General features: G+C 39.4%; 1 protein-coding gene across 4 annotated transcripts; it reads right to left on the bottom strand.

Moving 5' to 3' along the window:
- Positions 1 to 23,365: 23,365 nt before the first annotated feature.
- Positions 23,366 to 142,424, bottom strand: LOC126181765 (poly(U)-binding-splicing factor half pint). 4 transcript variants are annotated; one of them, XM_049924799.1, is made up of 17 exons: positions 142,182 to 142,236; positions 141,123 to 141,207; positions 112,212 to 112,300; positions 110,591 to 110,659; positions 80,317 to 80,477; positions 77,398 to 77,444; positions 72,524 to 72,737; positions 56,120 to 56,247; positions 55,755 to 55,953; positions 54,402 to 54,446; positions 49,166 to 49,277; positions 48,748 to 48,999; positions 42,038 to 42,159; positions 41,242 to 41,379; positions 39,941 to 40,026; positions 23,956 to 24,065; positions 23,366 to 23,846 (listed from the first exon to the last, which is right to left on the bottom strand). In XM_049924799.1, exons 4-17 carry the CDS (start codon positions 110,637 to 110,639, stop codon positions 23,737 to 23,739), a joined length of 1,773 nt encoding a protein of 590 aa, XP_049780756.1. In that variant the 5' UTR covers positions 110,640 to 110,659; positions 112,212 to 112,300; positions 141,123 to 141,207; positions 142,182 to 142,236; the 3' UTR covers positions 23,366 to 23,736. The 4 variants fall into 4 exon arrangements, with proteins under 4 accessions (XP_049780756.1, XP_049780757.1, XP_049780754.1 ...); XM_049924800.1 differs by lacking the exon at positions 142,182 to 142,236 and adding an exon at positions 141,683 to 141,701; XM_049924797.1 differs by lacking the exon at positions 112,212 to 112,300 and having other exon boundaries at positions 142,182 to 142,424.
- Between the last annotated feature and the right edge of the window lie 1,755 nt (positions 142,425 to 144,179).

Below are 144,179 nucleotides of genomic sequence, written 5' to 3'. Positions count from 1 at the left end.
CCTTGTTGCTTCATAACCTGGGTTGTGAGTAACTGAATCTACTTTCCCTTTCTTTCCCCTCTCTCCTCCCTGATGAAGGAACATTTGTTCCGAAAGCTAGGAACGTAAATTTTCGGTTCTGTTTTTTGTGTATCTATCGGCTGTATTGAGCTGAGGTAAGTACTGGCCAGCCCCTCTATCTCTTTGTTAGTATTTGTTTCACATCTTTATATGAGATTTTCCATTAATCATTAAGCATAACTTTTTTCATGGTCAAAGAGTCCCCCTTTATTTGGTATCTTGACAAATCTTAATATTTTATCTTGAATTAAAATTCATAAAAAATAAATTAATCATACGAATCATTAGTTGAGTGACAAGCCTGCAAAATGATATGTCCATTTAGATGAAAAACTTTATGTTATGGAATTATGGATTTAATGAAAAACAACTATGGAAGTGTCCTCATTTGAGGGTAGGCAACTTAAAATATTTAAAAATGAAACATTGTGTCAAATAAAAATTTAAGCTGTCGTCCATTTTAGACTTACAACTATTTAAATACTTACAGCATTCTTTCTTTTCCTTTTGACGTTATCATGAATCTGGGAACTTAAAAAAGAAAGGTAAGCTGGTACTAAGAGAACTTGACATTGGCAATGTTCAAAGCAGTCTTCACAAGCAATGGATCTCATAACACTAGGTATAGAAAGCTAGTCAAAATCCAAAATTGACAACAGTGACTCTTTTTGGTTAAATATGGGTGTTGTTGTGTTAACACCTCTCCATGTACACTTCACAATCCATGTCAAGATGGGCAGGACTGGAAATTTGTGAAAGCAGCATGGTGCAATAGTCCGGTTCACCGCAGTGGTGAGGTGCATTTCCTCATATTGCACTACTGTGGTCCCCTTCGTGACTGAAAGTGAGGCCCTATCACAATAAAGTTGGGCAGAGCTGCTATAGATACTCTCCACTCAGTCCCTTGTCTTTAACTGCTGCCAATGACAAGACACTTACTACACCACTCTTTGGTCCCAAGTGGGTTAATCATTTTCCATCTACGTCGAGCCGCATATCCACTAGCTGCTGGTCTGTGAGCCACTGCTAGACCTGATGATACTGGCGCTTGAGCCAGTGCCACAAAGAGGGGACAATCTCCAGGGTGACTGACTGGCCTCTGGGCATCACCAAGGGATCTCGAGTTTCACACCTGCGAGTCAGATGCGTGACCGCCAAATGCCTAGCCAGCTGCTGCTACTTTGGTGAGGCAGCTGTCCTGCCCAGCACCACCATGCTGCTACAGCAAAGCATGTCACTGTATTTTATGCTGAGGTAGCAGCTGCTGCCTTGTGGTCTGTGCACGCCCCCAAGTCACCACCAACAACCTCTTTACAAGCATCTTACTGAATGAAGAATGTTCTAGCTGACTGAGATCTTGATTCCACAACCACTGGAAAGGAATGTGGCAAGACCACAGTTATACTTGCAAACTCTTGTACTCTTTCTCCTTTCTGAGCAGGTTGAGTCGACTTGTAACCGACAATAGACTCAGGTGATAAGTGGGCTGTGATGGATAATCACAAGTGGAGTCTACTGACACATGGAGACATGAAATCACTGAACTTGCTGGTGATTTTAAAGCAAGTATACAAAGCTCATTTATGATCTCTAGCATAGAATGAAACGTGATGGGACATTGTTTCATCTGGGAGAAAATTATCAGTGCCACATTACCACAAGGTTCGGCTCTTGTGAAGGGGAATCAATTACAGTGTGTATGAAGCCACTAAGGATTAATTTGCGAGATAAAATACTGCAAGGTGTGGAAAAACTACTACGGGTGAGTGTAGGAATTGAAGTATCAGTAATCTTATTAGGTCTGGTTGAACCACTAAAAGAGAATGACAAACTAAATAACACAGGGTGTTGTATGTACACAGGAGATAGACGGTGAGCAGGTAGTACCCACTGGAACAGACAACTTTGGGATTGAAGATGTGGACTTGTCCAAAGAGTAGCTGGTCACCAATTTTGGAGATTTTGAAGGAAGACCATCTGAACAACATAAATTTGGAATCTATACTCTGTATGGGGAGAGAAGAGTTCTGACAGCTGGCAGCACTGGAAGTGGGATGACAGACCTTCCCCTCCTACCTTTCGTCCCCGCAACAACCAGGGCTACAGAGGATGATTCACTGCAGGGTTCTTGTCGCGCCCCCCCCCCCCCCCCCCCCCACACACACACAGAGAGAGAGAAAAAGAGAGAGAGAGAGAGAGAGAGAGAGAGAGAGAGAGAGAGAGAGAGACCCTAAGATCATTTGATGAATCATCTCCCATCATGCCCACATAGGCTTCAGCATCTTTGTTGCTGCTGTCATCATCTCATAAATTACAATATTTTGCATGGTTTCTTCTTTTACACCTTCTACGTTCAACTTCGTATTCTCTTTGCATACATGGTTCACAATGTTCTTCCAATTTTCGAGCGTTACTTTGGCGACAGCCTCATATAACAGCCTCTCTCTGTCTCACAACATAAAGTTGTTTTTTTTCCACACTCTATATCATCTGTTTTTATCTGAGCCCAGACAAGTTTGACGACATTGTAATGGCAGTGATACAGTGGAAGATGTGTAACTTTGTGGGCACGGTTCTCTGCTGACGTATCAATTGTGTACTTTGTCTTCTATGGCTTGTGTTGCTTCACTAATTCTAGAAGTTCCACTTTTCGCATATTCTGTTTAAAATCTAAAAATCTTTCCACCAGCTGACTATTTCATCTCTCCTTGCAATAGCCGTTTGTGCCTTATTTAACTGTACAGAATGGTATGGTGTGATATCCATTACAAAGACACCAACGGTACTCACACTTGGTAGCAAATGATTAATAAATCAATCTTTAAATGTATCTCATGATAATAGACAAGTTATTTTGATTGAATCATCATCATAGCACTGGGTACAAAATCGTTCATAGGGTCAACATGAACAATAATTTAGTTGCCCTCCCTTACCAGTTGGCAAACTCACAGTGCAGTGGCGCATGTGGCCTGTTCATGCAACGTATCATGCATGAAGCATGTTGACCCATGCTTTGTTAATGCATATTATATTCTCCAGATTCGCTGCTAGCAACTCTCACAGGAAATGGGACCTCCATGCCACAATGTCTCCATGTTCCATAGTGACGCTCTTCTCGAGAACTTTTTCCACCAGAAGCCAATTTCTTTTTTTAACAATGGAGAGACTTGTCATTCTGCCTGTGAATAAACCACTAGCCAACAACACTTTTAAGTGTTAGGTATTCCTTCCTGCTGTAGTATGTCTATATATGTTGCCCCGATAGCACTTTCATCAGTGGTCTGTTTCAGTGACACGATACGATCTCTTCCGTGACTTTCCAGGTATCACAATAACAGGGCTCCCAGCTGAAATTGAGTCTATCATTTGTGACGCTCCTCACTTTCACTGTAGAGCTGTTCAATGGTACTGCTACTATGTCAATCACTTTATCAAAGATCACCAACTGTCCCTCTACCTTTCAAAGTAAAAACACAATCTGTGTGTAAATTTGTATATTTGAGATTTCACCGTAGCTCCTTTCCCAAAAGTTCTCATCTCTGCAGTACAGGAAGCCATCTCTCTCTCTCTCTCTCTCTCTCTCTCTCTCTCTCTCTCTCACACACACACACACACACACACACGGCACTACGGCAACACTGGAGTATTGCCATGGGGTAATGTAAACAAAAAGTTGGAAGCATTAATATCAAGGACGTGGAGAACAGAAATAATGCAGAAACAGTTCAAATGAAACACTTTTAACGTGCTGCTATGGTACATCATACCATTACACACCGGTACCATTACTGCTACAAAAAGGGTCTCAATACGGTGCCCATCAGTGTCCAGAAGAGTCTGAAAGCACAGGATTGCATAGCAGAATGAAGCTTGTCCGTAGGTATTGTAACAGCACCACAGTTTAAGATAGGAAAGTTAGTTCTGTGCAATATTCTGAGCGCACAAGTTACAGCCAGGTGTGAGCCGGATTGCAGTAAGTTATGCTGACCAGCAGTTGCGAAGTGGAATGGAGGCCACAGGGCTTTTGAACCGCTGAAAAGGGTAAATGCAGCAGTTCGCATGGCGCAAGCTACAGGCAGAAGGAGCCCACTGGTGCAACTAGGGTGTGGTGCATACATGACACGAAGTGGTGCGTTAGCGAAACAGAGGCACACAACCGAGTATAAATAGGTGCCGTTTTCTAAAAAGATTCCTTCAAGTGTGGCAGCTCTCCTGGACGGTGAGGCATGTCATGCTGCCAGCTACAGGCAGCAACAGATGGGGCGCCAGTGTCCCAGTCCATAGCGAGTCATTGGTTCGACCCTCTGAGGCTGACACGGGGTCCGCAGCCAGCCAGCACTGGGCCAGTCCACGGTTCGCTACTGTGGGCAGTCGTCTCAGCTCCCCGACACACGCCGAAGACTTCCCGAGGCGAGGGCCGTTGATTCGGATGCCGGATCGCGGGCGGTCATTGCCGCCGCGACCTCAACTACGCCAGCGAGAGAGAAGCAGTAGCAGGGCTGGCCTAAGGGTCCCAGTGGAACAGAGCGGAGTCAATGAGGACGGTGGCCACTGAGTCAATTGCTGGCGTAACCATCCTTATGTAATTGGAACTCTGCAGCTAGCGTACGAGGCCGGCTCGACACAGCAGCGCATTGCACTGGGTGGCTGGGGCGGTGGCCTCAGCATTGTGGGACCCTGTGACGTGGACTGAGATGAACAGGGCGCTGTAGTAAAAAACAATAAATCACTTGGAAAGTTCTCACTGAGTTTTAATATGGCATCTTCCTGGCATCATCCACTACATTTGGTGTCTTCCCGCTACATTTGGTCATCCTGATACATTCGGTGGCAGGAGCCGCCACAACAGTATTTTGGCTACCTCTCTTGATATTCTGCACTTCAGATCAGCACGTGTACATTCCCCTGGTAAGCTCTGTCCTTCAGGTAGTCCCATAGCCAGAAATCAAAGGGAGTCGGATCGAGTGATTGTGCCAGCCAAGCGATTGGAAATGATCGGCTGATAATTTGATTGTTTCTAATTGTGTTTCAGAGAAGCTCTTCACGAGCAATGTGTGGTGGGGCCCCATCTTGCATGACAACCTTTGAGTTCAACACGTCTCTCTCCCGTAGGGCAGGTATAAATGCTGGCGAAGCATATGGCATTAACGCTAGCCAGTCACACTGCACGTCTTTGGCCCTTGAGAGCCAACCTGTTAAAAAAAGAATGGACCAATATTGAAAGTGGCTGTGAGGCCACACCATATGGTGACTTGTTCACCATACAGACGAACTTCATGCACACTGACTGGAGGTGAAGATCCCCACACTGGGCAATTCTGTGTGTTCACCTCATCCATCACAGAAAAATGAGCTGCGTCTGTCCATAGGATGGTCCAGGGCCAGACCTCATCAACCTCTATCCTTGCGAGGAAGTGGAGAGCGTATTCAACAAGTCGTCGTGCATCCTGTGGAGCAAGCTCCTGTATGATATGGATCTTGTACACATGTCATTCAAGAATGGTTCGATGTACCTTCTGTTCAGTGAACAATGGGATGTTCAACTGTCACGACACAGCGCACGCACTGTCTGATGATTGGGAATTGCGTGCAGCATTCTCTGCCAGCTATAGCAACAGCGACTTCATCAACCACTTGTGGTGCAACCAGTTGTCGGCCCATTCCTGGAGTGACACCCAGTTCTCCAGTTGATTTGAACTTCATCATGCTCCACACTGCAAGTGAAGAAAGAGGACCCTTCCGTAATCCTTTCAGCTGGCGATATTCTCGAAGTGCAGCTGCAGCTTTACTACTATTTTGATAATACAGCTTCACCAATAATGTCCTGCTCCTGTTGTCCAAGCCCATATTGAAACATCAACAAGTTAACTACGACTGGTCAGGTGTGTAAGACTATGAATCACGATGACTGATCACAGTACCTGGTAGCCATAGTTGGAACTGGACCATGGTGCTGTGGCACATGGAAATCATGCAGCCCATACTCTGGACATTAATGCTAACAAGTTTGGTACTCTTCCCATTTTATAACACATTAAACAGGGAAAGTTTAATTATAGCCACCCGGTAGGTAACTGAATCATCTGCAGAAAGTGTAAGTTTGCTATTAATATTGTCTGCAAGGTCATTAATATACAATATGAACAGCAAGGGTCACAACAAGCTTCCCTGGGGCACACCCGAAGTTACTTCTACATCTGTCAATGACACTATCCAAGATAGACATGTGTCCTCCCTATCAAAAAGCCCCCAATCCAATTACAAATTTCACTTGATATGCCATACGATCGTACTTTTGACAAAAAGCGTAGATGTGGTACTGAGTCAAATGCACACTGAATCTAACTGGCTACCTTGATCCAAAGCTTTCAGTACGACATGCAAGAAAATTGCGAGTTGGGTTTCACATGATCGATGTTTTTGAAAACCATGCTGGTTGGCTGTGAGGAGATCATTCTGTTAAAGACACATTGAGCTCAGAATATTTTGTAAGATTCTACAACAAACCGATGTCAAGGATACTGGACGGTTGTTTTGTGGATCAGTAGATGCCCTTCTTGTAGATAGGTGCGACCTGTGCCTTTCTCCAAGAACTTGGCATAGCTTTTTGTTTGAGGGATCTACGATAGAATATAGGGAGAAGAGGGGCCAACTCAGCTGCAAGTTCAGTACAGAATCTGACAGGGATTCCTTCAGTCCCCGGAGCTTTCAGTTTTAACTATTTAGCCTTTCTCAACACCACTGACACTAATACTTATTGTACTCATCTTTTCAGTGGTACAAGGATTAAACTGGGGCAATTGTCCTAGGTTTTCCTTTGTAAAGGAACATTTGAAAATGCAGTTAAGTATTTCAGATTTTGCTTTGCTACCCTCAATTTCAGTTCCATTCTCATTCGCTAAGGACTGGACACTAATTTTGGCGCCTCTAACACCCTTTACATATGACCAGAATTTCTTTGGATTTTGTGAAAGATCATTTGACAATATTTTGCAACGGTAGGCATTGGAGGCATCATGCACTGCTCTCTTGACAGCCAAAAACATTTCATTCAGCATCTCTCTATCTATAGCCCTACACTTCGTTTTACACCTATTTTGCTGTTTCTTTATAGGTTATTTTCCAGTGACTGTATACCATGCAGGTTTCCTCCCACTATGAACTGTTCTACTTGGTACATATGATAACATACATGGGTACATGTGATTAATCTTAATAGAGACCAGATAGATCTCAGATTTGTGAATCCCTCCCATTACAGGATTTTCCAGTGCCTCGTATAGAGGAGTAGTTAAGAGTCTTTCTTTGGTTTAGCAGATTTATAGAAAGTCCATCCCAAAATTTGTGAAAATAACATGACCTCTAGATTCCTCATTGAAAAACAGGAGTGAAGTTCCATTGTACATTAGAGTGTGGAGATAGTGCAGTAAATTACTGTACTTACCAGCGTATAAGACAACCCTGCATATAAGACAACCGCCTCCAAAGAGAGCAATACACAATAATTAAACAGTGTAAAGAACACAACAGAAGATGAATGGTTTGCATTTAGATATGAAATTGTGAAGGCAGGAGAGGATCATATAGGCAAAAAGACTAGGCCTAGCAGAAATCCTTAGATAACAGGAGATGTTGAATTTAATTGGCAAAAGGAAAAAGTATAAGAAAGCAGCAAATGAAGCAGGCTAAGGGAGTATGGACATCTAAAAATGAGATTGACAGTTAGCACAAAATCAAAAAACTTGAATGGTTGGACAGGAAATGCAAGGATAGAAGTATGTACAAGGGGAGAGGGGGACACTGCTATCAATAGGAATACTGAAGAGACATTTGGAGAAATAAGAAGCAGCTGTATGACTATCAAGACTTCAGATGGCTACACAGTACTAAGTATAGAAGGAAATGCTGAAAGGTGGAAGAAGTGCTATACAAGGATAATGGATAATTCACTTAAAGGCAATATTACAGAAAAGAAAGTAGATGAGAGAAGTTCAGAGATGTGATACTGAGACATGAATTTGTCGTAACACTGAAAGACTAAGTCAAAACAAGACAGCTGGAGTGGATGGCTTCCTCTCAGAATTATTGAGGTCCTTGGGAGAGGCAGCCAACAAAAGTATTTCACCTTGTGTGCAATATACATGAAGATAGCTGAAATACCTTCAGATTTCAAGAAGAATGTAATAATTCAAATTCCAAAAAATGCAGGCACTGAAAGGAGTGAATATTAGCATACTATCAGTTTTATTAGTCATGATTGCAAACCATTGAATAATTATTCACAGAAGATAGAAAACCTTGCAGAAGCAAATCTCAGGAAAGATAACTTTGGGTGCTGGCAAAATGAAGGAACACATAAGGCAGCACTGACCCTATGATCTTTGTCAGCAATGACTGGAGTATACATTTCTAAATTTTGAAGATAGCAGGGATAAAATATACAGGGAGCAAAGCTTTATTACAACTCTTACAGAAACCATACTGCAGTTATGAGAGTCGAATGACATGAAAAGAAAGCTGTAATTGAGAAGGGAGTGAGGCAGGATTGATGCCTATCCCCAATGTTATTCAATTTGTACACTGGCCAAGTCATAAAAGAAACCACAGAGAAATTTGGAAAGAGAAGTAAAGTTCATCAAGATGAAACAAAAACTTTATGTAAATAAAAACATACTTTCACTTGATACAGAAACGCTTCCATCTATGAGGAAGACAACCATTCAGAATTGGAACACAATTAATTGTAAAAGGTCTTGGTTGAAAATTAATATACTGATGCATTTAAAGGTACTGTGTAGAAATGCGTCAACGAATTAAATTGCGACCGAGACCTTTCACCATTCACTGTGTGCCAAAACCATTAAGGTTTGCCAATTGACATCACTCTTTCTGATTTGATGAAGGATTTGAACCAATAGTTGAACAGAGTGGTCAGTTATGAACCTCCAGTATGATGCAGGACAAATGGGTTAACAACTTACTTTTGCAAGAGGCATTCAAATGAAACCTGGTCACAAGTGCAAAGCAATGGTAACACTTTTATTAACTCAAAAATGTAGTTATACGCAGTAAACATACTCAAACATAGTCGTCAAAACTGTTGGCACATTTATCCCACTGCCACACTAGCCGATTGATTCCATCCTTGAAGAAGCTAGTGGCTGCTGTCGCATCCAGGCCTGGACCCAGTCACACACTTTGTCATCTGTTGTGAATCAATGTCCGCCAATAGCTTGTTTTAGAGGTCCAAACACATGAAGGTCACATGGTTAAAGGTCGGCACTGTACGGTGGATGTTCCAGCATCTCCCACCAAACTGCTGCAATGTCATCTTCACCGCATTGGCCGTGTGTGGGTGGGCATTATCATGCAGGAGGATAATGCCATTGGACAACACGCCTCGGCGTTTCGACTTGATAGCTCATCTAATGTTCTGTAAAGTGGCTCGATAACGCTGGGTATTGACGGTGGTTCTCCATTCCAGAAACTCAACAAGCAGTGGGGCCTTGTGGTGAAAAAAGGACATTAGGACCTTACCAGAACTGGTACGCATGGCCTTTGATTTCTTTGGAGATGCTGAAGTCGCATTTTTCCACTGCTTGCGTTCTGGTTCAAAAGGGTGACACCATGTTTCTTCACCTGTGGCAATACACGACAGAAAGCCATATTCCTCCTCATGATAATGTTGCAGATGACTCAAAGACAATGCCATTCGAGTATTGTGCTGTTCGGTGGGCAATTGGTGGGGAACCCACTGCACACAGATTTTTCAAAAGTTCCAAGTGTTGATGCATTATGGTGTAGACAGTGCCCATGCTAATACCCAGTAACTGATGGACCTTGTCCACGGTGATTCTGCGGTTGTATAAGACTGACGCATTCACTTCTACAACCATTCCTGGTGTGATGGCACGATGAGCCTGTCCAGGATGAGAATTGCTTCCAGTGACTCTTGCCCCTGAGCAATTGTTTGTGCCATTCCACAACACTTTAAACGACTCAGACTGTTCTCACCGTACACAGCCTTCATCCATTGATACATTTCACGGCCTCCAACTCCCTCCGCCGCCAAAAATCGAAACACTCCTTGTTGTTCCTGCTTACTCGCATGCATGTTCGGTAGTGGACGATAACTTGTGTGACCACCTTCTCTTCGGCATGAAAGCACTTCTGGTGCTCTGCAACATCAAATGATGCACACGTGTCAGTCTCTCTACCAATAGATGGCACCACCATTCTCTCAGTTACGTGGTGCCACCTTACGTTTAAGGCAAAGGTAGACACACTGACAAGGTTTCGTTTGAATGGACCCCATATTTAAACTATTATTTCTAATTCTGTCGAAATTGTGGTGAGAAAGAAGTCCTTTATTCGTGGTAAAGGGGATTGTTTGATAATGGATGGCATGTCCCAAACTAGTCACCGCAAATAAAGGATTTTTCCTCATTGCACAATACAGTTTTCACAGAACACATAGTGTCTTGAAAAAAAAAAAAATTATGCTTACGATACCAAGGAATGAATACAGTAAGCAAGTTCATATTATTGTAAGTAGAAGTAGTTATTTGGAGATGAAAAGGCCAGCACAGGATAGCAGTGTGGAAAGATTTATCAAAGTAGTGTTTAGAATCAAGACCACATTGCTAACTTCAATGCAAGTACGGTATGTACTAGCATTGTCTTAAAAAAAAAAAAAAAAAACATCGGGTGGTAACATCATACATAATAAACTGGCAATTTTACAAACCTAAACTACGCTACCGTACAATTTAACAGTGTTATGGTATGTTTAAAGCTTTTTATCATGTTATTCAAGTTTGAACAGCAAAACCAGTTGGATGAGTGATTTGATTCATTAATACACAATAGCTCACCGAGATCTTCAATTTAAGATACTGCATGTGTTTGTAGCTTCATGCATTTAGCAGGTGTTGCTGTTAATAATCTATTGGCTATTTGTAACTTTTATAGGTTTTATCGTACAGTTAATTGCTGTCGTACCACCTCTCAAAGCTATCAGACTGAATATAGTGTAAATGGTTGCTCAGATCATGTTTTTAGCAATGACTATTGAATGCAGGCTTTGTGCGACCAAGAGGCAGCTTGTGCTAACTGTTTGTCTACCTGTCACTATGACAGAAACCCACCACTAACTGTTATTTGCCACCTCCCAACATTTCACAGATGCCTGGATCATCAATGAGTCCCTGGCATCACTTGCCTGCTTGGGTAAGCATGACCTTTTAAATGCAGCCCTACCAGCATCATATTGTGTGTCAACATTTCTGCGCACAACACTCGTGCCCACTTCTGTAAAGTCACAGCCTCAAAACTGTTATCTTGCTCCCCTATTCATCTTCAATGCTATCCCAACACCATTATCACAACTACTATGCAGTACAAAGTTTAAAAATCCTGAATTATTCGCTGGTCAAACAGCTGTAATAAGTGGTGTACACAGTGGAAAAATGAAGTTTCGCATTAAATAGTGGTAGTGGGTCATCCTAAACTGCATAGTTGTCCAGGTTCAACACAAACTTATTTGGATATCAAAAGGGGTTTTAGTTCCAGAAACTTGTTCATGTCTACTGCAAACAACTCTTACTTCTCCATTAGTAAGCTTTCTCCCATGATATTCATCATCTTTCAAAGGCAGTGTTTGGACAGGAAAACACTTTAAAAATGTTCCTGTTAAGTTAGTATCACCCTGCACTAGTGTGAACTCTTCAACACCGACTGACAAAGTTTTTAAGCATATAGCTTCCGAGATGTACACTTAATCATTCAGATTAACTAAGCCATTTCAATAGGCACTAATCGTGAATTGGAAAGTTATCTTTCTGGGTTCATTTCCTTCTTCAATAAAATACGTTTTCAGCAATCTGATCATCATGTTTCAGGAGTGTCTACAGTGTGGATACTGGAATCCAGGAAGTTTTCGCTACATCCCATTTTTTCACTCCATTTATCATGCCCTCAAACCCTTTACTTTTTTAAATTATTTTGTACGAGCCAAATACTTGTGCTTGACTGAAGTTTCTTACATGTGATTAACATTCTGTAGTATGTTTTGCTTTATTCAAAAGACAAATGGGTATTGCAAAGAGTTGTATGACAAAACAAATTGTGTGTACCAAGTTTGAAGGTAACTATTTACTCAATTATGGAGTTGTTATGGGTGGACTGTCATGACAATCCTTGTGTTTTATTCAGTGTATCAAGGGCATACAGGATTTCTTCAATACATCAAGGTTTACCCAATGGACTGGACAACTTATTCATTTTATCAATGTTCAAATTAGCGAAAGTCAACTGTATATCACAGTTATTACAAATCAGTAATATGGTACAAAATCATATTTTGGGGCAGCTCTAACAATATATCTCTAATATCAACTATTCAAAATCCACCATTAGGAATATGCATGATGGAAAACAAACAAAATCATGTCAACCACTTCCAAATCTACAAACTGATTATCTTTGCTCACAGTAACAACGAGTTATTTGTACCAAATCAATCAATTGCAACATTAGAAATAAAAATAATTTTATAAGCCCACCCACTGTTTGGTCCTCTTTTAATAAATTTCATACCCATATACCCAGAATTTTACTATAAAACTTCATTGTCGTGACATTCTGCAAAGGTATTATGTAATTGCTGAAAAAAGATCCGGTTTGCTTGGTCTTTACTTTCACTTGTTTTCCAAAAACATCTGGCCAGACTTAGTTGATTTGGCGCTATTTCCAGCTGCTTCATTGACTTTATATATGAAGCTTTTAGTGTGATGCCCCCTCCCCCCCTTTTATTATTTTCAAATCGAACCCCTGCTGTTGTAAACTGAAACCTTAACAGATCGAGGATGGAAGGGCTACCCTGTAATACAACTGCCAGGGAGCTGCGAGAGTGGGCTGCAGAGTTAAGAGTGCTAGGCACAAACAAACCATGCTTACATTTATTATATGCATTGATTTGGTCACAAACTGGGTTAAGATGACAGTTTAATATGCAAACGCAAATAAAATTATGTGCAACTTACATAGATATTACTCATAGATTTGGAAGATACTAATCATATGATGATATACAGCATATACAAGTAGTAAAATTTACAGAAAATGAAAAATGATGCTGAATTTACAATTTTAATCTACTATTTGTAAAACAAATTCAATTTAACACAGGGAGAAAATAAAATTGTGCTGGGTCATGCTAGCATGTTTACTGGTATGTACCTAAAATGCGATCATATCTCTTGCCATGCTCCCAGTGATTGTAGATAATGAGACTGCTAGCAAGCTATAATTACCTAAATTAGTTCTCTCACTCTGTTATTTCATTACAATTGCCAATTTTGAAGGATTAGAGTTAGTTTCTGAATTCTTTAGCAGTCTCTCATCATAAGGAGTGCAGCAAAATATTCAATTCTGAAGAGAAATACAATGTGATAACAGAATGAATATACATTTGACACATTGTGATGTTACTCTCTTCTTTGATGACATCACCTGTATTGTCACAGTATTGCCTTTTCCATGGTGTGTTCCACACCTCCAAGAAAGGACACCATAGCAAAAAATAACTGAGTTCGCAGATGGTACTGCAAGTTGTCAGAAAGCTGCAAGTGATTTTATAAGGGTCAGTCGAATGAAATCTAGACATATGGGACAAAAGTAAGGCAATTGTTCATTACTTCAAAATTAATAGCATAACTGTTAATCCATTCATCCCACTGAGAGACAAGATTGTCAATAGCTTTACAGAAAAAAAGGTGGTTGTTGCCTACACAGCAACAATTATACCCTATGCGTGCTCCTCTACATCTGAAGAAAATCGATGGCCGCAAATATCTTTGTTCAAGGCTTCAAAACTATGGAAATTGCATTGGAAGGAATCAGAACTGTATGAAGGACGTGTAAGGGCTTCCCAGTGGAGTGAATACACGTTTGACACATTATAATGTTACTCTCTTTTTTGATGACATCACCTGTATTGTCATGGTATTGTAACTACTCTATAAACAACCTTGGAAACATGTGAGCGGGCACACATGTTGCCCAGGTTGTTTAGAATATGCTGCAGAAATTCCGCTGGAAAGCCCTTACACTTCTTCTATACAGTTCTTACATCTCCTCAAGCAATTTCCATATTTTTGGAATCCTGAAGAAAGACATTTGTGGCCATCACTTTGCTTCAGATGAAGAGATGTCTGCCCGGGTAAAATCGATGCTTCGTACGTAACCGTAAGTATTTTTCCATGAAGGCAGTGACCATCTTGTCTCTCAGTACGATTAATGTATTAACAATTACGGTGATTAATTTTGAAATTGGGGTGGGGTAACTGAAACAGAGGGAGGGACCGAGGGGAGGGGGATCATCTTTTACTTCTTTCCATCAATCTCATTTTGACTTGACTGGCCCTTGTATATACATCACTTTGTGTAAATCTCATGTAATTTTGTCTGTTTTTGCAGAATTCAGTTGTCACCTGACACCGGCCTAAGAGCCTGCAAGCTAGATCGTAACCAAAAACTGGAGGCGATATGTTAGTATAAAGTTGAATAGTTCATGGTTCTGGTTCTCTAATTCTTGGGGAGGGGTAACAAACAGAGGAAGGGACAGAGGGGAGGGGGATCATCTTTTTGAAACCATCTATATGGCAATGTAGTTTAATGTTCCAGGCATGATACACTGCAACCATTCACCAAGGTGGACCCTCATTTGCAAGAAATCAATGAAAAAAAAAATTCTGAATTTTGCATGAGGCTGCTGCTGTTGTGGTCTTCGGCCCCAAGACTCGCTAGATGCAGCTGTCCACGCTAGTATACCTGGAGCAAGCCTCTTCATCACTGAATAACTGCTGCAGCCTACATCCTTCTGAAACGAAACTGCTTCCTGTATTTATCTCTTGGTCTCCCTCTACGATTTTAACCCCCCACACTTCCCTCCAGTACCAAACTGATGATCTCTTGAAGTCATAGGATGTGTCCTGTCAACTGATCCTTTCTCCCAGTCAGGTAGTGCCACAACTTTCTTTTCTCCCCATTTCTATTCAGTATCTCCACATAAGTTAGGTATCTCCACATAAGTTAGGTATCTCCACATAAGTTAGGTATCTCCACATAAGTTAGGTATCTCCACATACGTTAGGTATCTCCACATACGTTAGGTATCTCCACATACGTTAGGTATCTCCACATACGTTAGGTATCTCCACATACGTTAGGTATCTCCACATACGTTAGGTATCTCCACATACGTTAGGTATCTCCACATACGTTAGGTATCTCCACATACGTTAGGTATCTCCAAAACTAATCTTCAACATTCTGCTGTAGCACCATATTTAGGAAGCTTCTATTTTCTTCTTGTCTGAACAGTTTATTGTCCGTGTTTCACTTCCATGTATGACTACACTCTAGACAAAACTTTCAGAAAAAGACTTCCTAAAATTTAAATCTGTCTTCTTCAGAAATGGTTTTCTTGCCATTGTCAGTATACATTTTACTTCTTATCTACTTCAGCCATCATCAGATATTTTGCGACCCAAATAGCAAACTCATCTACCAGTTAAAGTGTCTTGTTTCCCAATCTAATTCCCTTAGCAACACCCGATTTAATTTGACTACATTTCATTACTCTTGTTTTGCTTTTGTTGCTAATCATCTTACATCCTCCTTCCAAGATACTGCCCACTGCGTTCAACTGCTCTCCCAAGTCCTTTGCTGTCTCTGACAGAATTATAATATTGTCTGTGTACCTCGAAATTTTTATTTCCTCTCCTTGAACTTTAATTCCTACTCCAAATTTTTCTTTGGTTTCCTTTACCACTTGTTCAAGGTACAACTGAATAGCACTGGGGATACACAACAACCCTGTCTCATTCCCTTCTCAACCACTGCCTCCCTTTCATGCTCCTAGACTCTTTAACTGCCATCTGGTTTCTGTAAATGGACTTTCACTCCCTGTATTTTACCGCTGCTAACTTCAGAATTTCAAGGAGAGTATTCCAGTCAACATTGTCAAAACTTTCTCTAAGTCCACAAATACTATAAACATAGGTTTGCTTTTCCTTAACCTGTCTTCCAAGATAAGTCATAAAGTCAGTATTGCCTCGTGTATTCCTAAATTTCTCCAGAATCCACACTGATCTTCCCCAAGGTCTGCTTCTATCAGTTTTTCGATTCTTCTGTAAAGAATTCATGATAGCGTTTTACATCTGCGACTTATTAAATTGAAAGTTCGGTGATTTTCACACCTATCAGCAACTACTTTCTTTGAAATTGGAATTATTACATTCTTCTTAAGGTCTGAGGGAATTTCGTCTGTCTCAAACATCTTACACACCAGATGGTAGAGTTCTGTCATGGCTCATTCTCCCAAAGCTATCAGTAGTTCTGATGGAATATCGTCTACTCCTGGAGCCTTGTTTCAACTCTGTTCTTCCAGAGAGTGACGAAGCAAGCTGGGATACTTTTACTTCCCCTCTTGTTTTGCAATCTGCCTCCTTAAAATACATTTTTTCACTTTTAACTATTTACCACTAACATGTGAGTGTTATCTGTATTTTCATAAAAGAGAAAGGCTGGCCCTCAGGTTTAAAGAATATAACACCAGATCTAATTTTGTGCTTCATTTTATGGATGTAATTGATTTTCTAATTTATTTTGACTATTCCTAGTTAGTATATTTTTTATAGGGTGAAATCAGTAATCGTTTCTTAACTTAAATTCTATTGTTGATGTATAAACAAATGTAAATTCTATACTAATCATAAACATTTGGAGGAACAACTAATTCTAAAGGCTCTATTTGAAAACATGTTAGCAAAGCTCTTAATTCCAAAGTAATTAACAGTTTGTCCAAAGTATTGTTTAGGTATTTATATATGTTAATTCCATGATTTAAGCAAATAATTCGGCTTAACCCCTGCACTAGAAGAAACTGTTAAAAGGAACAAATTCTTCAATGTATTCAGTTAAATTAAATTTTAATTGTAATTTCTGTAAATTAAAACTTTAAACAATGTGTAGTTTCTGCACCTATTATAGTGAGGATATATAAGGGCCCAATTTTTGGTCAAGACACAGTCCACGGACAAGTTTCAGACAAGAAACCTGTGTTGGTTAGACAACAACAATGCTTCAACTGAACTGTGAAGTGTTACACAATTAAGCCGTGTGTTAAAACAATGACAGTGTCTGCTCCATATGTACCTTTTTATTCTTCAAGAACTATGAACTTCGTGGCAGAGTTTTTACTGCTTGTACATATTCAATAGTGAACTACTGGAGCAGTATGTGGATGTTTGCCTGAAAACTATTGATGTGGCTTATGGATAGTTAAACAATAGTGCACTGGCTATATTAAACATACATATGGGGGAGGGGGTTGTGCAAAGTGAAAGTAAACAACTGTGAAATGCAAATGTGCAAATGTCAGCTACATCGTTTATAGTTGACAGTACTGCACTTCCACTCCCTATTTTTTCATCCAGTACATCAATACCAAGGACAATCAATGAAGAAATAAAGCAAGCAAACGTAGTCACAAGAGCTCTGTCAGATTTTTCTTTTAGTATCTTATCTCCCATCACATCTTCATCTAAATCCACTTCCCTTTCTATAATACTGCCTTCAAGTTCATCTCCCTTACAGGCCCTCCATATACTCCTTCCATCTTTCAGTTTCCCCTGCTTCATTAGGGCTGGTTTTCCATCTGAGTTCTTGATATTCATACAGCTGCTTCTCTTTTACCCAAAGGCCTCTAATTTTCCTTTAGGCATGATCAATCTTTTCCTAGGGAAACGTGCTTCTAAATCCTCATCGTTCCTGCTTAACCATTTTGCACTTCCTGGTAACCTCATTTTTTAAACATTTATATTTCCTTTTGCCTGCTTCATTTGCTGAAGTTTTATATTTTCTCTTTTCATCAGCTAAATTCAAAATCTCATGTGTTATCCAAGGATTTCTACTAGGCCTTTCTTTTTACCTATTTCATCCTCTGCTGCCTTCACAATTTCATCTCTTGTAGTTACCCATTCGTCTACTGCTGTATTCCCTTCCCAAGCTGTCATTGAACTGCCTAATGCTCCCTCTCAACAACCTCTGGTTCTTTCAACTTATACAGCTCTCCACTCCTTAATTTCCTACCCTTCTGCAGATTCTTCAGTTTTAATTTACAGTTCATAACCAATAAATTATGGTCAGAGGCCACATCTTCCATAAGAAATGAATCTGAAACCTTCCAGTGTCTCCAGGTCTCATCCACATAACGCAACATTCTTTCGCGATTCTCACACCAAGTGTTAATGATGATTAGATTATGCCCTGTGCGAAATCCTGCTAGCAGCTTCCTCTTTCATTCCTTTCCCCGAATCCATGTTCACCTGGTATTTTTCCTTCTCTTTCCTTTTCCTACTACTGAATTCCAGTCCCCCATCAAAATTAAATTTTCGACTCCTTTAAATGTCTGAATAATTTCTTTTATCTCATCATAAATTTCTTCAATCTCTTCATCATCCATGGAGCTTGTTAGCATATAAACTTTTACTACTGTGGTAGGTGTGGACTTTGTGTCATCTTTGTTATGATAAAGCGTTCACTACACAGTTCATATTAGCTTACACACATTTGTATTTTCTTATTCAATATTAAACTCATTCCTGCATCATCCCTACACCTGACCAGAAGCCCTGTTCCTCTTGCCACCATCGACCTTCACCAATTCCCACTATATCTCACATCAACCTATCCAGTTCCCTTTTTAAAATTTCTAACCCACCTGTCCAGTTACGGTACTTTACATTCCATGCTCTGATCTGATCCATAGAACACATTTTGCTTCTCCTGGTAATGACATACTCCTGACAGTTCCCAGACACAGACCCGAAAGGGGGCTATTTTACTTCCAGAATATTTTACCCACACGGATATCATCATCATTTAACAAGACAATAGAGCTGCATGTGCCCTCATGAAAAATTATGGCTGTAGTTTGACCTTGCATTCAGTCATTTGCAGTACCAGCACAGCAAGGCCATTTTAGTTGATGTTACAAGGCCAGATCAGTCAATCATCCAGACTTTTGCACTTGCAACTACTGAAAAGGCTGCTGTGCCTCTTCAGGAACCACAAGTCTGTCTAGCCTCCCAACAGATATCCTTCTGTTTTGGTTGCACCTGCAGTATGGCTATCTGCATCACTGAGGCACGCAAGCCACCGGGCCGACAGCAAGGTCCTTTTGGTTCATGGGGCTCATGATGCTATAAAGCTTTAAAAAAGAAATATCACACAGACAGGTTGTGTAACATAATGAGTAAGGTGTAGTACTCACATGCAAATACGTTGTGGGTTCGAATCTATCAGGTGCTTCGAAATCTTGACTGAAGTGACTTTGATCATTATTTTTATTCATTTAATTGGTTTGAAAGTATTTATTTTTTTCTATTGTTTCATCAATCATTTTACTAACCGCATTAACTTTTTCAATTGTTCTCATTTATTCTTCCTATAATTCTACTTCCACTTGGAATCTTTATGCATTTGAATCGGCTATCATAATATTTAAACACTTAAAAATGCCAATCCATCAGTTAAAAAATGAAAGATGAGGTAACATATTTTGACTGGGTAATGTTGTCAAAAATATATTTTCATTACAAAACAATTTTTTTTTGACAGTAATCATCATATAAACCTTTAAAGCATAAATTCATATTGCACCACAGACGATATAACACAGATGAAAATGTAAGTGAAAGAAGGGGTTAGACATGATTATTAAAATGACTGAAGTGATTTCACAAATTCACTGTAGCTACATTAATTGAAATGTTGTCACAGAACTCAACATTCAAAGAAAAACTTATGAAGTTTGGTATTGTTGCTGCAGCACTTAGGATTTCTCCCACAAGAGTGCAGCAGTGAGCAGTTGGACAAGAGGGTGCGACAGGTGCTGAAAAAGCATATGTTTTACTTTAAATGCATTCACATCAGTGGCGACAAGGGAGGCAACTACAGAGAATTCCTGCTCTGTTACGTAGCACATTCGAAACTCACAAAAACATTGTGGTGTGTGCAGTTTCATAGTTTAAAGCATTCCAGCCCCTTTTTCTTCTGCAGTTCAGGGCTCATGTATCTGGACATTTTGAAGAATTGGCTCATACCACAATTACAGACCAGCTGTGTGGACTTCATATACCGACAGGATGGTGCTTCCCTCCACCTCACTTACATCATGATGTTCATGAATTCTTAAACGGGAATTGAGAAACCAGTGGATCAGTCATGCATGATGATGATCAGCAATTCATGTCACGACCTCCACATTCTCTCTACCTAACGCCATGTGATTTTTTTTTTTTTTTTTTTTTTTCCTCCCGTGTGGGGTTATGTGATAGATTCAGTGTTTATGTCTCCTCTACCAAAGAACCTATCAGAACTGCAAGGCAGAATCATCAGTGTTTTTGAACAGACTGATAGGGACATGTTGGGCTGAATGTGGGAACAACTTGATTATCGATTTGATCCCTGGAGAAACAGTACGGGCATACAATGGAGCACTTATAATAATAATAATAATAATAATAATAATAATAATAATAAAGAAAAAGAGATTTTTGAGTTTTTCTCTGTGTGTGCGCAAAGCTCTCTGACAACACGTCAAATAATACAGCTACAACAAATCTGTGAAATTAATTCGGTCATTTACAATAAGCTTCGAAGTAAAATGAAATTAAAGCAAAATTAAGAATGAAAGTAACAAACGCAATAACATGCGACAAAAATAAGGAAACTGAGTCCCATTCTCCTTGACAAAGCATAGGGGAACAATGCGGGAGAAGCGCACCGCCGCCCTAGACAGGGTCCTAATGGAGGGGGTTTGCCATTGCCTTCCTCTGATCATAATGGTCTCAGAGCAGGTGAAAATCCCTGACCTCGCTGGGAATCGAACCCGGGACCCCAATGCTCGGGAAGCAAGAATGCTACCGCGAGGCCATGTGCGGCGGATGACAAAAATATAGGAAGATAAAACAGAAGGAATTAAAGTTAATTAAAATCACTTTAACAAGATTCGAAGCAGAAAAATAATGATAGGAAGAAAAAAAGAGCAAATTAATGAGCTAACAATGATTAAAATGACATGCAAACAGAACAAATTTAATTTAAAAAAATTCAAACCCATTAACTGGATAAAAATAGTAATCAAAGTAATTTCGATGAAGATTTAAAACTGAAAAATTTTAAAGCATATGATGAGATACAAACCTATAACCTTTTGCAAGTGAGCTGTACCTTAACCATTACACTACACAGCCAATCAGTATAACGTATTTTAAAGCTACAGAGCACTATGCAAAATTCCAATTTTTTTCCTTTTATTACTAGCAAATGAGGACCAACCAGGAGGAATGGGTGTAGGGTGTGATACCTGGGCCCTCAACCTACATCACAGATAAATGGTTTCAAAAAGTCAACTCGCCCACTTAGGACATCTCCTTATACACCCAGAAATTTTTCAGTGCGCCAGAATGAGGAATAAAAAATACTTGCTGTGTTGTTATCCTCCTCAGAAGTTTCAGACGCTGATGAGATAATAGGAATTAAAGGAAGGGTCAACTAATGTTGGTCAGCTCCTTGCAGTTCCTCTGCAAAATATGAAATTCTTACCATGGGAAACAAATGCAAACGTTGTGTGTGAAAATAAAACATTTTGTGTGTGTGTGTGTGTGTGTGTGTGTGTGTGTGTGAGTGAGAGAGAGAGAGAGAGAGAGAGAGAGAGAGAGAGAGAGAGAGAGAGAAATGCGCGTAAATACTACAAGACAACCAACGGTTGCTTCGTCAGGAAAGAGGGAAGGAGAGGGAAAGACGAAAGGATTTGGGTTTTAAGGGAGAGGGTAAGGAGTCATTCCAATCCCGGGAGCGGAAAGACTTACCTTAGGGGGAAAAAAGGATGGGTACACACACACACACACACACACACACATCTCCATCCACACATATACAGACACAAGCAGACATATACAGAGGAATATGTTTGCTTGTGTCTGTATATGTGTGTGTGTGCGCGCGCGAGTGTATACCCGTTCTCCCCTCCCCCCCCCTCCCGCCAAGGTAAGTCTTTCTCCGCTCCCGGGATTGGAATCACTCCTTACCCTCTCCCTTAAAACCCAAATCCTTCGTCTTTCCCTCTCCTTCCCTCTTTCCTGACAAAGCACCCGTTGGTTGCGAAAGCTAGAATTTTGTGTGTATGTTTGTGTGTCTATCGACGTGCCAGCACTTTCGTTTGGTAAGTCACATCATCTTTGTTTTTAGACATATTTTTCCCACGTGGAATGTTTCCATCTATTATATAAATACTACAAGAATTATAAATGTATTTTGTTTTTGTATATACAATGCTCTGGTTGAATGTTTGACAATGTTTCTTTTTTTAAAAATATTTTTTAAAATCTTACCTTCAGTCTCCAAAACAAAAACTCTTTCCCAGAGAAATTTTTTGTTGTTACTTGAAACAAAAGCTAAGAAAACTAGAGCTAATAATTATTAGCAATACAGTATCAATATATGCACAAGTTTGTTATGAACAATTTTGACAGCTTGTTTACATATTACTATCTTTTAGAAGACTCTTATATCACTGCTGCAGCTTGGTAAAACTGAACACACGTAAATTTGCTGCAGGTCAAACATCCAATATTACAAAATGTTATTAAACAGTGTTTAATGCCAAAATTGCGAACATAACCCAACAATCCTTAGACATCATTAATAGTTATAGTTTTAAGCTGTCTTAAATTTGGCCTGAGCTCTGCAGCTCCCCACTGGATCCCTCCTAAAAGCTTGAATTTTTGGTATATTAAGTTCAGATTTTCCAAAGCTTAGTTTTATTCAACAGGGAACATCAGTGCAGAACTTAATTCAAATTGGAGACGCTCAGTTCGTCACATTATGAATATACAATACAATGAATATTCCAGTCTACTAGAGAATCTTCACTTATGCCATTAGCATCTTCAAAGATTGAAATCACTAAGCAGTGAAACAAAAACCAGTGAGTAATTAAACCTGTGTCGTGACAGAAATTCATTATCAGTGGTTCTACTTTGGCCACTATAAACTATTTTCTTTGTCAGCTCACAAAGTCTCTGTTATCTTCTACGGAGCAACACACTTCAAGTCTGTGATGAACTATATTTTGTATGATAGATTTCAAGTGAGTGCATTCATTAACAAATTGTATTTTTGGGATGGAAGGATAAAATATTTAAGCTTCTTTGAACAAAGGAGATAAATATAAAGTTTTACTATATACATATATTTTTTAAAAGTCTCCATGTACAGCTACAGAACTTGCTTGTAGCCGAATGGTAAATTTTACATTTACCTTCCAACTGTGTGTCAAATGCAGAAAAATATTCTGCCTAAAATATGTTTAATTATATTATTTACATGAATTTGTAATACAATATTTACTCCATGCTTAACAAATATACTCTGCACTGAAATGCAATTTTTGACAAAACCTGTTAAAACACGACACGTATTTCATCAGTTCTTTTGACACAACACACATGCAATGTACCGCTCACTTCTCTGATGTTGAGAGAAAGTCCTCATAAAGTTTCTTCCATAGGAGAAACTATGACACTAGACACTAGCACCTAATTAACCCGAGAAATCATTGTGGTCAAACAATGTCTGGTCATATAACTCACTTTTCACTAATCTTCCACCAAAATACCTTCCATTCAAAGCGTCTCTCGCACTCTCAGCCTCTGTAAAAAAGCAAGGGGAAAATAAACACATAGTACAAAAGTAAAGTGCTAATATTAAATTCAGCACACTAGACAGAACTCTCGAGGTCATAAGCTATTCACAACTTACCACTCATTTGAGAAAATTCTACAAATATCTTGACAATAACTTCCGCATCATCATCTTCTTCTTCAGACTGTTTCTCATTATAAATTATTACTCTTTCAACAGTTCCGTACCTAAAAAAAAGAAGAAGTCTTCTGTAAACAAAACTCCACTTCCTGCCAAATGCTACACATCACTCTACATACAAAAGTAGTTAGGTACACAAAATGATAAATGTAGACTATTATCTGCCATTGTGTGTAACAATCCTTTGTTTGCCTGACTACATGTAACAACAACATCCATTTCATCTGTATTAATAATCATAGTTAAATCTTCCCTCCAGTACATTCTCTGGTCCTTTTGTTTGCTTTCCTGTCGCTTCTGATAATTCTGAACATTACTTGCTGAGCAGCAATGTTTTTGAAAGCTTTTCATATTGAATCTTCATGTGTCTCAGCCACGAATAAACACTGATAAAGTTTTGCAGTATCACACTACAAACTACAATAAATAGCATCAAATTAGTTTTTCTTACAATTATGACCAGATGAACTCTTGCATTCAACAGCTCATCTTACACCATTGTTGCAAAATGTACTACTTTACATTTATCTACATTTACGAGCCAGCAGTGGGTAAAAATGATACGATTGAAAGACCTAGCAAATATTAACACAATTTTTACACACACTCATACATAATCACATCCTTGCTACCAATGCTACCTGTTCAGTTGTGTGTTAATAACTTCTAACTGAAGTGATCCTACTGTATTTCCTTTCTACTCACCAAAGGATATACTACTTCAGGAATACTTTCTTGAGATGACAATATAGTACTAAAGTCAAAGGTGTAAAAACAATACATCCATGTACAGTTTGCTTAAAATCACTTGTTGGTTGATGCTGGAGCTAGTTTCCACTGATCAGAGTGCTCAATGTCATGTCCGAATTATTCGCCATTGCCAAAGTGCCACAACAATTGGTGAAGTCACTTCCAATTCCTGATCCACCACCCTTTCTTGATGTATTTGGATCTTGACTCATGGATCTGGCACGTTTATTTTGAATTTCATTATAACCGCAGCACATCGCAAACAAAATACACTTAATGATGCTAAAGAAACACACGTTTCATTCAAGGCACTAACTAAACACCACTGAGTACTTCCACATAAGATACAATTCAGCATCAAACAATGGAAAATCCAGGATGGAATGTAACAATACCAGAGAAGGAAAGTTGCCACTCACCATATAGTGGAGATGCTGAGTCGCGATAGGCACAACAAAAAGATTCACACAATTCTAGCTTTCGGCCATTAAGGCCTTTGTCAGCAGTACACACACACACACACACACACACACACACACACACACACACACACACACAAAACCCCAACTAGCACACACATCTGCAGTCTCAGAGAGCTGAAACCACAGTGCAAGCAGCAGCATCAGTGCATGATGGGAGTGGTGGCTGGGTGGGGGTAAGGAGGAGGCTGGGGTGGGGAGGGATAGTATGGTGGGGGTGGCGGAAAGTGAAGTGTTGCAGTTTAGACAGAGAGGAGAGAAGGTGAGGAGGGGGGAGGGGGTAAGTAGCGGAAAGGGGAGAAATAAAAAGAATAAGGCCGTGCCTTATCTTTTCAGTCTCCCACCACCTCCCCAAGTCCCACAGTCTGGCCAAGAGGAGCAGTCACCTCGCAACTCAGTACCATCCGGGACTGGAGCAACTGAATTACATTCTCCGCCAGGGTTTCGATTACCTCTCATCGTGCCCCGAAATGAGAAAGGTCTTGCCCACTATCCTTCCCACCCCTCCTACCATGGTATTCCGCTTTCCACCGAACCTACACAATATACTCATCCATCCTTACACAACCCCTGCTCCCAATTTCTTATCTCATTGCTCATACCCCGTAAAATGACCTACATGCAAGACCTGTCCCATACATCCTCCTACCACCACCTACTCCAGTCCGGTCACTAACATCACCTATCCCACCTGTGAAACCAGTCATGTGATTGACAAGCTAAGCTGCAGCCACTGTGCTGCATTCTATGTAGGCATGACAACCAACAAGCTGTCTGTCTGCATGAATGGTCACCGACAAACTGTGGCCAAAAAACAAGTGGACCACCCTGTTGCTGAACACACTGCCAAATATGATATCCCTCATCTCAATGACTGCTTCACAACCTGTGCCATATGGATCCTTCCCACCAACACCAGCTTTTCTGAACTGCACAGGTGGGAACTTTCCCTGCAATACATCCTACGTTCCCGTAACCCTCCTGGCCTCAACCTTCGTTAGTCACTGTCCTCACTCATCCAGCCCCCTCCCTGTTCCCATTCCAGCACTACACAGCCGCCATTTCACTGCCACACCCTGTCTTTTAATTTCTCTCCTTTTCGCTACTTACCCACTGCCCCTCTGCATCTTCTCTCCTGCCCTCCGTCTAAACTGCAACACTTTGCCGTCCGTCACTCCCACCATACTATCCTTCCCCCTCCCCCGCCCAACCTCCTCATTACCACCACCCAGCCGCCACTCCCATCATGCACTAGTGCTGCTGCTCGCAGTGTTGTTTCAGCTCTCTGAGACTGCAGACGTGTGTGTGTGTGTGTGTGTTGGGGGGGGGGGGCTGTGCATGTGTGTATGTATGTATGTATGTATGTGTGTGTGTCTACTGCTGACAAAGGCCTTAATGGCCAAAAGCTATAATTGTGTGAACCTTTTTGTTGTGCCTATTGTGACTCAGTATCTCTGCTATATTGTGAGTGGCAACTTTCCTTCTATGGTATTGTTACAATTCAGCATCACATATGCAACCATCATGATCAGAGAGATCGGCTTACATTAAATAAGCTTCGCATGACATGGCGTGAAACCAAGTTTTTGAAGGCTACAATTCATCAGTGGGATTGGGTCAGAGTGTCGAACGTATAACCAAATCAGTCAGTGCCATACTTTGATGCAATGGTTACCGTAATAGCCTGCCATTCTGAAGGTCGTATATTTAAGTCTTGACAACTGTCCCGAAATTTTTTTTATATTTCTAAATCTAATCATAAGAGTTTGATTATCATTTTTGTTGAAGTAATTGGTTTAAATGTAATATATTTATTCCCGATTTTTTTTGCCATGTCACTTTCATCATTGTATTGACTTTTTTATTTGCTCTTATTTTCCTATCTATCATGCTGTTTTTGCCTGGAATCTGCCTCGGTTGTCTATAATCTGGAACCAAGTGCCAATGAGGACTGATAATCATTTGGTAACGTGGCAGCTGATGTAGCCAGTGAGATGACAGTTTCAGGTACCCAATGACAGCAAGAAATTAGTTCAATTTTAGCTCTGAAACTGACATTTTTCTGTCTTGAGTTTGCTCGTAGGGGTTAAGATTTAATAGCTGTGAACAAAGCAATTGTGATTTTAGTTCTGCTGCGGATTGTTGATAACCCTTTTCTTGGACACATTACGCGTCACCTCTGTGTTACACCTTAGTACACCACATGTAAAGAGATAAAGATTTCAATGATCGGTGTTACCAGAATTTATTTTCACTGCCACTGGCATGGGGCCTGTTTCTGAAAAAGGTAAGGTTCAGCTTGGAATACATTCTAAAACTCTGCTACGGCGTTAATGTGGGCAAGCAGTTCTGTCACCTTTTTAACAAGGGGGTGTGACTTGATTCTTCTTGCTGGAGACAGTTTTCTGCACAAACAAGCATGCACTAAATAATGGTTTCCAACAGCAGCAATCTCCAGTACGTTTACCGTAAAACTTTGCAGATATTCTGTCAAGTCCTAGAGTCCTATTAAGTTTTATTGGCTTCAGGGGCAACACCTACCCTTCCTTCCAACACTAGTACCTGTAATGATATTATTTATCTCTGCACTGACACAGAAATTAAATGGTGGCATTATTTCTAAATTATGTTATGTTAAACAAAATGAGGAATTTTGACAACATACATACCCAAAGTAATTTTGACAACCTTAATACACGCCCCAAAATTCTGATAACTTCTGTAGAGATCAAAGAATAAATTTTGATTTAATAGCAGTTGAGAGCTCTTTCAGTCACCATTTCAGTAGCCATTATTTTTCACACTTTTGTCTGCCACAATGAATGACAGAGATGGTATACAACAGGACACCTGTTACAGCAACCACAGTTAAAGATAATAGATGCTTTAAAAAATGTGAATTTTAGCTTTTTATATATCTGACAATAACTGTGGGATAAACATGGAACTTCGCATGTAATAACTTACCAATACATCATCTTCCCCCCCTGAACCATGGACCTTGCCGTTGGTGGGGAGGCTTGCATGCCTCAGCGAAACAGATAGCCGTACCGTAGGTGCAACCACAACGGAGGGGTATCTGTTGAGAGGCCAGACAAACGCGTGGTTCCTGAAGAGGGGCAGCAGCCTTTTCAGTAGTTGCAGGGGCAACAGTCTGGATGATTGACTGATCTGGCCTTGTAACACTAACCAAAATGGCCTTGCTGTGCTGGTACTGCGAACGGTTGAAAGCAAGGGGGAAACTACAGCCGTTATTTTTCCCAAGGGCATGCAGATTTACTGCATGGTTAATGATGATGGCATCCTCTTGGGAAAAATATTCTGGAGGTAAAATAGTCCCCCATTCGGATCTCAGGGGGGGGACTACTCAAGAGGACGTCGTCATCAGGAGAAAGAAAACTGGCGTTCTACGGATCGGAGCGTGGAATCTTAGATCCCTTAATCGGGCAGGTACGTTAGAAAATTTAAAAAGGGAAATGGATAGGCTGAAGTTACATATAGTGGGAATTAGTGAAGTTTGGTGGCAGGAGGAACAAGACTTTTGGTCAAGCGAATACAGGGTTATAAATACAAAGTCACATAGGGGTAATGCAGGAGTAGGTTAAAGAATGAATAAAAAAAAATAGGAATGCGGGTAAGCTACTACAAACAGCATAGTGAACGCATTATTGTGGACAAGATAGACACAAAGCCCATGCCTACTACAGTAGTACAAGTTCATATGCCAACTAGCTCTGCAGATGACGAAGAAATTGAAGAAATGTATGATGAAATAAAAGAAATTATTCAGATAGTGAAGGGAGACGAAAATTTAATAGTCATGGGTGACTGGAATTCGAGAGTAGGAAAAGGGAGAGAAGGAAACGTAGTAGGTGAATATGGATTGGGGCTAAGAAATGAAAGAGGAAGCCGCCTGGTAGAATTTTGCACAGAGCACAACCTAATCATAGCTAACACTTGGTTCAAGAATCATAAAAGAAGATTGTATACATGGAAGAAGCCTGGAGATACTGGCAGATTTCAGATAGATTATATAATGGAAAGACAGAGATTTAGGAACCAGGTTTTAAATTGTAAGACATTTCCAGGGGCAGATGTGGACTCTTGACCACAATCTATTGGTTATGGACTGTAGATTAAAACTGAAGAAACTGCAAAAACGTGGGAATTTAAGGAGATGGGACCTGGATAAACTGACTAAACCAGAGGTCGTACAGAGTTTCAGGGAGAGAGTAAGGGAACAAATGGCAGGAATGGGGGAAAGAAATACAGTAGAAGAAGAATGGGTAGCTTTGAGGGATGAAGTAGTGAAGGCAGCAGAGGATCAAGTAGGTAAAAAGACGAGGGCTAGTAGAAATCCTTGAGTACAGAAGAAATATTGAATTTAATTGATGAAAGGAGAAAATATAAAAATGCAGTAAATGAAGCAGGCAAAAAAGGAATACAAACGTCTCAAAAATGAGATCGACAGGAAGTGCAAAATGGCTAAGCAGGGATGGCTAGAGGATAAATGTAAGGATGCAGAGGCTTATCGCTTGAGGGGTAAGATAGATACTGCTTACAGGAAAATTAAAAGAGACCTTTGGAGAAAAGAGAACCACTTATATGAATATCAAGAGCTCAGATGGAAACCCAGTTCTAAGCAAAGAAGGGAAAGCAGAAAGGTGGAAGGAGTATACAGAGGGTCTATACAAGGGCAGTGTACTTGAGGACAATATTATGGAAATGGAAGAGGATGTAGATGAAGATGAAATGGGAGATATGATACTGCGTGAAGAGTTTGACAGAGCACTGAAAGACCTGAGTCGAAAGAAGGCCCTGGGAGTAGACAACATTCCATTAGAACTACTGACGGCCTTGGGAGAGCCAGTCCTGACAGAACTCTACCATCTGGTGAGCACGATGTATGAGACAGGCGAAATACCCTCAGACTTCAAGAAGAATATAATAATTCCAATCCCAAAGAAAGCAGGTGTTGACAGATGTGAAAATTACCGAACTATCAGTTTAATAAGTCGCGGCTGCAAAATACTAATGCGAATTCTTTACAGACGAATGGAAAAACTAGTAGAAGCCGACCTTGGGGAAGATCAGTTTGGATTCCATAGAAATATCGGAACATGTGAGACAATACTGACCCTACGGCTTATCTTAGAAGCTAGATTAAGGAAAGGCAAACCAACGTTCCTAGCATTTGTAGACTTGGAGAAACCTTTTGACAATGTTGATTGGAATACTCTCTTTCAAATTCTGAAGGTGGCAGGGGTAAAATACAGGGAGCGAAAGGCTATTTACAATTTGTACAGAAAGCAGATGGCAGTTATAAGAATCGAGGGGCATGAAAGGGAAGCAGTGGTTGGGAAGGGAGTGAGACATGGTTGTAGCCTGTCCCCGATGTTATTCAATCTTTATATTGAGCGAGCAGTGAAGGAAACAAAAGAAAAATTCAAAATAGGTATTAAAATCCACGGAGAAGAAATAAAAACTTTGAGGTTCGTCGATGACATTGTAATTCTGTCAGAAGCAGCAAAGGACTTGGAAGAGCAGCTGAACGGAATGGACAGTGTCTTGAAAGGAGGATATAAGATGAACATCAACAAAAGCAAAACGAGCATAATGGAGTGTAGTCAAATTAAATTGGGTGATGCTGAGGGTATTACATTAGGAAATGAGACGCTTAAAGTAGTAAATGAGTTTTGCTATCTGGGGAGCAAAATAACTGAAGATGGTCGAAGTAGAGAGAATATCAAATGTAGACTGGCAATGGGAAGGAAAGCGTTTCTGAAGAAGAGAAATTTGTTAGCACTGAGTATAGATTTAAGTGTCAGGAAGTCGTTTCTGAAAGTATTTGAATGGAGTGTAGCCATGTATGGAAGTGAAACATGGACGATAAATAGTTTGGACAAGAAGAGAATAGAAGCTTTCGAAATGTGGTGCTACAGAAGAATGTTGAAGATTAGGTGGATAAATCACGTAACTAATGAGGAGGTATTGAATAGGATTGGGTAGAAGAGAAGTTTGTGGCACAACTTGACTAGAAGAAGGGATCGGTTGGTAGGACATGTTCTGAGGCATCAAGGGATCACCAATTTAGTATTGGAGGGCAGCGTGGAGGGTAAAAATCATAGAGGGAGACCAAGAGATGAATACACTAAGCAAATTCAGAAGGATGTAGGTTGCAGTAGGTACTGGGAGATGAAGAAGCTTGCGCAGGATAGAGTAGCATGGAGAGCTGCATCAAACCAGTCTCATGACTGAAGACCACAACAACAACAACATCTTAGAATACAAAATTTTATTCTCTTATTGCTTCTCTACAGTTTACAAACTGAAGGCAAAAATGACAATTTTTCTAAAAATAACACAAAAAAATTATTTTTGACCCATTTTTACAAAAAAAGTCTTCTGAAAACACTTTTAAATTGTTTTCATTAATAAGATTGTGTTCTAAACTACCTAAAAAGCTATATTTGGTTTCTCCAATCCCAGAATATAAGGCACTAAAAACTATGACAATCTGTCATCTTTTATTACTTTCTACAATTGTTTAGTATTCTTTATTGAGAACAATATCTGAGATCCCGATGATTTGGAAATGACCTTGAGTCAGAAAAACTGCACTTAAGTAGCCTTTTCCCCCTTACATTTATTTTTCTTTTAAAAGACGTCTCTACAGCATTCAGCTACATAAATTACCTTTTATAAAAAATGAAATGGAACAAGGGATCCAATACAAAGAATAATTTTCTCTCTCTTGTGGTTCTAATAATTTCAGGTAATCACATTTGAAAAGCGTAATTTTTTGGGTTCTGTCTATCAAAATTTCTTCCCAAGCAATCCCGTGACTGACATCATCTGGCCCGCAGTATGTTTTCCTCATGGCTTTCTACTGCAAATTAATGAATCCTGCAAGAACTTCAAATAGCTTGAAGGCAACGTAAGCTTAGGATCCTAAAACTGACCACTAAGTCTTTGGCCTCTGACACTTACAGAAATGTATCATCAGCTTGGGATCCTGCATAAAGAAACCTGTATCAGGTTTGTGAAACTGTGGTAAAGAATCTCACTCATGGCTGCTGTTCACAGCTAGGAATGCTGGTTTTCTCACTAAAACAAACCAGCAGTGGTAAGCCACCATGGACCACACCAACACATTAACACATTTTTTCACGAGTACACTACTGTTCCACATTAACAGCAAACTATGATAACACACAGGACACTACACGTTATACCAGAATTACACAAACATATCAATAGCATTATATAATAAAAGACATACTAACCATTCCCCCACATGAATACATTCCAAAAATTGTCACAAACACTGCCATTAACATCAAAATTTACACAGCGTGACAACACTGGTGTAAAACATGCAACCTGTTTATATGATGTGTGCTGCAGGTATTTTACAAAATTTCGCAACCATTATCTCCACTGCCTTGGTAATGCACAGTTAAGACCGATGTTTACAACCAGTTCCATCCTGTAGTCGCAACATGAGTTGCGACCAAAGGCACCACTTTTCTGAAGTTTTTAATATTATTCACACTTTATCTCACTTCCTAGTCATCAAGACTTTTGATACTGCCTACCTCAGAGAGTATTAAATAACTGAACATAAAAGATGTCAGATTGGGTGCCATCAGAAAACAGGCAAATTTTCCAAGTGCCTCCATCTTGAAGTCATTCTTTAGGACCTTATATGCTTGCATTTCAAAACCAAATACAGTTTTTAGGTAACATGGTCTTTCTAATGAAAAGGGGTTAAAAGAGTTTGCATAAGACACTTTCTTTGTTAAAGTATTTTTATAAAAACCGTCAACTTTGGCCTCAATTTGTAAACTACTGTACAATATTCTGAAAATAAAATTTTATATTCAAAGGCTTTGTACTGGTAAGTTATTCTGTGCAAAGTTTAAGATTTAGCCTGCAGTTACATCTGGAGATATAAAAAGCTAAGTATCACATTTTTCGAAACGTCAATTTTTTCGGCCATCTTTTCTTCACCTTCTTGTCATTTTTTAGCACCTTATACGCTCATAGTTGAATTTTTATTTTTTTTGAAAAATTGGCAAATTTGCTCTCAATTTGTAAACTCTTGGAAAGTAGCAGGAGAATTAAATTTTATATTCTTAGACATTGCATTGGTAAGTTAAAATTGCAAAGTATCATGTTTTTGAATTAATGATTGTGAAACTTTATAAACGTTCACTGGGAATATGTGCAATTGCTCATACAAAATCTCATTAAAATCCGTGATGGTCATGCAAGAACCTCTAGACCACTTGGCATGGAATGACCCAAATAATTCTAAGAAATAAAAGAATTTTCAGCACAACAGCAACAAATACTTAGCCGAAGAAGTGTATTATGGCTTGCATTGATTTTGGGTAAGTATGAACTTCTACACAAATTCATGCTGCAATCCCTTTGGTCTAGATATAGAATTGTTCTGTGAAACATGGGTTGTTACTTTGGAGACAGCTGATTAGTTGAAAGTAATGACAAAGAGTAATCATAGGCCTGATCAGAAAATGTAAAAAAAAAAATTTGCAGGAGGAAAAATAAATAAATAAATAAAATTACAACAGGAGTCAGCTGCATCACAGACAGAAGACGAAGCAGAAGTACATCCATCAAAATTACTAAACACAAGCCCAAATGCTATTGAGAAATCTCCTCTGGAGTCTCAATGGGTGCAAATGAGCAATGCCAGAGTTTATGCGAAAAGAAAAATTAATGAAACTCATGAAACAACCACGCATAACATTGCTGCTGCTGCTGCTGTTGGATTTTATCCGAAAGATTTTCAAACACCTAGTAAAAGCAAGGCATGTCCTGAATGCTCAGATAACTTGACTGCTGTTTACTGAACTGAAAGAAAAGTGGCAATTGCCAAAGCAGTCAGAAAAATTGCTCATTTTTGATGTAATCTCAAGAGTTGGACTAGAAAAGAAGTGCTGCTACAAGTGTAGAATCCAAAAGAATGAAATCTTAGTAGTTAACTGGAAAAGTATTCGCAACAAAGTGCCAGAGTTTGAAGTGCACCTGAAAACAGTGTAGCTCACATAATATTAGGCAAAGAAATCTGTCTGAAATCCAAAATTCACAGCAGTGATATTTTTGGGGAAGTTGTAAGTGTATATCAAAAGAATAGGCTAGGCTAATGGAAAATGGAGTGGTGTTGCAATAGACAAAAAACTCACGTTCACTGAGATAGAAATTGAAGAAGCATGCGAGATTATCTGGGGAAGATTCAATATCAGGGGTGAGCATAAAATGGTAGCTGGTTCTTCTATTATCCACCAGACTTATCTCCAGATGCAACTGAAAACTTGAGAAAACCTCAGTTCACTTGTACATAAATTCCTCAGTTATACTGTAATCATTTGGGGAGAATTTAATTATCCAATAATCATTTGGGAAAATTAGAGTTTCCCTTTCTTACAAGGGAAACTCACCAATCACATCCCCCTCAGAGTTAGTGCTCAGCTGCCCCAGTGGATAGCCCATCAAAAACTGAACACAGATCATGCATGAAACAGGAAGGAGGTGTACAGAACTTTAAAAAATGGGGTTGGACTGCGAAGGGGTGCATCCGTATCCAAATCTCCCTCGTGCCCCATATTTTCTTCTTGTTTTTTTTTTTCCCTTCAAGAACATTATGAACTGTCCTCCTGAGTCGTATCTCAGTGAGGAACTTTAAACTCTCAACATTAAAGACAGGAGCATGTAGAGGAACTATCTGTCAAGTTTGAAAGAGTAGCTGACCATGCATTCGATAGATATGTATGCAATAGACCAGTTCATAATGGGAGGGGCCTCTGTGGCATACGGTCACTGTAAGGAAACTTCTACATAAAAAAGAGACTACAGCAAAAGCATAGTGGTATGGACAGAGAGATGCTTAATAAAACAAGGTTAGCCATCATGAGAGCAATGCATGAAGCCTTCAATGACTACCATAGCTGAATACTGTCAAACGATCTTCCACAAAACCCAGAGAAATTCTGGTCGTATGTAAAGGCTGTTAATGTCACCAAAGTTAGAAGTAACTGCAAGTGTCCCCACTAGGGAAGCGTGTTGGAACTATCGCTGTTCATGTTGTAGATAAATGACCTGGTGGACAATATTAATAGTAACCTAGAATTTTTGCTGATGATTGAGCTATCTATAGTGAAGTACTGTCTGAAAGAAGCTGCATAAATACCCCGTCAGTTTTTCATAAGATTTCAGCGGTACAAAGATTGGCAACTTGCTTTAAAGATTCAGAGAAGAAAAACTTTGCACTTCAGAAAATTAAGATGATGTAGTATCCTATAGCTATAATATCAATGAGTAAAATTTGATATTGGCGAATTCATACAAGCACTCTGTAAAGATATGAAATGGGATGATCATTCTATCATTCATAGGTAAAGCAGGTGTCAAGACTTCAGTTTACTGGTAGAATCTCATTTGTACATCCATCATTACCACGTTTTCCTGCAAAGTATGTCCAGTTTTGGAAGTCCCAGTCCCAACTGAATTGAACGCATATTAAATAGACTTGTTTGTGCATTCTCCCATCCTGCTTAGTGCATTCAAATTTGGCGCTATCAGTACTGTTTGACCCCGGCAACTTTTGCCGCCTACAATTGTGAGAGCGGAGGGAATAGGATATTCATTGTGGCATGATGCAGAAATATGCAGGGAGACAGCGTTCTTCAGTGCCAGCAACTTTTTAAGTAACACAGATCATTTTCTATGGTAGAAATGATGCACGAAAGTTGTTTGTATAGGTTGGTAGTAGCTCTGATGACTTCCGGCTTCGCCAGCAGCCAACTGGATAGTGTGGATTTTCAGCCTCTGGTCTTGTTTGTTCACGTTTAGTGATTGGCTAACTCTCCGACTGTTGTATACAGAGAAGGGCAGCACAAATGGTCACTGGTTTGTCTGACCCAAAGGAGAGTGCCACAGACATGGTGAAGAAACTGAACTAGCAGCCTCTAAGATTTACATAAACTACATAGAAAACTTAAAAAGTTTCAAGAACCAATGTAAATGATGACTAACTACAGCAAGCACAGAGTAATTTAAATAATCATTCTTTTCACAGTAAATAGGTGAACGAAATGGGAAGAAACTAATAACTGGTACAATGGGATGTACCCTCTGTCAAGCAATTCACAGTAGTTTGTGGAATATACTAGTATATGTAGGAGTCCGATGTATCAGAAATAAGGGTAAAATGTTGTAAGGTGACATGCAGAATCATCTGCAAAACCAACTCACTGCATTAAAGTACTGTCTGTAACATTCATCAACCTGGAGTCCGATTCTAACTTCCATTTGACTGAAACTTCCTGGCAGATTAAAACTGTGTGCCCGACCGAGACTCGAACTCGGGACCTTTGCCTTTCGCGGGCAAGTCCTCTACCATCTGAGCTACCGAAGCACGACTCACGCCCGGTCCCACAGCTTCACTTCTGCCAGCTGTGGGACCGGGCGTGAGTCGTGCTTCGGTAGCTCAGATGGTAGAGCACTTGCCCGCGAAAGGCAAAGGTCCCGAGCTGCAAGTCTCGGTCGGGCACACAGTTTTAATCAGCCAGGAAGTTTCATATCAGCGCACACTCCGCTGCAGAGTCAGGGTGTCTACGTGGACAAGAAAAAAAAATTCCCGGATTTTTCCCGGATTTCCCGGTTAAAAACACAATTTCTCCCGGATGAAATTGCGTATAAAGCGGGTGAAAATACATCCGGGTTAAGTAACAGTATACTTTCCCTCGGAGCTGTAAAACGTATCAGTCCTTTGAATCGTAAAGGTCTTATACCGGCGGAGGACGTCCCACCACTTTAGGAAACGAAATCCTGGAAAAACAATGCGTTTGGAAAGTTGTTTGATGCGAGACAATTATTTTCGTATTGCGAAAGTATTTACACAAATTCCACAAATTACAGCACGGTAGCTTCCGAAACTCTAAAATAGAGATTGCGTTGAGCGATGCACTTTTGTTAGCCAGTCATAGCTCATGTCACGTGACCTCGCTAGCGAATGACGGCAGTTATTCAGAGCACGAGGCCTACGAGAAAGACAGGCCGCGGCGCGTACGTTACGAAGTTACGCCGAGCTCGCTCAACTCAGCTAAGTGCGTTTCTACACTGGTTAACTCGTAAGCAGATGTGTATGTACGAACGAGAATTGCATCGTCTATTGGCATCCACTGTTATTAGTCCTACAATGATAGGAAGTCCGTAGGCCTACTAACAGGCTCTAATTTGGCAATTAAAATCGTGCCAAACTGATTATCAGTTGCGTAGAAAAGTCGAAGTGTTCTGGCATGAAGAGACTTGTGACATTGCTCAGTAACACATTATGCACATTTTTTTGAAGGTCAATTACACTTTTTGGCATCGATTGCATAATTTTTTATGCTATGAAAGAACAACATTAAATATGAAAACTAACCTGAAGCTCGGTCTTTTTTTAGCGTGTGTTACATGTTAAGTCATATCAAATACAAATGTGCCGGTAAAATTTTAAATAGTGGCATAAATGACTTATCTTCTGGGCCCGACATTTTTCAAATAGCTGATCCTCAAAGTGTTACGTTTTGAATGAGAGTTATAAAGCCCTGTGATTTAAGAAATTCACTGCATATTCTCACACGTATCATAAATCATCTTGCATGGAAATTTACTTTGAAAGTAACGCATCTCAAGCCACTATTCGTAATATTTTCTGGTGATCTGTTAGAAATTTAAACAGTTGTGACGTCACGCACATCGAATGCACGTTAGTTGTTACGGACGTACTGCATAATCTTCGACCTAAAGCCTTTGACACTTTTCGGTGTCGGCAAACTGGTCTGTGCATTGTGTAAATTACCCATTTTCTATCCAACTAAACTTTTATTTTGGTGTTATTCTCTGATTTATGTTTCATTGCTGCAGTATTATTCAGCAGTAGTGGACTAAAGTTCTTTGTCAGCGTATCTGATCTTACACGTCAAACCTACAAAACGAACTGAAATCTAAAACAATGAAAAATCCCGGAATTCCAAAAAAATTCCCGGGTTTTTCCCGGATGAAAAAATTCCCGGGTTTTTCCCGGATCTCCCGGATGTCCCGGGCCGTATACACCCTGAGAGTGAAAATCTCATTCTAGTTCCATTTGACTGTTTTCAATTCTTAAGTGCAAAAATTCTACATGTTCAACAACTACACTGTTGTACCTAAAAAGTTGAGCAAAACCACATACCCGCATGCCAGCCCCTTAGATCATGAGCAACAGTAAAGCAAACTTGGTAATTTATTCATACCTGTCACAATAAGGAAAATCTGCACTTTACGTAAGGATGGCTAGTGGCCATAATTTGCAATTTATCAAACAGTAATTTGGTATGATAAAAAAATGGAAAAATTCAGGTACGTAAGACCTATATGTACATCCCACAAAAATTTCATAAAAATTAAAAAGGGTTGAGTGTTGACTTTGTTTAAATTTAGGCCACTTGGCACGGAATGACACAGGAGTGTTTCTTCATCGAGAAATTAAATATATTTCACTCTGTAGTAGATATCTGAACTACCTGCTGCATGAACTTTTCTGATAATCAAGAACAATTTAACAGGAAGTTTTGTTCTGGATAACAAGTTAACATACGATGGTGTGCTGAAACACAATGTCTCCAAATTTTATGTGAAGACTCTCTTAAAGCTTTTTAAACAAAACTAATGTTATGACAACTGTGCACCTTTAATCTTTCGTGTCTACATATTTGCAACCCTCTGCCACTAGATGGCTCTGAATTTCAGCATGCAACGTAACTATGTCAGTGTATAAGACACTGCATGCCGTTAATCCGAGTTCAAATTCGAAGAGTTCATCCACACATGGAGCACCCTCTGTTTCATCATGGCAATACCACACCATACATGAGCACAGTTACATCTTCAACAATTCGACACCTTGGGTTCACTGTCAATGACAATCCTACCTACAGTCCCGACTTGGCCCCGTCTGATTTTCATCATATTTTCAAAATTAAAGAACACCTTAGACGACTTCACATTGATAGTGGTGAAATGGTGCAAGCAGACCTGAGGTTGTGGCTCCGTCAACAAAGTCAAACATTCAACAGTGATTGTATCAACAAACTGGTCTCTCAGTGGGAGAAGTGCGTTTGTCACCAGGGTAACTTGTGTTAAGAATAAATATATAGACACGAAGAATAAAGGTGTAGAATGTTAGGAAAGTGTATTATTTACAAGGCTTTGAGAGTTTACACATAAGAAATTTGGAGGAATTACTTTCCAGTATGCCTTCGTACGTATCAGTTACTTGAACAGATGAGTCTGTCAGTTAGTGCAAGAAGCTAATTTCAACTTTACAACTCTTAACTTACTGTAAATATTATCATAATTATTTCAGAAGCAGGTTTAATTAATTACTTCAGCGTACTGCAATTTTTTTCCGACTTATTATTACAAAAAAAAGGAGTGAGAACAGTTTGAACTCACATGGAAGATAATCTCTAAAAATAGAGCCATGAAAAAAGGCTTAGGAAGGCAGGTGAAGGCTAGCTCATAAATAATGTGGGGTTCCATGGTAGGCAGGTCACAATTTCATAACCCCAGTAGGAACCCTTTGAGTCCCAAGAAATAACAGTTTTTGGCAGATACTAAGAAAAGAGTATATTACTCACTTGCTGCATTCATCCTGTATCTCCTCTTGCAATGTTTCATCTACATCCTCAGGTTCCACCATGTTACGGAGGATTATAACACGACTCTGAAATAAAACGTCAAAATTACAATAAGTGCGTGCGTGGGACGGAGGTCAAGGGCATTCACTGTTATGAGGATGATTTTTATGCTGTGAGAGAAAAAGGTGTAATGATTTGAGAATTTCTGTATAAATTCTAGAACCACTCAGCCTTCTACCGTCTCGAACACACAATATTCTAGATACGAGTGTGGGGTGGTAAAATCCTACCTACTGCATGTCACATGTTTGTGTGTGCAGGTTTAAAATCAGTCACGGGAAGCAAGTAAACGCGGGGGACAAACGGCACCGACAAGTACCTTTTGCGCAATACACAGATCTGTTAGTGAGTTTGTATGGAAGAACCACGGAATCTGTATGCAGCTATGTGCTTATTGTGTCACTGACTATAGTTATGTGAAACAAGAACAGTTGAAAAAGTACTCATATAGACTCTTGACTCAGCCTTGTAAGAGGCAAGACATTTTTTCAATCTCTTTTTCTTAAAGTCATGGTGTATAAGCAGACTTTCTTTCAAATGTAAATCCATTTGTTTCTAACGTAGGACTATACGAGAGACTTACTGAAATTACATATTACGTTGAAAGTGAGAATTTTTATTGTGCTTTAAAGTCAAACATATCATTGATTGACGAAACGTAAAGTTTGTATGGCTACTTATTTCACTAGTAGAAAGAGGCTCTAAAGTTCTTGTCCTAGCATTATTCGACGGAGAAGAAATGAAGAGTGTTTCCAGCAGCCAGCTATCCAGTAAAGAAGAGTGGCTGCAAACCTCAAGTTATCTCGTAAAGAAGTGGAATGTGGTTTGGGGAAATAAATCAGTATAGCCCAGACCCACACCCACAGTTTAAGTCGAAAAAAGTTAGAAAGGTTTCCCCATTCTTTAACACAGTTACCTTTAAAAATTATTTAGTTAAAGTGCCACCTTGCATTATACAAAACAGCAAAAAATGAAAAGAAGTTTGTTAGTTTAGCATATTTTCAGTGCAAATACAACACTGATTGATATGAAATCCGTTTTCTGTGCAATAACTTCCAACTTTCTCTGTTAGCATAGTAATAACAATGAATATTAACAAAATAATTCACACAATGGTTGAGAAAACATCCTTCAATATTTTAAAAAAAAAAAAAAAAAAAAAAAAAAAAAAAAAAAAAAAAAAAAAAAAAAAAAAAAAAAAAACTCATATGCAATATGTTTCTCTAGTCATAAAAACTTACCTCAACCTTACGCATAAGTTTCTGCATAACAAGATGTCTTGCACTCTGGCCTTTGATGGACATATTTTCTTGCTGTTGCAGGGTCTGTGGTTCAGCTTCTTCTAACAACTTTTTCTGTAGTTCCTCCTGTTGTTTTTGCTGGATGAATTTAAAAAAGAGAACAACAAAATATTAAGGTTCAATAAAATAATGACAGTAATACGACAATGAACACTAATATTGTGCTTATGTACGATATACTAGTCAACAGATTAACATAAAAAAAAGCAACACAAATAATTAATATCTTTTACGAAGGATCATACCATGATACGCATTCACTTCTATGCCAGACTGTTCCAGCTAGTGCCCACATGTGGGCAGAAAAGCACCCACAGTCACAGAGGTGGTCACAGAACTGAGCCAACTGTGTCTTGTCCGTGTTTCTGCATGCAACCGAGCAAGGTGTGAATGTACCCCAACTGTAGCTGCCGGTGGTAGTGGTTGTGGTTGTGTGTGCAAAGTGTGAATGTATGTGTGTGTTTTCTTTGCTGAAGAAGGTTTTGCCTGAAAGCTATAACGTGAAACAGTCTTTTTGTTGAGCATGTCTGCAACACAACATATCACCTTTATGGTGAATAGCAGTCTATTCTTTTCCTAATATTGTTGATATTCCACAACCTGGTGTTTCCAATGTTTAAATATGTTACTCTTCATACTACAGATTCAAGGCTTTAAAATGTAAAATTCAAACCATACAAATACACAGGGGCGAAACAGTATGAAACAGTATTATCTTTTGAGAGAAGACAGTAACCTGTGCTTGTTCCTGTGCTCTCCTGAGTGCATCTTGTGGATTAACTCCTTGAGCTGACAGTGGTTGTCCAATCACTGCTGGTGTTATTACACCTGGTGGTGGTATCACTGCAACTGGCTGTCCTGAAAACACAATTATATATGTACATAAATAAACAACAAAATATATAAATAATTAAGTAACACAATATCTGATGGGTATGATATTCTTTACTATCAATTAATTATGGTAGTATACAACGTATCAATGCTCATTAAAATACCACGGAAAACTATAAAAAAAGGTATCTGAAATTGAAGGAAACGTGAAAAGGCAATTAACACAAAAGGCAGAAAGAATAAGCAGGAAGTGGCGTAAACATAAATAAATATACATTCAGTAAATATTAATATTTTGCCAAAAAGTATATGAAACCAATGACACACAAAACTAGCAATTATTATTCTGTAAAGCCACTGGCAATTAATTGGCATGTTCTCCACCCTTTCGCTTATGAAAGGAAGACTGAAATTCAAAGTTCTGCAACCTAATTTACAACAAAGTACAGTACTTACATTAGTATAAGACCTCCCCCTTATTAAAGAGGACAAAATTTTATTTTTAACCTCAAAATTAGACTGCTTCACTGCTATAAAGCATCTGCCAAAAAAATTAATGTTATATCTATACTAAACTTATGTCTTTTTATCTACATTATGACAATTCAAGAAGAAATAAAGACCACCACCACCACCACCACCACCACCACCAGTATCATAACCTGGTATGAGTTTCACCTGACCAATTTGGGGAGAGAAAAGAGGCAGTGTATTCCTACATATGAGCAAGCTGTCACAAATATTTGGCTGTTGAGGTGGTGATTGTAGTGGGACCTCATGGCACATCTGAAATTGCTACAAATGAAACGAGCAGCAACGAAATTTATAATTGCAGGTGTCATGAATATTTTACTGTTTCTTCTGAGTATTTTGTGATGTCTGAGGTGATTGTTACAGTAGCACCTGTGAACATGCCCCCCCCCCCCCCCCCAAATATGGAGCAGATTTCTTTCACACCTATACTGATATGTGAATATGACAATGCTTCCTTTCATTTCTCGTATCCCAACACATGAACTGTCCTCTGCTCTCTTATTTGATATCTAGACCCAATGGCTAACACACCCCCTTTTTGTTCCAGTCATACCTCACAGCTAGCATTAACACCATTGCTGCACGAAACATGTTAGTATACCACTGACCCCATCTAGACTTTTACAGTCTTCTGCAGAAATGTGTATTATTGTTGAGTATTTGTTCAATTTTAAATTCAAGTCTATTGAATTCTGACTATAAATAAAAAGGTAGCTAATTGAGAAGGCGATTTAGTTGCAATCAATCTCTTTTCATCACTACCAAAAAAATGGCCAGGTCTTTTCTTTTGCTAGAGTATAATATATTTGGTGAAATTGATGTTACACACTGCTCAATGGAGCTAATTAAAAAGTATTCACTGTTAAAAACGGAACAGTGTCTATGCACTACAAGGAGTTTAGGATAGATTCTAACTTCCTCAATGAAGTGTCATGGAGCTAAACCTCTTAACATTTTTGTCCTGCGCAAAGCAGCAAGTCTACATTAGGTAGCATCTGAACAAGAGTTGGACATGGCGCTAATGTTAATAGTCCAACCCTTTAGAAAGGCCTTTGTGCTTCTCTGTGGCTTCAGGGAAAAGATGTCACAGAAAAATCCAGTTCTGTTGATCTGTTCCTCCTCTACTGCAACAGTGTCACAGAGAAGTATCTGCAAATGACAACCTTTGACGAAACCTAATGTCATATTTCAATATAATAAATACATGGGAGGGATTGATTCCACAGATATGATGACATACTGTTGTCTGTATGAGAGGAAGACTGTGAAACTATGGAAGAAAGTGGTTTTCAGCATAATTGGCAGAATGTTTCTGAATGCTTAATTCTTAATAAAGAAAATCTATCTTCGTCCAAGAAACCACTCACACGTCTGAAATTCAACAGCAAAATCATCTGCATGTTGTCCCGGGAGTGGTTCAAGATACAAAACTTAGCACTCACTACATCAAGTGCAAATGTAGCACCCCCCACAGTGTATGGTGTAGAAATACTACCAGGAAAGAAGGAGTGAGCCTGTGTTGTGTGCTCTACAAAAGATACGAGGCGACGATCAAGAACAATGTGTGTACTCTGTAAGAAGGGATTACATCCCAAATGTGTTGGTCAACATTTATGTGTCAATAAATGATCCTAAAACTTAATTGGTATTATGTTATTTTCTGTTGGAACTAGCGACAAAATTATAATGTTTTGCCCATTTTTTGTATAAGTATTTTTAGGGCGCATTATTTTCTAAAATATGTGAGAGTAACGCACAAACAAATATTATATTGTTCAGAATAATATGTAGATTGATAATATGAACACAAATTTTAAGTTCAATTATATTACACGAGGCAAAATATGACTTAAAACCAAAGTTTTAATTTTTTCTGTACAAAAACTCTAATACAAGTGTTCTTTAGAAGTATGAGGCCTAATAGTGTACTCTGCTCATATTCCGGTAGTTTGAAGGTACTAGCTATAAAAGAAAAAAATAAGGTCCTATGATAAACAGTTCAGATTTTATGGTAAGTTTAACAAACTTCTGCAATTCACTACAAAATCGCCTGGCACTTTTCAGATGATACATTAAAAATCACATGGCCCCAAAACGGTTAAATAAAGGAATGGCTGACACCCCCCACCCCCACCACTTTAATAGGCCTAAAACTACTCCCTTTGTTCCACTGAACTGATGTAGGAAAACCGGGAAAAAAAAAAACAAATCACAATGGTCCACTCTTCCTGAAGACAAAATTATTCCATATCCATACTTCAAAATGAAATATGTGCTTATGTGTATCAATGAGACATAAACTCAACCGATTTGATGAAACAATGATTTTCCCCTTGCCCATACACACAAGCTGGTTATAGATACCATATTAGCAATCAGGCCAAATTCTACCCTTTATAAAGTATACTTGAAAAAAGAGACAGCATTGGTCGTATATTTTTCTATTGCAAAATCGATTTTCTGTCACTGAGTGACCATCTTCAGTGCTATATTGTATAACAAATTCGGATGCACTGTTGTTACTAAGCTTACGGCAATCACATAGACTTTGAGTCTATGTGATTGCCGTAAGCTTAGTAACAACAGTGCATCCGAATTTGTTATACAATATAGCACTGAAGATGGTCACTCAGTGACAGAAAATCGATTTTGCAATAGAAAAATATACGACCAATGCTGTCTCTTTTTTCAAGTATACCTGTTACCTTGTCGTAGTGCACAAGACAACATGGAGTCGCCAATCAATAAAACTTTATAAAGTATATCGGCTGACGTCGTTGTTGTTGTTGTTGTTGTGGTCTTCAGTCCTGAGACTGGTTTGATGCAGCTCTCCATGCTACTCTATCCTGTGCAAGCTGCTTCATCTCCCAGTACCTACTGCAACCTACATCCTTCTGAATCCTGCTTAGTGTATTCATCTCTTGGTCTCCCCCTACGATTTTTACCCTCCACGCTGCCCTCCAATACTAAATTGGTGATCCCTTGATGCCTCAGAACATGTCCTACCAACCGATCCCTTCTTCTGGTCAAGTTGTGCCACAAACTTCTCTTCTCCCCAATCCTATTCAATACTTCCTCATTAGTTATGTGGTCTACCCATCTAATCTTCAGTATTCTTCTGTAGCACCACATTTCGAAAGCTTCTATTCTCTTCTTGTCCAAACTATTTACCTTCCATGTTTCACTTCCATACATGGCTACACTCCATACAAATACTTTCAGAAACGACTTCCTGACACTTAAATCTATACTCAATGTTAACAAATTCCTCTTCTTCAGAAACGCTTTCCTCGCCATTGCCAGTCTACATTTTATATCCTCTCTACTTCGACCATCATCAGTTATTTTGCTCCCCAGATAGCAAAACTCATTTACTACTTTAAGCGTCTCATTTTCTAATCTAATACCCTCAGCATTCCTACATTCCATTAGCCTCGTTTTGCTTTTGTTGATGTTCATCTTATATCCTCCCTTCAAGACACTGTCCATTCCGTTCAACTGCTCTTCCAAGTCCTTTACTGTCTCTGACAGAATTACAATGTCATCGGCGAACCTCAAAGTTTTTATTTCTTCTCCATGGATTTTAATACCTACTCCGAATTTTTCTTTTGTTTCCTTTACTGCTTGCTCAATATACAGATTGAATAGCATCGGGGAGAGGCTACAACCCTGTCTTACTCCCTTCCCAACCACTGCTTCCCTTTCATGTCCCTCGACTCTTATAACTGCCATCTGGTTTCTGTACAAATTGTAAATAGCCTTTCGCTCCCTGTATTTTACCCCTGCCACCTTTAGAATTTGAAAGAGAGTATTCCAATCAACGTTGTCAAAAGCTTTCTCTAAAAGTCTACAAATGCTAGAAACGTAGGTTTGCCTTTCCTTAATCTTTCTTCTAAGATAAGTCGTAAGGTCAGTATTGCCTCACGTGTTCCAGTATTTCTACGGAATCCAAACTGATCTTCCCCGAGGTCGGCTTCTACTAGTTTTTCCATTCGTCTGTAAAGAATTCGTGTTAGTATTTTGCAGCTGTGGCTTATTAAACTGATTGTTCGGTAATTTTCACATCTGTCAACACCTGCTTTCTTTGGGATTTGAATTATTATATTCTTCTTGAAGTCTGAGGGTATTTCGCCTGTTTCATACATCTTGCTCACCAGATGGTAGAGTTTTGTCAGGACTGGCTCTCCCAAGGCCGTCAGTAGTTCCAATGGAATGTTGTCTACTCCGGGGGCCTTGTTTCGACTCAGGTCTTTCAGTGCTCTGTCAAACTCTTCACGCAGTATCGTATCTCCCATTTCAACTTCATCTACATACTCTTCCACTTTCATAATATCGTCCTCAAGAACATCACCCTTGTATAGACTCTCTGTATACTCCTTCCACCTTTCTGCTTTCCCTTCTTTGCTTAGAACTGTGTTTCCATCTGAGCTCTTGATATTCATAAATGTGGCTCTCTTTTCTCCAAAGGTCTCTTTAATTTTCCTGTAGGCAGTATCTATCTTACCCCTAGTGAGATAAGCCTCTACATCCTTACATTTGTCCTGACGATTAGAGATGATAATTTTTTGCTCTACAGCATGCTACGAAATGCAACCTGAAGTAAACACTACACAACTTATTTGCATATATATATATATATATATATATATATATATATATATGTGTCTGTATACGCGCAAGTGTATACCCGTCCTTCTTTCCCCCTAAGGCAAGTCTTTCCGCTCCCGGGATTGGAATGACTCCTTACCCTCTCCCTTAAAACCCAAATCCTTTCGTCTTTCCCTCTTTCCCGACGAGGCAACCGTTGGTTGCCAAAGCTAGAATTTTGTGTGTCTATCGACATGCCAGCGCTTTCGTTTGGTAAGTCACATCATCTTTGTTTATAATATGAATATAATAGAGGGAAACATTCCACGTGGGAAAAATATATTTAAAAAGAAAGATGATGAGACTTACCCAACAAAAGCGCTGGCAGGTCGATAGACACACAAATAAACACAAACATACACACAAAACTCTAGCTTTCGCAACCAACGGTTGCCTCGTCAGGAAAGAGGGAAGTAGACGGAAAGACAAAAGGATATGGGTTTTAAGGGAGAGGGTAAGGAGTCATTCCAATCCCGGGAGCGGAAAGACTTACCTTAGGGGGAAAAAAGGACAGGTATACACTCGCACACACACACATATCCATCCACACATACACAGACAAGCAGACATTTGCCTTTACAAATAAAAAAATTAAATATATATATATATATATATATATATATATATATATATATATATATATATATATATATATTTAAAAAGAAAGATGATGAGACTTACCCAACAAAAGCGCTGGCAGGTCGATAGACACACAAATAAACACAAACATACACACAAAACTCAAGCTTTCGCAACAAACTGTTGCCTCATCAGGAAAGAGGGAAGGAGAGGGAAAGACGAAAGGATATGGGTTTTAAGGGAGAGGGTAAGGAGTCATTCCAATCCCGGGAGCGGAAAGACTTACCTTAGGGGGAAAAAAGGACAGGTATACACTCGCACACACACACATATCCATCCATACATACAAGACACAAGCAGACATTTGTAAAGGCAAAGAGTTTGAGCCAAACTCTTTGCCTTTACAAATGTCTGCTTGTGTCTTGTATGTATGGATGGATATGTGTGTGTGTGCGAGTGTATACCTGTCCTTTTTTCCCCCTAAGGTAAGTCTTTCCGCTCCCGGGATTGGAATGACTCCTTACCCTCTCCCTTAAAACCCATATCCTTTCGTCTTTCCCTCTCCTTCCCTCTTTCCTGATGAGGCAACAGTTTGTTGCGAAAGCTTGAGTTTTGTGTGTATGTTTGTGTTTATTTGTGTGTCTATCGACCTGCCAGCGCTTTTGTTGGGTAAGTCTCATCATCTTTCTTTTTAAATATATTTTTCCCACGTGGAATGTTTCCCTCTATTATATATATATATATATATATATATATATATATATATATATATATATATATATATATATATATTAAGGGTGCACACAAACTTTAATACAAGCAGCAGCAATGACAAAGCCTCAAATTACCAACCTGCAACTGTAGCAGTAACTGGTGTTGTAACGGCCTGAGGCCGGAATTGAGGTATGGCAAGGCCTGGAGGTGGTATAACTGCTGGTAATACACCAGCATGTGCCTGCCCAAGTGCAGTTGGGGCTACAGTTGGGATAACTGGCACAGTGGGGACTGTCTGCAATGGCAGTGTTGGTATCACTGTTGGCACTGCAGGGACATTAGGTATTATAGGTAACTGTGATGTTCCCACACCACCCAATTTTGAGAGACCTGTAAAAGTAATTTTCTCTTGTAAAAACACACACACACACACACTACACATGCCATTAATTTATACTACATAGTAAGAATTTATTTGAAAACAAATGTTTACATGACAGAAATAGTTTTAGGAGCTGAAAACCCAGTTGAAATATCAATAACTTTTGTATCATACCTAATGCTACCGCGTTACTTGCTACTGCATCCATTGCTTGAATTTTCGCTGTGGCAGCTGCAGCTGCCACAGCTGCAGCAGTTGGCATCATACTTGTTGTTCCTGATGTACCCTGAAACCACAAGTCTCGCATTAGATCCACTAATAAGCACTTACATAATTAGCAATTTATGAAATATTCATCTTTGTGTCAATTTCAATTACAGTCCCTTATTACATATTTAGTAATTTATGGAATCATGCTGAAGATTAATTTTCTGTCACTTCTTTACGAAACCATTTCGGATTTAAGGCTGACAAGAAAAAGACACCTTAGTGTATTTTCAACAATGTGGTGTTGTAAAGGATCAGCTACTAAGTATATGCGTTATTTGTTTAATTTCTGTCTCAGTCGCATATTCTCTTTAATGGTGACTAGTTTAAAATGATTCCATTCATTTTCAAACTGTTCATGCATTTCCAACATTTCACTAAAGCAATTCAAGTGGAACATTCAAACCCCTTGTTCATACACTAGGCCATAATAGTAAATGTCATTAGGAGAACTTGACAGGCTTCTTCAGCTGTTTTTCAAGTTCCACTGGAATATTTTTACATACTTCTATTAGAGACACAGGCAATGGTCCTTGCTCCTCCCATCTGCAGCAATACAGTAAAGGTTCTCTATCCCTAGCCATAATCCAGTACAACATACTGGTTCCTGCACTGATGACTAACCCCCCAACCCCACCCCTCTCCGAATGGCCTAATCATCAAATTACTCTCCTCCAGCAGCAACCCCTTCTTATACAATGACATCTATCTGCTCAAATTCCATTAGCCCATAGCCATCACCAACTGAGTCCTGTAAAACCTTATAAGTCAGGCCCAAACCTTCTTGCAATCTCCTCTCCATCCATAAAATTCTACTGCTCTGTAATCCCAAATTCCTACATCCCACATCCAAGACAAACTTTTGCCCTCCAGGAACTAGAGCTGCACGTACAATGCCACCTCAAAAAAACTCTCCCTATCAGTTCATCTACACAACTATCCGCAATGTCTACAACAGTCTAATTAAACCTCCCTCACAGCCACCAAACCCTGGCTCGTAGATCTATACATCTACCACACCCCACCACCAAACAATCCAGACACTAAACAGTCCTGAAACACAGTCATGAACCTGTTCTCCAAAAATCTCAATCCCTTCCAAAGGCCTTACCTTTTGCCCCACTCCCAAACTCAATCCTGCAGGAGTTTATTACAGACATTTTCTCCTTCCCCCAAGGCCCTGCAGTAGAAATGCCTTTTTGTTACCAACCCAACAAATCAGGTCTGATCCAAAACCAATACTGAATGCTGCATAACTCAGTTCAATCCTCCATCCAATAGTAACCAATCCTCAACAACCCCAAAGCTACTCCTTTTAAGAACCCAGAATTTCCTGACCTCTAACCTTGCTGCACCATCATTTCACAAATCCCTCAACATGGAAACCATCCTTACATCTGCAGAAAGAACCAAAATCCATCATCTAAATTGATCCTGACCTTATAATGCTATCTATTGACAAAGGCTCCAAAACTGTGGATATGAACCACAGAGATTAATTACCTGGCAGAGGTCCTCTGGCAGCAGTCTGCACTACTGTTGATGCCATTTTCCTCCTAACATCCCGACGACGACAACACACCACACATTTCCCAACACTCAACTGACTCCAAACCTATATCTCCCTCCTGGTCACCATGACGAACTATTATGAGATATAAGTTCCACCTTTTATGCAAAAAAGAGCTGCAGGCTTCTTCAGCTGTTTTTCAAGTTCCACTGGAATATTTTTACATACATCTATTAGAGACACAGGCAATGGTCCTTGCTCCTCCCATCTGCAGCAATACAGTAAAGGTTCTCTATCCCTAGCCATAATCCAGTACAACATACTGGTTCCTGCATTGATGACTAACCCCCCACCCCACCCCTCTCCGAATGGCCTAATCATCAAATTACTCTCCTCCAGCAGCAACCAGGTGCAATGGGCACCCACATGACACCATCCTATGCTAACGTCTTCATGGGCCATCTAGAGGAATTCTTAAATGCATCACCTGGTTCAAATTCACTGATGAACAAATAAAGAGTGATAGTTGTTTTTCTTGTTTCTCTCTCAGGCCCTACATTATGCTCATATGGATGTTTGAATGTACTCAAGAGAGTGGTATTACCATAGCCATTGTTAGTTGTGTTCTGAAAAGTAATAACGAAAATGTTGGGGAATATATACCCCTGTCTGCGAGAAGTGTGGCTATTTATTTAGTAGTGCAATAAAGAGAACTTGCGGAAGCATTCCCGGGATCTTCACCACCGTTGGATCGACAGGGAGGTGGAAAATACAACTTTCATTTACCCCATCATACACCCCCCCCCCCCCCCCAGCAGATTGCAACTCATGTCAGATGCAGTCAGAGTCTGACTCTATTGCTGTGAGACAGTAAACGTGTGTACAGAGTTGTGCTTGTGTGTATGCACATGCATTTTCCAATTCAAAAGAAGGACCTTGTCTGAAAGTTAATATTTCAGCCGTCTTTTTCATCATGCTTGCCTGTGACTCGAGGTCTTCTCTATGTGGCGAGCAACTATCTATTCTTTCCATATCATTGTTATATTAGAATGGAAGTAATATTTCCAGAGGCCATTGAAACTATCATTTGCACAATAGGTGTCAAAACATCAAACATTTTTTATAAGCCTTGCCTGGGCATCCATAAACTAAAATCAGTCGTACAACAGAGTCCATGTAAGTAATGCTCTGAAATTACTTTCAATTCCTCCAAAATTATGCTGAAAGCAAATCCAGTGATTTGTTACTATCGTCTGAGCCATGAACGATTGGCGGTTCATGCATGTTTAGCCACAGACAGAAATGCCATTGTTGACAATTCCAAGTGACAATTGTGGTATGCACACGATTTCCACTTGAAGGAACCAAATATCCTGCAAATTATGTCTCTCGCTTGCTTATACAGAATTTATCACTTACCACCGCAATCAGTGATGACAACTTGCAACAAATGAAATAGAAATTCACTGAACAACTCGCTACGACCACATTTACAGCTCGCATTAGCTACAACATTCACAGCAGAGGGCTGAGAACACTACTGAACACTCAATGGCTGTTGGAGTATTCATGATGTAGATAGCCAGAACAAGCCTAAACTCAACTGCCACTGTTCATGACTCCAAATATAGTTCTACTTCTGGATACACCATCTCTTTAAGTCCTAAGTTCTAGTGAGTGTAGCGTTAACTAATGGTAGCACAAACTACACACTCACTGATATGCAAGTTCTTTTCAGTAAGCCATGCATTATTATAAGCACAATATTATCAGCATTATTATAAGCAAAATATCATTTATGCAATGTGAAAAATGACCAGCAATAGTAACAGAAGAGAGAGTTGGACCATGATATCCCTACATACAGCAGAACACAACAGGATATCAAGCTCTGCTCAGTTACATGGTATGCAAAGCACAAATGTAGGCAATATGTAGAAAACAACAAATAAACTACAAGCTACCACTCAGCTTAAAAGTTCGACAATTTCGTGAAGCACTAGAGGAAATAGTATTAAATCTTGTTCCAAACATGGATAGTACAAATTCACTTCATATTTGAATAAACTTTCAATAAGAGTTGTCATATGATATATGTATGTAATGCCATTCCTTAATTTGTGTTATTTACTCTGATGCGAAATGATATATAGCTCACTGTAATGTAGCAATTTATATTCTCTACTAAATATACAGAATGAGTAACACACATTAAAAAAACTGAACTGTTTCACTCTCATTTTGCCATATTTCAAATTTTTACAGGGCTAATATCACTTTAATTTCATAGTTTGATCTGTGTCCTTTCACTGCAACAGTATTAACTATTATTTTTTGTGTTTTTTATGTTGTTTGGCAGATCTACTGCATTCTAGAAATAATTAAAGCCAATAACCATGTCTGTGCCTGCAGGGGTGGCTAATTCTTTACAACCATCAGTAATATTTGCGAAACAGGGCTCATACAGAACAAGTGATGGTACAACATACCTGAAAGTATGGTCATCAAATTCCATTTTTTTGTTTCATTGCATTCCGTTCACCACAATTATAATTTTGATCAGTTACTTTCAATGGGATTTCACGCTTATGCATACTCTGGTATATACCAACACTTTTAGTGGTTAGTTAAGTGAAACCAAGAGTAAAATGCAAAACTCTTGTCCTTCAGATGGAATACTATTTCATTTGGTTATTAGGGTTATAATGATTTACCAAGTAGGTTGCAAAAGAAAATTACAAATCTTGTTCATAAACTATATCACCATATGAACATGTTACCAGATTTTACTTAGTTTGAAGGCAAGATGCAATAGTTTGATGAAACATGAAAATTAATTAGAAATTAAATGCCTAATAAACAAAATAAAATAGAATTAGAGTGAATTAGACTGCACAAATAAATTACAGCAGTTAGACAATACAAGGAGCTACTATCAACAGAAGTCGCTAGCTCATCAGATGACAAAGTTTGAGATTTCCTACTATGTGACAAACAGCTTGAGCCAGTTGGGAGATGCTCAAAACACAGCAATACATGATATCCCATAACCAAATATTTTCCTGCCAGTATTATGGAGCTCATCAGGATGTCAATGTTACAGAATTATTTCTGCATATAAGGTTATGTTGTCCAACAATAACAGGTAACTAACATTAGGTTAACTTTGCTACTTAACACTGCTATTTTTCTTGTGATCCTGCCAACAATACAAATGACTTTACTTTTACTTCTTTTCTTTACTTCCAGCACCATACAATTTCACCCAACACCTTCCAATTTAATTTTTTTCTATCATCCTCCCACATACCATAAACTCAGTGCTTTAATTAAATGCACATGACATCCCAGCCATAACAAACTAAAAAAAACTTAATATGGATGACCACAGGCTGCCCCCCCCCCTTTTTCAATTATTTATATAAATCTTGCAGATAATTTAGAGGAAGCCTCTGCTTGATATTTACATCAAATGATGTCATTTTATAAATTTTTATTTGAAAATCTGATATGTTTAGCAAAATAGCAGTAATTGAGTGAGAGAGTGGTTGCTCATACTCTATAGGAAACACATGATAACAAAACAAAACTGACAGAAACATAAACTAACGGAAGGAATGTGATTCTACTCACATGGGCACGCATGCTGGCTGAATCCCTACGAAGTGCTGCAGACCCCTAGAAAAAAAAAAGTCCAAAACTTAAATAGGCCTGACAACTGGCAAATAATCAATGTAATATAATAACAGGACTAAATTATTAATAGGAACAGGAAAATTTAATTTCATGTAAATGATAACATTAGAAATCATGTCACTGTTCATTTTTACGAAATGTCGCAAAATTTGGCAATTCCTCTATTCCCATGTGAAAATTTAAATCTGAGGGCAACTATTTCTTAAACCTGGTAATTTATAGTTACTGAATGTTTAAATTGAATTTTGAATTTTTTCTTAGGGCTGACGTTCATTCATAATCTTAAAATGACAGTTCACTTCTGGTATACACAAACAAAGCTCTATGACTGTGTGCTTTAATTTATAAAACCCTACTTGCAACAAAATCCCTTCCAGTAACAGTTTTTGTCACCTACGTGACACTTCTGTGCAAATCACCCAAAAATACACTTCTGTGCAAATCAACCAAAAATAATGCGTTTCGAGATATTTTTAAAATGATGCAACAATTAAACAGTATATTTCTGTAGTACAGCTATAGGGTGGTGGTGGTGAATGTTATAAGTGATGACAAGTAAAGAGTATGTTATGCAGAATTGGAATGACAGGTTTAAGAAGTGTAGATATGCAGAAGGGATATAAATATGTTCACAATTTAGTCAAAAAGTAACTTTCCATAGCAGCAGGAAAAGTGGGCATAGTCAAATATATGTTACTATGCTGTAGGCAGTTCAATTTCATGTTGAAATAGACTCTAATTAGCTGCTGACAGATTGGTGGAATCTCATAGCAGAATAGAACATTGAACAGTTATGACAATGCTTGATTTTGAAAAACTCTCAGGCGTATGACTGCAGAATTATTTTCCTTTAATTGAGTAGAATTAACAGGTTTTACATTTTCACTCCACTGATGTAAATGAATGCGATATTGATATCAATACGTATAATTTTATTGATGTGTCAAATGGGAAACTACACTGAAGAATGTACGGAACTTGAAATAATACAAAAGATTAACAAAAAACAACACTGCAATTGGCTATATAATAAAATGACATTTTCCTGTCCATAATTACTCACAGTATTGTGACTGATGAACATGTTCATCTTCCGGCTATGCTGTATAAGCAAGGCAAAACACACACACACACACACACACACACACACACACAGTTTGTATTGAATTAAATAGTTTCATTCCACACACACACACACACACACACACACACACACACACACACACACACACACACAGTTTTATAAATTCCGTAAGTGGTTTTTCTTTTTATTTAAATTAATATACTGACCTGTAAGGCATTTGGAGGTGTTATTGCTCTGCCAACTCGCAAGTACTGTCCTCCCAAGTCAAACAGATTCATAGAAGCAATAGCTTCTTGGGCTGCTTGCTGTGTTTCATATTCAATGAATCCATATCCTTTGTGCCTGTTCGGTGTACTTCCCGGCGCAAGTTTGCAATACTTTATAGGACCAAATGCTTCAAATACACTGTAAAATAAATAGATACAGCATTAGAGTTTTCCATAAAATCATTTACGTATCTGATGGCATTTACAAGATTCATGGCCGTTCAATCTATTGGAAATAAATGAATTATAAACTCAAGCTCCACATTTACTGATTGTACAGAACACTACTACTGATTTCCACTCACCTCTTTATATCCTCTTCAGTGAGATCTGGGTGTATTGAAGCAACATAGATGCGATTATACTGCTTAGCTTCCTCTGTAATTTCATCAATTACTGACTGAGCTTGCGGCATGTTGCTGGGTCGTCCCACCTGTAGGAGGACACCCACAATTAAACTGTTTAAGGACAAGGTGGACTGCCTCCGTACTTTCTGCATCTGTTGTCCTCGGCCGCCTCTCTACACACTTTATAAAGAATGGAGGCAATTACACAAAAAAACATTTAAAATGTTATAAGCCAACGAATCTTTGGAAGATATAAAAATGTATTGCCTCCAAACTTTGTCACCAAAGACTACCTGGCATATTGATTTTGTTTCTCACTTAGCTATTTTCCTGGTACATATATATAATAAAAAAACAGGACTGTGTTATCTTTGTAAACCAGATAACCATAATACATTACATTCCACATTACCAGTCTCAAGATTAATTGTGGGCTACTTTTTTAATTCACAAGGCACATTAGTTCTCAAATTCTCTATGGCAATAAAACCAGGCACTCTTTGGTGTATGTAATTCTATACTGAAAATGAGGATTTGAATGCAAAAGCAATCTGGAAAAGTTTTGAAAGAAGAAAGTTATTCCTGTAAGAATTTGTTTGCTGGAACTATAGATTATAGCCAGTTATGAACAAAACTGAAATACTGGATAACACTGCATTGCAACTTGTTCCTCAGGAAACATTTACCACTTTAACAATTAAACTTATTTGAGTGATTTTACATTGCTGTTTCGCTATTTTTTTTTTTAAATACAAAAGTGCCACGATTTAGGCACGCCATATATCTTAAGGATACGTAAAAGTTAAAGTATCCTTCACAGAACATGGAAGCAACTATTCAAGAACAACATGGAACAGTTTTACTAAGCTTTGACTTTATGGTAGAACCTCACAATTATCTATTTTATGTACAAAACAAAAACACAAATATCAATGTTCTTGTTGCCCTTCGGAAAGTCTACTAAAAATATATTGTGGTCCAGTTACACATTTTAACCCTGCCTTACACCCTTTCTTAACCAACATACATAATCTACTATTTTGTGTGCAACCTGAAACAATTTAAAGTTTGTGCTGTGCTACACATCAATGTCATATTAATGCCAAGATTAAGGTATACTCCGCCCAACGCCAAGTACATTTTCTGAATTACATCCCAACATTTTGCTGAACCGATGAAAACTGTAGATCTCTCATATAACCACAAGACCAGATCAACTTCACAGAATTCAACTATTGGTGATACAGAACCCCACCTAACATAAGAATCCATCCAAGATTTTGCCTAATATTAATCCTGTGCAATTTACAGTAGGTGTAATGTCACTTACATTTGAATGTCCAGTTAAGATGTTACGTTATATGAACAGAATAAGGTTAAAACGATACTTATCTCTATCCAGAAAAAGCAAAGGAAAGATGGAAAATACAAAATCACTACATTCAACTATAGGAACAGAACTCACCAAAGATAATGGGATGAGTGGTGGAGAGGAAATAAAAAAAAAAAATTAATATCTAACAGGATTTACCTGTATCAAGCCACTGACTTCACAAAACAGTCTCAAAAAGTTTAAAATATGATAAGAACTGCATTAACACATACAACCACAAAGCAACAATTGGGGAGGGGTACGATTGTACCAAAGTTAAAAACAATGACTGAAAAATCAAATTACAAATAGGATTAGCTGATAATACAGTGTTATACCTACAGGAGGTAATATCAGTCAAAGAAAAGTTGCTATAATGATATGTCCAGAAATCAACACATGTTGAAGTACGAGCCAATCTTTTCTCTAATTCCCATCCGTCTGTTATGTAGAAGTAGATGCTCGTAGTTATAATACATCCTGACACATCCTTAAGCCCTCCTTGGCAATACATCTGGCTCCGTTCGGATTGCACCACAGGCTCTTTTAACGTCTGCACATTGTTGAGGGGTTGGGCAAACACCAATGTCTTTGAATGGCCCCACAAACAAATCTAATGGATTCAATTCCTATGTTTGGGGAGGCCATGCTATCTGACCACCTCGGTCAATCCAATGTCAACAAAATGCTTTGGTCAGGTAACTCTGCACGATTGTAGAGAATGGAGTGACGCCCCACTGTGCTTAAATCACAGTCATATTCATTGTGCAGAAATCTGTGATACACAACTGATTATCTGTTTGATAAAGTGCGTGGTTCTGCAAGTTCGTCACTGACAATTCCTGCCTGATCATTGATACTGAACTGGTTGTGATGCCGCACTTCCACAATTGCTCGAGGGTTTGCATCTATCCACGCATACATGTTGTGGTAATAGGACAATGAACTGCAACAATAAATAAAATGTCAATACATGAACTCGCTAATTAAAAAGAAGGAGACAGACAGAGTCCAACAACACACCAGCCACGCTGGATCAGAGAATGTAAAAACCACCATAGGCCTGTAAAAAGACTTGCAATACACAGGTTCCATCATAAAATCTGTGTTAACAACAAATTCCATGAACCATGTAATGAGTAGAGTTAGTTGATCGATTGGGGAAGGTGAGCAAACAGCGAGGTCATCGGTCCCATGAAATAAGGTGGTTGAAACCAAGAGAGGAATAACACAAACAGCAGATCCCAGTCAAGGGGAAGGGAAAATGGACAAACAAATAGCTAACAGGAATGTCTGGCCAGCAGGAAGACGAAGGAACAGGAGGACAGCAGGGGAAATGGTGAGAGCACGGGCACCACATAAACGCTACGCCACCGACCCTTCTTGAATCCCACACCATACCTTTCCTGTTCCTGACTGGAACAGGAAAGGGAGGTAATGACAGTGGCACGTAAAGTGCCCTCCGCCACACACTGTTGGGTGGCTTGCGGAGTATAAATGTAGATCTAGATGTAGATGTAGACCATGCCACACCACACCATGTTCATGACAATGGGGACAACAGCACAAAAGACTAGACTCGTATAGGGAAAAAGGCGGGACAACCTGGCCGATGTGGAGGCAAGGTCTAGGCCTCCACAACCAACATCAATGCCAGAGGGAAATTCAAGGACTTAAACCTGGAAGGACAAACCATTTTCATAAAGAAAACTGAGGGCAGACAATCATGTGAAGGTTTTCTGCTAACACCCGGGACAAGGAAGGCAGGAGGGTATATTTACTGCAAAGGGCCAAAAGGTGGGGGCAGTCCAGCAAAATATGTATCACCACGAAGGGGTCCCAGAAACTTCCAAAGGGAGGTGGCTCACTGCAGACTAAAAAACTGTGGGTTAAACCAGAATGGCCGAAACAAAAGACGGCAAAGGATGCTAGATTCCCAAAAAGAGAGGCTGAGCGAACAATGCCACGTGGTGGAGTCTCCATGATTGCACAAAGGTTATTACATGCAGGTAGTCTTCCAAGAGCCAGCTCATGACTGAGCAAAAAGGGAATCTGGCCCCAGAGGGGTCATGGAGAATGGGGTAGATGGCCGACCGTCCGGCCCCCCCTCCCCAGCCACATAATTAGCAAGTTCATTACGTGGGATACCCAATTGGTCGGGACCCAAAGGAAAACAACTAAACAAGCAGCATCGCCAAGATCAGCGAGAAGTCGTGGATGGCAGAGATCACAGGGTGGCAGGAAAAACAGCAAGAGTCTGTACAAAACAAAACTTGAGTGAGGGCAGACTTTTTAATAAAGGAGAGGGACCATTAGACAGCCATCGATTTGACAGTCAACACCCCACACGTGCCAGGCAAGAGATAGTGTTCTGTGCCAACAGAAGATGTGAAGGCATATCCCACAAGAGCGGAAAATGCATTGCAGCCAAATACGATTGAACACTGAGGAGATACTGGCGTTATGGAGGATTGAGGTGTTGAATCGTTTGCTTATGGATGGAATCAGAGCCAGGGGCAGAATCATGGGAAGAAGAGAAGGCCAGGAGAAGCTCTCATTCAGTAAAAGGTTTATTGCAGGAGTCCACCTGAGAAGGAGTAAAACGTAAGTGGAAGGCTTAAACCTGCTATTTCTGGACAAGGAAGGCTGCCAAACAGGTGGCTGATGGCAATGCTATCACAAAACAGGTGGTGCGGTGTTCCGCGAGAACTGATGGATCCCTACGAAGGCCACCTGGAAGGGCAAGATGTGGAATAGAAGACTGCCGCTAACACCCTTAGAGAGTACAGAGTGTAGCCTACAATCATGACACTTGTACAAAAGAAACAAGGGAGGAGACAAAGCATTCCCAATACACCTGCTTGCTCTGTTTCATTATGCTCCACCATGGAATTGGCTGATGGGAACAGGACCTATAGAGTGAAGAAAGGCAATGCCAGTAGCGTGGATTAGATTACATACAAAACTGTCAGTACAATACAGTTCCATTGAACACGCATGGAACACAGATACAAATGGGAGGTGAATGGGTCACCATACGTCACTAACGAGGACAGGGTTGACATCCATAAATAAGAGGTCAGACTAGGATTTGAGGGGGGGGGGGGGGGGGGGGGGGGGGGGAAAGGCACTTCTGGAAGTACCAGGGGTGGGGGGCCTTGTCTTGATACTTCTGTTCTTCCTCTTTCTTCTTCTTCTTCTTCTTCTTCTTCTTCTTCTTTTTCTTATTATCTTTCATAAATTGAGGCAGGGCAGGGCACGGAAGGAGAGCAGTCTTCTGCATGATCTGGAACTGAAAGAGAGCAGGCCCCCTTGGGTGCATGGATTGCGGGTCACGTGGCCAAATTGTAGTGGCATGCCTCTGGCCTGAGACACGCTGGGGAGAGGAGTCCTGGGAGGGTTTTCCATCACCGGCGGAGGGGATACTTCTCTGGCCAGGGAGGGAGAGTGGCGTCCACAGCGCAGTGCACAGGAACCGCAGAGGAGGGGAGAGGAGAAGAGGGTGGAGATAGGGTAAGGAGGGAGGAGTGGGAAAGGATGCAACAGAAGCAAAGTTACATGTCATCGACACACAGTTAAGTCAATCATATTTTGATGAGCCTCAGCGTAGGACAAACAAACAAACAACTTATACTCCCAAATCATCTTCCTTCTTATAAACCGGTGAGTAGGAAGAGCGATGGCCATGACAATAACACACATGGGCGGCGGAACACAGGGTCTCCCCTCATGGATGGTGTGTCCACAACTACAAGGAGGGTCGGCCGTACAGCAGGAAGATGTGCCCGAAACGCAAGCACTCAAAACACCTTATGGATGGTGGGGCATTTGCCTTCACGTCACACCAATAACACACAATCCTGACTTTCTCTGAGAGGTTATCCCCTTAAACGGAAAGGTAAAGGCACCTGTATCAATGCGATTGTCCTTATGACTTTCTGAACAGGTCTGGTTGCTCCAGATTGGAGCTTGAAGGATGAAGTCCCATTGAAAAATGACTCCCTGAACTTTTTTCAATGGGGCTGCAGATTGGGTGGCCGATGAAGTTCTGGTCAACAGTAAACCTGGCAACATCTTTCTTAGAGACTATTTCACCAAACTTTCCACAAAAAAAATAATGGCTTGGTGGTGATGAACATGTCCGCACCAGTCCTAGCGTAGACAAGATAGTGGGAAAAGTGTTTCACCACAAGCCGGCACGCTGGCCCCTCCTTCGCAGTGATAGGAAAGCTGCAAGGTCCTTAGAAGCAGCATTAAATGATCCCTTACCAACCAAAGAGACGGCCGTAGAACGGCCAGTTTTCTGGAGCTTCATACAATTCATGTGCAAATCATTTGCCCTGATACTACCTAAACCAATCAGGGGATCTCTGCATTGGTGCCAACAGCAAAAGCCATCTGGCACAGTGGCCACTGCTGGGTGTTCCGATGTTCCAGATTAACAAGCAACCACTCCTAGGCATATACAGCGGGGAGGGGGGCACTAGCTCAGGTATCAGAAGTGTGATCCCTGTGCTCAGCCAGATGGGTACATAACAGCCCCACCACATGACTGGCTGTATGTCCTGGTGGCCTAGGAAGATGGAACAAGAAGGAAATGCAGTCGAGAATGGAAGAATGGGCCACAATAGCTCAGGGTGCCATATGCACCAAGCACAAACTCACAAAAGATCCCCGAGACCACCCCCCCTCTGCCCCCTGCCAGGGGAGGTGGCCGGAGGCGGTGAAAGTATAAATGCATGCTACGCAGATAAGGATGTGAGAAAAGAACAAAAACTATATCAGACTATAGTGGCGATTAAGGGGAAAAAGAAAGCTTTATATATAATGCTCAATTTCAGTGCACTTTTCTTATTAGTAAGGAAATTACAAAGAATGAACAGTTTCCCGAGAGACAAATGTGTAAAGATACGACAAGGATTTTTTCACCACCACTAATTTTCAGAAGCAATAAATACAGACTATAAGAAGGAAATCAATAATGATGAAGACCGTATAAAGATGCTATGCAACGAACTTTGGGGCTTGAGGAATAAGCAGTGATTTCCATGTCACACTAGAGGTTGTACTATAAAAATTTATGACTTGAAGCTGTGTACAAAATACTGAAAACCTGTATGAATCAAGCAGTGTTGTGAAATGGAGTACTGCATTTGCCCGAATATAATATGACCCTCCCCTTTTTTAAGAGACTCCCTGAGAAAACTTTATTCCTAACATATTCTGAGTAATCAAAATTAAAGACTGATTTACCCACAAAGTACCTGCCAAAAGAGTTAACATTATACCTATTCTAACCTTATGCCATCTATTGATTGTTTACATTTTGACAATACTCCGAGAAATAAAACAAATGAATAGAAATGGTGTACAAAACATTTTCGGACAGATTTCTTTTCTACTTTTTTTTGCTTACGAACCCATCAGCCTGGTATAACATCTTTAATCACCACCACCATCCTCCTAATGGCACAGCTATGAAATTCATATCTTCGTTGTCACAAATATTTGGCTGCTTCTTCTGAATGTGTTGCTGTTTCTGAGGCTCTCATTATTGTGGTAGCTGAGAACACACCCATTTTTTCATGAATATATGTCAGATTTCGATTCTACACTGACGTGAGAATGTTACAATGTTTCTTGCTTCCAAACATAACATCTGCCCACCACTCTCTCATCGGCTGTGTTGATCCAGCAGTTGACACACCCCCTTACATTATCGTCCTAAGCCACAGCGAGCATCGACAACATTGCAGCAAAAAAATCTTAAGAATGCCACTGTCCCCTATGTAGATTTTTACCATTTCCTGAGAAATGAATACTATTGTTCAGTATTTGTCCAATTATAACGTCAGTTCAATTCAGACTAAATATGGATTCAGGCAACCTTCATTTAAATGCCATAGATGTTCATAAAAAGCCAAGTACGTTGGTAGATTCCCACGGTTGGCAACATGACTAAATTTGCTGCATGCTCCCCTCCACACAATCATCATCGTTCTATGTCAAGCTGGAGTCACTGTTTCCCTTTCAACCCTTCCATAGTGCTGAGCTTCAGTAACTGTGAAAAATAGACTGCAGTGTCTTCTAGTGCGCAGAACATATGTAACAACATCAACTAATACATAAATGAAAGATCACAAATACAATTCAGTGTCATTGTCATACTTTCGCTTTTCCCATGATCACTAGATGTCTGTTGGTACTATTTCCAAGACGCGTCTCGCCGCTGCAATTTATTCTCGCTGTAACAATTACAGTTAATTTAATATGATTTATTTCCTTTGTTAGACATTTCACTCTGCATTAATTTTCCTTCTTGTTTCAACTGAATGTTACCATGATGTTCTAAAGCTGTTAACGTTTTTACCCACTATTCTAACACATGAACGGCAACAGAATCTCTCTTTTGCAATTTACTTAGTAAATTTGTTTCTCAAATCACATAAAATATTGGTCTGGTTTCTGAATCAGCTAATGTTTTTTGAATGTTACCCCTACATAAAAAGTGGCATTAATGTTTGTATATCCGTATGTGTATGAGAACATTTATTGGAAATCTTTTAAGACACAGCAAAAGTTTGTAAGATGTTAGAATGTAATTCTGTTTCGTCCTGTGTTTCACAAAACTGTCCGATTTCAATCAGAGCAAAAGACTGTAGTAGTGCCTAGTTCACACAGTGTGTCTCAACTTCTCTCACACTAGCACTGCGCGGCACCCAAGTCCATGTCACATGATTGTTCAAGCAACATCAAAACTGTTATCTTCAAAATAAATCTGCTTGTGAACACCATAGCAAAGGCTTTATCTCTAAATGTAAGACGACCCCTATATACTCTACTGAACAACATAAAAATGTCGACCTCAGCAGCAATAGCTTAATCTGTGAATATACGAGGGCTATCCACAAAGTACATTACGTTTTGGAATTAAAAATAAATAAAGTATTGGAATTTTTTTTTATTATATACAGATGAAAGCCACACTTAAATACTACTTTTCTACATAGTAGCGATGGATGAGCTTGGAAATTCCTTCGTCGTAAAATTCGGCCGCCTGCGCCTTCAACCACGTGGTTAATCAGTAACCCGGTAGAAATACGATTTTGGTGGATTTCCTGGAAAGAGACACTACAATAAACTCTCAAAGGTATTGCCAAACTCTGCACAACCTCAGAAGAGCAATACAAAACAAGCGCAGGGGAAAGTTGGGCTCAAAGATCTTGCCGATTCATGACAACGCCCGGGCCCACACGGCAAATGCCACTCGTGAAGTTCTCTAATCTTTTAAGTGGGAGTTGTTTCCTCATCCATCGTACAGTCCCGATCTGGCACCGAGGGACTTCCACTTATTCCCAGCAATGAAGAAGTGGTTGGCTATGCAGCGTTTTGATGACGACGCACAGCTTCAAGAAGAGGTAATCACGTGGTTGAAGGTGCAGGCAGCCGAATTTTACGACGAAGGAATTTCCAAGCTCGTCCATTGCTACGATAAGTGTCTTAATTTAAATGGCAACTATATAGAAAAGTAGTATTGAAGTGTGACTTTCATCTGTATATAATAAAAAAAATTTCCAATGCTTTATTTTTAATTCCAAAACTTTGTGGATAGCCCTCGTACAATGACCCTGTACTTTTCAAATGACGAACTTGGGGGCAAAAATCTCGTCTTACAATCAGGTAAATACGGTAGTTGAAAAATTTTCTGAAAGTGATAGGTTCTGATATTTTAAAATCTCTGGTTGTCCTACAGTCTTCATTCGACTTTGGACGTCACCAATGGGGACTGCACTGTTTCAATTTTACAAATAATCTTCTATTTTCTTCTCCACACAGCTGTCCACTGTCTTCAGCTCATGGGATGTTATCTTTAATACCAGTGTGAGAGAAACTCTTGCAAGAACAGCAATATGTAAATGTAAACAAGACCAGAAAATAAATAAATATGTAGCAATTGTGACTGCCAGATGGTTATTACAAAATTACCACACTTTTAAGTTCCACATTTCACATTTTCCTGCCATTTATGCATTTTTTCCTGATCCCATCAAATTTCATATGTTCACAATGTACCAAAAACCTCAATTTTACTTTTCTGAATCCCCCCCCCCCGACGTTTACACTGCACCTGACAGCTTTATTTGATAATATTGAGTAAAAGGAATCCTTCAATTTTCATCCTGGCTCTGTAACAATGCTCTCTTTAAAGTGCATAAACTGTGTGTAATTCAAGAAGATTGTGAAAGGCTAAGCCTCTGAACTATTATATCTAACAAATACTTGCCAACTGCAACAAAACTTTCTTCTTCGTGAACAAACTTTGTATATGTATTAAAAAATAAGCTCGCATGCCATATATTTTAACTGAAGCTTGGTTTATGGTTTGGAAGTATCATAAATATGCCGTGCCCTGCACATTGTTCTTAGGTGACATCAAGGAGTGAGCTAATAGCCGGCAAACCTATCGCGGTTTTGCTAGTGAAGTTTCTCATTTTGTGACTACTGTTTTAGCTGTTTAAGCATTGAAGTTGTTATTGGAGATTTACTATCTTATTTGTTAAGTTTTTGTTTTGCTTTTTGTTTTTGTTACTGTATCCGAGTTGAGGGGTCAAGTCATTTGTACGATGTCCTTTGTTCCTTGGATCATTTTCTTGTTAATCTTTGTGTTGAGTATTTTTATTGTTTTGTTATCGGCTTTACTAATGGAGAGAAAAGAAAGAAAATCTTTTACTGTCGAAGTGAAGGTCCAGATTTTGGACAAAGTAAATTCCTTCCATGAAATAGAACCAAATTGTAAAAAATAGAGAAAATATCATATCTAGAGCTACAGAAAATGGGCTAAATGCCAAAGAACGAAAGTACACAACCCACTTGAAATGACGATCAGAATGAAACTATAAAACATGTCAAGGGCAGCAAGTATTCCAGCTGACAGCATGCTTTTAAGGCAGAAAGCACTTAAAGTGGCCAATATTCTTGGCACAGACAATTTCAGCACCTAAATGAATAAAATATGAAGCCAATAAAATATATAACAGTGATGAAACTGAAGTTTTTTTAACGCGTTGCCAAACAAAACACTGGTATTCAAAGGTGATAAAGGCGATGGTAACAAACACAGTAAACTAAGGATAACAACTATCTTGGGAGCTAATGCTAATGGCTCTGAGAAGCTCCAGCCCTTTGTAATAGGGAAATCGAAAACCTCTGTTTTCTAAATATACGTTAACTTCCTACTGACATGAAACGTGTAATTACAATTTTTCCCAGCTAAAAGCGAAGGCAAACTGCAACCCATTGATTTGGGAATTTACACTCAAAGTCAGTACATAGGAAGAACATTGTTCAAAAATTTTTGTTCATTCATGGATACCACATGTGACAGAATTTCAGTACTGAAAGCACTGCATTTCATCACTAAGTCATGGAAGGCTGTGAAGGAGGATGCAATAAAGCAACGTTTTTCAAAAGCAAGATTCTTTTTAAGGGTATGAGTTGCCAGAATGAGATGAAGAAGAAGAAACGATGATAATGAAAGCTGTTTTGCTGCTGTATGGTAAACACTGCAGTCAAGGTGCACTTTTAGTGAATTTATGCAGGTAGATGACAATGTTATTACTGCAGAGGAAACACACTTGGAGGAATTTGCTGCAGAAAGATTGTCAGCTATTTCCTCTCTCTATGATGGAGAAGAAGATGAAGGAGAAAAAGAGAGTATCAGTGCCTACTAGTGCTCATGCAGCTGCAGCAGTGGAGGTACTATTAAAGATATTTTTCATCTGCGAATCGTATGAAAATACACTTGAGACTCTTTATGAGTTGGAAAAACATACTGAGGGCATATCAAACAAACGAGCTAAACAAAAATGTATTACGGACTTCTTTTGTAGGAAATAATAATTAATACAACTGTGGCTTTTTAAACTGTACATATTGAGTTGTTATTCAAATTTGAATGTTTCTTAGAAAGAGGTAACATTTGTAGTGTCGGTAGCTCCATTTTAATATTATAAGCAAAACACAAAAATCTGTCCACAGGAACGTTATGTCATAATGTCTTAATTACTAGTTCATTCCACTTGCCAGTGCATAAACAGAATTAGAAGACATGGCAATATCAGCAGTTGCTTTTTACTGGATATTTGAGATAAGTACTATCAGAAATAAGACCTATGCATACTGTTATACACCAACATGCATTGCGAAACCTTTGCTTGGCTTTTCTACCTTTCCTTTGAAAATGTTTTCCCCCCATTCCCCCCCAAATTAACAGCACCAACCTAACATTCCAATCGCTTGGAAAGTGTAAAAAAAAAGGAGTAATACTGTAATATATACATCAATGTTTGCCAACTGTTAATTTTTTTCTGAAGGAAAGAAGGAAGGGAGAAAAGGAGAAAAAGAGAGAAAGGTTTGATACAAAATACATTGAAGATAAAGCATACAGGCGTTACACACTATGGTCAGGTAAACGCAATTCACCATGTAACCCACATGATGTGTATTTTACGTTAAGCTATGAGGTATTGTTACTTTCACTTCAAGCATTCTAGTATTAAAGCATTTAAGTACATTTTTTTCCATATTCAGCACACAATTCAGGTAATAAATTATTTGAAACATTTAATCTTGATACCATATGCCAACAATTGCCCATAACCACTGTCTTTTATGTGACACCATTACGTAGCATGACTGAAGCATTATTTCCTATTCTGTGTACAGTCAAATGAAAACTACTGTACTTAATTTTCCAAATGAAATTAAATCTCTGGCAGTAAACATAGTGTGTATTCCTACTACACATCAGTAAATGATTCATGCATTCACCCCATTTAACAGCATGTTTCTGACACGCTAATATTGCTGCAGTAGCTGCTCAATCTCTCAGAAAATTATCAGAAAGTGATCATGCTACCAATCTGGCAATAGGATGAATTGGAATGTTTTTTTTTTTTTTAATCTAAGTGTCAATTTTTTAGGTAACAGATGTCATGTTTTTTACCTGAGCCAACAGAAGCAATGCAGGTGTTTCCACCCCAGTTCAAGATACATATTGATAACAAATTATTACTTCCAGCCTCTAACAGTTCCCATACTCACGAAACTCCAATGATGAAGGCACCACTCACACAGCAGCCTCGAAGAGCAGCATATTCTTCCCTTCAGGACCCATCACGATACACTACGTATATAATGAGACGTGGCGAAAGCAAGAGTGTACATACACCCAATTCATAATGATAATATAGCTACTCACTTAAAACAGAGTGGAACTTTGAAGCAGTATTACAACATGACATTTCAGCCTCTGACTGCCACTTTGTGTGAAACTGTACTGAACAACAGTTCACATAAAAGGCTAGGAAGAGTAGAATGTCAAGCATAACTCTGCTTAAAAATTGCAACAAGTAAGCAACATGACCTCTTTGAGCAACACAGAACAGTTAACTCCCACATGAACACAAATATTTATGAATGGGCATTTTTTTCCACAGAAGCAACCTCATAAATAGTTTATATATTTCATTCACTTGATCCCAGCACTTATATAGTCCATACAAGAAGGTGAGGGAGGGAGTTAATTATAAATTTTTGTGTGCATTCTGAAGAGCAACGTCAGAATAATACTTACTCAATTATGAAGCACCTTCATATAAACATCAATCACCATTTATCAGAACTGCATTCCAAACCTGCCCAATGGGTTTTAACAGCCTAAAAGTAGTTGTGCACTTCTGTGCAGATCGAATTTGGTTTTCATTAATGCCATTTTTATCCTATGGGACATAATAAATAAGTAATGTTCTGATTCATTAAAAAATGATCCCAATCTCTCTCTCCGCGCGCGCGTGTGTGTGTGTGTGTGTGTGTGTGTGTGTGTGTGTGTGTGTGTTTGCCAGAAGGAAAACCAGAGCTCGAAAGCTATTGTACACTGTATTCTGTTACGTGTGTCAGTGTGCAACCCATTAGCCTGCTGAAGCTAATCACTGTCTTACTGATACCACAAAAATGAATTTGTACTTTCTCAATTTACTTTCCAATAATATGAAATGCTTATGTGATATGAAGAGAGAATTAGTGATGCCAAAGTATTCCTCTCCATGAGCAGAGGAACATGTAAGTGCCCATCAAATGTGTATATACACCCCACAATGATACTATTTCTTAAGGACAATGACTGCCATCTAAAAGTGGACAACCAGTTTACAGCACAGTCTAAGAAACCCGCAAGCATTTGTCCACAGAAGTGAAGGAATATGCACACACATGCTTGTGTTACAACATGAAATAATGTTCTCTCCCTCTCTCTCTGCTCACATGAAAAACAAATAATTGACTGGGTACAAATGAATGGAACATTTAAATGTGGTGCATGTTGCTTCCTGTCACGCAAACACAATATGCATATATATATATATATATATATATATATATATAAATGTATCATAAAAAAATAGATATAACAGAAGGTCTTCAGTTTTCTTTGCTCATGGGAGATTCATTAAAAATAAGTTTCATTTACATACCATATACATCTGCCTCTCTCTGACTAAGAATACAAACAGCTTAAGATAACAGATAATTCAAATTAACAATAATGGGACTGCCAATGTCTTTATCATAGCAATCACCTTTCCAGATTTCTTTTATTACATTAGTGATAATTTTACAACTTACTAACAGTGTCTTTTCTTAGTCAATAAAAGTTCAAAACAATACAGCAAAGAATAAAAGCAATTGCCAGAATAAATGACTAATGTCAAGTGCTTTTTGATACACAAACACACAATGTCAGGAAAATTTTGTATTCCAGTTTCATCTCTCTCATGGTACTCCCAGCTTCAAGTAAAAATATTTCAATTTGAGTACGTGAAATCCCTTACATATAAAAACAGAGAAATATAGAACGTTCCTGGGAGGGCAAACAAGAGCACTACGGAGTCAAAAAATTACCTGTCAATGGTGTAATAAAGACTGATGCTGATAGAAACTTGTGACGCTACAATGAAATTTGATACTGCACGAATTCAAGTGCATGACTTGGAAAAATCTGATTTCTTTATAGCACACGTGTTTCAGATAATTCTATCAGGCCATCATCTTTGTCAAAGTGTGATGAACAGAGGCATTTCTATAAAATATGGCAACAATTTATATGCAAGTTTGTTAGGAGCTCTCTCTTTTGTAAAGTTACAGCAATATGTGATATTGCTAGATAATTTCTTGAGAAATGAAGGCATCATACAAAAGCAAATTATTAACAGATAAAACTTACGCTCCATAGCAGGCTGTAGACTGTACTGAACTCTTAAAAGCATTCAAACTACGTAGCAAATTGGGTCTTTAACTCAGATGTATACTCAATTGTATATCTGACCTAGATTTTTGCCTTTCAATGCAACGATCTCTCAACTGGGTCACCCAGTTGAAAGTAAGGAAGGCTAGGGTTTACCAGGAAAGTAACTAAGATTAGGGTTTGCCAGCTCATCGAGGTCATCAGGGACAGAGCACAAGCTCCGATGATTTTAAAGATGGAAATTGGCCATGCCCTTTTAAAGGAACCATCCCAGCATTTGCCTGGAGTGATTCAGGGAAATCGCAGAAAACCTAAATCAGGATGGTCAGACATGGATTTTTAACTTTTGTCCTCTAAATGCAGTGGTGCTAATCACTATGCCACCTCACTCAATCCACCCAATTAAAACTAAATTTTACACACACACACACACACACACACACACACACACACACACACACACACAGTACCTTTGGACAGTGTCAGGTTGTGGAGGGAGGGAGACATGGCTGGGTGGTGGTGGGGGGGGGGGGGGGAGAGAGAGAGAGAGAGAGAGAGAGAGAGAGAGAGAGAGAGAGAGAGAGTAGGAGGGAATGTGCCCGTGTTTAAGCAGTGTATGGCTTTAAGCTAAGTAATTTTCCTGCTTTTGCAAGCATCTCAATCACTCCATGTCTTCGCAAGTAGCTATCTACCCAAATTTATTTATTAATTGCAAATATTTTAACATTCAGGTCAGAAAAATATGATCTAACTGGGCCACTTCTAGGTTTATTCTGAACAGGCAAAGCAAATGATCCAACAATTCTTGGCTCAATCAATATAACTTATTTGTGTGTCCTCTATACAAACTCAACTTTTTCTCTCTGTGATAAACAACGGCATGTTACTGGGAAGTCCATAAGTCACTTGTAGTTATCAGTAGGTTCTTTTAAAGATAATTAACAATTTTTTTTGTATTTGGTGAAGTGTTAAAAGCATAATGGTGTCCGTAACACATGATACAGCATACACTACACCATTAATGCAAGAGTCACACTTAAAAATACTGTCAGCCAGTAATCTGTGAAAAAACAGTGAGTACAGGTGGCAAACAGAGTAATGAGTTCCAGACACTGACCCTACAGTACTCTTCATGCTCAATAAACAAAACTGTCAATATCTGAAATATTTCAGAAGATGATTATTTATATTCAGTGTTCGGATGAAAAACAAGTCCTGTTTTACTTCCTTGCCACCCCAATTTGTTAAAACATTTCATGAAGTTTATAGTAGTTCATAATTATAACCACAGAAAATCATGCAGTTATTAGATCTATTAATCAAAATAACAGCTTTCATTTAAGTTCTAGGATTAGTCGCTAGACAGTATATTTTTAAAACAATCTGATTAGAGTGTATAAAGCATAAACAGAGATTTATTACGAAGACCCTCTTATCTCTCCTCAGTGACCCTAAACCCCCAAAATGATGCTAGTTATCAGTAAAACATGTTCACTCAAGTCATCCAATTAAATTTGGCAATGTGGTTATTCAGTAATGCTGGAAATAAACAAGTACAGCAATGATACAAAATGTACTATTAGAAAGGAGGAGAATGACACTGCAATACAACTTCCTAATCTATGAAACTCCCATGACAGAGAAACCTGTAGTCCAACTGTATAGCAAACCACGGATAAGGAACTTCTACCTTGATGTTCCGGCCACCGATCATCACACCATTCATTTGCTCCAATGACAGCTGGGCTGCTTCTGGTATGTCGTATTCAACAAAAGCAAATCCTTTATGCTTCTGAGTTACTGGATCCCATGACATGTTTATAGATTTTATTGGGCCAAATGGCAGAAATGCCTGCCTTATCGTATCTTCTTTCAATTCAAAACTGATACTCCCAACATAAACTCTGGAATAAATACACACACTATTATTTATAAGTTCCATAGATCATATTAACAACAAATATGATATGGAATGTGTCAAATAACTAACAGTTGCACACCTTTATTGAAAGAAATATGTATTGTAAATGAAGGTAAACACTCTTCAGGTCGCAATCACGTATTTCTGAGCAAGAATATTTCTGTTGCCATACACACTATATAAAAATTTTTATAGCAGTATATTTCACTGTCTGTACTGTATCTGTGAGTATCACAGTTACACTGTAACTCAAATGGCTTATTGAACACTCGATTCAGCAATGAATAAATGTAACAGGCTGTAGTTAATGTTGTCAATTGTTTAAGCTGTTCCTTATGACATGAAGGTGTCAACTTCACACATAATAACCACCTTTTGTGCAGCAAATGATTTCTGCACATTTCGAACAACACAGTGACAACTCATTTCAATTTAATAATAATTAGTACATTTTTGTGCACTCAGTGACAACATACTACAGAATACATACAATGCTGTCAAGAGAAATGGCTAAAATTTCCAGACCTTGCAATAAAAGCAACTACAGAACGCCATAAAATACTTCAATTGGACTCTTTGTCATTAAATTTTCACATCTCTGAGATAACAACTTGCAACTTTTCAGTTTTTCTTCCAGGCACATTAATTTCGGCACAATTTGGTTTTACCATTACAGCTATTCAGGCAATAGTGCAAATACCTTAGTATAAAAAATAGAACTGCATTGTTCTCCCGAAGCACTTTGTTTCATTATCGTGCATATAACAGTGTCATCAGTTCTGCATCACAGGGATCCATGCATATCTTAATGTTGCAGCTGCCATTTTGTACCAGCACATACACTGTTGCAAGATACAGACTAACTATAATGTTGCTTGTAGCACTCAGTAGAGTCTAAACAATTCCAACTTAGTTGCCTGGCTGTGAGGTCATCTAATTTGTCAGCTACTGAAGAATATGTGAAATACAAATGATAACTATAAAATACAGGTGAACGAGTACAAAATGGATAAAAAAGATTAGATAAAAATGGACTAACAAGGGAACATCCCCCATCGCACCCCCCTCAGATTTAGTTATAAGTTGGCACAATGGATAGGCCTTGAAAAACTGAACACAGATCAATCAAGAAAACAGGAAGAAGTTGTGTGGAACTATGAAAAAATAAGCAAAATATACAAACTGGGTCGTCCATGCGTAACATAGGCAATATTAAGGGCAATGTGAGGCGAGGAGCGCCGTGGTCAGCGTGAACAGCTGCGGAACGAGAGGTCCTTGGTTCAAATCTGCCCTCCACCGAAAATTTTGCTTTCTTTATTTTCGCAAAGTTATGATCTGTCCGTTCGTTCATTAACGTCTCTGTTCACTGTAATAAGTTTAGTGTCTGTGTTTTGCGACCGCACCGCAAAACCGTGTGATTAGTTGACGAAAGGACGTGCCTCTCCAATGGGAACCGAAAACATTTGATCGCAAGGTCATAGGTCAACCGATTCCTCCACAGGAAAACACGTCTGATATTTTGTATATGACACTGGCGACAGCACGTACGTCACATGACAGGAATATGTTGTCGACCCACCTAACTAGTACACTTGGCGAATGGGTGAAAAGTTTCTTCTACCTTGCCCGATTTAGGTTTTCTTGTGGATGTAAGAATCACTCCAAAAAAAGTGATGAAAACATAAGAGTTTTTCACATAAACTGAAAATAAAAAGTTAAAATTTTCGGTCGAGGGAAGATTTGAACCAAGGACCTCTCGATCCGCAGTTGTTCACGCTAACCACGGCACCACGGAGCTCCTCGCCTCACATTGCCCTAAATATTGCCTATCTTACGCATGGACGACCCAGTTTGTATATTTTGCTTATTTTTTCATAGTTCCACACAACTTCTTCCTGTTTTCTCGATCGATCTGTGTTCAGTTTTTCAAGGCCTATCCACTGTGCCAACTTATAACTAAATCTGAGGGGGGTGCGATGGGGATGTTCCCTTGTAAGAATCTCACATCACACTACTCATACACGAGTTTTACATTAATTTTATTTAATAAAATTGCAGCCAAATAGCCACATACAGTTACTTTGCTTAATATTTTATGTTTCTGCATATTCATTCACAGATTTCACTTTTTTACTGCACAGTTCTATGTGATATTGTTCACAGGCTTTGATACACAGTTCACACACACGTTGTGGTTGGGTCGTGATAATTTTTCTTTTTGCAAATTAGATAATGAAAGCCGTGAAAAGGTAATCTAGTTATGACATGTCACAGTTCAAAGTTTGGTGCTGTCAATGAACAGCTCATCATTGCTTCGATGCCTAAGAACTCCGGCCATACTTTTTCTTGTTTATCCTCCGTGATCTTCAGTTGATTTCTGGAAGCCTTGGTGTGTGGCACCATATACTGAAGTTTGATGTCTTCAATTAGGAATGTGTCTCTCGCTAGCAGGCACACTAGTCTAGATCATCTTGTCTTTGTGAGACCTAGTACTCTTTTTAGATATGCTGATTTTACCTTTTCTAGTGTTTCTAGATTTTTTCTGTCTAGTGGTCCCGTATAACCTCCAACCCGTAGGCCATTTCTAGACTGAGTTGGCAGATGTTTTCTATGTCCTGTACTGCTATTATTGCTTGGGCTGCACATTCTTTTGTATGTTTTGTGAAGCATTTGGCTGTTGGTGGGAATGTCATCCCTAGGTATTTAAAGTCTGATTAGATTTTTATTTTTTTGTCCTCTGATGTTGATTTCCGCATTCTTAGGTGTTTTGCCTCCTTTTCTGAAAATCACCATTTCGATCTTTGGTATGTTTACGTGTAGTTTGTGTTCACTGCACCATTTATCAATTTTCTCCGTGATTCTCTGCAGCTTCTGTATGTCTGTTGATGCTACATCTAATCGGCATATGCATATAAGTATAGATCTTCTTCATTTTCTCCAATTCGCAGTACTTCTTCAATGGCAACAATGTACAGCAAAGGGCTCGCTGGGTCACCCTGTAAGACTCCGTTCTATTGCAAAATGAGGTTAGAAAAAGAGAAGTTGTCCGATATTGTGATTAAGTTGTATTCGAGGATTGACTTGATTATTCTTGCCCGTAAGCTATCTTTTCCTATTGTTTTTTCCAGTTTTCGGACTATGGGATCTCTTTCCAGTAAGTCAAAGGCTTTGGTAATGTCTATGAACACTGTGTAGAACATTTGTTTCTTTTGTAGAGCTTCGTCGATGTTGTTTAGAAGCAGCCTGATTGCTCTAAGTGTTGATCTTCCAGATCTGAAGCCCATTTGTGATTCTGGGAGGTGACTGTCCACACAGGCTTTGATTTTTTGTGTAATTATCTTGAGAACATCTTAAACTGAGCATTTTCTAGGGTTATGCCTCTGTACTTGTTTGTGTCCGTTGGGTCTCCTCTACCTTTGTAGAGAATTTTTATTATCAAGTGTCTCCATTGGGTTGGAATTCTTCCACGTTCCAGGCATTTGTTGACTAGTTCGATCAATATGTGTTGGAGAGCCTCTTTCGCATTTTGTATGTGTTCATATATATATTATTGGGTCCTGCTGCTTTCTTGTTCTTCAGTGTTTTTATTACTTCTTTCCCATCTTCTTCATTTAGAGGTTCCCATACATTGTCTTTTTCCTTTGTTTGATGTTGTTTCTCTTTCTTTGGGGGTGTTTGGATTCCTCGTTTGTTCAGTATCTTACTGAAGTGGTCTTCCCATCCCTTCATGTCTATATTTGGTGTATGAGTCAGTCTTCTTGGTCAGTAAGACCAAGTTTTACAATAATGAGATAACAAATAGTTCCTTAAGAAACTAACCTTCCCCCATCCATCCTTCATCCTATCACATGAACAAACTAATGATTATGAGGGGTCAAGTATGCACTGTACAAATGCAAACATTCCAGACTTCAGGTTAACATCTACTGTCCCAAATTGCAGATCTCAAGTTTAACAAAGATTCAACAACATGACTGAGACAAAACTGATTTAATTCAACAAGAGTTAACTTTTTGTGCAATGAGATTATGATTTCTGAAGGACCCATTAATGGATTAAAATGAACATTAAATTTCAGTCCAATTATGTTTTGAAATCAAATTACTGATCTTAATCCCAGAACTATTTTCACAGTCATTTTAAATAGCCATCATAAAACAGAAAGCACAATTTGTCATCTATAGTACCCAATAGTAACGTTCAACATAATCTACTAATCACGTGCATGTTCATCTTTAACATTATTTAATAAATCTATACTTCGGAAAATATGCTAAATGGAAAATTGGACAATTAAACCAGCATACACTTATGTGAACACATATATCCCAGTAACTATCATAATGGCAAACAAAAATATAAATGTAAAGAAATCTGTGCTCTAAATTCCACAGAAAGCACAGATCTTTAGTGTAATTTGTCCTTAAATTATCCAATCCTGACTCAGAAAGTACAAACAGTTAATGGAAAACAAAAACTGAATTATTTGTGTGTAACCAAGCCAGGCATGCATGTTAAAATTTGCTGCCACCCTTTCTAATATGAACACTGACTTTCTTCATAGGCCTACAATGATCAGCAATGTTTATGATTGAAATAAATTTTTATATTTTGATCAATACAACAAATATTCGATCACTGACCTGCACATAAGGGCCAAAGCTTGATGACGCTGGAATGATTTTGCTTGCTGGAAAAAAAAGGGGTAGAAATTAATTGTTTGTCTTTAACAAAATGCTATTACACTTTAAAGAAACGGAAAACATAACACTTTAAAAATGTGCTGCAGGCTTATACAACTCAAGACATTAACATTAAAGAAGAGGTTGTAGGGGGCAGGGAGGGAGGGAGGGAGGGAGGGAAGGGGGGAGGGAGGGAGAAATCCTTGGATATCACAGGATATACGACATTTAGTGACAAAAGGAGAAAACATAGAAGTGCATTAAATGAAGCAGGCAAAAAGGAATACAAATGTTTAAAAAATGAGACTTGAAGGCAAATACAAAATAGCTAAGCAGGAGTGGCTAGAGGGCAAATGTAAATCTATAGAAATATGTACAATCTGAGGAAAAATAGATGCCACCTACAGCAAAATTAAGGAGGCCTTTGGAGAAAGGAGATGCAGCTGTATGAATATCAAGAGCCCAGATGGAAAATCAGAATTAAGCGAAGAAGGGGAAACTGGGAGACTGAAGGAGTATATAGAGGAGCTGTAACTGTTATAGAAAGAGAAGAGAAAGTAGATGAAGATGAGATGGGAGATACAATACTGCAAGACGAATCTGACAGAATACTGTCAAGACCTATGGCGAGACTAGGCCTCCAGAGCAGACAACGTTCCATCAGAGTTGCTGATATCCTTGAGAGGGCCAGCCATGACAACATCATTTCACTATGTTTACGAGGCAGTGGAAACACCCTCAGACTTAAGAAATAATGTAGTAATTTCAATTCCAAAGAAAGGAGGTGCTGACTAGTGTGTATACCACCGAACTATCAATTTAATAAGAATTGATTGGAAAATATTCACAGAAACTAAATTCAGGCAAGATCAATACTGACCTTACAACTTATCTTAAAAGATATATTTGACTAGATTCATAACTTTTGTAGACTCAGAGAAAGTTTTCTATAATAATAACGGGATACACTCTTTGAAATTATGAAGGAAGTAGGGGTAAAATATAGGGAGCAGAAGACTATAAACAATTAGCACAGAGACAGCAGTTAGAAAGAGTCAAAGAGCCTGAATGGGAAGCAGAGGTTTGAGAAGGGAGTGAGACAGGACTGTAGCCTATTCCTGATGTCCTTCAATCTGTATACTGAGCAAGCAGAAAAAAAAAGCCAAAGAAAAATTTGGAGAAGGAATTACGGTTCAGGAAGAAGAAAGAAAAATTTTGAGGTTGAACAAAGGGCTTTAAGTGCAGTAGAATGGAATGGAGAGTGTCTTTAGAAGATACCAAATGAACATTAAGAAAAAATGAAATGAGGGTTATGGAATGTAGTCTAGTTAAAATAAGTGTTGCTGAGAGAATCAGATTAGGAAATACGATACTAAAAGTAGACAAGTTTTTCTGTTTTGGCAATAAAGTAACTGATAATGTCTGAAGCAGAGAAGATATGAAATTAGACTGGCAAATAGCAAGAAAAGTATTTCTGAAGAAGAGAAATGTGTTGATATCGAATTTAAATATTATTAAGTATTTTTCTGAAGACACTCATCTGACTGTAGCCTTGTACAGAAATGAAAAGTGGACAATAAGCAGTTCAGACAAGAACAGAAAAAAGGCTTTTGAAATGTGGTGCTACAGAAGACTGCTGAAAGTTAGATGCGTAGATTGAATAACAAATGATGAAGTACTGAATTGAACTGGAGAAAAATTTTTTTCCACAACTTGAATGAGAGAAGAGATTGGTTGATATGATACAATATGACACATCAATTTAGTATTGGAGTAGGTGTGGGGGGAAAAACTGTAAAGGGAACCCAAGAGGCTAGTGCAGTAAACAGGTTCAAATGGATGTGGGTGTAGTAGTTCTACAGAGGGCTGAAGAGGCTTGCACAAGATATAGTAGTGTGGAGAGCAATCCAGCCATAAGATTGAAAACAATGACATTTTTATTAGATTTCTTTCCTGTTTGTCTGTCCCACACAAATTCTGCACATGATTTTAAAGTAATTTCCCAGTGTGTGTGTGTGTGTGTGTGTGTGTGTGTGTGTGTGTGTGTGTGTGTGTGTGAGTGTGTGAGAGAGAGAGAGAGAGAGACTTGAAATCTTAAACATAGCTCAGAACTGGATGACAATTCAATATTAACTCACTTTGTCAGTCTGATCGGTAGAAGAGGCCTGAAAAACATCACTAATGCCCAGACATCTGCATGACCAGTATGTTTTACAGGTAGAATAAAATTGCAGACAGACAAGGCTGAGCAGAGATGTAAAGGGGGAGATGGACAGAGAGGGATGAGGGGGAGATTATGTGACATCCCTTGTTTCTTTATTTTATTTCTTAGGGAAATAGAAATGAAACAGACTGATATTTTATTAGTAAATTGGTATAACACTATTCTATTTCAGATATGATCAGCTGAAAAGGTATGAAAATAAACTTGGAATTTAACACTTCTCTCTCATAATCTCATCAAATGTTGGGCACATGCAATACAAAACTGATGCATGAATAGTTCAAGTAACTTATCTACTGTATTCATCCCGCGTTTTTTTTTATAAATCTTTCAAGCACTTCCATGGCTATTAAAAATTCACAATAAAATACTTTCAGAAGTGTGTGGATGGGGCTAGGAATCTCAATGGGCTAGGAGAAATTATTTTATACTTTCTAGTCCAATTTAAAAGTGTTATTAAAAAACTTTATTTTTATTTAAATAATACTTCTTTCTCTCTTTATCCTTAAAAATAGTTTCTAATGCAGCACCTTAACAAACAATGTATCCCAAGTATTTAGATTGTAATGTTCTTGGTAATAAGATGCCTTAAATATAACAACTGTTCCTGCCTTCTTGTTAACGAATGTCATGTTGAACTCCCTTTTTATACTTACCATTTGCTGGTGGGCGAGCGTTTGTTTCATGAGTACCATCTTTATACTCTGTTCCATAGCATATTTTTTTGCTCGAGTTACTGCATCTTGTTGTTCAGAAGTCAGTTTTGGTAATCCTGCTCCCAATATACCTGGAATGGTTGTATTTCTAGCTCCTGGACCTGAAGGACAAACAACAGTGAAAAGATCTCTGTATTTTTCAAGTTATTAAATAACTAATGTAACAATGGTAACCAGGTTTTTTAATGGGCATTAGAGGGGAGAAGAATGCTAGAGATGAAATACAAAAACAAGTAACTCAATACGGCTCTGCAATAGCAGAAATTCCTGACTGCAGCATGAGGGGGCAAAAATGAACTTATTTAGTTCCTTTAATACTGATTGGTAATATCCCCATAATTCCTGCAAAGGAACAGTCTACAATGTGGGTCGATGCATGCGTGAATATAAAGATGCTAGTTTCTGCTTCTCATAGGTGACAAATTGCAGCAGCATTTGTTCTGACTTGTGAGTATGCTGGTGGTTATTGATAAGACAACATGGAAACCGGCAAGTATGGGCAATAGTGGACAGTGTGATTTCTCTGCAGGTAAGAGCGACTGCTTCAGACATCCACAAGAGGTTAGTAGCCGTATAAGGAGAAACAGCACCAAGTCACAGATATGGTAGTTCAGACAGCAAGAACAGTGCAGAAAAATGCAAAAGCAGTCACACAGAAACCAAACAATGCCCAGAATGCATATTACTTGATAATGGGGTGTAGGTAAATCACATTTGACGAGTTAGAGAAGCCAACAGATCTATTATGGGGAACCCTCTGTACCATCGCCCTTGAAGATAAGAAAGCGTGTGCACAATGGATGCCTCAATCGCTCACCATGGTGCAGAAACTGAAGTGTAAGTGAGGTGATGAGTATGGTCGATGCGACAGCACAGTGCACATCTAGCGGAGTTCTTTGATCATCTGGTCATCGTTGATGAATTTAGGTTCTTCCACGGGATTCCAGAATATAAAAGCCAGTCTATGGAGTGGAAGCATACCTAGTCCTCGTCCCAAGAACTCACAGCTGGGACCATTTGTGCAGAAGCAAATGGTGACTGTGATCCGGGATCAGGTAGAATACTGCTGGTGGGGTAGTTCCCTCCTAATATCGTCCTCAACAGTGATTGTTACTACAGTTCAGTGATCGGCCGAAACATTCAACGAAGTCACCATGGAAAATAAGGCCATGGCATTCTGCTCCCAACATGGAAACGTGCAGCTACATGTACTGCCATTGTCAATGAACAACAATGAACCAATGACGAACATCATGCAGTTGTCCACCAGTGGCACTGGGATACCCCCAAAGAACAATTTGCTATGTAAACATGAAAACTGCTAGTACAATGGAAAAAGAGTGTAGATATTGGCAGGGAATACCTGTAATATAATCTCTATTCATTTATTCAGTAAACTGTTCCTGCGAACACAAAAAATTGTAGTGCCACTCATTTTTTAAAGCCCTAAGTACTTCCTCCACATTTCTTGCAGGTTTTCCCCACCTACTCAGCAGTTTCTGTGTCAGCACATACTAAGCTGAAAGGCCGACATGTGAAGCTGATAAACATGCCATCTCATGTAAATACCACAGTGCTGCCCATAGATGAGCAAACAAAATCTTTATGCGGGATACGGCTGTGTGAAAGTAACTTAAGAGCCAAACCAAAGCAACTGACCTCTTCAGCCAAACACCACTATAATCAAACAGCAGCCATAGCTACTCATATTCCTCACACTCCTTTTTTTGAGAAATGTAGGATGTATTGTAGTAAAATATATATTTATTCATGTGTTACTTTCCACTTAAATTATATCAACATTTAAGTACTTTTTGGCCTGCATATAATTTAAACCTTAGTACAAAAGTCTGGGGGTTAGAGGGGGGTAGAGTCACAAGTCCCACAATCAGTGCATATGAAATGGCCTTTCTGCTGCTCTGAGAACGAGTAATCAGAGCAGTGGAATCTATTTTTTTTTTAAATCAAATATATGGTGACATAAGTTAAGATCCCAGGTGCATACCCTGCAGCCAGTCACCCTGGTGGGCCCTGGTAACTAAACACGGAATTTTATGTGACAATCAAAAGCATTGAAAAAGTTTTAATACATACGCTGGTTGCACGGTGTAATGGATACAAGATGGGCTTCAGAAGCAGTGGGATGCGGTTTTGAATCTCAGAGGAATTCATTTTTATTTTTAAATCTTTATCGAAATGACTTTGATCATTATTTTTATTCCATTAATTAGTTTAAATGTAATTCTTAATATAGGTGGTTTAAAAAAGTCAATCCCACCACTGGGGACCTCTGCTTGAGAGTTAATAATTTTTCAGAAGGAGGGAGGAGAGAGCAGGCCAGAGTGAACAAAAGTTTATGCACTTGACAGAAAAGGAGCAATATAAATACAACAGTTTAAATAGCCACTGGTTTTAATTGGCTTCTAATTACGAAATGTCAAGTATCAGAATATTCAGTATCCAGGTAGTCACACACACAAGAATAGCACTTCCTATGAAATTTTCCTTCCAAATGGCTACTAAGCAATGTGGTGCACTGGCTTTCTGAGATAACTGGGTATCAAAGCCCTCTGTAAAGTCCCGATCAAGATTTTTGGGAGGTTTCCCTGGAAATCCTCTCCCAAATTACCTGTCATTAAGATAGTTTAAGGTTTCCAGACACTGCTTAAGGCAAATAGTGGGATACGTTCTATGAAAATGATAGGGCGGATTTTCTTTCCCATTCTTTCACAATCCAAATTTGTCCTACAGTTACGATGACTTCATAATTGGTGGGACATTAAACCCTAATCTTCCATATTTCTTGCAAATGTTCAGCAATGTGTCATTTAGTTAATCCAGTCTTCTAAAGTGGTAAATGATGTCCTCAACCAATTTCTGCTCTGTTTAAATATTGATCGTATAATTTAGAAATGCAAACTTTACTTGTAACTTGTACCACTGTCTTTTTGAATTGAATGTACTGGTGCTGATGAGTGGAAATCCTAATGACGTTGGAGCCCATTTCACTTGCCATGGAATCAAGAGCAGGTCAAACTGGTTTCTGTACATTCTTCCAAAATTTTTTACTGACATCTAGTAACCAGAAATTGTAAATATCTGTTTCTCCTTGCACTGTGCGATTTCATCCTTCCTCGTGTTTGAATTAAAACTCTTTTAATGTTGTCAATGATCAAAACAAAATCCTCATGTAAAACATATAGCAGAGAGGGAGGGGGACGAGAATGGGAGGGGAGAGATAGAGGGAGAAGGGGAGAAGGTGGGTGGGGGCAGGAGGGAGGGAGAGAGAGGGGTAAGGAAGGAGGGAGGGAGGGAGGGAGAGAGAGGGGTAAGGAAGGAGGGAGGGAGGGAGGGAGAGAGAGGGGTAAGGAAGGAGGGAGGGAGGGAGGGAGGGAGGGAGAGAGAGGGGGCAGGAGAAAGGGAGGGAGGGGGAGAGAGGGGGCGGGAGAAAGGGAGGGAGGGGGAGGGAGGGGGCGGGAGAGAGGGAGGGAGGGGGAGGGAGGGGGCGGGAGAGAGGGAGGGAGGGGGAGGGAGGGGGCGGGAGAGAGGGAGGGAGGGGGAGGGAGAGAGGGAGGGAGGGGGAGAGAGGGGGCGGGAGAGAGGGAGGGAGGGGGAGGGAGGGGGCGGGAGAGAGGGGGCGGGAGAGAGGGGGCGGGAGAGAGGGGGCGGGAGAGAGAGAGAGGGGGCGGGAGAGAGGGAGGGGGCGGGAGAGAGGGAGGGGGCGGGAGAGAGGGGGCAGGAGAGAGGGAGGGGGCGGGAGAGAGGGGGCAGGAGAGAGGGGGCAGGAGAGAGGGGGCAGGAGAGAGGGGGCAGGAGAGAGGGGGCAGGAGAGAGGGGGCAGGAGAGAGGGGGCAGGAGAGAGGGGGCAGGAGAGAGGGGGCAGGAGAGAGGGGGCAGGAGAGAGGGGGCAGGAGAGAGGGGGCAGGAGAGAGGGGGCAGGAGAGAGGGAGGGAGAGGAGAGAGGGGGCAGGAGAGAGGGAGGGAGAGGAGAGAGGGGGCAGGAGAGAGGGAGGGGAGAGAGGGGGCAGGAGAGAGGGAGGGAGGAGAGAGAGTGAGGGAGGGGGAGAGAGGGGGCAGGAGAGAGAGAGAGGGGGGCAGGAGAGAGAGGGGGCAGGAGAGAGAGAGAGGGGGGCAGGAGAGAGAGAGAGGGGGGCAGGAGAGAGAGAGAGGGGGGCAGGAGAGAGAGAGGGGGGGCAGGAGAGAGAGAGAGGGGGGGCAGGAGAGAGAGAGGGCGGGCAGGAGAGAGAGAGGGCGGGCAGGAGAGAGAGAGGGCGGGCAGGAGAGAGAGAGGGCGGGCAGGAGAGAGAGAGGGCGGGCAGGAGAGAGAGAGGGCGGGCAGGAGAGAGAGAGGGCGGGCAGGAGAGAGAGAGGGCGGGCAGGAGAGAGAGAGGGCGGGCAGGAGAGAGAGAGGGCGGGCAGGAGAGAGAGAGGGCGGGCAGGAGAGAGAGAGGGCGGGCAGGAGAGAGAGAGGGCGGGCAGGAGAGAGAGAGGGCGGGCAGGAGAGAGAGAGAGGGCGGGCAGGAGAGAGAGAGAGGGCGGGCAGGAGAGAGAGAGGGCGGGCAGGAGTGAGAGAGGGCAGGCAGGAGTGAGAGAGGGCGGGCAGGAGTGAGAGAGGGCGGGCAGGAGAGAGAGAGGGCGGGCAGGAGAGAGAGAGGGCGGGCAGGAGAGAGAGAGGGCAGGAGAGAGGGAGGGAGGGGGAAAGAGGGGGCAGGAGAGAGGGAGGGAGGGGGAAAGAGGGGGCAGGAGAGAGGGAGGGAGGGGGAAAGAGGGGGCAGGAGAGAGGGAGTGAGGGGGAGGGAGGGAGCGGGAGAGAGGGGGCAGGAGAGGGAGGGGGAAGGAGGGAGGGGGAGGGGGAAGGAGGGAGGGGGGAAAGAGGGAGGGGGAGGGAGGGAGCGGGAGAGGAGGCATGAGGGTAGGGGGAGAGTGGAGCAGGGGAGAGAGGGGGCCATGAGGGAGGGGAGAGGGAGGGCAGAAGGAGGGGCCATGAGGGAGGGGGGAGAGGGGGCATGAGGGAAACGGGAGAGGGGGCATGAAAGGGGGGGAGGGGGCTTGAGGGAGGGAGGAGAGGGGACATGAGGGAGGGGGCATGAGGGTGAGGGGAGAGGGAGGGGCATGAGGGGGGGGAGCGGGGGGGCATGAGGGAGGGGGGAGAGGCAGGGGGAGGGGCATGAGGGAGGGGGGAGAGGCAGGGGGAGGGGCATGAGGGAGGGGGGAGAGGGAGGGGCATGAGGGAGGGGAGAGGGAGGGGCACGAGGGGGAGGGGAGAGGGAGGGGCATGAGGGGGAGGGGAGAGGGAGGGACATGAGGGGGAGGGGAGCGGGGGTGCATGAGGGAGGGGGGAGAGGCAGGGGGAGGGGCATGAGGGAGGGGGGAGAGGGAGGTGCACGAGGGAGGGGGAGAGGGAGGGGCACGAGGGAGGGGAGAGGGAGGGGCACGAGGGAGGGGAGAGGGAGGGGCACGAGGGAGGGGAGAGGGAGGGGCACGAGGGAGGGGAGAGGGAGGGGCACGAGGGAGGGGAGAGGGAGGGGCACGAGGGAGGGGAGAGGGAGGGGCACGAGGGAGGGGAGAGGGAGGGGCACGAGGGAGGGGAGAGGGAGGGGCACGAGGGAGGGGAGAGGGAGGGGCACGAGGGAGGGGAGAGGGAGGGGCACGAGGGAGGGGAGGGGGAGGGGCACGAGGGAGGGGAGAGGGAGGGGCACGAGGGAGGGGAGAGGGAGGGGCACGAGGGAGGGGAGAGGGAGGGGCACGAGGGAGGGGAGAGGGAGGGGAGAGGGAGGGGCACGAGGGAGGGGAGAGGGAGGGGCGAGAGGGAGGGGCACGAGGGAGGGGAGAGGGAGGGGCACGAGGGAGGGGAGAGGGAGGGACACGGGGGAGGGGGCATGAGGGTGGGGAGGAAGGGTGCATGAGGGAGGGGGCATGAGGGTGAGGAGAGAGGGGCATGAGGGTGGGGAGAGAGGGGGCATGAGGGAGGGGAGAGAGGGGCCATGAGGGAGGGGATAGACAGAGGGAGGGGAGAGAGGGGGGATGGAGGAGTGAGGGCGGGTGGATGGAGGTGAGAGGGGGGATTGATGGAGGGGGGAGAGGGGGGATGGAGGAGGGCGGGGAGAGGGGGGATGGAGGAGGGCGGGGAGTGGGGGGATGGAGGAGGGCGGGGAGTGGGGGGATGGAGGAGGGCGGGGAGTGGGGGGATGGAGGAGGGCGGGGAGTGGGGGGATGGAGGAGGGCGGGGAGTGGGGGGATGGAGGAGGGCGGGGAGTGGGGGGATGGAGGAGGGCGGGGAGTGGGGGGATGGAGGAGGGCGGGGAGTGGGGGGATGGAGGAGGGCGGGGAGTGGGGGGATGGAGGAGGGCGGGGAGTGGGGGGATGGAGGAGGGCGGGGAGTGGGGGGATGGAGGAGGGCGGGGAGTGGGGGGATGGAGGAGGGCGGGGAGAGGGGGGATGGAGGAGGGCGGGGAGAGGGGGGATGGAGGAGGGCGGGGAGAGGGGGGATGGAGGAGGGCGGGGAGAGGGGGGATGGAGGAGGGCGGGGAGAGGGGGGATGGAGGAGGGCGGGGAGAGGGGGGATGGAGGAGGGCGGGGAGAGGGGGGATGGAGGAGGGCGGGGAGAGGGTGGATGGATGAGGGCGGGGAGAGGGTGGATGGAGGAGGGCGGGGAGAGGGGGGATGGAGGAGGGCGGGGAGAGGGGGGATGGAGGAGGGCGGGGAGAGGGGGGATGGAGGAGGGCGGGGAGAGGGGGGATGGAGGGCGGGGGAGAGGGGGGATGGAGGGCGGGGAGAGGGGGGATGGAGGGCGGGGAGAGGGGGGATGAAGGGCGGGGAGAGAGGAGGGGGGATAGAGGGAGGGCATATAGAGGGAGGACATAGGGAGGTGGAGGGATAGAGGGGAAGGGCATATAGAGGGGGAAGGGTGTGTAGAGGTGGAGGGGGGAGGAGGAGGGGGAGAGGGGAGGAGGAGAGAGGGAAGAAAAAGGGAATGGGGGAGGGGGAGAGGGGTGAAGGGGGAGGGCGCAGGGGAGAGCGAAGGAGCGAGGGGCGAAGGGGGCGAGGGGAGAAGGGTGGGGGGTAAAAGGGGGAGGAGGTAGAAGGGGGAGGGGAGGAGGGAGGGGGAGAGGGGAGTAGGAGGGAGTGTGTAGTAGGAGGGAGTGTGTAGTAGGAGGGAGGGGGTAGTAGGAGGGATGGGGTAGGAGGGATGGGGTAGTAGGAGGGATGGGGAGAGGAGCGGAGAGAGGGGGTAGTAGGAGGGAGGGGGAGAGGGGAGGAGGGAGGGGGAGTGAGTTGTTTCAATTTTGAGGTCCCGCAGATTTGAAAGATGGAAATACTAATAATGCACTTTTAAGGAAGATATGAGTGTATCACATGGCAAACAAGTGTGTTTCAGTGACAGTTTCGAAGCCCCAGTGACCTAAAAATAACTGATTCCTATAACACTGCGTAATTAGAATATGTCTTCCGTTGTTATTTGTATCTGAATTCATAAACGTCATCAGAATAGAATTTTCGATTTTGTTATTACAATACAGTTTTCAATTTCTTGCTAAAATACTGGTTTCTGGGAAAATATCTCTTAATGCTTTCTACAATTTATGCTTTCAAATTTTCCCCATTTTACTATTTGAATGGATATTTAAATGGCTGTACCTGCTTTTCATCATGTTCTGCATTTCTGATTTAATGGTGACAGGAGCTACACTGTTTATTTCCTTGCCAAATTTGTCAGACTCATCTACATTGACACGTTCTTTTTCCATCATAAACAGCACTGTGCGTGTGACTGACTGTAACAAATACATCCAATAATACTGTCGGACAATATAATAGAGTACAGAATTTCCCAAAATCTTCATTAAATAATCATCCATTTTCAAAACAAGATGGTGGTTTGGTAAGTATGGTAAATTAGCATGAAAGAATGGGACATTTCTGAAATTACCTGAGATTTCCCTGATTTTTCGAGGTTAAAATGCAATTCCAAGTTTTCCAGAAGAATTGCCACCCTGGATTGGTAAACAAGTGTCATATTTGGAAGAAAAATGTAAGCTTCAGACTTTTATTTAATACTTTGGTATGCAAGACAATTATTAATAATAACTGCATGTTAATGGTTTTCTCATAAAATCACTCATTCAAATTGAGAATCCAGTCAGTGAACACAGTAGGCACCATCCAACTGTTCTCCCCCCCCCCCCCCCCCCATACATCGATTTCCAGTTCACCCTGCAATTCCCAACTAATGGAGCTAAATTCAGGTTGTTTTTGACCTGACAGAGTTTGTGAAGGAAACATTCAGTTCTGCACTGACTTTTGCAGCTGCCGTCCTCTTATTTTTGCCACAATTCTCTTCAATTACAGCCTGTCACAATCAACACACTGTTTCATCTGCATTGTGACTTGGCAGATGAAGTTTTTTGTTTTCCCTGTATGTGATATAAATCTTCGATACTGTGCCTCCTGAAACACCAAACACTTCGGCTACCTTTGTTATGAAAGCACCAACCACAAAAGCACCAACAATTTGCCCATGTTCAAATTCACTGATCTTTGACACAATGCACTTGTAACTACACAGAAAAGAACTCTCACCATGACTGATGGCTTCCGACTAACTGAGGATACTGGACCGGTGCCGTTAATATTCAAATATAACTGCGCAACATGTGGACTTGGCTAGCATCTACATTTATGTTGAAGCACACATTTGTTTTGGTGTTTCAAAATTTTTGCCCAATCTTGTATGTTTGACTGATAGTGTTCCAATATTCTGAAAAGATTGTATTTATAATGAAGCCTGTTTTTCAGATCCATCCAAACTGCATTCTGCCAATACTGTAATTCTCTATTATTCTTAACTGGAGCTCTATTTTTAACTGTTGTTGACAGTGTAGAGCTCGCAGTTGCAGTTTCAGAATTTATACATGCCCATCTCTGACTTCGGTATTCCCTCAACTGCCTTAAACATCTCCATCTTCACACAGGATTTGTTTTCCACTCCAATTTCCTTCCCATTGCATGTAAAAAAGAAATTATCTATCTATATTTGGAAACAAAGAACAAAAAACACTTTTCACACAAAATTCATGTATTTTGACACACGACTCATCAATCATTAAATTCGGAAACTGAATGAAATGTTCTGATAACATCAATATTCAAAGACAAGCTGTAAATAATAACAGCAGTAACCACTGTTTAATTTGTTTGGCATAATTAAAATAAATACGACAATAACTGTGGGCAGCTTTGTGACTGTGGAAAGCAGTTCTTCTGAGAAATAAAACCTTTAATTTAAAATGACTTAAGTTTCGATTTGAAGAGAAAAACTATTAAATCGTATAGTTCATGGGAGCAGAGTATTATTTGGTGTAAAGTGTTTCTTAAGGAAAACGGTTTAAAATTTTATAAACCAGTAACAAATGAACAGTCTTTTGCTGAAACTAAGAACGGGCTGACGACAAAGCAGTGCTGTATCAGTCAACCAAATAAGAATGTGTAATCGTCCTTCTTCCTGTATTACATGATATAACTGTTACTTCATGCTGCCTGTGTTAGTCTTCCCAAGTTTTCCTTTGTTTCACCAAAGGTTGTTCCTTCTCTTGATTGGCATACATGCAATATTTTGGGCTTACAATTTTTGTCCATACTATCTAAGCAATGTGTTCATTTTGTTCTCTAGTCCTGAATGTCATCTCTCATACTTCGTAATTTTGTGTTTATTCCATTATTTCAATGCTGTAATGTTTGTCTTTTATGCCCTACACAGCTATTATATCACAGTTACAGCAAACATTTATCTTTACCTGGATCAGAACAACAAAGTGATTGACAGTTGACGCTTGAAAAAGGGGGGGATTCTGTCAGTTCTCTGTTACAAACACAATACACTTCCAGTAGAAGTAGCTGTGTGGTTCCGTACAACTCAGCATTGCTTCAGTACTACACAACATACTTAGGGAGGCTGCTACCTTTTATGTAACCAAATCTTCATATTTTGTTGCCTGTATTGGCTTATTGGAATGAAGCAATATAATCAAGATGGCTGAATGAATTTACTCTCATGTTTATTTTTAATAACTATTTTGTAACTAATTTGTTTTGATCTTCTCAATAGATTTGATCTAGTTGATCAAAGTTCAAAGATTAAGCTCTGCAGTTGTCAAGATTTCAGATGTTTTAAGGAATAGGCAATTACAATCTGGTTGTCAAAAACTAAATAAGTCGTCATATATTTATTATTACACTAGCAGTGCGATGGTGGGTGCACAAGGTTGACAACTATATGCACATGCACCCTACCCACATTTTCATATAATGCTGGAGCCAAACTTCCCGGCAAAAGCAGCCCAGCTAGTTGCAGCTCCCACAACACAGGCAGTGAACACTGAATTTCATTGGTAAACCACACAAAACTAAAGCATTCACACCATGACAAATAAGAACATAAAAGAATACGCGAAATCATTTCAAGTGACAACATAATAAAAGAGACAGAAGATCACGCTTTGCCTGACACCCCCATCCAAAACCACTCACCAAGAATTGATCTCATAAATAATTTTACCATCATGAATAACAGATTGCAAATTAATAAACTGATGAACAGCATAGATAGAGGTTAGAATACAAAAGCTATGGTACCAGAATGGGCCACATCACAGAGTGAGTAAGAATAAACACTCACCAGATAATTGAGGCATTGAGCAGTAAGGTACATATGGAAGACTGAATTCCCCTAACTGAATGGAATGAGAATTTGAACACCATTCCTGTATGTTCCGAGTCCAGCGCCTTAATCACTATGTCACCTTCTTTAGTGTTCAGTTAGTCTCTCAACAAATGCAAGCACACAACAGGTAACACTATAAATTTTCTTCTAACTGAGGCTTTCATGCACTTATTATTTTTTTTCTTTTGCTCCATTATGACCTTAAATGGTATCTTCCAACAATTTGGGACTGTAAAATTTCGCAAAAATTATAATGTGAAAAACAACGTGAAACTATCAGCTTTTAGCAAAATTATGCAGAACCAGTGATTTTTAAGAGATCACAAAAGCTGTTATTTTGCCCTACAAAAATATTATAATTCTGACCTCAGCGGTTCACTAATAATTGTAACTGACAAATATTGAATGTTAAAACTGCATTTTGTCTTCTAATCTCCTCAAGCTGACGTTCATTTATAACCTTAAAATAACAGTTCATTTCCCCTGTAATAAACTTTGAAGCGATGATGAAAATAGTCCCTAATTTGGCAAAAGGCAACTCCAAAATTTGGAATCATCTATTTTTGCAAAATTTGGTGTAAAGTAACAGCAAATGTGACAAAAAAAAATTGAAATTTGCAAAAAATTGCCAAAATTAACCCAGAATAAAAAAATAAAACAATTTTTTCCTGTCCCTATCAATAACAATTACTTTTAATAGTAGTAGCAATCAAATTTAAATATGATAGTTCCAAAATGCAATTCAATTTTTACTTGTCTGTAACATGTTATACAAAAAGAAGACTATAAATAATAAATTATTTAAAACTTCCTGACAGATTGAAACTGTGAGCCAGACCGAGACTCTTAACTCGGGACCTTTGCCTTTCGCAGGCAAGTTCTCTACCGACTGAGCTATCCAAGCACGACTCGACCCGTCCTCACAGCTTCAATTCCCCGAGTACCTCGTCTCCTATCTTCCAAACTTCACAAAAGCTTTCCTACGAACCTTGCAGAACTAGCACTCCTGGAAGAAAGGATATTGCGGAGACATGGCTTAGCCACAGCCTGGGGGATGTTTCCAAAATGAAATTTTCACTCAGCAGCGGAGTGTGCACTGATATGAAACTTCCTGGCAGATTAAGGGCAAAGGTCCCGAGTTCGAGTCTCGATCCGGCACACAGTTTTAATCTTCCAGGAAGTTTCTTCTCAGCGCACACTCCGCTGCAGAGTGAAAATTTCATTCTTCAATAACTTATTTCATTTTCTATCTTCCACCCCTAGTATTCTAGACAGCGAGTTGTTCTCCCCTTCTCTTTGAAGCCTAAATTCAATTTTTTTTTTGCGTAACATTCTTCAAATCATTTAAGTACTGTATCTTTTACTACTCACTTTCTAAACTAGCCTATTTTCTTTCTCAGGGCTCTCCTTCCCAAATTTCGTCAAAATTGTTTCAGTAGGTTAGTAATAATAAATTTAATCATCATGCACGACGTGTCAGTTCTTCGCCCATCTCAGTGTTTTTGAAGTTTTACACCCTGAACAACACGTCATGCAATGATATAATTTTGTAGGCACATTCAGCGGTACATGGGAACACTAGCAAAAAGTGTCACAAATACAGTTAGTAGTACAGAAGTAAGAAATTAAAATGTCATGCCTGATGCAAAAATGGACAGAAACAATGTTGTAAATGAAAACTTTTTTCTTTCTTTCACCATTATGTGGGGAGTGTCGGGGAGAAAAGAACCGCAAAGGTTTGAAATTCTGTGTACAGTTTGTTGCTAGTCACTACTAAGTTCTACCTTTCTCAAATACTGGACGAATAAAATCTGGGTATTTGTGTGTCATGGCCTACACCACTTTTTCACCCCCACTCTTACCCTTACCCCTTTGATAGGTAGATGGTTGTTACCCACAAAGTTATTCTTTCCAGACAGTAAGTGATGTGTGCCAAGTTTGGTTATAATGGGTCCAGTGGTTTCAGCGGAGATGTGGAACATACATACATGTAATCTTTTCTATCCACGATCAAATTTTGGTGATATATACCCTACACAATGCCCCTAGCTATGCTGAAGTTACCAGCGAAAACCCCATAAAAATCTGTTTAGTAATTTTGGAGATTAGTGTGTTCAAAAACAGACACAGACAAGTTTTACAGATTTAATATTAGACAAGACAGGAATCTGATTATTCTGGTGACTGATGGAACACTGAATGGGGCACAAAAACTACACATATATGACTAGTAGTAATTTGCAATGTAAACAAATGTGTTAGGTCAGCCACATAGCAAATGCTGAGTTCCAGTTGTATGCAAATTCATGTTAAAGCATACACAATACATGAATAAATGATTGCTACAGGAACTGAACTTGATATGCATAATGGTAACAAAGTTCTAAAAAAGTCAGATTGTTGCATTTCTTCAAATAATGCAGTCCACATCCACAGTGGTAAACATACAGTATTATTACCAATAACATTATAATCAGCCATTTGACTTTCACCACTAGACAGAAGTCACCTCTAGACTTATCCTTCAGTAATCCATACTGCTCCTGCACATTCCCTAATTTCATCTTCCCAACTTATAAAAATTCTTCATTGTTACAGACATCTTTTCTCATCACTCGGAATCTATCTAAGAACTTCCTGGGTGCATCTACCCTAAATTTATTTGGCTGTGTGCCATCCACCATATTACAGTCATAGTTTGTCTTCCACTCCTTTCTAGTCCCTCATTCATTTGTTTTTCTGCCCGTCACAGTAATTCCCAAAATGTATCCCACTGTTCCCTGCTGAGCAATCCTCCACTATAAAGTCCATGCTTCATTGCCATTAACGAAAGTAGTATTACACACTAATTGCAAAACTTTCTGCTCTACACATAGAATGCTTAGTTTTGAAAACTAATTAGTTTACGAAAAACCTGTAACTTTATATTCTTTTGTTTATTTATTTAGCTATCTGCGGAGTCACTGTCTACTGTTTGGTTACATATACTTAATATTTAATTTGTTCTAGCACAGGCTTTATTTGTCAAAGATAAATGAAAATTTTGGGAATTATTACAAATTACCTGCATTACATTTAAAGTGTACCTGATCAGTTAAAAAGGGCTTTTAGCATAGTGCACTTTGAAGCAATCTTTGAAACAGACTTATACTGCAGTCTCTTGTTGGGAGCTTTCAGTTGTTTTGCTGCAAGACAAGGGTGGTTTTAATTTAAGCCAAATGAGACAGACCAACTATTTACTGTCATAAGAATTTGTTTTATTAATATTATGTTTTAACTTTTCTTGCGATATAAGAAATACACTAACATTTTACTTCCAGGGGGAAAATATAACTTGATGTAGAATCGTAATGATTGAATAGTACAATTTTGTCCTATTTGGAAGTACATACAAATTTATAGATCTTCACTAAATTCTCGGCTCTTTTCCCTCTTAAATTATTTCTTAATTTTGACAAAACAAACCTGTACATGGAGAAGATTCTCTCAGTGGATGCAGTGCTGGCAGGGCAAGAAATGACGCTTTTCACAAAAGTAATAAATCCTGATGGTAACTTTCCTTCTCCTTTTTTTGCTGTTTTCAGTTCCATTATCATCCACCATTTATTTGGATGAAACTGTGTTACAAATGCATCAGAATACTTAGAGGCAGGAATGTAACTGGAATCATCAATCCTAAAAGGCAAAATAATTTAAATCCACTCTAGATGCATCTTTTTGAGTCAGTTTTCTGCAATTTCTTCCTGTTCAGCAGTTATCTTCTCCCTCTGAATCTGGGACGTAGCATATCAGCAAGGTATTGAAAGAGTTCTAGTCCTTATTTCTCTCATTCTTTATTACATTCTTGTAGGGTGCTATACCTGGACTTTCTAAAAGACTGATCCATAGTTCGACAGCTTCTGCAAAATATTCATGCTGTCTATTTGAAGAAGATCCAAGACAATGCAAACCTCTGACAGGTGCCACAAAAGATGAGTTCTATATTTATAAATTACAACATTATCCAAAAATTTCCTATTGTTGGCAGGGACTTCTTCAGAGTGCTCTGTCACAATTTCTACATATTTCCAACTATTATAAATAAAAGTGCATAGGCTATCGTGCCGGGGATTCCATCTAACAGGATTTGAGAGCTGTGTTCTTTTATCCAACGACGTGACTGGTGGTGGTTCGAAAAATACTTTTGAACTTCACCAGTAAGTTTTATTAAAACTATAAATCCTACATCATCTCTCAGTAGATTAATGCAATGAGTCAAACAACCACATGTTAACAAGTCAGATAGGTCTTCTATTGAAAGCTGCCTCAGTTTTATCACTTTATTTTCACCATCAGTGCGAACAGCAAATACTTCTTTCTGAAAATTATCTTCTGACATTTTGATTGAATTTTTCAAAGATTCTGCACAATATTTAGCTATCTTTTGGTTGGCTTCTAAATCAAGTGCATTTAGTAGGAATGTGTGTTGGCTGTATCTTGTCGTAGTATAATGTGATTATGCTCTTTTTAACTAAAGTTTAACATTTATATCAGCCTCATCCAAATCTTCATCAAGCAATATCTCATTTAATTTGAAGCAATCAGGCCCAATGTAACCAGGTCACAGTGCCTGAATCATGTGTGTGTATTCTTGACTTGAATTTGCACTGAAGGTTATGTTATTAGCATACAAGAATTTTGCTTTCAGTAGATCCAGTCGTTCATTCCACAGATCAATGGTTTTAATCACAAAATCCAGCAGGCTAGTCTGTTTTCTCTTCAGTGGAGTTGAAGTTTAATGTTGACTACCATGACTTACTACTCGTAAACCATTACTATTGCTGCTACTGGAGCAGCTTGAGGGAGAATCAATTTCCAATATAGGATTATTATTATTATTCTGAGTTGCCGGAGGTAAATCGCATATCGTTAATAAAGCATTGAAAAGTCCTTTCTCTTAATGCAATTTTTCAGATGACACTTCATTCTTGCCACTGAGATCAACATTGCAGTACTTGAGAAAGTTTTCCATGACGACACAGTCTTAACAACCATCTGCTTAAACAAAGGACTGTGATAACTGTGCAAGGCTCTGGATGCCAACACAAGAGAATTTAATAACTTGTTTTGCCTGTTTAATTTACCAGTTTTTCCACTATTGAAGTGGTTGTTAAGAATGAGTTAGTGTTTTGAATGTATCAATGCTACATTAGCCGTAATTATGAAAAAATCCAAAAAACTAATAAAAACAGGATTTTTCTCAACCCTGTGCAAGACGCAGCTGAAATTAATATGTGCATCTACTGACTTTCAATGGATATACAAACAACCAATGCCTTGAGCACTGAAATATTTGATTTCACATATAACATTACACTTTTTTTCTTTCCATGCGAACACACTTAATTCCTGATAATACTCGTAACAGAGCACATGCGGAGATAACCCTACATGTAACTGATGATATAGTACAGCCAGATACCAACAGATGGCAGATCAATGTAGTTTTGTGTGCAAGATTGCAAATGGCAAGTATATAGTCGAGTTACCTTCAGTACAAACACTCACAGCCCCTGAATAAGTATTCGGATTCCCGATACAAGTGGATAAATTCTTCGGTCAGTTGCTGAAATTATATGCATTAGAGGCAAATTATAATGTCAACAGCAAAACAAAGACGCTTCAAGCAAGTTACACTAAAATGCATTTTGCTTTCCTCCAGTTAAGAGTTCTGAAAACTTCCTCTAGCACTACTGAGACGATTTAGGAATTTCTCAGTATCTTGTGAGGTATAATTGAAACTGTAGAACTGTAGCTGTGACAAATATTCTTCGGTATACTCATGGATTTTAGCAATGTTTTGTTCCTATAGGTTTTAGTAATAAATTTTGTAGAAAAGGTATCGAGAAATGTGTAAAAAAAGATTATGAATCCCAAACAAAGTGACTCCCCCCCCCCCCCCCCTACACACACACACACACACACACACACACACACACACACACACACACACACACACAGTGCTCTATTCTATATTTCATTCATAGCTATCTACTGGTCCATAGTGTTATATTCACTTCTAATGCTGCCTTGTTCTTTTGCCTGATTAAAACCAAATGTGTTTTACAAGCGATAATATTAGCAAATACCTTTTGCGTTTTAGATTGGACGCAGGATATATCAATGTATTCGGTAAATCATTTTGCAATTTTCTTTTGCGCTAGATCTATAGATTTAATCATTTCTCTACAGTCAGCATTTCCTGGTACTTCTCTTTCCCGCATACTTCCAAGTGAGATTACCTTGTAAACATCATTAATTTCACTAACATAGAACCATCACCACCAACTCTACCTCATATTTTAAGGGGGAAAAGCAAATTTGGAAGATATCACTCTGGCAATTGATCCCAAACAGAAATTTGGACCATAAATCTGACAGAACATTTTTATGAGCTCCCGAACATACAGCTTTTAAAATATCTTCACCAGGTCCTACTCAAACCAACAAGCCACATTCCTAAATGTTGACATCCACCTCAAAGATGTCTGGATCAGTGCCTCTGTCCGTATCAAACCTACTAACCACCAGCAATACCTCCACTTCGACAACTGCCACCCATTCCATACAAAGAATGTCCCTTCCATAAAGCCTAACAACCTGTGGTCGTCACGTCCGCAATGATGAGTGGTCCCTCTCAAAATATACTGAGGGTCTCACTCAAGCCTTCACAGACCATAGTTATCCTCCCAACCTTGTACTAAAACAAATCTCCCGCACCTGATCTTTTCAGTCTTCCACCACCACCTCCAGCCACAGAGGAGCATTCCCCTCATAACCCAGTGCCACCCAGGACTGGAGCAACTGAATTATGTTCTCTGCCAGGGTTTCAACTACTTCTCACATGTCCTGAAATGTCCTGCCCACTATCCTTCCCATCCCTCCCACAGTGGTATTCCGCAGTCCACCAAACTTACACAATATACTTGTCCATCCCTACACAACCCCCTGCTCCCAACCCCTTACCTCATGACTCATACCCCTGTGATAGACCTAGATGCAAGACCTGTCCCATACATCCTCCGACCACCACCACCTACTCCAGTCCAGTCGCAAACGTCACCTACCCCAACAAAGGCAGGGCTACCTGTGAAACCAGTCATGTGATCTATGAGTTAAGCTGGAACCACTGTGCTGCATTCTATGTGGGCATGACAACCAACAAGCTGTCCGTCTACATGAATGGCTACTGACAAACTGTGGCCACGAGCAAGTGGACTACCCCGTTGCTGAGCATGCTGCCAAACATGACATCCTTAATTTCAATGACTTCAGAGCCTGTGCCATATGGATCCTTTCCAGCTTTTCTGAACTGTGCAGGTAGAAACTTTTGCTGCAATATATCCTATGTTCTCGTAATGCTCCTGGCCTCAACCAACATTATTTATTGTCCTTCATTGTCATACAGCTGCCCTACCCTCTCTCCACATTTTCCCTGCACACTCCCCAGCAGCAGTTTACTGTCTGCCACCCCTACCCTACTCCTCCCCTCCCCTCCCCACCCAGTCGCCACTCCCATCATGTAATGGTGCTGCTGCTTGCAGTGTGGCTTAACTTGCCTGAGACTGCAGTTGTGTGTGCTTGACAGTTGCGTTGGATTGCGCATGAGCGCCCATGCCTGTGCGTGTGTGTGGTCTGTCGTCTATTTTTGACGAAGACTTACTGGCCGAAAGCTTTACTTGTGACAGTCTTTTTGTTGTGCCTGTGTGCTACTCACCATCTCAGGTACATGGTGAGTAGCAATTTTCTTTTTCATAATATTGTTACAGTCCATCCTGGCTCTTCCACTGATTGCTTTTAAATTTCATGTGCATCAGTTGTTGATCAGTCGCTTCATCCCATGGCATGCGCTTAATGTCCAAGAGCAAAGTTCTATACTGTGAAGTCAGTAAGAGGTTTGTGAAATACTGCTGTTAACTGGTAACATGCTTTGTTCATTACATCAAAGTGCACAGTTTGGTTGGTTTGCAGTGTAAACGGACCAAACTACAGGGTCATTAGTCCCCTTCTGCTCATGCAAACAAGTCTCAAGGTAAAAGAATTCCCAAACAGAGTTGGGGAATAACCAGTATGCTAGGGTTCTCTTTGCTTTAATCATTTTTATGTTGCAATTCACATAAGCAGTGTAAAGCAAAGAAATGAGTAAATATGCAATTAAAGAAGTAGTGGAGCACTTATTCATTATTAACACTGCTGTTGCACATAATTTTCTTTTGATTTTAGACATTGTCAAAGTGAAATACACATGCAGGAAATGAAATATTCTTCAATGGGATTGGCATGACTAAACTGTGAATAAAAAATGACAAACTCATTTAGTTTTTGAGATGTACATATAACTGCAGACTTTCAATAAGAGAATACTGTGACAGGCTGTATATGTTATCAAAGAAAAAAGAAAATTACTGGATTTTTCCAAGTTAAGAACATACTTCCTCCTGGGTGAAAATAAAGTATACTTTCCCTCTGAACTGTAAAATTTATCTATCCTTTGAATGGTAAATGTGTTTTTCGCCGGCATGGAACTTCCTGGCACTTTAGGAAACAAAACTCAGTAAAAAATAATGTGTTTTGGAAATATCTTTGATGTGCAGCAAAATGTACACTATATATTTTCATATTAAGAAAATATAAACACAAATTCCATCACACAGCACGTTAGTTTCCAAAGCACTGAAACTGAGATTGCAATGCGCTTTTCTCAGCCAATCATAGCTCATGTCACATTATCTAGCCAGCCAACAACAGCAGATATTCAGAGCATAGGACACAGGATGTCGTCGGCCAATAGCAACATCACTGTTCAGTAGTGCAAAAAGCACCAAACAGGAAAAGTTCATGTTTTAAACTTAGTATAGCTACAAGAAAATCTAAGCTTTCATGTATAATATTGGTCTTTTTGTATGTGTTACCCTTTAAGATATATCAAACACAAATGGGCCAGTAAAATTTTAAATGACAACAAAAACGTCTGATCTTCTGGGCTGGAAATTTTTCTAAGTGGCTGGTCTTCAAAGTTTTAAATAATTCAAAAGCTTTTCGATTTCAGAAATTCATTGCATTTTCTCACACAGCATAATTCATCTTACTTAAAAGGAAATTCACACTTCTCAAACCACCATTCACAATATTTACCTGCTACCTCTTAGACACAGGTTCGTTTGAACTGTTGCCAGAGAGTGCCAAAAGACAAATGTTACTGCAGACAAATAGTGATGATGATGTAGCGAGCCTGTGCTAGGTGTTTGTTCTGCTCAGAGACCTTTCATAACATTTCTGCTTGGAATTTTCTGTGAAGTGCGGCATCAAGTGACCATATGCAGCAGTATGGAATGTTGTTTAGAGGGGACATGGGAGTAGCTGTACTTAGGGCAACTGTTTTATCATATCCCATCCACATAAAGAATGCAAAATTATTAAGCAGCTCTTGGCACAATATTAGTTTCAAAACTAGACTCTACAACCAAGTTAACCGAATATTTTTCTCTGTGGTGACTTTGACATAGATACGTGGGGAGTTACAATGATAAAACGTGTTGACAGTCTGCAATTTACTGAACAATGATGTTTTGTAAGCTTAAGACACAAACAACATAAATTGAGAAATAATGTCAAGCCTACAGGAGGTAGTAGACCAGTGTTGAAACAAGTCATGTGTTCAAAAAACATTGTGTTTCACTGAAGGCAGATATGTAAAATTCTGCATAAGTTATTCTGTGTGGTTTTCTGGAAGCAAACTTTCTTTGAGTACCATTCCTGTATTATCTCACATATGGTTCTTTCTTATAGTGCAAAATGAAATACTGTTTCAAATAAATTGACTGCAAAACATTAAAGAAAGTCGTTCAGAATATAAAATTTTAATTATTGTGTAAGAAGATTTATTAGGGGCCAAATCCTGTTTTGTGTATTTTATTATTTGAATGAGGTATTCTTCCTGGCCACCGTGCCACTATAAGAGAGTTAAAGATGCATTTGTTACCTCATTTTTGGTGAATCTGGCTTGTATGTAATTCTGGTCATCATGTGGAATTTTTATGGACCAGCCATGCTGTGCCATGCCAGTGCAGACTTCTCTGAAGCATCTTCAATGCTGCAGTAAATTGCTAAAGCTTTCCAACTAAAAACTTATACCAAATTCTCAAGTGACGACTGAACACGTATTTTTCACTTTCATTACCAGACGTTTATTTTATAACTGCAATTACAATTCAGTCCATTAATGTGACACTAATACATTCTTTCTCTATGAGAACTCAAACCAGAGCACTCTGATCCAACAGGAATTCAAAAGCTTTCTTACATTACAACTGACAAACATCATTTGTTTTTCTCCTAAGCTATTCTATGATCTTGTTTGTGCGCACCTTCTGGGTCCACAGACTGCATACCAGATGCACGGACAGTAAACAGTACTCACTCTCGTAGCTTCTGCACACTGCAGCTACATCTTTCCTTGTACGCTCTCTCTCTGTCGGAACAGATACGGTATGCACAGTAGGCCTGTTGGTATATTTGACCTCTCTATTGAAACATTGGGAAAATCTTGAGCTGGCATGACAATTCTTCATATAGCAGAACAGGACTTGGCCCACAATGTCCTGTTACACTACAGCACCCTTCATATTTACTCCCTAAATTTCTGAACTTTATGGTTAAATTAATTTGGTGTACCTCCCTATTTCTTAAGTAAACCATCATAAGTGACATTTCTTTCTATGAAGGAATTTATTATATTTCATCAAACAATAAAGACACTGAAGGTTGTCATTATCCTACAACACATTTAAAAAAAAAAAAAAACAGATGCCCAACAGATTCAATTTAAGACTCTTGAAGAGATTTAGTTAATTTATGATAAAAGTGACTTAAAAAATACTTGTTTGACTGATGCATGAGAACTGCTCATCAGTCTGGGGTCCATCACTAGGTTAAATTAACAGAATTGATAGAGGATCCAGTAAAGAACAGTTGACAAAGCATGTGCACCCATGAATATGCACAAACAAACACATTAGGTGTTTTGGTACGCTGAATAAAAATAGATACAGAGGCAGGAAGACAGAGATCCCATGAAACAAGAAATCAGAAATTTTGATACGAGAATTTATTTAGGAATAGAGAGAGATACCGCAAGCAACAAATTCAGGACCTTAGAAAATCAACATTACACAGACAAGATGAAATGGGCCAATATACACCAAAGGCTCTTACGAAAACGAGCCATCATGTTGCAGGTACGACGGGAGCAAAGGGAAAGTAAGTTTAACAAGGCAGCCATTAAAGAGAAATGGAAAGTTTCAAGTAAACAATAATAAGAACATGATAAAATATTCTGAATTACACTATTTTGGAAACCAACTTTTGTTGAGTAGACTTTACATTTCATCAATTAAAGCGGCATATTGTGCAATAAATACAGAGAATAGTACAAATTTGAAGACTTTTTACATGTTTGCGTAGTTCACAAGAGGAATCAGAAACACAGACAGATTATAAAGAAAATAATGACACTGCATAGGCAGTCCCAAAACAAGATGTATAAAGTCATTTGAGGTATGATGAAACGTAATTTACTGATAGATGATTATTCAAAGTGAACGTGATATGAGAAGAACTGGCAAACCTGTTTACATAATACTTAAAGGAAGAATACTACCCAAAACAAGAACAGTGGTATAATTATTGTACTTCACAAGATGGAAAAAAATAACTTAGGCTTAAGCCCCTTACATGAAATGTACAATATATTAAATAAGGAGATATCAGCAGCAGTAGAGAGTGTTTTCAGAAAGGATACATGTTTATGCAATACAAGACTTAGGCAGATAAGGTTGCACTATTTGCCTCTAATGAAGATGAACTAAAAAAATGCAAGGAGCAACTTAACAGATCAAATCCAAAAGTAGGCCAGAAATCAATCAGAATTAGACTAAAATAACACATCAAAAATAAAATAATAGAAAGTACCAATGAAATCTTGGAATCCACAGATGAATTTTAGTTTTTACGGCACTTCAAACAACAGTCAGTTACAAGGGTAAAAATAGCCTGGACCGCTTTTCGTACACTAAACAGTTTTCAATACAGAGATTCCAGCATATGTGAAAAGTAACAATGGCACATGTTTGATACATAACTAAAAACAGGATTAAAAGCTGAGTAATGGAAATGAGATACTCAAGCACTAAATATTCCATAGTGGACTGCTTCCGTAGTTGAATGGTTAGCATTGCTGCTTTCAGTGCTGAAGGACCAGGGTTGGATTCCCAGTATCTCATGTGGTACCCAATATAGGCTGTCAACTCAGCCCTTGTGAGTACAAATGAGGAGCTGCTTGAATAAAGAAGCAGTGGCTTCATAAGGATTTGCCTATAGGCAACAACACTTGGAGGGATTGGCAATATGCTGATCACATGTCCCATGAACATAAATTGCTCCTCATACAGCCTTGTAGGCAGCAGTTGGCCAGTGGGAACCAGCCTAAGGACTAATCTATAAGTGTTGTTAACATTAAGCATTCAGGATACTCATTTCTGTATCATCTTCAGTCATTAAACAGTTGACTTCTGTTGTTATTAACTGATATGGTTCTGAGCTACTTGTAATTGGGTACAGAGTTTGATACTAGTCCCATTTGTTTATGCTGCCTGTTTTATCCTAGAAAATCTCCATTACCATTCCTAAAATAACAGCAACACAAAAGTATATAAAAATATTAGCCCACTTTTGATATTTAATGACTTTTTGAAGTCCTGTAAATCCAGAAGGAAATCCGAAATTTTGCAGTTTCAAACTAATAGCTGACCATACGTTGTTGCCATCTTCATGTTTTGTTAGTGGTGGGCATGAAACGGCATCCTGTGAAACATTACTATTTTGTTAAATTTTGCAGGTGGCGTAAGAACGGTTTCTTAAAAAACTACACTCATTCTCATAAATTAAGGATAATTGTAGAATGTGGTGCCACACATCGTGGCAATATACAAAACTGGCACTAATAGCATAGGCACATAAGGAACACACACGGCATAGCTTTTAAGTCACCAGTATTGGTGATAAGTTGAGAAAACTGCCCCGAAACACATGTGCTACAAAACGCCACTGTTTCCTGCGCATGTACACCGACAACAATTTGGGATATGATCACCATGCACAAACATACACAGGCTGCGCAATGGGTTGGCACACTCTGGATCAGGTGGTCGTGCAGCTGCTGTTGCCTTCTATTCTTGCACCGGTGCCTGTCGGACCTCCGAAGTGTCGTAAGGGTTTGAAGACTTACAACGATACGTCGACCGAGAGCATCCCAGACGTGTTCAATGGGGTTTAGGTCTGAAGAACAGGCAGGCCACTCCATTCACCTGATAGCTTCTGTTTCGAGGTACTCCACAATGGCAGCTCTGTGGGGCCATGTGTTATAATCCCACCCCTCACCGTCAAACCACAACCTCCATACAGGTCCCTTTCAAGGACATTAAGGGGTTGATATCTGGTTCCTGGTTCACACCAGATGAAAACCTGGCAAGAATCACTGTTCAGACTATAGCTGGACTCATCCGTGAACATAATCTGGGACTACTGTTCCAATGACCATGTACTGTGTTCTTGACACCAGTCTTTACAGGCTCTCCTGTGACCATGGGTCAGTGGAATGCACTTTGCACGTCTCTGGGCGAATAAACCATGTCTGTTCAGTCGTCTTGAGACAACTGTTCCAGTGGCTGCGGTAAGGTCCCGAGCAAGGCTACCTGCAGTACTCCCTGGCCGTCTGCGGGCACTGATGGTGAGATATTGGTCTTCTTGTAGTGGTGTACACTGTGGACGTCCTGTACTGTAGTGCCTGGACACGTTTCCTGTCTGCTGGAATCGTTGCCAAAATCTTGAGATCACACTGTGTGGCACACGGAGGGCCTGTGCTACGACCTGCTGTGTTTGACCAGCCTCCAGACGCCCTAGTATTCTACCCCTCATAACTTCATCAAAATGTGTTCTTTGAGCCATTTTCAACACACGGTCACTATTAGCACGTCTGAAAACATCTGCACACTTACTTGCTGCACCATACTCTGACAAGCACCAACACACCTCTGCGTATGTGGGCTGCTGCCAGCACCACTGTGCAACGACCACAGGTCAAATGCACCACGTGGTCATACCCTGAGGTGATTTAAACCCGCAAACCGCCCACCAGAGTGTTGTTTCACCATGTATCAGCATTATCCTTAATTTATGAGCATAAGTGTATATAAAGTGATACAAGAAGTTGCTACATGTGTAACTGCACAGTAGAAGCCTAGTTATTGACAGATTAGAGAAATTCATGCACTTTCAAATTTCTCTCTGATTATGGAGTTACTGGAGAGTTACACAGACAGCTGGAGTTATGAGGTTTTAATTGCCTACAATCGATATATATATTAGTACATTGGATTAAAAAAAAAAAAAAAGAAAAAAAAATCTGTCATGTCACATCTCAATGAGAAACTTTAAAACTTTCAGCACAGGGAAGGAGTATGCAGAGGAACTATGGCTCAAGTTTAAAAGAATAACTGACCATTCACTGAATAGATAACCAGCACAAAAGTTTGTTGGATGGATCCTCCATGGTCTACAGCTATTATAAATAAATTTCTAAAGAAACAGGGATTACTGCATAACAGGGGTAAAAGCACAGGGCTACAGATAGATAGATGCTGAATGAAACTCATCTGGCTGCCAAGAACAATGTCTGAAGCTTTTAAAGACTACTGTAGCAGAATACTGTCAAATTATCTTTTACAAAACCAAAAGGAAAATCTGGTTGTTTGTAAAGGCCGTTGGTGGCACCAAAGTTAAGTGTCCAGTCCCTAGCAAATGAGACAGGAACTGAAACTGAGGGTAGCAATGCACAAGCTGAAGTGCTTGACTTAATCTTCGAATGTTCCTTTACACAGGAAAACCAAGGAGAATATTTCCAATTTAATCCTCATAGCACTAAAGGTGAGTGAAATCAGTATTAGTGTCAGTGGTGTTGAGAAACAGCTGAAATCACTGACATTGAACAAAGTTCCTGGGCCCAATGGAATCCCTATCAGATTTTTTACTGACCTAGCTCCTCTTCTAACAATAATCTATAGCAGATGCTCCCCCCCTCTCAAAAAAAAAAAAAAAAAAAAAAAAAAAAAATAAATAAATAAATAAATAAATAAAACAACTGTGCCCAGTTCTTGGAAGAAAGCACAGGTCACACACTTCTACAAGGGTAGTAGAACTGATCCATGAAACTACCTCCCAATATCTTTGAAATCGATTCATTGTAGAATCTTACAACATATACCGAGCTCAAACATAATCTCTAACAGAACAATCTCCTCCATGCCACCCAGTATGGATTCCAAAAACATTAATCTTGTGGACTCCAACATATACTGAAAGATTTGGTTCAAGGCAGTCAGGTAGATGTAATATTTCTTCATTCCAAAAAAGTGTTTGATTCATTAATTACCACACCTACACTTCTTGTCAAAAGTACGATCGTATGGGGTCTCAAGTGAAATGTGTGACCGGATTGAGGACTTTTTGGTACGGAGGAAGCAGCATCTTATCTTAGAGATGGTGTGTCATCATCATCAGCTGTAGGAATAACTTCAGGTGTGCCCAAGGGAAGTGTGTTGGGGCCCTTGCTGTTCATGTTGTATATTAACGAGCTTGTAGACAATATTAAAAGTAACCTCAGACTTCTTGCAGATAATGCAGTTGTCTATACTGAAGTACTGTCTGAAAGAAGCTGCATAAATATTCAGTCAGATCTGGACAAGATTACGAAGTGGTGCAGAGGCTGGTAACTTGCTTTGAATGTTAAAATCTAAAACTGAGCACTCCCCACAAAAAATTATATCTCCTATGACTACAACATCATCGAGTCAGTATTGTAATAGGCCAACTCATGCAAATACCTGAGTGTAGGGATATGAAATGGAATGACCACATAGGCTCAGTCCTATGTAAAGCAGGTGGCAGACTGATTTATTGGTAGAATACTGGGGAACTGTAATCAGTTTACAAAAGGAGATTCCTCACGAATTATTTGTGTGACCAGTTCTAGAATATTGCACAAGTGTGTGGGAACTGTACCAAAAAGGATTGCTAGAGGATATTGAACTTATAAAGAGAATAGCAGCATGAATGATCACGCATTTGTCTAATCTGTGGGAGGATGTCGGAGATACTGAAAAAACTAAACTATCGTGAGAATCTGCAAAAAGTTTCAAGTAAAGGTTTTAAATGATGATTCAAGGATAGACGGAAACTTGTGCTGATTCATTTTGCCTTCCAGAATAGCAATAGCAACCCGGTTATGTCAAGAAAACATTCCCCAGGCCACAAAACTCCCTCCTCTGGCCTGGACCCTCCCAACAATTGTTGCTTGGTGTTCATTTTCAAATGTTTCAAGCCATAAACACCAAGAGCCATTTGTTCAATGTCGCATAAAATGTGATTCATATAAAAGGCCACCTGCCCACACTCTGTGGACATATAGTTGCAGTACTGGTATGCAAATTCCAGCCTCCATTGCCAATGGACGGCAGTCAGCATGGGGGTATGAATCACGCACCTGTGGAGGCCCATGCGCCACAATATTTGCTGAATGATCATTGAGACGATACTGTTGGCAGCCCCTTGGTTCATCTGAGCAGTCAGTTGTTCAACAGCTGCAAAACTATTTCCCTATACACTTCTCCATAATTGTTCTTCACCCATCATCTATGGTTTGTGGTACAGCACAGTTGCACTAACTCCAATTTTGTATAATGCCATTCTGCTGTGCAGAGTATACTTTAATAATAGCAGAATGTGAACAGTTTACAAACTTAGCAATTTTCGAAATGCTTCCACCATTCACCCAAAAGCCCTTTTGGATGTCAGATATATCCACAAGCCATTTATCAGAGGTTATTGCATGATGACATCCAACATTGGCAATGGTCACATTATTGTTTGTTTTGCTTTAGGGCGCATAAAACAACTGGGGCATACACGCCCAAGTGGAAACTATAGAACATGAACACAGAGAGGAGTTAAACGACTATACGTCAGTCCCAAGTCACATTATTGTGATTGGGCAATGTAACACAACTACTTGAAGCATAATTTTAATAATAATATTGTTGCTAAAAGGTGAAACAATGCAGCGTAATATAAACAACAGTAACAGGGTGTCTACGTGGACAAGAAAAAAAAATTCCCGGATTTTTCCCGGTTAAAAACACAATTTCTCCCGGATGAAATTACGTATAAAGCGGGTGAAAATACATCGGTGTTAAGTAACAGTATGCTTTCCCTCGGAGCTGTAAAACCTATCAGTCCTTTGAATCGTAAAGGTCTTATACCGGCGGAGGACGTACCAGCACTTTAGGAAACGAAATCCAGGAAAAACAATGCGTTTGGAAAGTTGTTTGATGCGAGACAATATGCACAAAGTTTATTTTCGTATTGCGAAAGTATATACACAAATTCCACAAATTGCAGCACGGTAGCTTCCGAAACTCTAAAATAGAGATTGCGTTGAGCGATGCACTTTTGTCAGTCAGCCATAGCTCATGTTACGTGATCTCGCTAGCGAATGACGGCAGTTATTCAGAGCACGAGGCCTACGAGAAAGACAGGCCGCGGCGCGTACGTTACGAAGGTAAGCCGAGCTCGCTCAGATCAGCAAAGTGCGTTTCTACACCAGTTAACTCGTAAGTAGATGTGTATGTACGAACGAGAATTGCATCGTCTATTGGCATCCACTGTTATTAGTTCTACAATGATAGGAAGTCCGTACGCCTACTAACAGGCTCTAATTTGGCAATTAAAATCGTGCCAAAATGATTATCAGTTGCGTAGAAAAGTCGAGGTGTTCTGGCATGAAGAGGCTTGTGACATTGCTCAGTAACACATTATGCACATTTTTTTGAAGTTCAATTACACTTTTTGCCATCGATTGCATAATTTTTTATCTATGAAAGAACAACATTAAGTATGAAAACTAACTTCAAGCTCGGTCTTTTTTTAGTGTGTGTTACACGTTAATTCATATCAAATACAAATGTGCTGGTAAAATTTTAAATAGTGGCATAAATGACTTATCTTCTGGACCCGACATTTATCAAATGGCTGATCCTCAAAGTGTTACATTTTGAATGAGAGTTACAACGCCCTGCGATTTAAGAAATTCACTGCACATTCTCACACGTAACATAAATCATCTTGCGTGGAAATTTACTTTGTAAGTAACGCATCTCAAGCCACTATTCATAATATTTTCTGGTGATCTGTTAGAAATGTAAAGAATTGTGACGTGACGCACATCGAATGCACATTAGTTGTTACGGACGTACTGCATAATCTTCGACCTAAAGCCTTTGACACTTTTCGGTGTCAGCAAACTGGTCTGTGCATTATGTGAATTACCAATTTCTATACAACTAAACTTTTATTTTGGTGTTATTCTCTGATTTATGTTTCATTGCTGCCGTATTATTCAGCAGTAGTGGACTAAAGTTCTTTGTCAGCGTATCAGATCTTACACGTCAAACCTACAAAACTTTAACTGAAATCTAAAACAATGAAAAATCCCGGAATTCTAAAAAATTCCCGGGTTTTTCCCGGATGAAAAAATTCCCGGTTTTTCCCCGGATCTCCCGGATGTCCCAGGTCGTATACACCCTGAGTAACTAACATATTACAATTATTTTAAGATATAAGAAAAAGAAAGCAAGACACGATGACATCAAAAAATTGCTAGCATTCAGCAAAGAAGAAATTTCAAGATAAAGAGTTTTTACACGAAGGTTAATCTTGTGCGCCCATCAGACATGTTGATGGATCACTCGATATAATTACACGTATTCACGATGAAGTCACTAGGCGCAGTGCGAAAGAATACATAGACTGATGCCATGTCACATTACTAAACACCTGCGGCAGGTTTAAGAGCTGCCACGGGCTGTCGGGTATCACTTGTCAACTAGCCGATGTTTAAAGCATTCTCTCTACCATGTCTACTAATGCTATGTGGTTTTCTCCTGGGCTGGGATTTGGACTTTGGAGTAACCTACTGACGATGTTTGGCTATCGCAAGTTATTTCCCTGTCTGCCTAATGTGGGACTCTTTGCTCACTATTTGACCAACCATTGTGTTTTCAGTGAACAAACCCCAAATGTGACAGTATATGGGTTCACCTAGGGCATAGTTCGTACCCGTGTGCTTCCAGTCAAATCTACAAACTGCGTTCTGCAGCACTGATGTGAGAGTTATTCAGCAAACATATAGAATAGTGTACTGATAATGAGGAATCCATCTCCAGAAGTTTTTTGTTCTGTGTATTTCCAGAAGAGTCAGGAACCATTATTTTCTGTGATGCAATTGCAAATACGTTGTGCTTAATGAAATTGTGTTGAAGCAGACTTACAACAGTTAGAACTTACCTGTTACCAGGGTCCCAGTTTGATTTATATTATAGACAAGTGCTGACATGAAGTCAGTGCCATCCTCTCCTATAACAAGACAGAGAACAGAATTACACATCAATCAATTAAGCAAAACGACAAGGTCCTATGTTAGCCACTAAATATGCCTAACACAGTATGCTAAGCCAGTAATTACAAAACTTGTCACTGTTATGGCAATTTGATATAATATCAAGCCCCATTTAAAAATGGAAATCTGAATCTTGTAAAATTTTTCAACACAATTTTTCTTCCCTTAGAAAGAAGATTTGTGATAGGAGAGTATCTCAATAAGAAGCAAAGCTTTTGATCTAATTCAACCCACACTTTTTTGTAAGAAACTGCACATTACTGACCATAAATATCTAAAAATTAACTTAACTTTATTTTCAGGTCTTTCTACATTTTGTGTGCGACAAAACATGCAATTAACAATTAAAATGGATTTTCTTTCAAAAATGGAACTGTTTTAAAATCTGTGATTCAAATGTAAATCTTTGCCTTCATAGGCAGTGCTCTAACAACTGAGCCAACTGAGCACACCCCAAGGTTGCACTCTAAAAGAAATATGTTTGGCAGACTGCAACTGATTTACACCACGAGGCATGCTCTAGTAACTTGGCTGGAGGTGTGTTGTCCACAAATGGCATAAATTAAAAGTCTGAATCTCAGTCAAGGACACAGATATAATTATCAAATAGTAACACTATTATGTAAGTAAGAGTTTCATTCTGGAAACAATCCCCAGGCTGACTAAGCCATTCTCCGCCAGATCGTCTCTTTCTCAATGATGCTATTCCACCAAAAAGTGCTGGAGACATCTCTTGAGATTCGGAAAGAGGTAATTCTTGACTGTAGGTTCCAGTCAATGTATGGGATATGCTCAGCTGGCTTAGTCAATAGATAGGTGCCTGCAAAAGGCATAGATCTAGGTTCCAGTCCTGATCTAGCGAAGAGTTTTAAAATGGCAGAAAATTCCAAATTTTGTTAAAATTGACTGATTTATATATTCTCACGAGCAAGGGTTAAATGTCTTCCATTCTCCCAAGCTTTCGCCTGTTGACACGAATGTGCACATGCAACTTCAGTCTTATTTATCATGATCTATTTCATGTTAGATCAGTACCTTTCTTTTTGAAATCTTAGAAGAGAAGAATAAAAGAAAGGCAACTTGCTTTTGTTTAAGTTATCAGGGTATGATATCACAAAAATATTTGAAGGGATTGCAAGTGAACTAGGAAGAAATTCAACAGCTGAAAATTCTACAGTGGTACAGCTTAAAACTGTAGCTTCAATAGCTAACACACATTCATTCAGCTTTAGATCTACTACAAACACAAAACAACATATAACTAATATTAACACAAGATAGCTGTACATGGTTTTGAGGAGTCTTGCATAATAATAATAAAAAAAATCTTATCAAAATCCTGACATAAAACGGCTACAGACATTGTTGACATAGTTATACAAATAAGTTAAAAAGAAATAGAGGCATTCTGTTATGAAATTATTTATGTTTTCATGAGAAAATTGAATGTCTGTTACGTCTGATGTCAGGAAAAAGTCATGGTGACTCAAGGTTTAAATTGACCTTTACCAAGGGGAATAGCAGGCGGCCAGTGTCATGTTGGCCCCTGACCGGATCACCACATCGCTGAAAACACCAGGGCTAGGCTAGGCGCAACTCTAACCATGGAACAACACAGAAAAAAGAGGAAAAAAATCAAGAAAACAGATGGACACTAGGCAACACCGAATGTTATCACTTCCCCAAGCTAGGAAACTTACAAATAGCAAAAACAATCATGAATACAGGCTCTTTCAATTACATAAGCTGATCCTGGAAGTATTACATTCTCATGAATATTGCATACCACTACAAAAATTGATCCAAATGACATACATGGTTTCCCCAACTCTTGCTAGTGTTCAGGTTGATACTGATCCTTTTCTACCATTCAATTATAAGTACATAAGCAGCCTATGATCACTCTTGTGTACTGTACAAAACACTTAAGATATTTTTGATGTAAACTGAAATTACAGCACCATAACACAACACTACATTTTCAGTATCACCAGACAATTTGATCTGAAAAATGTTCAGCCAAAATCTTTGATTGCTATTCCTACAGTAGCTTACAACAACAAGGAAATACTGGACTGTGTAAGGAATGATGGCACAATGATGTGAGGCTGGGAAAAACCAAAAACTGTTTTATCCTTAATCTCCAAAGACAAATATAGTTTCAACTATATGTTCCATGAAGAATTGAAAAGTAAAGTTTTTATCAAATACCAGTATTCATTTCTGATTTTTAACACACACAAAGTTAGGAAGAAGGATAAAGATGAAGTACTGAATTATTCAAAGTCAACAATATATTTCATAACAGTGTGTGAGAAAGAAGATTGTCTATTTTCATATGACAGTTGCATCAGCAGGTAATAAAGAAATCACAAGGAGCAAAGCATAAGTATTAGATACTCAAGTCGTCATGATTACAAAGGTATAAGGAATGCTTTAAAATGTTTTATCGTGATAAATAAAATGCATCAATGTTTATACTACGTATAACCATATGAAGTCAAGTAATGCTCTTCTTGATTTATGTTGGACAGATTTGAGGAAAGAATTTATAAGACAATCATTTTTAATATTTTAACACGAATGTCCATTTCCCAAAGAGAACACAGTCTGAAGATATTGCCAATTTTTTATGGTTTGTAATTCAGTTTTGATTTCTTTCATTATAGGAAAGAGATAATGAAAATACAATTGGGGAAGCCAGGTAAGCCATAAATACCTTAAACTACACATAATGCTTAACATACTCTGATATTTCTAGTACGTGTTTAGTAATTATACAGCAGACTGGTGTCTTGTAGCTGCAACAAAAACCCACAATTTCAGAATTTCATGGGACACATTATGGCACATTCAGTATGCCATTCTTTTAGTACTGTGCAATGACATTTACACAATAGATTTTATTACCAGAATGGTCCAATGAAATTCCTGGACTGTGACAACAAATCATTCATTCCAAATAGCAAACAATATGTTTATATAGTATGTTCTGTGCCATGTAAATATCATGAAGTAACCTTTTCTATTGGTGGTGGGACACCACTAATAATAATAATAAAAACCACATGCACGTGCACGCACGCACGCTTGCGCTCATGCACACACATCAATCAAAGCTGGCAAAATTAACAACCTGCAGTCAATTATGTGTGCATTAGAAACATTAATGACACTCAAAGTGTTATAGCTTGTGATCCAAGTCTACAACACAAAGACACAAACTGAACATCTTTTCACATTTTAAATACTTCAAGTTTTCATTTTATTCATTAAATAATGGTTTTGGGCAAATTTCTGACTATGCGAACAAAATGTCTCCTAGAAAATGAACTCCTTGTTACCAGTCACTTCACTTCAAAATTTCTGCTTTGCAGAACTAGTCATGACATTTCAAATAATTTACTCTTACTTTTGAGTGCATCAAATTTATGTTGTATATTTCACTATGGATATGTGCTTGCCTAAATCTCGATTTCAAGTAAATTTAATTACAGTTACAGTATATGTAACACACATTCGATGTTAAGTACTTAAATTCCCGCCCCCCTTTTTAAGGCATTATTATATCTGTAGTTCTTCCGGGAAATAAGATTGTCTAAAGACTAGTGCAAGCTGAAAATCTTATTCTTGTGTCTGTGAATAGATGACTTGTACAAATCATATGTGGCTACTGTGGACTTTGTAAATCTGTCACACGTGTAAGCAATAAAGTGTTCAATTACTCTAGCTTGTCCCTGGAAGCTTTCCCTAAATATAACAAGTAAAATTATTTGTGTTACGTTACAAACTGCTGCTAAGCACAATGAATGAGTGTCTGTCTAACAATATCATTTACTGCATATGATAAATCATATTAAAATGAATACTACATGGTGGTGTACCTCTCTTTTACTGCGGTCTTTTGCAGTGACACGCCACATTCACTTAGGGGTATTGTACCCTGTCACTAAAAAGATCCTAACACTACATTGGGTTATTACTTGGCACTGATATTAGAAAGCATAGCATTTACATAATGTATAAATAAGAGCATAATTAAAATTATTTATACAGCCCCCCTCCACCCCCCTTTTTTCTCTCGCCCCAATTTTGCTTATTATGTACAAGTTTTTGTGACCAAAACCTAAGCTGTGAATTGTCTTCTGTATATGGTATTTATTGAAATGAATCAGTACTTTCAAAGAAATTTAATCCCCAATAATTTATTTTAAAAAATGGATCAAAGTTGAGAATTCTGCACAAAACCATGTGCAGACAGACAGTGCCAAGTACAATAAGATAATGCACAACATAGTCCTATCAAAGTAATTAATTATGATCAACACAAAAGAAGGCACAAATGAAGTTCTACAAGTGTAACACATTTCATTTGTTTTTGATGAAGCTTGAGAGCATCAAATGAAATTGTGCACTTTGAACTGATAATGTTATCTTGCGTATAGGAGAAATATGAAAGTGTGGGAAAGATATGTAGTGGGGGAGACACTGTGTACTTTAATTGGAATGATCTTTCACTACACTTTTTTTTCTTTTTCTGTACTTGGACTTAAGCATCCAAAACAATATTAAGACCACATGCAGGACTGCAGGCTGAAGTACTGCTACTTTTGGCTACTTGTCTATTTCAAGTATATGCTCATGGCAGTAGATATATTAATATTCACAAAAATAAAATGAAAAATCAAATGCTGAATGCCAGGAGAGCTAAGAATTCACAGATGAGCGAAGCTTGTAGTTGCCTGGACCGTGTACCCCTAACCCCTTTACCTGTGTCACAATCTGGAAACATAAAAAAATTACGAATTGTCTTCAGTTAGCGATCACTGTTTTAATACCTAATTTACAAAATTATAATCTATTTTTAAATATGTCTATGTATCTAATAATAAATCCGTCCACTTAATGCATACAGCAAAAGCATTTGTAGCCATTATTCTGTACTCAATATGTAAACTGTCTATCTACTACTTATGGGATTTTTATTATCATTATTAGTTATTCTACATAACATACACTTGTGGAAGTGTCGTCCCTGCTGTATCCTCAAGTAAAATAAAGTAGTGATAGGCATAGTGCGCTTTAAAGACAATGTTGTTCATCTGTATAGCAGTGACAAGTGCAGAGTTAGGAAATCTAATATGTAACATCGAAGATTACTATGAATTCTGAGCTTGCATATATAACAGTGAGCAAACTATGTTAAAACATGGACTAAAATTAAAGTTACAATGGACATGGATAATGATTGTAAGAGCTTGTAAGAACTCTTAAGCACAAATACTTCCTAGAAAGTTTAATTAAAGTTCAGTTCATTAAGATATAATCAATGTAAAAATGCATTGATTCACTACAAATTTCAGTGAAGTATCCTTTACTTTAGATTGCTTAAAGACATTTACCAGGATGCAAAAACTAAAAAGCACAAACATGTCAGATACGAAAAGTTTTTTCTGTAATCACTGCTTAAGAACACTATTTAAAACATACTGATGTCTAGTGCAAAAGGGGAAGTAAACCAGTCCACATAATTTCATTGCTTGTGGCAGCCGATTATCAGTTAAGAGTAGAACAGGTGTAGCTCAGACACTGCGACCAGAATGGAAAGTAATGAACCTGAATTTATTAGCAATAGTACCCAATTCTCGAATTAATACTTTTTTATAAAATTGTCCAACAGAAAGTAATTCTGAAAAGATCTGTCTTTCTTCCTGCACAGTGTATTATCCCAAAAAAATATACTGGGAGCATATGCTGGTTAGAGCATGGATGTTGAAGACTTTTTTTTGGTCAAAGAGTTTGTTAGGACATAAAGGAAACAGAAGAAACAACCAACATATGTCAGTTTTCTTTCAAACAATATGTGAACTGAATGCCAAAAGCAGAAACAGTAACACAATTTGGAGCATGCCCTAGAGTTCAGTCTTCAACATGCCTCATATCCACAGTTGCATACAGCAAGAAATTACAATTCTGTACACAGCTTGTTAGGTGATAACAAACATGGAGTATGGGATTTTATAATGTATGCAAAGGAACATGTCAGAACTGAGTAAGATTATCATAAAGCCACCCTATCTGCTCCAAAAAATTGCGGAACATGTGTGTTTAGAAGAGTGCAATGTACAGTAATCAAGACAAACCCTTTCCCCATTAACTGACTGCCCCATTAACTTGTTTTTATATTACAATAATTAAAACATTCATATGATCATCAATGGATAAAACAATTGTTTGTAATGTTCTGTGGATTTCCTCCCCCCTAGAAACATGTGAAGGGGAAGATACGGTTAAAAGCAGGGTTATTTATCCTAAATTAAAGAAACCGTCAGCTTTATTTTACCTCTTTTGCTGCTCACATTCAACTCCATTTCAAGAACCAGATGTATTATGTTAGTGACTACGAAAAACCGGCACATTTCCAAATTTAGTAGCAAAAAGTAAGTTTGCAGCAACAACAGAATGCTTTCAGGGACTCCATAATCATGGTCAGTACTCTACTTGCCACAAAGTAATAGATGACAATCCACAAAATTGGCTCCAATTGATACAGATTTCCGAAATTCTTGGGATTCGCCTATAGAAAATGCAAACTTAAAGACATGGTCACTGGAGAGATCCAATATTGTAGCTGCAACATTAGCTTTCCTATGAAAAATGCCATCACCAGAACAAAGGAAACAAGACTCACTGTGTCACATACGATCACAAAAATATGGGCTACTGAAAGTGCAAGACTAATATTTTCTTCCCCCGACTCTACAGAGCTCAGGTTTAAACAAGTTTGCTTTTTATCTACAACATGTTTTAAGGGCAGTCATGTCTTCGTGATGTGTGTGTTACAATTGCGAGAAAAAAGAAGCAAAGTTTAATTTTTGGCTACCATAAAAAAGGTGTAGATGGAGGAAGTTAAGACATAAAATGCACCTTTACAACCAGCTAGGTAACACATACATCTTTACAGGCTCTTTGAACTAACAACATAGGAGCAGAAATGGACCTTCACATGGTGACATTCTCCTTTCACTCCTGCCAAACCAACAAAGGAGAAGATAAGAGTACATAGGAAATGAAATCTCCGATTTAAAAGTTACATTATCAAAATTAAAGACATGCAGTATTTGCTTGAGGAAGAAAGATTAGTTTTCAGTATCTCATCCATGAGTACATCATTTGAGATGATTAAGAAAATCCGTAATGTCCTTTTCACAGTTTTCATGCTTTCTTGGAAATTCAATTCCACGATTCAAACATGAGTCTGCTATTATACCCATTGCAATATCTCTTAAATGGTTCGAATAGCTCTGAGCACTATGGGACATCTGAGGTCATCAGTCCCATAGAACTGCTTAAACCTAACTAACCTGAGGACGTCACACAAGGCCATGCCCGAGGCAGGATTCGAACCTGTGACCATAGTGGTTGTGCGGTTCCAGACTGAAGTGCCTAGAACCACTAGGCCGGCCAATATCTCTCACATTTTGCTTGGAGCAGTCACTGAATATGCCTCAGTGGAAGACTAAGTTGTAAGATACCCACACCAAAAATTCGGAAGAAAATGACCTTCAGTGGGAAGACAACCAATAAAATTTCATGGGATGTATTAGTAATACTTCAAAAGACTTTTATAATAGTTAATCTGTGGATGAACGTCACACTAGTCCAAAACAGAACAATTTACATCGCCCTGTTCAATTCCCTTTCCCATAACTTATCTCATGGTAGAAATAACTGTAAACATAATCACTTAATAAATTCCAGATGGCAGAGAGAGAGAGAGAGAGAGAGAGAGAGAGAGAGAGTGAGAGTGAGAGTGAGAGAGTGAGTGAGTGAGTGTGTGTGTGTGTGTGTGTGTGTGTCCAAATTCGTCGACAATTTCTGTGAGTATTCTGGTATAAGGGACTGTCTCTGGAAGCTTGTTACAGAGTAGTAAGGTAATTATAATGCAGTTTGTTACACCAATTTGCAAACTTGAAGGCGAAGAGTACGGTGGACATTACTGTTGTAAACATCAAATACCAACGCGAATGGGACACATTTGTTAACAAGGAAGACACTATACACACCATTAACATTTGTACTGCTCTGCAGCTACTTCCAGTGTAATACAAAGAAAAAGTGGGCAATAAAGCAAATTAAATGTAATTACTCTATTAGGCTATTGGAGACCAAGGGGATCTGATACCAGAATACTGTGTGTATCCCTAAACACTGTCCAAAATTTCATAGAGTTAAGGTTGAATCTGTATATATTAAAATGACAGAAAGTTTGAATAATGGAGATATGGCTGCTATTCACCAATATTGTTTGGTCACAAAGATTGATGGGTTTGGTTTTCCTTCCTATTCAGGTCTTTTTCTTTCTTTGTTTTTTGAATACAGCTATAATCTTCACTGGCTTTTCATCGTTCATCCAAAGGCAGTGCTGCAGTATTGCTAGGATATTAACAAGGTACATATCCCATTCAATTCAGCAAATTAATCTCCAAGTTCCTACTTTTGTTCATCGTAACATAATTCATTAGAAGAATTTCCAAGTATTGTAAGATCTTTTACAACAGTCAAGTTATGCACAAACATGTCGAGCTGGATGAGTATGGCTATAAATACCTAAACTTCACAGAAAGTATTCTTTCATACTTCAAAACAATTTAAAGAAGCAGAATGGCAAAAATGCATCTTAAACGTGAACCAAAGAACGGAAAATGTGTCAAAGGATTTCAGTACAGCACTTACTACACCACTGGTAAAATACTTACATCTCAGTGTCACTTCCACAATCAGACAACTATAAACAAAATATCAATTCATTTATCAGTGGAAGTTTTCTGTAGTGTCTAGATTTTATACTTACATTCTGCTGTTCAATGGAGACTATGATCATAGACTCCTTTATGGGGAGAAAGGGGGCAAGATTTCTGTTGCTTGTGCATTATATGTAAAGAACATCATTATTCAGTAGTACATAGCGACTACAAAAGCATATTTATATTAAATGTTATATTAACAATCCAGCAACTGCATATCAATCTTTTTCCTATGCCTACAAAAATGACTTTCATTGTCTTACAACACTGCAAATTGAATGTTTATTGAAATCTATAACCCCTCGAAGTATTCAAGGTGTGGAGTACGAACGACAATGTGATGAAGAGTAGGATACAATATTTGTTATTTTTATTTATAGCCTACATTGGACAACTTATTACTTCAACAATGAATATAATGGACAAATCTTTAATGCGCTACAATGTCACTGTGTTTCATTTCCTACAGTGGACTAAAGTAGACGCAGGTAGAGTTTTAATTAATATTCAAACAACTGCTTGTGTACTATTATTTCCTCTGATGTTCATCAGCACAAACCTTGTTTCAAAAACACTTGGGACACCAGAATTCATCGCCAACACCTGTGGCACCCTTAAATTATTCTAAGTTTTCTCTTTTTTCCTTTCCCTTACATTAACATTAGAAAATACGTAAGCAATTTGGCAAAACTGTTGCCGTTATTTAAATTCTTACACAATCACACACTCAGTCAAAATTTTGTAGTGCTTTAATAGTACAAAATTGGATATTAGAAATGTTTCAAAGATACTGAAGATGATGTAAACATCATATATATCTATATTCATTGGAGCTGTTTTAATCTTTCTATTGGCAACCTCATGTGATCTGACACATGATATGGAAGAAATGTTATATGCACTGAAGAAGCCTTACACATTGATTACATGTGTATAAGGTTCCCATTCATTACTACAACTAAGAATACATTGTTAGAATGGAGGTACAAAGGCATAACTTCAGCAGTGAAGCAAAGTGTCGCAGCCACTATCAGAGCGCAATTTTGATAAGCCGCCAAGACACGGAAACACAATGGAGAGACAAAAAGGGAAGTTAAAGAAAAAAAATTACAAATAAAAGTTATCCCACAATATTCTCAATAACATTGTTTTGTGTGTTACTGTGACTTCATACTGTGATGCTGCCCATGAAGTCAGCTAAGCATGGTGTTCAATAAAGAATTTGTAACACAGAACTATCTGTACTTCCAATGAATATCTTTGGCTCATACACAAAATGTTCTTCAGACTGCTATGAAAATGCACAGTGACCTTTCCTGTTCAGCACAGATTAGTAGAATTTTGAGTATTCTTCCATTCATTCCTGCCACATTAGCTTCACACACTTATTTGTTTCTGTGCTACTTTCTGTTTGAGCTGCACTGCCATATGGACCAAGTTTTGTAAAATTGGCAGTCTCATAGTGTATACAGGGGTTGAATGACTAAGACATTTGCTCCAGTTGTTAATACCAGGTGATCAAAAATTCAGTATAAATTTGAAAACTTAATAAACCACGGAATGTAGATAGAGAGGTAAAAATTGACACTCATGCTTGGATTGACATGGGCTTTTATTAGGGGGGGGGGGGGGGGGAAAGTTCACAAAATATCTGACAGATGGCACTGGACAGCAAAATGTCAGCGACTGTGCATGACAATTGTGTATAAAAGGAGCTGTAATGAGAGAGAGAGAATCAGATGCGCGAGCAGTTGCAGCATGTTGACGCTACCTGAAAAGGTGCTTTTAGTGAAGCTGTATTTCAGAATGGGGAATGTGCTAGTTCAGCGTTACGATCCTATCACCATAGGAAAGGGATTCGAACGGGTAAAGGTCCATTGACAAATGCAGCTGTGGCGAGAATGATTTCAAAGTTCGAAGCCTCGGATTGTTTGGACGATAGATCCTGTAGTGGCCGACCGAGCGCAAGGCATTAATGCTGCCAAGACAGTTCAGGAAGAAATGGAGACTGTAGCAGGTTCGTCTATGCATGGGGAAGTCAGCGCTCGTGCAGTCGCACGGACATTGCATACATTACTGTTTGGTTGGCACTGAGGCATACCCTCCGATGCTATCCGTACAAAATCCATCAGCATCATGAACTGTTACCTGGCGATTTAGTGAAGTGGAGGGCATTTGCGGTGTGGGCGTTTCAAAAGATGGCAGAAGATGATGATGATGGTTGAGTAACGTGTTGTGGACCGACAAAGCTCATTTCACGCTCAGAGGGTCTGTCAACGCCCACAACTGCAGAATTTGGGCTACCGAAAATCCTAGAACTGTCATGGAAACTCCATTACACGACGAGAAAGTCACGGTATGGGTTGGATTTACCACATCTTCCATTATCGGGCCTCTTTCTTCAAGAAAATGCGTGATTCTGGTTTTGTAACTGCTACCGTGACGGGTGAGAGGTACACCGATATGTTACAGAATCGCATCCTCCCCAGGCTGGCTGATAAACACCTGCTGGAACTTAATATGTTTATGCAGAATGGCGCTCCACCCCACATTGCCAGACGCGTGAAAGATCTCTTGTGCGAGTCGTTTGGTGATGATCGTGTGCTCAGCTGCCACTTTCGTCATGCCTGGCCTCCCAGGTCCCCAGACCTCAGTCCGTGCGATTATTGGCTTCATCTACATCTACATCTACATTTATACTCCGCAAGCCACCCAACGGTGTGTGGCGGAGGGCACTTTACGTGCCACTGTCATTATCTCCCTTTCCTGTTCCAGTCGCGTATGGTTCGCGGGAAGAACGACTGTCTGAAAGCCTCTGTGCGCGCTCTAATCTCTCTAATTTTACATTCGTGATCTCCTCGGGAGGTATAAGTAGGGGGAAGCAATATATTCGATACCTCATCCAGAAACGCACCCTCTCGAAACCTGGCGAGCAAGCTACACCGCGATGCAGAGCGCCTCTCTTGCAGAGTCTGCCACTTGAGTTTGTTAAACATCTCCGTAACGCTATCACGGTTACCAAATAACCCTGTGACGAAACGCGCCGCTCTTCTTTGGATCTTCTCTATCTCCTCCGTCAGCCCGATCTGGTACGGATCCCACACTGATGAGCAATACTCAAGTATAGGTCGAACGAGTGTTTTGTAAGCCACCTCCTTTGTTGATGGACTACATTTTCTAAGGACTCTCCCAATGAATCTCAACCTGGTACCCGCCTTACCAACAATTAATTTTATATGATCATTCCACTTCAAATCGTTCCGCACGCATACTCCCAGATATTTTACAGAAGTAACTGCTACCAGTGTTTGTTCCGCTATCATATAATCATACAATAAAGGATCCTTCTTTCTATGTATTCGCAATACATTACATTTGTCTATGTTAAGGGTCAGTTGCCACTCCCTGCACCAAGTGCCTATCCGCTGCAGATCTTCCTGCATTTCGCTACAATTTTCTAATGCTGCAACTTCTCTGTATACTACAGCATCATCCGCGAAAAGCCGCATGGAACTTCCGACACTATCTACTAGGTCATTTATATATATTGTGAAAAGCAATGGTCCCATAACACTCCCCTGTGGCACGCCAGAGGTTACTTTAACGTCTGTAGATGTCTCTCCATTGAGAACAACATGCTGTGTTCTGTTTGCTAAAAACTCTTCAATCCAGCCACACAGCTGGTCTGATATTCCGTAGGCTCTTACTTTGTTTATCAGACGACAGTGCGGAACTGTATTGAACGCCTTCCGGAAGTCAAGGAAAATGGCATCTACCTGGGAGCCTGTATCTAATATTTTCTGGGTTTCATGAACAAATAATGCGAGTTGGGTTTCACACGATCGCTGTTTCCGGAATCCATGTTGATTCCTACATAGTAGATTCTGAGTTTCCAAAAACGACATGATACTCGAGCAAAAGACATGTTCTAAAATTCTACAACAGATCGACGTCAGAGAGATAGGTCTATAGTTTTGCGCATCTGCTCGACGACCCTTCTTGAAGACTGGGACTACCAGTGCTCTTTTCCAATCATTTGGAACCTTCTGTTCCTCTAGAGACTTGCGGTACACGGCTGTTAGAAGGGGGGCAAGTTCTTTCGCGTACTCTGTGTAGAATCGAATTGGTATCCCGTCAGGTCCAGTGGACTTTCCTCTGTTGAGTGATTCCAGTTGCTTTTCTATTCCTTGGACACTTATTTCAATGTCAGCCATTTTTTCGTTGGTGCGAGGATTTAGAGAAGGAACTGCAGTGCGGTCTTCCTCTGTGAAACAGCTTTGGAAAAAGGTGTTTAGTATTTCAGCTTATTTACCTGAAGTCGCAAGTGTATCGTGATCGACCGACATCTCTAGGGATGCTGAAACACAACATCCTCCTCGACTACAGCTATTGTTGAGGAATGATTGTGCATATATTGAGCATTTCCTGTAAAGATCATCATCTTCCCTTTGTCTTAGTTTGTTATGCTAATTATTGATATTCTGATCAGATGAAGCGCCATCTGTCGGACATTTCTTGAACTTTTGTATTTTTTTGGTTCTAATAAAACCTCATGTCATTCCAAGCATGTGTGTCAATTTGTACCTCTCTATCTACATTATTCCGTAATTTATTCAGTTTTCAAATTTATACTGACTTTTTGACCACCCGGTGTAACTGATCAATAACCTTGCCTTGCATTTAACTGTGCAAGCTTCATTAGATATATGAACTGAATAACCAAAAACTTTCACGTAGCAGGAAGTAGTTTTCTAGGCACCAAAGTCCTGCAAAATATTTCTCAAATATGACTGGTTGTGTTTATTTATCTGTATTATGAAAAGTACCCATTTCATAGAAGTAACAAACAAGTGCATGTTCCAAGATTCACATACATTTGATAAATCTCTCCAACTTGACATGAGAGTGTAAATTTGATCGAACTTCTCACACTCCGTGTACAAGATAATTATCACATCTAACTACTTTCATTATCTTCGGATGTCTGCTGTAGCGCAATTTCTTTTCTTTTTCGCCATTTCATCCCGTAAAGTTCAGCAGCAGTGTGATTATATTTCTATCTTGATGATGATGCGGTCCCATACTCCAAGGAGCATAGGGGACGATGTGGGGGACCAGCACCGCTAACTAGGCAAGGTCCTAGCGGAGATGGTTTGCCATTGCCTTCCTCCGACCGTAATGGGGATGAATGATGATGATGATCATGAAGACGACACAACAACACCCAATCATCTCAAGGCAGGGAAAAGTCCCTGACCCCGCCAGGAATCGAACCTGGGACCCCATGCGCGGGGAGCGAGAATGCTACCACGAGATTTTACTTGCTACTTTTCTGCAGAGAAAGGGTAATTTTTAAACAGCAGACATTACAGGGTATGCTCCCCCACTGCAGCAAATCTACATAACAACCTTCTTCCACTAGTTTATAACAGTCAATTTGCACTTTTTAAATACATAAATTTCTAGCTCCTAAACTATATGGCAACTGTTTACCTCTATTTCTTCCATTATTTGTATTTCATTCAGAACTTTACAGTACTGCACCAATCTCTTCTTATTCAACTGAAACTGTACACGGATGTACACTTGAATCACATACTGTCAGCACATATGAAAAACTTTCTGCACAGTTGGAACATGTAACAGGATGTGACATCCTATTATTCTCAACTTTTATTTTTGCAGCAGCACTTGTATGCTGTGCAATACTGCAAGTGATATTTCAACACTCTGCTTCAAGAAAGATATTATATATTCCAGCTTATTGCAAATTACAGAAATATATTCCATGTGTGTGTGTGTGTGTGTGTGTGTGTGTGTGTGTGTGTGTGTGTGTGTGTGTGTGTTGGTAGCCTGGTTGAGAAACTCAAGACAACGGCAAAAACTCTTAGTCGTGAATCTGCACTGTGTATCGTAACTGGCCTCTGTCTAATATATCTTACAAATCTTGATGTATGTAAAAGTTTCAGCTTCATTGTAGTTAATATTTCAGTTGCCTCAAAAACTGTCTAGACGACCAGTTTCAACACTCTAAAGAGAGATTTATCATGCTCAACAGGGTCACTTATGGAGAAACAGCGATGATATAAGTTACATCCAGTACAACTGTTTCATAATCTGTATGTAAAGACAGCAACTTCTTTTTTCACCAACATCACTGGAATGAACATTGATTTGCTGATCAATGTGTAAATTAGTTATTAATGAACAATATTAAATACCATTGTCTTCAACACAGATTTTGTTTCAAAATCTGAGTTTGTTTGTGACAGCTTTGTGTATTACATAGTAATGACGTTGATACATGGTTCTTTTCCTGTGCTATCTAATCACTGGCAAAGAAACCCCTTGGGTGCAAGATCACAAGTTTAATCTTTTGTGAGACTGGTTTGAAAATGTTGTATTAACAATGACAGAAAAAATATTAGCTGCTAATAACTCCCCAACTGCATCAGGAGGTCAACAGAAAATGAATGCCCGGGAGGTGCACAGGTCAACATTCTATGGGATGTATATATTACATTTCACAAAATGGACCTCGTCAACATTTCAGAAATCAAAACAAACCATTAACTTGCATCACAAACACCACATGAAAAATGGCTCACCAGAGTGATCACAAAGATTCACATAATGAAGATCAAAGGCAAAACCCTTGGGAGTTACAAACTGTGAATGACATTCAGCTAGATATTCACTCTCACAGAATGCATATAGAATATTGGTGTAACAGGGTGATGAGAACTGACTGACTGTGAAACAGTTGCTCATGGACCTTACTGTGAAACTGGCTATCCTTCAAGATGTAGCAGTAGATAGTGCAATAATATAGGCATGGAATTGAGGTTCCACATGGCATGAATTGCAATGTTACACACTTTTCAGAAGGAATAATCTGCTCTGAAGGAATATGATTTTTCTACACAGACCAGGAATCACGCAAAAGCAAGTTTTTTGACCAGCTATTAGCCAAAAACAGTGCTGAAACCACAGATTTAGTTCTTATATGCGCATTTTTCCATTCTTGCTTGCTGTTACGTAAATATCCCATATTGCCCTAACGAGTTCACACACAGAAAAAAGAATCATAGGGGGGAAGGGCATCTACAACTTCTCGTAGCACAATAAATAATTTTCCAGCCAATTTACCATACAGATTAACAGTCGGTATAATTGTATACAACTGTGCTAACACATTGATGATAGTTGAGCTTGATAGAGCTCTCTTGGTACTCTTCTCAAGTTCCAGCGTTCATTCATTTGCACTGCTGCTTTAATGCTGATTGGTCTTATCTCGTCTACAAATTTTTGGATGAATTCTGCAGTTTACTGTGCATGGCCAAACTGATGCTTTGTTTGAAATTATGGTGCCTTACATCTGCCAATACTGTAGCACTGTTTTAATTTATGCAACTATCTACTGCTACCCTGGAAATCACTGTAACCTATGTTATGCGTAATTTGATGAGCATAATGCAGGAGGGCACTATTATGCACATCCTGTAAATTGTACGAGGATCTTTGAAGCGCATGAACAACAGTTTTTGTAACAGTTTTTTCCTCCCTCGAAGATCCATAGTTTTTCTCATGCACTACATGGTCATACTGCTGTGGACTTATTTGAAATCTGTTCGTAACTGTTTTTTACTATGCTTCTGATGATCATCCATGTACATAATTATGTTTGTTACCTACTACCTGGAAAATGATTGTTGTTTACTGTGTTTCACTGGAGATGGGATTTTTTACTTTGTCAGGCAAAGACCGTGAACTACATGGCTGAACACCTGTTTCAATACCACCTTCACTTCTTAAGTAAATACCATCATTTTACTCATGTGCCCACACAGTCAAGCAAATACAACAACACATATTCCCCTGACTCACCTTGCAGTAATGCTAACATTTCATCTGCCACCTCTTTCTCTCTGTGAAATTCCTTGGGTTCCTTTCCGATGAAATGTCAACTTCTGCAACTGCTAGTGTTGATATAATTCAAGTTTGCTTTGTTTATTGTAGCCATTGCTCTGCTCTGTCTCAACAACACTCGCACTGTAGCACTCTTTTGAGTTACTCATTGACTAAGCAGTTCAACTACACACTGTAACCTCATGCTGTGATCAGAATTTAATACCTCCAGTCACACTCTCGGTTGCCATTAGCAGCCAATTTTATGGTTGCATGGTAGACATATATGGGGCATCCAATATGGTAAACATCATTGTCCTTTTGGCACTCAAGGGGGTTCCTTGTCAGAATTATAAGTATGCTCTCTTCCTTGTCTTAAAAATTACAATTTGTGACATTGTTGTGAAATTTAATCAAGCACCAGTGTATGCATCATAAAAATACCTGCTGAGAGTTTGAAAAATAATGCTTTTTCTTGGCAGCCCGCTGCTTCAAGACAATAAGCAATGCAAAACGTGGTGGCACCAGCATGCAATCAGATAGTTACATTGCAGATGTATACAGATTGTTAAAGTACCCACTCACAACCTCAATACATTAAACTACAGGATTCATGTTGCAACTGTATCAGGTGGCTTGTGGACTGTAATTTATAAATAAAGAAGGTAAGGTTTACACGCGTAATGTCTGAAATCTACTTAATAAAAGTCCATGAAAGCAACTTTGTTACAAAGTTCTGATTTGTGCGTTCTCTCTCTCTCTCTCTCTCTCTCTCTCTCTCTCTCTCTCTCAACTTTACTATTTCTTTCTAAAGCTAGGAAAGTTCTCATTCTCTTTTGTGTCTGCCTGCTGATGACTCAAGTTTTTGCTATTTGGTGAGTGGGCCCATTCACCCTTAAATTATTTTAATTAAAATAACTGTAATGTAAGTATACTTTTGGCATAAGACGTAGCATGTTCTTTTTCGTTAACTACCACCGCTGCTGCTGCCTACTGCAGTCCTATCCCACCAAAGGCAGGGCTACTTGTGAAAGCAGCCATGAGATATACAAACTAAGCTGCAACCACTGTACTGCATTCTACGTTGGCATGAAAACCAACAAGCTAGCTGTCCACATGAAAGGTCACCAACAAACTGTGGCGAAGAGACAGCTGGACCACCCAGTTACTGAACATGTAGCCCAACACACTATTCTTCACTTCCATGACTGCTTCACAATCTGTATCATCTGGATCCTTCCCACCACTAGCTTTCTTGAACTACACAGGTGGTCTCCCTGCAATACATCCCACATTCCCATAACACCTCTGGCCTCAGCCTTCACTAATCCCTGTACTTCTCCCACCTATCCTCTTCCTGCTCCAACTCCAGCACTACACAGCCTTCTATTCGGCCAACACACCCACTAGTCCCTCTTTTTTCCCCTCCTCTACTTCTTTTCTTTTCTGCTCCCCCCAAACTCACCCACCCCTTAAACCTCACGACTGCACCTAGCAGCCCTACCATGTCTCTGTCTGCTCCTACAGTCAGCAGTATACCCTCCTCCCACCCCTAGCCTGTTATCCTTCATCCTTCCCACCCCATCTACCTATCTACCTCCTTATCTCCACCACCCAGACTGCTTCTTCCATTAGGGGCAGCTGCTCAGTTTGGCCAGTGTGTGAAGACAGTGTGAGTGTGTGTGTGTGTGTGTGTGTGTGTGTGTGTGTGTGTGTGTTTTCTACAGTAGGAGGCCTTTTGGCCAAAAGCTCCAGGTATAGCAGTCTTGTGTATTTCTGCCTGTGATTCAGCACCTCCTCAGTATGGTGAATAGCAATCTATCCCTTTTATAATACTGTCATTTTTCTCACTGAGTTCATATGGTTCACGGAGTGTGCACAAGAGCAGTCATGTAGGAAAAGAATTTCACTTTTCTTCAGGCATATTCATATTAGCAAATCTTACTTCAGTTTGAGCTTCCAACATTTTTCTTCTATATCAGCCATGACATTTGTAGGTAAAGATTGCAGTAATGACTCTTGTGTACTGATGGTAAGGCTTTAGTGTGTTTCAATGAACCGGTGATTGCAGTGTTTCACTAATGGCTTTCAAAAAAATTGTTTCATAGCAATACCCCATCATGGATAAACACACTATCAGAAAGGTTGCACTTATACAAAACATGAATGGGGTCAGCAAATATCATTAACAGTTCACTTAACATCAAAAATGTATATATCATCACATAATTTGCACGCAGGCATGATGTAATCAACCAGCCAATGACATACTGGATATACACCCAGCAAACACACCCACGTTATACGGAGCAACTCTGGTGAAGTCTGTGTACAATAGTAACAGAAATTCAGTAGTTTTATCATTTCATGTTATAGTCACAAACCCAGTGAAAATTTATGATTCCAACCACAGAAGCCAACATTCATACTGCAATATAAGTTCGAGGGGGGGGGGGGGCTTTATGAATCCATTTTCCTTCCAAAAGACAATGTTCTGGTGTCATCTTTCCTTCGACAATACCCAAGTGTCTGGGGACTTCAAAAGCAATGCTTGGAGATAAAAAAAGTAATCAAGAGGACATTATGTTTGTATTTTAACCAACCAGTTACATGTGATAATCAGAGCACACAGATGTGATTTATTTGAAGAAAGGTGGCCACTTTTCTGGTGGTTAAATGAGAGTATCTACTGGAAACAGACTACACAATTTTAGTGCTTCAATAAATATTTTATGTAATCAGCAATAAGATGGTGTATAAGCCGAGGTGTCAAACCAACCTTGCACACCACAGAACAGAGAAAAATATTGCTCTCAACTTTACAACTACTACCAGTAATCTGAGGGCAGAAGGCTTGTGAACAATCTCAGGTTGATCTATTATCTTTCACCCTTTATTTTCTGCTACATGGCTTCCAACCATCAACCCCCAGATGTCAGTGGTAAAACCATATTAAGTCATGAGTAGTTGTGGCTGATCCTCATGGCTGACCTGAAAGTGGTTGACTCATGCAAATGCAAACAATCTGAAAATATTCTAACAAAATGGAAACAAGTCAACAGTTATAACTAGAGTGCTACCGCACACATTTAATTCTAAGACAGGTGGTGAACAGATATTTCACATCAATGGAACAAACTGATTCGACTTCCAACTCACAACACAAGCTGAGACACGGAAAAGTGCACAAACTTCCCTTCAGAATACAACTGGGTTATTACATTAATAATATGTTGGACCTAACCAGTTACTGCAACCAGATTAAAAAGAAAAGCTTTAACCTGCACTACCTCCTTTAACTACCTTTCCTGTAAGCATAACAGGGCTGTGACACACACACACACACACACACACACACACACACACACACACACACACACACACACACACTTTTCAAGCAAATGAAGACTGGTGAGATCAGGCATCCAGACACAGAAAGAAAAGTAACTAAAATCATGGGCCAATGTATCTCCCCTCCCTCCCAGCCTCCACCAATTCTGCGTTAATATGGTAGCAGACTAATCTGTAGCATAACTTGGAGGTGTAGGTTACATTAGAAAGTAACAATTCTGTTATCATGAGGGAAATACAGGTTGTGGTAACAAATTTATCTGTACAGTAGCCTGGTGTCTAAATCTGCACAATATTTGATAAACAGAGAGCTGCTGGGATTCCCTAGGCATACAATTTACAGGTCACTTTTAACAACAGCAGTTTATTTAATGAACTTCTGATTACATTCAACAACTTCTGAATAAGCAAAAGAAATTCCCTTGCTCACATAGCCTGACGAAACTGTATTAAATATTTGTGTATCATTCTTCAAACCCATCTTCCAAGCAAATACATACAAGAATTGTTGCCCTCGAAAGTCCTTATTACGTAGCTGACAAGACCCTTGTCAGTCAATAACTGAATTAACCAAAAGTGCAGTTGCTGCTGTGGCCATTCAGACGAATATAAGGAAACATGACAATGTCATACAATAAATAGTATTTATATGCACTTGCAAAAGGAAACCTGATGTAAACTTCCTATCTTCACTGTCAAATCTGCATCTGTAGCGGACTCACCTCCGCTCCTCTTCCATAGCACAAACCAATACTTATCATTCCTTTAAAGTATCTTAGTATCCTTTTATTAAAGTCCCTTCCAATGGCTCTCCACCTAGTCTTGCAAGCGTAGTATACATCAAACAATCTACCAATTGATACAATGACTTGGATCCATCTATGTGAAATGTTGGTGTGTTCCAGTAGTTTACACAAGTATGTAGCCAACTGACCATAATCTCTCCATCATCTGGCATATTTAAATCAGTTCCAAGAAATTGATTCAAGCTGTTGTTCTACATATCAAATGAGAAATCTATTTTCCAAAGCACTTAATCTTTTTGTTCCCATCTGAGTAACTTGCAGCAATTATAATATTATCTATATATAATAGAAGATTTACACTGCTATCTTCCAAATTACCCACATACAAATGTATGTCAATACTTGATCAAGTCCAATACTTTTGTCACACTTTCAAATGTTACTTCCCATGGATACCACTGTTCTCAACATAGGCAACCATGCAACAAGGGCATTAGTTTCCTCTATCATAATCCTTCCTCTAAGAACAGTCTTGTCTTATACCTTTCAATCTCTCCATCTTTATTAAACTTAATTTTGAAGACACATTTGCTGTCAATTGGCTGCTTCACTTGAAAGCACTCTGTCATCTTCCATTTCTCATTAAGTTACAATAATTAGTTTTTCACTGACCAGTTCCTCCCTCATGTGTCCCTTGCATGTCTTCATAAGCGCCCATGAACATCAGCAAATGATTCAACATGCAAGGACAGTACTGCAGAATTGTCAAATGATTAAGGCAACCTCTGTTTCCCATTGCTTTGAGAGCTTTCAGCTTTTCAGGAACCTTGACCAATTCCCTTGCTTTTCCTTTCTTTTTGTATTCTTATCTCATTTTCCTTCTTCTCATGAAAGCCATTGTTCACTTGTTGTTCCATCAAAAGTGAATTTTATTTCATTAAAAACTGAATCCTTTCCTGAAATTATTTTCATCAGCTCTGGACACCAGGATCTGTACCCATTCGGACTACAGGCACTAAAAATGCATCTGGAAGTGAATGAGAAAACATTTGAACTACATGTTTCTTTGGAATTTTGAAAAAGGCCACACAAGCAAAAACCATCTTCAAATTGATTTCTTCCATACCATAGAGCTGCTAGAATCCTTCCTTTCGATGGTGCAGTTGGACACCATTTGTGATTTAGACTGCAGCTAACACTGATTCTGTCCAGGAACTCCAGTCAAGCTTTGATATGAGCAGCATCCAACACAACTTATCCAAAATATTCCTATTTGGACATTCAGAAACCTCTTCCTGCTGCGTGGACTCAAATTGAGCTGCACATGTCTTCACACACAGTCTTCAGGCTCACTCGATATATACTCTAGCCTTTTATCACAACAGGTGGCATTGCTCCAAAAATTTTGAAAACTTTGGTACCTCTGTTTCCAGCAAAGATACAAAAGAAAAGAAAGAATCAACAACAGAGTAAGTCATCCAGTTGGATCACTATGAGTAAGTTCTTGTAGTCTGGTTGTTTTTATTCCTCATGTTTTATGGGGCTATGACTGTGTCTATTTCCCTCTTTAATACATGTACAACACAGGAGCATCATATATTATATTATATTATGTCCACCAAAGGACAAATGTGAGTCTGATAGATTTTCATATGGTTCCTAAAGCAATGTTCCAAGCAGTGAAGCCAGACTGTGATGAATCTTTCTTACTAACAGTGTAAATAGCTGCTGAAACTATGTTTCAAATCTTATTTAGTGCTCTACAGAGCCTGTTTAGTTACTTTGCCCAGTTTTGGTTATACTGACATCCAGCACAATTTTCTGGAGAATGCTGTGTGTTCAATAATAAGAGTTATCTTTCACTTGTGATTTGTATTTAGGGGAACAGCTTTCACAATTATGGGGGAAGAAACTGCTATAGGAGATGATTCAAGAGGAAACCAAAAGAGGGACAAGAAAATCAAACAATCCCATCAACTTAAATGCGAGTCCATTTACGAAAAAATAAATTTTATTACGATACCAGTATGACCGCTCACACCACCATGCCAGTACGAGGGTCACTTCCACTGCTGCAATATACCAGCACATTCCCTACTAAAGGACAAAAATGACATTACACAAAAGTGAACTGAATCAGCACATTTCACTGATAATTGTTTTTTACCAAAGAGACACTGACCAAGAACTGACACTACGAAACCTACATAAATGAAGGGCCAACAATGGTACCTTTCTTCAGAGCTGAAGATCAGCGAGTTGTTCAAAATGTATGATGCAAGTGCATCAAGTGGATTGCATGTAAAGTCGTTCTTTTAGAAAACAGTCAGCTCAAAATTTAATTTAGGTTCCAGAACACCTGCCTGAGGTACTCATAGCTACTACCTTAAAAGATCTCAAGTTGGCAACAGCTGCACGATGTGAAAAATCACAAAGTCAGACTAAATTTGGGAACTCTTACATTACAAGGAAAGGCTTTTCATCAACTTATGAGGAAGAAGCCCATAATTAAAACAACCCTATGCTCTGGCATGCAGCATATACAGGTTCTTCCAAAACCATAAATTAATGGGGCATATTGCTCATGTCGACTACCACACACAGTGTAGCAGAGACAGACAAAAGCCGCACTTCAATGCCTGGAAACTAAGCTGGTTCAGGTACTGTTGAAGTTGATTCAGGTCTCTGGCTTTCTGGAAAAGTTTGAGCTCCTACTGATAATGATTGCTTGAGGGTTTTTACTGATGGCTGTGGGAGGCAAAATAAGAATGCCATGTGGTGCACACATGCTTTGATTTTCTTTCTTCTTAGAAAAACTTCTCAGTAACTGAAGGACATGAACAGTCTTTTTTTCCAGTCAGAGGTCACTAATTTCTTTCCGCTGATGTGGTCTTTGAAGTTTTGGTGAAACATGATAAGAACTCATTGACACCGAAAGATTACCGCAGTGCTGATAAGTGTGTATGTTCAGTTTACATTTTAGGTGAGGACTGAAAAGTGAGTGACTACAAAGCACTCAGAGAACATTTCAAAAAGACAGACAGTATCAGTGGCGCAAAGCTAAGTATGTTATAGGTGCCACAGATGAGATACAGAGAAAAATAAAAAATCAAGTGAGTGAAGCAAAGAAGACTGACTTCAATAATCTACTATGTAAACATTCTGAGGATGGCTGGGGGAGCAACTAGCTGTCATAGTAACTGGCAATGAGTAAGAAGTTAGTACATCAGCTTGTGGCTGCTAGAAAGGAAGAGCATGGCCATTCTGTACATTCTATAAAGCAAAATGTTTAACCAGAAGATTTAGATTTTAGATAAACAGTCTCATTTAATAACACAAACAAGCATTTAAATAACACAGTATGTTATTAAAGAATTACAAGAAAGACAATGAATTTTAATAGCAAATGATTAATGGGAATATTTTTATTGTGTAATAGCATGGTTTTTCAACATTTTAGTTTTATATAAATCCCATTAATATCAACTGGCACCAAGAAGAATGTCATGAACACTATACTTTAGAATGTTCACCAAGAAATTTTTTTTTTACTAACATAATATTGTTCTACAATACAAATAAATTATCTATTTACCTTATCAATTGATTGTCTCTATATTTTAAAAATTACACTAGCAAACAATAACTGGGATGAAATTTTTATTAACTATACCAATCACTCTAATTAGCTCTCATTTCCATATTAAAGGGGAAGGGTGGTGTATTTAACCATAATTTTATTTTATTAGTATTCATTGACAATCCCTTCCTATATAGGCTTCAAAATCCCACTGATTGTAGACAGATTGCTAAAGTTTCAGGTAACAATAGTTGTGAGTACTTTGTTACTATTTTTAATCCACACTCGTAGCAATAAGGGGAAGGGAGGAATGGAGCATATTTCACCTAAGAGTAGTTTCAGTATTTTACAAACTGTTCCGTTCATGCTCTGGAAGAACAAGTTGGTGTAGTCAATGCGTGTTATCATTGTCATTTCCAATTCAGTATGTCTCACAAATGCATAACACTTCAGACAATTTCTGCTACATTTACAGACAGCTTAAATTGAAATCACAATAGAGGCTAACAATGCCACACATTAGGAAGGCGTACAGACTAGTCTGCCTGTGAAATCAGAGACCATGACAAACCTTGAGCTCCTTACATAGCTACATATCTTGTCTCAAATCTTCATTTGGGGTGAATCGTCAAAGATCTTCCATTGGTTTGCCATATCAACAATCTGGCAAGAACCATGACTACACTGTTAACACAATGTATTTCCAAGAAGAAAAAGTCTCCCTTGACGTGTGTGTGTGTGTGTGTGTGTGTGTGTGTGTGTGTGTGTGTGTTTTGTTAAGAACTGGGTATTGAAGGTGATGGTGCAGCAATACTTTCACTTACTGGACTTGTCATTATCACATTAGTAACTCCGTTGAGTCAACCTTCCGTGTCGAGTCAATTTTATTGCTTCTGTTAGTGAAGCTAAAAGACTAATTTCCTATGTATAATTTCGCGTATTCACGTTTGACTCGTATCTATGCAACGACAATAGTCACATTTTCCTTTTGAACATCATCTTTGAGTTCTCAAAAACTACTCGCAATCCTTTCTGATTCTAGTTTACATACCTAGAACACATTATAGCCGAGGCTTGAAAATGATATGAGTATCTGTAACCGAAATATCAGTTCTTGCTATTTACCGAAGTTATAACCTCAACTTCACGAACACATTCACCATACACGAATGTTCTACCTTACAACATTTCTTTTGATTGGTTTTTGTACTGTACATTAGTATTTATTACAAATTCTAGCTCTGGCATCCAAATACCATTTAATACCAGTTGCTGTTGGATTTTCATGACTAGCTACAGGGGAGTTACTCTCTTTTACCACCAGGTTGCATCTGCAGAATTTTTTTCTGCATTTTCTTTCATTTTTCAGTGACGTTGTGACTTTGTAACCCACAGCAACAACACAAAAAATATAACTTAATACCTGTGTTATTTTACTGTATACTGTTACCAGACATTGTTTTCAGCCCTTACTGGGGAGCAAAAAAAAAGTTGATGACATTTCCTCTTCGTCTCTTCATCTAGAAGTCGATTCTTCTTGAAATCTAGAGTTAATGTATTTCATGTTTCTAGAGCTGCGACTAGGTTATAAAAAATCCAGAATTGTTGTCAACAACAGACAGCAAGAACTTATTTTTCTAATCTTGCTCCAGATTACATCAAGGTGTTGCAAAACTTTCAGGAAACATTCTCATGCAGAGGGAAAAATATGTTATATGATGTGAGGTCCAGAAGTGCTTTCTCACTACATTAGCACCCAATTTCTACAACTCTTCTACACAACCAAGTACTATGAAACAAAGCTCCACCTGTAAACAGCACATTAAAAGTGTAGCAAGGGTTGGCACATTATTGAATGAGCCATTCTAAGAAGTGTACCTGTGCAGGAAAATCAGATCATTCCTCCACACTGTACATGGTACAGATACAACAGGTTCTCATATAGCACTCTCCATACAATCATGTAGTCAACGTAACTTATAGCAACCAATTGTGTTAGACTGACACTAGGCATATCATCAACTGCATGAAGAAGTTACACCCCCCCCCCCCCCCAATGAGGTGGTCTCATTTTCCTAGCTCTGCTCCAGTACCCAGTATAGGCTTACATGTCCCATGCTCCCTCAGATGACAATTGCTTTCTCTCCCGATACAAAATTTGTGTTCCACAGCTATTACAATCTGTTAATCTGTACAGCAAATGGACATATGCTAATGCTGCATCTGGGAACACTTATTGCACTGTGCTGGGAATCAAGTCCATGATGAAAACTAAGTTCAACCAAGTAATGAAACTTTTCTGATGTCAACATTACAGTTTTCCAATTGCAACAACAAAGAGTAGTAGTTAACTTAATTACATCTTACTGTAGATTACAGTGAAAGGCAACCAAGAAGGTATAGTTAACATCTGATGTGATCCTGCTACATTGTTTCTGCTCATTTCCCATGATTAATGTGATTATGATAGGTAAAAAAAGGCATTTCCACATCCATGTTCATGGAACAGGTTTCCTTCGTACTTACGACAAAAACTTGTATGTAGCAATTTAGTGAGCATCTTCGTTCCGTAGTTGATTGCACTTCCTGGGTTATAACTGGAGCCTCCACAACAAGGAGCACATAGTGTTACAATGAGAAAGTTAATATTCGTAAAGAAATTAGTTATTGCTTCCAGGTGTGAAAGGATTCAGGAACATCTACTGACTATATGTGCAAGTTGTTTTTGGAGTTCAGATGATGACTCAATATCACAGGATTTTGTAACAAATCAAGGACGTTTTCAAAGTTTTTGAGCCAAGTTCCACTTATTAAATATATGAAGTACTTCTAAGAATTAACTTGTTTTAAATGTCTCCATAATACAAATGCTTTATGTCCTGCAGAAACTAGTAAAATAGAGAAGCAATGATTCTGATATGACCAAACTTGATACAAAATGCAATGTCATTTTCTCAGAACCTAAGAAAGCAATAACACCCATATAAGATTTTTTAATCATTTACTATGATTTTGCACCTCTATATATTCCCTGTGGATCTATGTGCACCTATTGCACAATATCTCATGCACACAAAAACAAAATGAACCAATATTTTCTATGATTGGGAATATAAAGATAACTGCAATGGTTTAACAGTTTTCAACAGAAATTGTCAACTTCTATCAACTATTGTATAAGGAAACAAATTAACGTAAGTTGTAAAGATTACTCTTCAGGTGGCAATTCTGAGTCAACTTTGGGATAATGCAACCCAAACACTGGAAATACCAGTGCTTTACAATTAATGGCATTAAACATATGGAATTCAGAAGATTCCATCTGTTTTAAAGACAAGTATCTACAGCATACAGAAGTTCAGAGACACAGATTTCCATATATGCTTATCCATGTGCTGAAGTTTGAAACTGTTTCTAAATTAAGTGTAATGTTCAAAACACCTGACATGTTCCTCACAAACTTAATTCTAGTACAGTATAAAGCAAGTCTCGTATCAGTAAGCCAGCCGAAGTAGAAGAGCCCCACTACAGTTAACTTATCAACAGTGTCAGTTTCAGTACGCTCATTACACAAACCTGGTCAGCGCACCTTTGGAATTATGATATTGGTTATACACTATAATGTTTATGCATAGATCAGTAAAAATGCCTTACTACGGAAATTTACCAAACCAGCTTTTCACATGGAAAAAGGTTTTACTTTACAAATTACTTGCTGTCTGAAAGAAAATTTTTCAGAAATAAAAGCACACTTACTCCAAAACTTTTTCCTGTTTATAACAAGCCTCTTAAAACACCTTAACTCTATATGGGAGAGAGAGCAAACAGTAAAATTTGATCAAATGAAATACAATCCTGTTTTGACAAACGTTTCTGTTCCACAAAACTAGAAGCAAGTGCCTTACAGGGTGCACACACACACACACACACACACACACACACACACACACACACACACACAGCTGCTATAGACCAACAGTATTTTGTAAACTCTTTGTAACATATGTTAACTACAGAATGAGTAAAGGAAAGGAGTTCAGCACAGAATTTGTAAGAAATATGTACACAGACTTTCATAGTGAGAGGTGTACTCTCAGTCTCCCACAGAGCAGCAAAAAGGTCTCAATCTTTCAATTCTCACTGCACTGTGAGCTTCATCACAGTATTGTGTGGTGGCTGTGCTGAGCACATTTTTTCCACACATTTTATAATTTGAACGGAGCACACTAAAAATGTTCACCAAAGGCTACTAATACAATACTGTTTCCATCACAAAATTTGTTCACAATTCTTCACCTCTCTAAACTATCAGTATGTGATTTGCCAACTACTCCAAGTAGTTGTGTCAACCTTAACCTCCCAATCTCCAAACTTCTACTACAAAGTGGATGTATGACTTGCTTATGATGAAACCTCAGGTTTGCTTAAAACAACTAGCCCACTGTAAAAGGCACTATAGAGTACCTTTTGAGGTTCAGCTTGTGAACAGTCACACATAATTTGATGGTCAAAATTCTTAATTTCATTCCATTTCAAAACAATTACTGATAATGCTAAAGGTATTTATGAGTAATATTTGTTACATGAACAAATGTAGACTCAACAGAGAGACAAACTTATTACCCAGTTGACAACACTGTTTAAATGCAAGGATTCCGTATTTTATATCTGATATAAAAGCACATAATAATCATCTGATACAACCACTCTGTAAAAGATGTTCATGCTATCCTTATTATGTTGACTAGCATACACTTCATAAATTTCAAATATATACTTTTATCCATTACATGCCTAATCACATGGATCACTACACTTTAAATTTAATGTAGCTCTAAGCTTCAGAATGAGATTTTTCAGAAGTACAGAAATAAGTACGGTATTTTATACTTTTTTGTCCATTAACAACCCAAAAAAATATTGTGTAAGAGGACAAACCTGATGGAAATTAATTTTTGGCCTGACCACAAGTTTTATTATAAAAATCAACAGTTCAAGAAACTAAATGTGGACTATTCTCTATATTAATAAGTCTTGAAAGTTTCAGTCTCTCATCTGAGGGAACAGTTGTTCTAGAACAGTGCTACTGAAAGTTTTCAACCCAAACTACAATAACACTGCAGATATAATACAGCAATAAAACCCATATCTAAAACCAGAAACATTTACTTGATCACAGTACTTACAGCAAGGCTTTATTCAGAGAAAAGCTCTACACACAAACTGTACAGTACCACTTACAAAGTAACCAAATACCATGGAAGTAGGTTTTACAACTAGCTGCCACTCAATTACGATCTTGATGTCAATATGAATAAATAATTTTCTTACAGTATAATCCTTAATATGAGACATTGAACTGTTTGAATCAGCATTATTTTAAATAATACTTAATACTTATGGAACAGCTCAAAAGCTAAATGTTTATTTCTTAGTTGTATTTCTCCAACCGATTCCATGAAAAATAAAGGAACATTTAGTGTTAAACATCCAATTAGATGTTAACACTCTTAGAACCAATCAGCATTCCTGCTGCGGAAGAACTGGACATGATTCAGGCATCTGATAACAAAACAGCCCATCTGTATTTACAAATTGGTGAAATCAACAGACTTTTTTACTTCAGCCCCCCCTCCACAAAAACAATAACTAGAGCAGCAACAACACCATGATACAATTCTCAGCAATCAGTAATTACTGAATGAGCCACATTCCAATTAATCAGCCTATCACAATTGTGTGCAATGGAAAGGTGAGCCCATATTTCTCCACTGGTAGTTAACTTAGTGGATCACTTGGTAATGGCTTCACAGATATCCTGTAACAGCTCAGAAACAGAGAGAGACGTTCGAGATTAGTAAATCTGTGATTCTAATTGATTCTTGTCCCCCTAAAAATAATGACCCGTCACATGTGAACTTCAAAAACAGTACTTAACACTACTTCTCAGTATTCTGAAATGAGATTTCCCCCACACAATTCTCACTATTTTATTAGGAATAAAGAAAAAAAATATTAAATAACATACCCTCCATCCTTGATCTCTTCATAGATGGCTCCATCGTATCACCCGAAGGTACGGCTGACTGTGGGGCAGGAAGCTGTGGCTGACCCTACAATAAAATTTAGTTACAATTATTTTAACAATTATCCTCCTTGGCAACTAGGGCTAATGTGTACACAACTGCAAATTTCCAAGTGGGCTATGCTTAGTTTAACAACACCTAGAAGTTACACAGGCAAGCCTATGTTCATTAACAGGTCTACACAAGTAAAACTAGTGGCAAATTACGTTTGCTAAATAAGGTATCTAAACTACGGGGAGTTAATCAATGAAATGTAGGCTACTGTCCGATTTAAAATAATTATGACAGTAAACAACTTTACCCTCAATAGGTATTAAAAGCAGCAGGTGCGCTACAAATGTAGTAGGCCCTATTCTTAATCATTGCATATTTCCACCTTGCAAAGAGTTTCTATATTAAAGATCTCACTGCGACATTCTCCGAAATTAATGCGAACCGATAGTGTACTACACATTTTTTGTTGACGCATCCTTTAGACATAAGCATTTCTGGCGATACTTACGTCAGTTATCTGCATTGCAACGTAGAGAATAGCCCTGCTAAAGCAACTAACAAATCCACAGGTCAACAAAACTAGTCAACTTTTCTACTGTTTAAGTGGGGCTGGTACCGCACTATCAAAGCCTCCCACTGTAGTATCAACGTGTCTTATCGATTGCCGTAAAATTCAAGAAATTAATTTAGAATCTGATGAATGAAACTTTCCAATTCTACTATGTCTGAAACCTAGCAAACGCTTGATTGATAACTTTATACTTGAAACGCAAAACTATTTATGCAAAGTTCTGTTCTTTCCCTTGAACGCATACAAGAGTATCAACATAAAATGGCGGCCATTTTATCTAACAAAAATCCATATGGCTCCCTCCTGTTTTTCAGGCTCTATCAATCACGCATGAAGAATTCCTGTTTTCACGTAGATACATCACGACGACAAACTGCATGAAAACGTGTCGGGATACGACGTTTACTACAGAAAAATACATCTGCCCTTTACTTACCACAGCAACTGCCCCATTCATCGACGAAAAGTTAGGTACCATGGCCATATTTCACTAAATTTACGAACAGGAAGTTCTTCAGACGAACTCAAAAGATCTTTCCTCCATAGCATTGCACAAAAAGGTTTTCCAGTGTAATCGATCTCTACTGTTCCGTTTTACTTAACTACCAAACGTCTTTCCGAAATGATTGCGGACTTCTCCCAACCCATACAAAAAAAACCTACCGAACAAATCGTATTCAACATGTTCTTAGTAATATCTGTGGCTTGGAAGTAGCTACGGTTGACAATGTTCCATTTTTCGTAGTTGATTCTTACGTAAACTACCGCTTAATATTGCTAAATAACCGTAGGAAGAAGACTAAATTCAAAATAATTTACTGACTTTATGAAATGCACTGTATTTAATATACAAAACGAAATAAACAATCAAATTATTTTGACGCTAAAAAATAGAATCAAAGATAGGGGCGTATCTATGTAACTACGGGCTCTTGGGCAAAAATGAAACTGAAGCCACTATTTAATCCTTAGCTTCCCAGTCATTTTATAGTCACACACTATCCCAGCTGCGGTCTGAGTGACTGCTATATTTGAATAGCCATAAAAATTGCGTTCAGCAGTTTCAGTGGAATAGTTTGATTTTATGTAAGAAGTTACACTAATACCAGACAAAAATATATATTCAGATAAATTATAAAGTATATTTTTACGAAAAACTGCATTTAAACAGAAAACTACACAGAAGGAGGGTAATGTTTCATGATAACGTTAATGCTACGAAAACTTAAATATCTGGCACTCCTAAATTTTATTGCTTATTACACATGTAATGATAAAAACATAACACTCCCACAGAACATTCAAAAACTGAAAATTTCATTAGTACGTTTTAGGTGTTTAGTTTCCGTCTCAGAGGTTTTCTTTGAACTGGATGGAAATCTTTGTGGAGATGTCTTGTCAGATTGGCTTTTTACAACAATGTCAAATATAAGACGTCTTTCTCTTATTTTTAGGGTCACAGGTGCAGCATGTTTTGCGTTTTTCAATCGTTCTAGAACGACTTCTGCTCTTGATTCTGCTACACTCAAAGCAGGGTGAAGCATGCACAAAGTTTAGGGGGTATGTGATATTTGTTGATTCGCTTTTTATCTGTGGTGTTGCCAACGACTTTACAGTTTCATCAAAAATTGATGTATTAAGAAACTGAGTATTGTCTTTGTAGGAATTGTGAAAGACAAATGCATTCACCCCACGTCCAACATAATGCCAATGGACATCGTTGGAAGAGGTTTCGACGAGCAACGATATTTGTTTGGATCTAATGTATTTCTAGCAGAACCTCTAGCTAACGATTCAGTATCCACACTTCTGTCTTCATCATTTTGATCACTTGTTTCATTCACGGACCTTACAGGTGGCAAAATAAAGTCATCTTCGCTTTTGCACTGTTCCTAAACTTTGTTATGTCCAATTTTCAATTTCGTTTTCATTATCTGATCAACCATCGCTTTCTAAACTGTCCTTAATACATTTTAAAACAGTATCCTCAAAGCCAGGGTCTGGTAAACATGAACATTGTACGAAGACCTGGCTACTGAATACATAACACAAAGTCCCAGGTGCGGCCTCAGAGACCATTAGCACGAAAGAAGCTGTAATAGTATAGGTCGACGACACATTCAAGTGGCTACTGACAGAGGAAACCACAGCAGCTTTTGGAAACAACAACTAAACAATGCTCAATCTCCTACCCCACCATTATGCATTAGCAACAGAGTAACAATAACGCTAGTTGTTTGTGAAACCTCACTTGGGAACTAAATACTTTACAGATGCAAAACTACTTCGTTCTCAGCTCCTTGCTGCCCACTGCATGGCATAATAATGTTGGTTGGTTGATTTTGGGGAGTGGACCAAGCAGTGAGGTCTTCGATCCCATTGGATTAGGGAAGGATGGGGAAGGAAATCAGCCATGCCCTTTGAGAGGTACTAT

Source organism: Schistocerca cancellata, chromosome 1 (genome assembly GCF_023864275.1).
Source record: "Schistocerca cancellata isolate TAMUIC-IGC-003103 chromosome 1, iqSchCanc2.1, whole genome shotgun sequence".
Classification (NCBI taxonomy): Eukaryota; Metazoa; Arthropoda; class Insecta; order Orthoptera; family Acrididae; genus Schistocerca; species Schistocerca cancellata.
This window is presented reverse-complemented; position numbering and strand designations above follow the sequence as displayed.

What these genes read in the sequence shown, in the direction of transcription:
- LOC126181765 (XM_049924797.1), bottom strand. Translation starts at nt 142,229, where the DNA reads ATGGCCATGGTACCTAACTTTTCGTCGATGAATGGGGCAGTTGCTGTG. An exon ending in GAGCACAGGAACAAGCACAG is followed by an intron (nt 41,380 to 42,037) that starts GTTACTGTCTTC and finishes AAATTCATCCAG; the next exon opens with CAAAAACAACAGGAGGAACT. An exon ending in AACTTATGCGTAAGGTTGAG is followed by an intron (nt 40,027 to 41,241) that starts GTAAGTTTTTAT and finishes GTTTTATTTCAG; the next exon opens with AGTCGTGTTATAATCCTCCG.